General features: G+C 33.6%; 6 protein-coding genes across 11 annotated transcripts; 3 read left to right on the plus strand and 3 right to left on the minus strand.

Annotated features, from left to right (window-relative positions):
* Positions 1–21,462: 21,462 nt before the first annotated feature.
* Positions 21,463–21,942, minus strand: LOC137824740 (uncharacterized). The gene has a single exon (XM_068630413.1). It carries the CDS (start codon positions 21,940–21,942, stop codon positions 21,463–21,465), a length of 480 nt encoding a protein of 159 aa, XP_068486514.1.
* Positions 21,943–33,489: 11,547 nt separating this feature from the next.
* On the plus strand, positions 33,490–34,515 carry LOC137824741 (protein MAIN-LIKE 1-like). The gene is made up of 2 exons (XM_068630414.1): positions 33,490–33,753; positions 33,856–34,515. The coding sequence occupies exons 1-2, from the start codon at positions 33,490–33,492 to the stop codon at positions 34,513–34,515; spliced, it is 924 nt and encodes a 307-aa protein (XP_068486515.1).
* A 2,601-nt stretch (positions 34,516–37,116) lies between these two features.
* Positions 37,117–39,055, minus strand: LOC137824742 (protein FAR-RED IMPAIRED RESPONSE 1-like). Its single transcript, XM_068630415.1, has 2 exons — positions 38,963–39,055; positions 37,117–38,883 (listed from the first exon to the last, which is right to left on the minus strand). Exons 1-2 carry the CDS (start codon positions 39,053–39,055, stop codon positions 37,117–37,119), a joined length of 1,860 nt encoding a protein of 619 aa, XP_068486516.1.
* A 1,092-nt stretch (positions 39,056–40,147) lies between these two features.
* Positions 40,148–56,921, plus strand: LOC137823880 (FHA domain-containing protein FHA2). The gene is made up of 3 exons (XM_068629189.1): positions 40,148–40,889; positions 49,777–49,934; positions 56,387–56,921. The coding sequence occupies exons 1-3, from the start codon at positions 40,292–40,294 to the stop codon at positions 56,594–56,596; spliced, it is 966 nt and encodes a 321-aa protein (XP_068485290.1). The 5' UTR covers positions 40,148–40,291; the 3' UTR covers positions 56,597–56,921.
* Positions 56,922–64,312: 7,391 nt separating this feature from the next.
* On the minus strand, positions 64,313–71,761 carry LOC137824426 (ethylene-responsive transcription factor-like protein At4g13040). Of its 6 annotated transcripts, none has more exons than XM_068630075.1 (7): positions 71,590–71,761; positions 70,221–70,401; positions 69,985–70,115; positions 67,529–67,613; positions 65,645–65,825; positions 64,790–64,911; positions 64,313–64,710 (listed from the first exon to the last, which is right to left on the minus strand). In XM_068630075.1, exons 2-7 carry the CDS (start codon positions 70,261–70,263, stop codon positions 64,583–64,585), a joined length of 690 nt encoding a protein of 229 aa, XP_068486176.1. In that variant the 5' UTR covers positions 70,264–70,401; positions 71,590–71,761; the 3' UTR covers positions 64,313–64,582. The 6 variants fall into 6 exon arrangements, with proteins under 6 accessions (XP_068486176.1, XP_068486174.1, XP_068486171.1 ...); XM_068630073.1 differs by having other exon boundaries at positions 71,389–71,761; XM_068630070.1 differs by having other exon boundaries at positions 65,645–65,828; positions 71,389–71,761.
* Positions 71,762–102,170: 30,409 nt separating this feature from the next.
* LOC137824099 (wound-induced basic protein) lies at positions 102,171–104,668 on the plus strand. Its single transcript, XM_068629556.1, has 2 exons — positions 102,171–102,310; positions 104,425–104,668. Exons 1-2 carry the CDS (start codon positions 102,240–102,242, stop codon positions 104,495–104,497), a joined length of 144 nt encoding a protein of 47 aa, XP_068485657.1. The 5' UTR covers positions 102,171–102,239; the 3' UTR covers positions 104,498–104,668.
* Positions 104,669–144,179: the final 39,511 nt, after the last annotated feature.

The following is a 144,179-nucleotide window of genomic DNA, read 5'->3' on the forward strand; positions in this document are numbered from 1 at the left end:
GACTAAGGGGGATGAGCCTCACCAAACATTCCACAAGGAGCACGACGAGAAGATGACAGTGCTGCCTTGCCCCCCCGAGTTGCCAGTTTGCGCCGACGACAAGGCGAGCAATGACGGGCCCTTCTGCTTCGTTTACACAACTTTATTCAAGAAGGTGAAGCTCAAGTTTCCCTTTACTCGTTTTGAAAGGGAGCTCCTCACCGAGCTCAACATCGCCCGCCCAGCTCCATCCCAACAGCTGGGCGTTTGTGCGAGCGTTCCAAGTGATGTGCGACCATCTAGGGTTGCCAGCATCGGTGGATGTATTCTTGTTCCTTTTTGAAGCCAAGCACCCAGGAGACCGCCTGTGGGTAAGCTTGAATGGGATTGCTGGGAGGTCGATCCTCTCCATCTTCCAGCAATCCTATAAAGACTGGAAGGGAAAGTTCGTCCAAGTGCGCCCCAACGACAAGGACGCTTCCCTACTCGACGGTTTCCCCTTATACTGGGTGAACAAGGGGAACAAGGAGTCCAAGAGCTGCTTCAAGAGACCCAGAAGTCCTGATAGCATGGGCGCCTTGGACAAAGATCTCTGTTTCTTTTGGAAGAGTGTGGCGGACGCCAACATCACCTTCCTCACCACCACGCTCATCAGCTTCGAGTTCTTCGAGGACCAACTCGAGATTCGCATAGGTTAGAACGCCTAAGTTCTTGTTTTAATACCGCTTCTGTTAACTGTTTCTGGGCGTCTTGTGCGTTGTGCACAAGACTTTGGTTTTATTTTCCTGCACTCTTTATCTGCTTTGCTGTTGCATACTGCCTTATGCATTGATTTTCTCTCTGAACTAACCCATGCATTTTTGCTCTATGCAGATAACATGTTGGGCAAGGGCAAGCTCGCTGAATTAAGGGCGCTCGCCCGAACCCACGGGTTGGCAACGGGCTCTCAAACAGTGCCAAACTCTGTGGTGGAGATCGCCGCCGCACAGGGCCGATCGCCACCTAAGGGCCCAGCTCCCTCCGATGTCCAACCCGCCGCCCAACGCAAAAGACTTGTCCTCAAAAGACCCAAGAGGAAAGCTCCCCAAGTAGTCCACGAGGAGGAGGAGGAAGACGACGAGGTCACTGAAGATGGCCTTGTTACGAAGAGGAAGAGGGTGGCACCTTCTTCACCACCTGCCCCACCCCCTCTTCCAACATCAACACCTCCATCCACGCCTGCTCCACCTCCGACTTTGCCATCTCCACCAGCTCCTGCCTCACCAGTCCAAGCCATTCCACTGGCAACTGCGCCACCTGCGGTTGAGGCCCCCGAGCCAAACTTCATGGAGGACCCCCCGAGTGCCTCCACGTCGTACGTATCAGCTGGAGGGGGTCCTCCTTCAAATGCCTCAGCCGCAGACGTTGCTCCAATCGGGGATGAGGTTGCACATACCTCTCCAATTCTGATCACCGAATCCCCGACGTCGCCACCACGCCCAGAAGCGCATACTGAAGAACCAACTAAAGAAGGTGGCGACGAAAACCAACAACAGGCCCACCCGGTGCCTCTACAAGCAGCAAACCTCCCTCTTGAGGTCACGAGGATGTGGGAGTCTTTATCTGCCAAGCTGAAGACGATAGCAGAAGACATCCCCACCATCATAACCAGAGCTGTGGAGAGCTCCACCAGGAAGCTCCAGGATGACCTCTTCAACCTTAGAACTGAGAATAGCACCATGAGGGTTGAGGTGGAGAAGTTGTCCTTCAATCTGACACTCGCGGAGATTGAACACTCCCGAGTAGAAGACGCAATGAGCACCGAGCTCAGGGTGGCGCGCAAGGAGGCCACTGAACTCCGCCATAAGGTGCAGCAACTGGCTCAAGAAAAGATCGAACTAGAGAGCAAGATTGTGCCTTATCGCGTCAGGGTGGCTGACCTGGAGGCTCTCATAAAAACCGACGCCGCCAAGGTGAAGAAACTGGAGCAAAGGTCAGCCGACCGGGAGATCTTCCTTGGCAAGGTGGAGAAGGCGAGGGATGACGCCATGGCTGAGGTCGACGAAGCCAACAAGGAAAAAGGGGAGGTGAAGACCAAGTGCAAGCAGAATCCAAGAAGGTTGCTGAAGACCTTCTCCAAGCTCAAGAAACCAACGAACAACTCAAGAAGCAAGTAGAAGAGCTGGAGCAGCAGAACAAGGGGATGAAAGAACAAACTGAAGAACTCAAGAAACAGATTGAAGAGCTTAATCTGAGTTCTGCCCAAATTCTGGCTGCTGGATTCGAAGCTGCACGGGAACAATTCGCCTGCTTGTTCCCCGATCTGGATCTCAGCATGGTGTCTCTTGACAACGAGTTAGTGGATGGGAAAGTGGTTCCCGCTGAAGACTGATCAGTTTACTCCATCCACTGCCTTTATACTTTCCTTTTGTGTATAACTTGTAATAAACTTTATATCTTCCCGTACATATGTTCTGAACTGATATTTACCTTTAATGACAAAGTCTGTGTATTTCCTCTTATGACTTCTTCAACTGCTTCAACTTTCCTTGCGTGATTTACTTCAAAGAAAAGACTTAGCGAATTCGTAGGCACGATCTTATACTTAACTGTTTCGAACCACTTCAACTTCAAACAACAATCACTTTAACAACTCGTAATCTTAAGGCAATTAACCTTGGCGTAAAATTACTCTTCAGGAAACGAACTTCAACTCAGCTTTTGGCTTAAAACATTGCTTCACCCGATCTGCTTCATCAAAACGGGTCTTTAACTTTCTCGCCACTGTTTGAACTTTTCCGGTCGCCAAAGGCTCTTGGCGATATCAGCTTCTTTCTGGTTTCACCTTGGCCATTGTTCTTTTATCTGGGGGTAGAGGCGCCTTTCGGGTCCTCCTCTACCTTCCTGAACTTCAGAACAAAAGACCGGGTGGCTAGGCGCTCTCTTCGAACCTACCTTAGCCACCTTCCAAACTTCGTCCACCCTTAACACCATACCTGAACTCGTTCGAGACGAGAAGGATTTTATCTTGCCTGAACTCGCTCATAGGCGAGAAGGTCTTTAACTCGCCTGAACTCGCTCATAGGCGAGAAGGTCTTTTAACTCGCCTGAACTCGCTCATAGGCGAGAAGGTCTTTTAACTCGCCTGAACTCGCTCATAGGCGAGAAGGTCTTTTACTTGCCTCTACATTGCCCCAGGGGTTACATCTTCTCGCCCCCAGAAACACTGAGGACTTTTCGCTAGTGCCTCTACATTGTTCCAGGGGTTACATCTTCTCGCCCCCAGAAACACTGAGGACTTTTCGCTGGTGCCTCTACATTGCCCCAGGGGTTACATCTTCTCGCCCCCAGAAACACTGAGGACTTTTCACTCTTCCTCGCCTGCGCTCGCTTGACGGCGAGGAGGTCTTTATCTTGCCTCGGAACGCGCTAGGGCGCTGAGGTCTTTTAACTGGTGCCTCCGATCGCCGAAAGACGATGAGGACTTAAGACTTTTAACTGATGCCTCCGATCGCCGAAAAACGATGAGGACTTAAAACTTTAACTGATGCCTCCGATCGCCGAAAAACGATGAGGACTTAAAACTTTTTAGAAAGCATGCAATATATCTTTATCTTGCCTTAAGTCACATATAAGTGACAAGGTCTTTCTTCAAAACTTTCTAAAAACAACAGGCACGCAATCTAAAACAACTTGTACTTTGAAAACTCTTCTTTTATTGGGTGGCCTCATCAAAAACCCTCCTTAAGGAAAAAAGAGTGTCCCCTGCAAACTGTTTTAACAGAGACATTGTAAAGTAACTTCGTGTTTATCTTTACTTACAAAGTTCTCAACTGTAATACAACTTCAGGTGCGTGGCGTTCCAAGTGCGAGGAATCGCCCCTCCTTCCAATGTCTCTAAGCGGTAGGCACCGTTCCCGAGCGCCTCGGTTATTCTAAACGGTCCAGTCAACTTGGGCGACAGTTTATTCTCCATCTCGTACTGGTGGGCTTTCCTCATCACCAGGTAGCCTTCTCTAAAATGTCTCGGCATCACCTTCGAGTTATATCTTCGTTCAATCCTTCTCTTCACCGCTTCAGCCTTCAATCTCGCCTCTTCCCTGACCTCATCCAGTAGATCCAGGTTCAGCATTCTCTCTTCATTCGAGTCTTCCTCTACGAAGTTCTGGAATCTCGACGAGCTCTCCTGGATTTCTACTGGAATCATGGCATCACACCCATAGACCAAGCTGAACGGGGTCTCATGGGTTCCTGACTGCTCGGTGGTGTGGTACGCCCAGACTATACGGGGTACCTCCTCAGCCCAGCTTCCTTTGGCTTTCTCTAGCCTTCTCTTCAAACCTCTCAGCAACACCCGATTAGCTGACTCCACCTGGCCATTTGTCTGAGGGTGCTCGACGGATGCAAACACTTGTCGAATTCCCACCCCTTCGCAAAGCTTCTTCAACAGGTGGCTTGCAAACTGAGTCCCATTGTCCGACACCAGGCACTTAGGCACACCAAACCGGCACACAATGTTCTTCCACACGAAACCTTCGATCTTGTGTGCGGTGATCTGGGCCACTGGTTCTGCTTCGATCCACTTGGTGAAATACTCAATCGCCACCACCAAGTACTTCATCTGCCTGATCGCCAGCGGGAAAGGTCCCAGGATGTCGATTCCCCAAGTATGAAACGGCCAAGGGCTGTAGATCGACTTCAACTCCTCGGGAGGCGCCTTGTGCCAATCGGCGTGCTGTTGGCATTGCTTGCAACACTGCGCATACCTCTTGCAATCTTCTCTCATTGTTGGCCAGTAGTAGCCTGCACGGAGGGTCCTTGCAGCCAGAGCTCGACCCCCGACGTGGCTTCCACATATCCCTTCGTGGAGCTCTGCCATGATTCTCGTGCACTTCTCGCCATGTACGCATTCCAGGAGTGGGTGAGTGAACCCAAACCTGTATAGATCGCCATCAATCAACGTGTACTTGCTAGAATTTTTCTTTACCTTCCTAGCCTCTGTCGGATCCAGTGGGAGAAGGCCATCTGCCAGGCACCGCTTGTACTGTGTTATCCAGGCGTCTGGTTCAGGGATAGCGCAGACTTGCGTCATGTTCACCCTCTCTCCTCGACATGCTCTAACTCTCGGCGATCTCAAAGTTTCTTGCGTCAGGGACTTATGACTTCTCGCTGCTTTCTCCGTCGACTTGCTTATCTGAAGAACCAGGTGATCTGCTACAAATGCTCTTGGCGTCTTCAGAGTTTCTTGAATCACCGTCCTCTGTCTACCCCCCTTGCCTGAACTGGCGAGCTTAGCTAGTAAGTCAGCTCGGGCATTCTGTTCTCTGGGCACGTGCACTACTTCAAAGGACGCAAAGGAACTCTTTAATTCCTGCACATACTCCAAGTAAGCCGCCATTTGTGGATCTTTAGCCTGGAACTCGCCTGTTACTTGCCCTGTGACTAGCAGCGAGTCACTCTTAGCCATTAGCACCCTGGCTCCCATCTCTTTGGCCAGCAAAATCCCGGCGATCAGCGCCTCATATTCTGCTTGATTGTTACTGGCTTTGAAGGCAAATCTCAAAGATTGTTCGATCAGCACGCCGTTAGGTCCCTCCAAAATGACTCCAGCACCGCTACCCTACTGGTTCGACGATCCATCCACCGAGAGTACCCAACGGAAGTCGTCCCCTTCAACTCGTGTCGCCTCAGATGAGAGCTCGACCACGAAATCTGCAAAGATTTGCCCCTTGATCGGGCCTCGGGGCTCATACTTAATATCAAACTCTGACAATTCTACTGCCCACTTCACCATCCTTCCCGCAACGTCAGGCTTCTTCAAGACCTTCTGGATGGGCAGGTCAGTCATCACCAGTATGGTGAAGCTATGAAAATAATGGCGCAACCTCCTCGCCGAAAACACCACAGCCAGCGCAGCCTTTTCCAGGGCCTGATATCTCGTTTCGGGGCCCTGCAACACCTTACTAACAAAATAAATAGGCTTCTGAGCCTGATCTTGATCCTGGGCGAGCACCGCACTCACCGCCCTCTCAGTTACAGCGAAATACAACCTGAGAGGGGTTCCCACCAGCGGTTTGCACAAAACCGGCGGGCTCGCCAGATACTCCTTCAGCTTGACGAAGGCTTCCTCGCACTCCTTCGTCCAAACAAACTTGTTATTGCGCCTCAAGCACTGAAAATAGGGATGCCCCTTCTCTCCGCTAGCTGACACGAAGCGAGACAGGGCTGCCATCCGACCTGTTAGCTGCTGGACTTCTTTCACCGTAGCTGGGCTCCTCATCGCCAAGATGGCGGCACACTTATCAGGGTTGGCCTCTATGCCTCTTTCAGTCAAGAGGAAACCCAAAAACTTTCCAGCCTCCACGCCGAAAATGCATTTCTCTGGATTCAGCTTCAGTCTGAACTTGGCGATCGTCGTGAACAATTCTTCCAAGTCTGCAACGTGCTTGCTCTTTTCCGGCGAGGTCACGACCATGTCATCGACGTACGCTTGCACGTTCCTTCCCAGCATCGGTAAAAGTACTCGATCCATCAGCCTCTGGTACGTGGCCCCCGCGTTCTTCAGCCAAAACGGCATCACCTTATAGCAATAGCACGATCTCTCCGTCATGAAGGCTGTCTTCTCTTCATCCATGGGATGCATCTTGATCTGATTATACCCCGAGAAGGCATCCAGGAAGCTCAGCAACTTACACCCTGCAGCACTATCTACCAGGGCGTCTATGCTTGGTAAAGGATACGAATCCTTTGGGCAAGCCTTGTTCAGGTCAGTGAAATCGACGCACATGCGCCATTTCCCGTTACTTTTCTTCACCAGCACGACATTTGCCAGCCATTCAGGGTACTGGACTTCCCTGATGTGGCCTGCAGCGAGGAGTTTCTGTGTTTCGTCCCTGATCGCCTGCCTCCTCTCCTCGTTGAACTTTCTTCTTCTTTGTCGCACTGGTCTCACCAAGTTATCCATCGCCAGATGATGGCACAAGAAGTCGGGATCGATCCCGGGCATGTCCGAAGCGGACCATGCAAACGCGTCCAGATGCCGCTCAATCACCTTGGCGATCTGGTCCTGGAGCTCAACTTCCAGGGATCTTCCCAGCTTGAAGATCTTTCTCCCGATTTCTCTCTCGAGCCACTGCTCGACGGGTTTTGGTCTGGTTTCTCTGGCGATCACCGCCCTGGTGATTCCCAGTTCTCTCGCTTCCTCAGGGCGATTCCTTGCCTCTTCCTCCTCCAGACCAGCATTCCCCTGTCCTAGCTCAGCATCCACCATCTCCACGTCCCTTCCGGCGGTCTCTTCTGTTACCGTCGATCTGGGTTTCACACCAGGAGGCGGGGTGGTCGTTACATAACTCACCGATCTCTTGTTTTTCAGGCTATTCTCATAGCACTTCTTTGCTTCCTTTTGATCGGATTTGATGGTGATAACCACCCCCTCCATGGACGGCAACTTCACCTTCATGTGCCGGGTCGACGGTATGGCACCTATCCTGTTGAGCGTGGGCCTTCCCAACAGGATGTTGTATGCTGAAGGAGCGTTTACAACGAGGTATTTGATTTTCTCGGTTCTTGAACCCACCACATCTGTAAACGTTGTCCTCAATTCTATGTACCCCCTGACCTCCACCTGGTCACCAGCGAACCCATACAAACACCCTCCATAGGGCCTTAGCTGGTCAAGGGGCAGTTCCGGCTGCGTGAAAGTCGGCCAAAACATCACATCTGCCGAGCTTCCTTGGTCCACCAGCACCCTGTGGACCTTTCTTCCTGCTGTTATCAACGAAATTACTATGGGATCGTTGTCATGAGGTACAACATCCCAGAGATCTTGCTTGGTGAATGTAATATCCACTTCCGGCGAGTGGTCTTCAAACATATCCACCGTCATCACAGACCTCGCGTACCTCTTCCTCTGTGATGCGGTGCATCCACCTCCTGAGAAACCCCCTGCAATGGTGTGGATTTCTCCGTGCGTGGGCATCTCGTGCTGCTGAGCCTCAGCACCTGCAGGCTGGGAGCTCGACGCACCCCCTGTCCTTCTGTCCAGCAAATAGTCATTTAGGAACCCGCTCTTTACCAGATCATCGAGCTGGTATCCTAATGCTAAGCACGAGTCCACTGTATGGCCAAAGCCCTGGTGAAACTCACACCAGGCGTCTGGCTTTGGTCCCAGCACCTTGTCGCCCACCTTTTCTGGCGCCTTCAACCTAGCGGATATATTGGGAATGGCGATCAGATCCGCCAATCCCATGACAAACTTGTGCTTAGGCGGGCGATTATATTCCCGGCGTGCTGGTTGCTGGCGTCCTTGGCCCCTGCCCTTGTTCTTCCTTGGATCATAAGGATGGCGAGTCCTCTGATCCCTTCTGGCCGCCGCTGTCTCCAGCACCCTCTGTGGCTGGATCCTAGTCTGGGCGCGTGGCCTAGCGGGAGCCACGCTTCCTCTCTTCTCGGCGACTTCGCTCTCGTCGGTGATGTGAGCCACCGCAAGTCGCCTAACCTCAGCGAACGTGGCGGGGTGTGCCCTGATCAACGCCTCGCAGAATGGTCCCGGCAGCACGCCCTTCTTAAATGCATAGACCAGCATTTCTTCATCTTTGGCCGGCGATCTGACCATCTGCGCCCCAAAGCGATTTAGATAGTCCCTGAGGGACTCTCCCTGATATTGCCTTATATCAAACAGGTCGTAAGACACCCTGGGCGGTGCCTTATTCACGATGTACTGCTCGACGAAAATCTTCGAGAACTGTTGGAAGCTGGTTATGTGACCGTTAGGAAGGCTCACAAACCATTCCAGCGTCGTTCCCTGGAGCGTACTCACGAACATCTTGCAATACACGGCGTCCGATCCCCCTGACAGCATCATCTGTGTATGGAACGTGGTGAGATGAGCTTCAGGATCCTCCACACCGGTGAAAACAGCCTTGACAGGTACCACACTCGTAGGAATAGGCGTGTCAGTAATCGCCTGAACAAAAGGCATAGGAAAAACACGAGGTGGCGACGTCGGCGCGACCTCTTCAGCAACGGAACGCCCTTGCTGCTCCTGAAGAGCTTGACGCAGCTCCTCAGTCACCTTGCTAAGCTCGTCATTCCTGGCCCGAGAGGCGGCCAGGTCCTCGTGCATTCTCGCCTGTTCTATGCGCGAGGCTTCCACAGTTGCCTGCAACGAGCGCATAATCTCTACCATCTACGCCATGGTCATGGCGGCGGCACCTTCAGCAGCGACGAGCGCAACTGGACTTGAACGATTGCTTCTCATTTTTCTCATGAAACTTAGCGAATCACAGAATGCAGCGAACAACACTTACTTCAGCTACGATCGATTCAGCGATCAATCGAAAAAAACTTGTGCGAAACTCCGCAAGAAAACTCAAGAACACCGCGAACCTTCAAAGAAACCTGCAACTCCACCAGAAACCCCCGCTTCTCCCACGGATAACCAAACGAGCGAAAGAACTCAAACTCCACCGAACAAATCACGCGTAAACAGCAGAAAACCTCACTTCACCGATCAAAAATTTGAACGAACGGTATAAAACGCGAAATCACCGAACAAATCTCAAGCGAACAGCGAACGATGGTTGCACCAGCACACAACCACGCAGAAAACTACGAAAACCTCCAAGGACTCACGCTGTGGATGGGAGCAAGTTTTACACGGCCCCACGGTGGGCGCCTGATGATCCTACCTGTTGACCAGAGCGCTGGAACCTGCCTCGTCAAAGGATCGACGTGTGCACCGCTTGAAACGTCCGTCCTTCTTCAAGATCCACCTCAAGAACCTGCAAAAGAACAGAGCGGCGCCGCTGCGGCCGATCGCACTCCAACGCCCAAGTCAGTGACAGAACCACCAAATACTAAGAGCAAGAACACTCAAGAAATCTCAAGGAACCGTGCAATGTTCTCTCTCACAGTAAGCTCTAGAACTCGCAATCGTAAAGAGTATAATCTGAACGTGCGTACCTCAGAAAGTTCGTTGAGAACTCTTATATACCTGGTCACTTTCTCTCTCCTGGCAGTTACAGACCTGGACACGTGGCTCGCATCCAGTCGTACACGTGCCACCATCTGGAGCCTCCTTGACTTGGGCGCTACTTCTGACTCTCTTTTTGGCTAAGTTACTTATGCATGGTACTGCCCAGTGCATAGCTAACTTGGGAGCGCGATCACTACTGGAATTGGCGAGTTAGGGTGCTCTCGTACACCTTCCCTGTGGTCTCGCCGGCCGCCTTCATAATCTGCACCACCTTCATCTCCGACGATGTGCTTGTTCTGGCGATCTCCAATCACTTGGTCGCCTGAGTTTACATCTGGCGACTACATCTTCAACTGGGCGATCGCCTGGTATGCTGGAAGATCGGAGCACGCCAACTTAATAACTGGCGACTACACGAGCCCCCCGACTTCCTTCCCTTCTGCGAATCTGGCGCCTTGTCAACACGCCTACACTGTAGCTTGGTGCCACGTCATCACTTCCGACTACCAGGGCGGTACAAAGAGAAATCGCAACAAAGAATCCAACAAAGAAAGGCATGGAAACAAGAAAACTAGTGATTTCAATTCTAACAATTATACTTGCTTTGGTTGTGGAGAACAAGGGCATATAAAAGCTGATTGCCCAAATAAAGAAGGCAATGAAAAGAAGTCGAGCAATAAGGAAAAGAAAGGGAAATCAAAAAGAGCATATATTGCTTGGGATGAAAATGAAGTCTCTTCATCAAGTGAAGATGAAAAATCCAATCTATGTTTAATGGCAGAAGGAGATGATAATTCAAGCAACTCAAGCAGTGGATACTAAAAGAAGCATGAAGTCTTGAGTTATCTGATCAAGCTTTTGGAAGAAAAGAAGTGTATCTGGAACTGAACTAAGGGTATGTATCAGCTCAAAATGTCTTGAAAGCCAAAAGAAGCATTCTTAATTACAAACAATGACTCATTGAAGGAACTTCATGACAAAAGGATAAAACCTTCCTTGTCTCTGCTCTTCAAATATAAATTCATATTAAATTCTTCATCTACATATGAACAATTGCATCTGTTTTAAACTCTTCTCAGTTTCTGCTTAAAATTCATAAACTGTTGCTGCTGCAGAAAAACAACCGATTGTTTTCTCGAAACAACCGATTGTTTTCTCAAAACAACCACTTGTTTTCTCGAAACAACCGATTGTTTTCTCGAAACAACCACTTGTTTTCTCGAAACAACCGATTGTTTTCTCGAAACAACCAATTGTTTTCTCGAAACAACCGATTGTTTCTTCTCTGACAGCACTACATAAATGGATTTAATTTCTTTATGCATTCTATCTTTTGCATATTTAAATCTTAAGGAGTTTTTAAGTCAATAAAGCAGTCATGAAAACTTGATTTGGTTCTGAAGGAAGTTACTTCTTGTCATAAAGGAATATATTCTATATCTTGGAAATTCAAGTGCCTTTATGTCTAGTCAAAGTCACATGTGTTGACCATGTGTTTTTTTGCTCTGTGTTGGCGCTGTTCTGTGCAAAAGTTGGACCAAATTTCTACCTTGAAAATTGAAACCCACTTCAACCAAAGGATCAAAGAGGGATTCTATTTTGCTATAAAACCATCTGCAGTTGTTTTCCTTCACAAAAACAACCCATTGGCTCATCTCTTGTTGCATCTCTTTCTCTCCTTTGTGTGTGTGCCTTTTCTCATTCTGTTTTCATGGATTCCACTCGTCCTACATCAAAAAGGATTAAAACCAGGGCTGTGAGATCAGGAGGACGTATTGAGGGCTAGTTTTCAAGAGACAATGAATTGATTGAGAGATAACACTTTGAAACAAGTAGAAAAGTGATAAACAACCCAAGAGTTCTTTTGGCTGGTTGAAGAGTCAAAAGTTGGATGATGTGAGGAGGCTTCTCAAAGAATAGTTGTTGAAGAGGTTCTTATAGATGAAAGGAAACATCTATCCAGATCTTATTTGGGTGTGCTTCACCAACTTGAAATTTGAAGGTAACAATCTTGTTTCTCATGTTAAGGGTGTGGATATGGAGATCACTCATGAGGTGTGGGCTGCTGTGGGTGGTTTAAAGTATGTTGGGTTGAGAATCAACAAAGGAAATATTGGTGTGGTGGAAGACTTCAACAAGATTCAATATTACAAAATCTGTTTGAAGAATTCTCATGCACAAGTAAGAACTTGTTCGGTTGGAGGGCTGAAATTAAATGAAAGATTGTTGGCTCTCTTTGTCACTTGGATTCTAACACCAAGAGGAAGCAACATTTATGTTCTAACTGAGGAAGATCTTGTCTACATCTACTGCATAATGAACAAAGTCAAGATTAATTGGATACATATCATCAAGGAGCATATGCAAAAGTCTATGAGGTTAAGTGATTATCATTACCCTTATGCTATCTTGATTTCTAAATTCTTACATTATTTTGAAGTGAATCTTGAGGGTGAAACATCTGAGTTTGTGAAGTCAACATTTGAAGTGAACAATGGATCTTTAAGCAAGATGGGTTTTACTAAGATCAATGGAAAATGGATGAGTAAGGATGTTGGACAAGGTGGTTCCTCAAGTGGCCTTCATGCTGAACATGGTTGATAAGTGTCTAATTTCAGTAATATTTCATATTAAAATATAGGCACTTATGAGGACTTATTGCTAATTTACATATAAAATAATCTCTAATTTATGAATTTATACCTTTTTACATTTTTTTATGATCTTTATTTGAATAAGAGTATTTTATTCCCAAATTTGGTGTTAATTGCAGATTTCTAAGGAAGATTGGAGATTTGGATTAAAGATGAATGATTTGAACCAAAAAGATAAAGATAGAAGGTCCCAGAATGAAAGAAAAAAAGAAAGAAAGAAAGATTGGGCCTTTTTGTGTTTTATCATTTAGCCCATTAGCGCGACACAATAAACAACCTAACCCTAGAAAACTAGGATAAATAGAGGGCTAGAGGCTCAACCTTAGTGTGCCAGATTGAGAGGAAAACACCATAGAGTGAATTGTAACCCAATTGGGAGAATGGAAGGTGATAGAAGTATGCGTGGCTAATTCTACCCTTTGGGATTGGGAGTAATCTGCTCAAACTCTTATGTATTGAGGTGATATTTTATATATTAATATTCAGTTCTTGATTGATTATTGGTATTGTTGTTTTACTTTTAATTCTCCGTGACAAATTGAGAATCTTAAATCTGACCGGGAGGTATTTTTAGGGTTCGGACCTAAACAACAATACTTAACATATTTGAGTGCTAGGAATAGACTTGAAATGTTAATTGCTATTAAACGTCTGAGCTTCGTTCTAAGTTGTTCTTATAAGTATGCGAGGGATCGATAGTTAGGGAACATTCTTAAGGATTTTATATGCGAGGAATCGATATAAATGATTTTTATACGGGCATCAATTTCAATTAAAGAACTTAATATTAACATGCTAATCAAAATACATGAGAGTGAGAGAGATGAAACTTAATCCCAATTTTTCCAATTGAAGCAACTAATTCTTTGTTTGTTTTCTTATTGATCAGTGCCAACATAATCACTTCACACTCTTTTTTATTGTTCTGTTGTTATATTTAGCGAATATTGTACTCGATAATTCACTGTTCTTTGTGGGATCGATATCCGTCTTTAGGGACAATTATTACTTCTGACAAACGCAGTGCACTTGCCGTAAAAAGTCATCAATGGTGAAGAAGATCAAGAAGATGTTGAAGGTGCTGATATGGAATTTCCAGATACATAACAACTTGCTACTGATTTTGGTGATGGGACAAGTGTTGGACATCAAGGAGATGGGACTCCTTCAATGTCTTTCTTTGATAGCTACATGGTGAATAGGCTAGATGACTTTGCGTAAAATCAAAGGAATCTTCATGATCTTTGTGTTTCAAACTTTCAGAACTTTGATAATAGATTTCAAAGCATGGATACACGGTTTCAAACGTTTGAGGAACAAATTGAAGTTGTTCAGAAACATATTTTCGAGCTGCAGTACGGAAAGGAAGACCGAAGAAAAACAACCGGTTGTTAAGCTTGAATGTCAAGGCTTTGTTGTTCTTTCTATCTTTGTATTGCTTTTATTTTGAACTATTCTGTTTAATATCTTCCTAAAGTCTATTTCTGAAGACAAATACGGGGAAAATATGGTGTTTGTGTTGTCTTACAAACTGTTATAACTCTGTTATTATTCTGTTTTTAATTTTTGTTGCATTATTGGTTTATATGAAACTGTTTTTTTGCTTTATTTTTGGCTGGTTTTTCTACTTTTGTGTTTATGCAGAAAAACTAGTTGATATATGATCACAACCTGCTATGAGAGATGCTCTGGATTGCATAGTTTTTGTTTTGCAGATACAGTTTCAGATTCAATCAAGATCAACACAAGCAACCAGAGATTTGTCTTCATCTAATAGGGGGAGATTGTTGATCAAGAATGATCATGTGCTTTGAAGAATCCAAATCCTATGTGTTTGATGCAAGGTTGGTGTTGTTGTTGTGTTTAGGGAGGGATCTGGGTAGAATAGAATGTGATCCACTCCTTTTTTGAATCTAAAACTAATGTGATTTAAAACCTTTTAAAAAATAAAGTGTTTTTCCAACTAAGTGAAAAACAACCTGTTGTTTTGTCGAATCAACCGGTTGTTTTACTCTTAGGAGTTTTTGAATAGGTTGAAAACTGTTTTAGTTTGATTGACTTAATTACCAAACCAAACAATCGGATGTTTCGTGGTTTCAACCGATTGTTTCTTTGAAATTTTTGAATCCATTTGTGTTTTGTCAAGTCATGTGTTTCCAAGAATTGTCATCAAATCCTAGTAGTACTTTTCTTGGTTGATTTGGTTTCTTGATTTGATTTTGAGTCCAGTTTATAATCTGAATTGTTTGATCTTTTGGTGCATTTTTCTTTTAGATTTGAGTTCATATTTGTGTGCAAGATCCACACAAGTTCCTATACATCACTTCTATTGTGTTTTTGAAGTTTCTTAAAACTGTTTTTAATTCCATAATTAGGCTTCCTCTGTTTTTGATTCTGTGTTGGCTGTTTTTGCTTATGAAATTAAAATTCGTTGGAGAAAAATTATGAAATTCTGGATCTGAATAGATTGAAGTGTTAAAAAAAAGTGAATCAAAATTCAAAATAGAGAAAAAATGATAAATCAAATTCAAAAGGTGTGCATTCTGGCGTGAACAAAAACGGTGAAGTGGCAACAGATTTGAAAACTTTATCACAATTAATTGGTGCATTGTTTTGGTGTGATTCCAACGCCAAAATTTAGCTAAGATCTTGAACTTTTTGTGATTTAAATTCCAAATTCAAATTCAAACTATACAGCTCAGCATAAATATTTTAAGTCACGTTTTTTGTACCTCAAAATTCCAGTAGTACTATTTTTGTTTTATTAATCCAATTCTAGTGCCATTCTTTAGGTTCAATTTGTGTGCCACCTTTTGTTGAGTGCCTTATTTGTTTGGTTGTCATATTCATTTAGTACTCTTTCAAGTTGTGTCATATAATTACTCCCTTTGTTGTTGTCCAATTCCAAATTGATTTGTTTCTTTGCTTTGAAATTTGTTGACCTCTTTGATTGGTGGTAAAATTTTCAAAAAAAAAAAAACGGTGCTTGGTTAAGTTGGAGCTAACCTTTGTCGTGAGGCCATTGTTACTTAGTAGGTTCTGTTTTGAAGACTTAACTTGAATATATTTGAGAGGTTGAACAAGAATGCAACAACAAGTGAGTTTACAAAATACACAAAGAGTGGGTGCCAATATCAAGAGTAACAACAAAAAGGAGTACCAACAAGCAAAAGAAGAACATAGAATAGGATTTCTAAATTTTCTCTTGTAATCCAATTTCCATTGTATTTCTTTCGAGTTGTAATTGCATTAAACTTTGATTAATTGGTGGAATAATTACGCATTAGACGGTGAGTGTGTCTTTAATGGTTCTAAGTGCCTTGAAGCCTCACCTTAGGAAACGTCTAGTTTACAAGTTTTCTAGTTAACATTCTTTAATTGTGTTTTTTGTTGAATCAAGTGTGATCAAAGGCTTTGAAGAATCCAAATCCTATTGTTTGATGGAAGGTTGAAGTTGCTGCTGTGTTTAGAGTAGAATTTGGGTAGTTTATTTGTGTAATCCACTCTTTGTTGAATCTAAAGCTAAAGTGTTTTCAAATCTTTTAAGTTTAAAGTGTTTTTCAAACTAAGTGAAAAACAACCTGTTGTTTTGTCGAAACAACCGATTGTTTTACTCTTAGGAGTTTTTGAAAAGGTTGAAAACTGTTTTGATTGGTTGACTTGTTGTCAAACCAAAACAATCGATTGTTTCGTGCAATCAATCGATTGTTTGTTTGAAAATCCTAACAAAATCTGTTTTGTTAGTTGAGTGTGCTTTAAATGATTTTCAAACTGAATACGCTCCTGTTTTAAATGCTTTGACCAATCTTTGAAAGTTATAAATAGTTTGTTTATGATTTATAACAAACAAGAAAAGAGAAAAACATATTTTTGTTTTTCAGAGATTGCTTTCGAGATTTGATATTTCACTATTCAGCTTTGGTTTTCTCAAGAGAAAGTGGAATAGGATTACATCTGTTTTGATTTCAGTTCATTTTGTAACAAGTGTAATTCGTTCTGAATACTTTGTAAGTTCTGGTGTTGTAAGCCAAGGAGTGTAGTGTGCTCTTGAGGTTGTCAAGATCAACATTCTTGGTGTGTGCTGAGCCAAAGGAAGTGCGTTTCTTTGGAGGTTTTGTGTGTAATCCGTATTTGATTGCTTAGTGGATTGCCCAGTGGATTCTGGGGACTGGATGTAGCTCTTGGTTTAAGAGTGAACCAGTATAAACTGTTTGTGTATCTCTTTCTTCCCTTAAACTCATTTAAATTCAATTGTTGTTGTTTTGCTGGTGCAAACAACGGCGCAAACAACCGATTGTTTCGAAGAAACAACCGATTGTTTTTCTGGTGCTTTGTTGTTTTGTTCTTTGTTTCTTGGCTAACTGAATTCCCAATCTGATTTCTTGCAAAGAATTTCATTCTAACTTAAAAAGTTTTCGAAAAATCCCTTTAAACAATTCACCTCTCTCTCGTTTAAGGCCATACATTCTAACAATTGGCATCAAGAGCTTGGTACTTGAAAAATACTCAAGTTTGATCCTAAATTTTTTTTTCAATGGCTGAAAAACTACCTTTTGGAGAGGGTGCTTCAATTAACAGACCACCTCTATTATGTGGTTTGAATTATCAATTTTGGAAAGTTAGCATGAAAATCTTTGTTGAATCTCTTGACAAAGGAATTTGGGATGCAATTGAAAATGACCCTTTTATTCCAAAATTTGAAAAAGATGGATCTTCCATTGAAAAACCTTGGTCTCAATGGACTGATTCTAAAAACAAGAAGGCCAAATTTGATTGTATTGCTAAGAACATCATAACATCTACCTTGAATTCAGATGAATTTTTCAGGATTTCTCAATGCTCATCGGCCTAGGAGATGTGGGACACTTTGGAGGTGACTCATGAAGGAACCAATGATGTGAAGAGAGCTAGAAAGCATACTCTAATTCAGAAATACGAAATGTTTAGAATGCTCAAGGGTGAGTCAATTGTTGAAGTACAAAAGAGGTTCACTCGCATCATCAACCACCTTATGAGCCTTGAAAAAACCTTTGATAAAGAAGAACTAAACATCAAGATCCTCAAGTGTCTTGATAGATCATGGCAACCTAAGGTGACAACAATTTCTGAATCAAAAGACTTGACATCCTTGACAACGACTTCATTGTTTGGTAAGATTAGAGAACATGAGTTAGAAATGAATAGATTCAATGTTCAAGAAAGTGAAGACAAGCATGTGATAAGCATTGCCTTGAAAGCTGCCAAGCACAAAAGCAAACAAGAGTCAAGTGATGAAAGTGAAGAAGAAAACCTTAGTTTGCTGTCTAAAAAGTTTAGTAGATTCTTGAAGAGAAATCGCAACAAAGAAGCCAACAAAGAAAGGTATGGCAACAAGAAAACTAGTGATTTCAATTATAACAATTATACTTGCTTTGGTTGTGGTGAACAAGGGCATATAAAAGCTAATTGCCCAAATAAAGAAAGCAATGAAAAGAAATCAAGCTACAAGGAGAAAAAGGGAAAATCAAGAAGAGCATATATTGCTTGGGATGAAAATGAAGTTTCCTCATCAAGCTCCTCATCAAGTGAAGATGAAAAAGCAAACATATGCTTGATTGCAGAAGGAGATGACGAGTCATGTAGCTCAAGCAATGTACGTTCATGTGCTTCCCTAAATGCTGAAAATTATAGTAAATTGCTTCAAGCTTTTCAAGAAACTCATGAAGAAGCTAACCGATTGGTTCTCTCAAACAACCGATTGAAAGGGCTAAACAACTGGCTTGAAAACAGGGTTAAGACACTTGAAGAAGAGTTGGAAAAATCAAAAATTGATTTTGAAAAGCTTGAAAACATTGCAAAAACTCTTCTCATGTGTGTGACTCTCTTGTTTGTGAAAATTGTGAAAATCTTGAAAAGAAAGTTCATTATCTTGTTAGAACTGTGGATAAGTTTTCAAAGGGAAAATCCAACTTTGAGAATGTCTTGGCATCTCAAAATTGTGTTTTTGGAAGAGCTGGATTAGGTTTTAATCCACAGAACAAGTAAGATAAGTTTTCAAAGAATTTTACAAAACTACCAATAAAACAACCGATTGTTAAGTCAAAACAACCGGTTGTTACATGCTTTTATTGCATGAAAAGAGGTCATTCAGTCAAATTCTGCAAAATAAGGAAATATTCTGTTCCCAGAGGTTTTATGAAATGGATTCCCAAAGGTTGTGAGGTTTCAAATGATAAAAATAAATCAAATGGACCCACATTTGTAAGGGGACCAAATTTTGTTGCTTGAATTCATTTTAATGCGGGGATACTAGAAGAACATGAAGTTCTGAGTCATCTGATCAGGTTCTTGGAAGAAAAGGATTGAGACTGGAACTGAATTAAGGGTGTGCACCAGTCCAAGCTTTTTCAAAAAGTCAAAAGAAGCATTCTTGATCACAAACAATGACTCATTGAAGGGACTTCATAAAAGGATAAGACCTTCCTTATCTTTGACTTTGTTTTTTAACTACTGATTCATGTTTAAATTTCTTTTTCAAATGAGCATTAAACTATTGAATCTAAAACTGATGTGATTTAAAACCTTTTAGAAAATAAAGTGTTTTTCCAACTAAGTGAAAAACAACCTGTTGTTTTGTCGAATCAACCGGTTGTTTTACTCTTAGGAGTTTTTGAATAGGTTGAAAACTGTTTTAATTTGGTTGACTTAACTGCCAAACCAAACAATCGGTTGTTTCGTGGTTTCAACCGATTGTTTCTTTGAAAATCCTAACAGAATTTTGTTTTGGTTGTTGAATGTTCTTTAAATGATTTCCAACTGAATACGCTCCTTCATTAATTTCTTTGACCAATATTTGGAAAATATAAATGGTTTGTTTATGTTTTCAAACAAGCAAGAGAAACATATTTGAGTTTTTCAATTGTGACAAAGTTGATTTCAAGATTTGAACATTCACATCAAGCTTTGGGTTTTCAAAGAGAGTGGAATAGGATTGCAATTGTATTGATTTCAGTTTGTACTGTATTTTTGGTGTTATGTTGCCAAGGAGTGTTGTGTGCTCTTGAGGTGGTCAAGATTAATACTCTTGGTGTGTTTTGCCAAAGGGAGTGTGTTTCTTGAAGGGTTCAAGGTCACTACTTTGGTGGTGTGTGTATTGTAATCTGGTTTGATTACTTAGTAGATTACCCAGTTGTTTTCTGGGGACTGGATGTAGCTCTTGGCTTAAGAGTGAACCAATATAAACTGTTGGTGTATCTCTCTCTTACCCTAAACTCATTTAAATTATGCTTTAAGCTTTTCTAGTATAAACAACTGATTGTTTCGAAGAAACAACCGATTGTTTTTCTGTTGCTTTGTTGTTTTAGTGCTTATATTCTTGGCTAACCTGATTTATGTTCTGGATTCATACAAAGAATTTACCTAAACATTGAAAAGTTTTCTAAAAAACTCTCTTAAACAATTCACCCCCCTCTCGTTTAAGGCCAAATATTCTAACACATCTGACCTGCAATGTTGGGCTTTCGGAGAACCTTACGGATGGGCAGGTCAGTCATTACGATCACAATGAAGCTTTCAAAGTAATGGCAAAGTCGTCGAGCTGTGAACACCACAGCTAGGGGAACATTCTCGATATCTTGATACCGAGTGTCTGGTCCCTACAACACCTTACTTACGAAATAGACAGGCTTTTGGATCTTATCCTGATCTTGCAAAATGAGCAAGCAGATAACCCGATCTGTTATTGAAAAATAAAGTCGAATAGGGGTTCCCGGGATTGGTTTACCGAGAACTAGAGGACTAGCCAGGTGTTCCTTTAACTTGGCAAAGGCTTCTTCGCATTCTCTAGTCCATGCAAAGCGGTTGTTTTTCTTAAGACGTTGGAAATAAGGATATCATTTATCTCCACTAGCTGACAAGAAACGAGACAGGGCAGCTATGCGCCTGGTTAACTGTTGTACTTCCTTCACATTAGCTAAGCTTTTCATCCTTATGATCGCTACGCATTTGTCAAGATTTGCCTCTATACCTCTTTCAGTTAGTAAGAAGCCAAGAAATTTCCCTGCTTCTACCCCGAACACGCATTTATCAGGGTTAAGCTTTAGATTGTACCTCAATATAGTTGCAAATAACTCTTCTAGGTCGATAACATGTTGGTCTTCCCTTTCCGATGTGACGACCATATCATCCACATATGTTTGAATGTTGCATCCGAACATTGGTGAAAGGATCTGATCTATGAGCCTTTGATAGGTCGCCCCGGTGTTTTTCAAGCAAAAGGGCATGACCTTATAGCAGTAATTGGCGACCTCAGCCATAAAAGTTGTCTTACTCTTGTCCTTCGGGCGCATATGGATCTGATTATACCTCGAAAATGCATCTAGAAAACTTAACAGATGACATCCTGAGGCGTTGTCTACCAAGGAGTTTATGCTCGGTAGAGGGTAAGAATCCTTGGGACAAGCCTTATTTAAATCAGTAAAGTCAACACACAACATCCACTTCCCATTTTCCTTTTACACCAATACAACATTCGCCAACCACTCAGGGTATTGGATCTCCCTGATGTGGCCAGTAACAAAGAGTTTCAGAGTTTCTTCTTGGATAACAAGGCGTTTCACTTTATTGAATTTCCTTCGTCTCTGGACCACAGGCTTGACCTTTTCATCCATGGTAAGTCAGTGGCATAAAAAATTGGATTTATTCTAGGCATGTCCACAGACGACCATGCGAAAGCGTTCATATTCTTCGAGATGATGTCGACTATTTTATTCTCTAACTTTTTGCCCCCACAAGGTGCCCAACCTGAATTTCTTCCCCTTTACCTCCCTCTCCAGCAGGCCCAGGTCGTCTTTCATCATTGATGTCTGCCTCTGCTATCCATCCAGGCTCTCCTACCTAGATGGTGACTGCGTAGATTCCCATATGATTTTTCAAATTGCTCTCATAGCATTTCCGGGCCATCTTCTGGTCAACCTTTATTGTAATTATTCCTCCTTCTGACGAGGGCAACTTCATCTTCATGTGAGTGGTTGAGGCTACTGCACCCAACCTATTCAAGGAGGGTCGCCCCAAAAGCAGGTAATATGCTGAAGATATATTGACAACGATGTACTTGATAGTAATCGTTGTGGCTGGGTTTTCATATGAAAAGGTTATCCTCAGCTCAACGTATCCTCGTACCTCCACCTGGTCTCTTGCAAAGCCGACCAGACAACCATCATAAGGCCTTAGCTGATCAGAGGATATTTGTAAATTTGTAAATGTTTCCCAGAACATCACATCGCTCGAGCTTCCTTGGTCGATCAGGACTCTGTGCACTTTTCGCCCTACCTTGACAACAGATATCACCACTGGATCATCCTCATAAGGAAACATGTCTTTCAGGTTGGAACTTGTTAAGGAGAGGGAGGGCTTTGTTGTTAGAATTAATGGCCTTAAACGAAAGGGGGTGAATTGTTTAAGAAAGATTTTTGTAAACTTTTAAGCTTAGAATGAAAATTCTTCAAAAGAACCTTGATTAAGGATTCAGTTCTTCCAAAACAAACAGCAAAAGCACAAAGCTGGAAAAACAATCGGTTGTTTTAGCGAAACAATCGGTTGTTTATACCAGTTCCAAAATATCAAAACTGAATTAAAGAGATAGGGATAGAAATTGTACACAGTTGTTTATACTGGTTCACTCCAAACAAGAGCTACATCCAGTCTTCTCAGAAACCCTGAGGATAACCACTAAGCAATCACCACTTGATCACTTACACCACAACCAAGAGAATGACCTTGAACACCTCAAGAAACACACTCTCCTTGGCCAACACTAAGATTGCTGATCTTGAACACCTCAAGAACACACAGCCAATCTCAGCAAAACACACACACGAATTGTTCAGTAGTTTACAAAGATTACACTTGTTACAGATGAATATCTGAAATCAATACAAGTAGAATCCTATTCCAGCACCTTGATCAATCTCTCAACTCTTAAGCAATCTCAGAACTTCTTTGAAAAACTCTTAGTTGTTGTTCTTAAACTTTGTCTCAAGATTCTTAAACCTTAAAAAAAGTTTTTCAGAATATATTCAAGAATATATTTTGTTATCAAATCTTTAACAAACTCTTCATTGCATTTAAAATAGATTGGTCAACGCATTTAATGACTGGAGCGTATTCAGTTAAAGCATTTAAAGCTCAATCAAAGAAAACAGTTTTTCTGTTATGGTTTCAAAACAAACAATCGATTGTTTCTTCGAATCAATCGGTTGTTTTGTTACTTAACAGATTTCACCATTCAAAAACAGTTTTCAAACTTTCTCAAAACACCTAAGTGTAAACAATCGGTTGTTTCGACAAAACAATCGGTTGTTTCGACAAAACAATCGGTTGTTTCAACTTAGTTTGAAAAACATTTTGCTTTGATAAAGATTGAGATGCTACTTTCTTGAGATTTAATCTAAGGGTGGATTACAACATTAAACTACCCCAGAACAAAGCTTAAATCAGCACAGCAACACACAGCAAAGCAGAGGCTTCAACATCCTCCAAAGGATTTGGATTCTTCAAAGCATTGAACACCACTTGGTTCAACATTTGTAGGGCGTCCATACCTCCATATATTCAGGGACATCACCGCTTGCGCATATCGTTTGCGTTTGAAGGTCGAGTTCCCACCTCTAGAGAATCCTCCTGCAATGGTGTTCAAATCCCCATGGATTGGAGTTTCATGTGTTTGATCCACGGTCATAGCTTCTCCTTTTGGTTCCTCCTGGTTGGCCTCGAGATATTCCTTCAAGAAACCCCATTTGACTAAACTAGCCAGTTGGTAACTTGGGGTTATGCATCGTTCGACGTTATGCCCAAATGCCCTGTGAAAGTCGTATCAAGCATCTCTATGTGATCCCAAGAATCGATCTGTCTTTTGGGGAATTTTTAGCTTATCTGCTACCCCTGGCATGCTTAAGAGCTCTTTACAGGATACTCGGAATCTAGGTCTGATCTTCGTCTCCTCCCTGGCCTTTATCTTAGGTTCATCCTTCTTGGCGACATACGGGACATACCTTGAATCCGTTCTCTTCTTTGTGGATGCTTCATTGCTCTTGATGGAACGATCTCAATTATTTTCCTTGTGCCTGGGCTACTTCAACCGGGAGTTTCCATTTCTCCTGAGCACGGCCTCTTCATCCTTGATATAGGCGGTAGCTCGTTCATGCACCTCGGATAACATCTCTGCCGGATTCCTAATTAGTGAATCACTAAATGGGCTTGCTATCATCCCTTGTACGAAAGCAGGGACCACCATCTCTTCATCCTGAGTTCAGAGTCTTACTGAGACTGCACCAAATCTATTCAAGTATCCTTTGAGAGATTCCTCTTCGCTCTATCTGACATTGAATAGATCACACAATGGTGGAGGATTGACCTTATTAGTAGAAAACTACTTTGTAAACATTACAGAGAACTGAGGGAAAGAGGTTATGTGTCCATCCGGGATCCCACTAAACCATTGCAGGGTTGTCCCTGTGAAGGTACTCATAAGCATCTTACATCGAATTGCATCAGCCCCCCAAAGATGATCATTTGATCCCTAAACGCCTTTAGATGACTTTCAGGATCTTCTACACCAGAGAGAACGGCTTGGGGTCATCCCTCGATGACAAATCTGGGGAACGTTCCCAGGCGGGACATCGACCCTGTCGGTGCAAGTTCCTCCGCAGTTCCTCGTTGATCTTGCGCAACTCCAAATTGGCTTGTGCATGCTCCTCCGTAGTTATTCGAGAGACCTCAATCTCTGCCATAAGGTGAGCCTGAAGGCTTCTGCTCGTATCCAGTTCCAACATCGATTATGACTTTTTTTTGAAGTGATAATTGATTATGATTTAATTGTGGAGTAAGGTTAGATGTTAGTGGTAATTTGGTTAGTAGCTAGTGGTGGTTGTCTGGTTAGTAGTTGGTGGTGATGGTCTAGTTAGTAGCTGGTGTGATGTGGTTTTGTTAGTGATGGTGTGGTAAGTATAAATATCAATAATAAAATTATAATTATAATATAAAAAATAAATATAATTATTTTTAATAAAAATAAATTTATATAATAATAATATTAATGTTTTCGCTAGTTGACCTCGGTCGGACTAGATGGTGAGCTTCGCTTGATTTGTCTTCAATGGATGTTCCAAAATGTTGTTACTTCGTGACAGAAGGGGTCTCTACCATTTAATCACACTCTGCCGATCAAGTCAATGAGAGCATTCAAACTATAAAATTTGTTTCAGTCTAAAGTATTTAGAAAATAGCGTACCTTTACCTGGGGTCTTAAACTCCTTTTATGACATTCATTCAACGATTTTCATCAACCAGAATATTATTTCAACAACAAGAATATAATCTCAACAACAAGAATATAATTTCAATGGTAAAACATTATGTTAACGTGCATATTTATTTTCAGGTGTTATGTCACATCATTCCTAATAGCTTTTATTTGTATTTAAAAAATATATACACTTTAACTAATTCAATTATTCCTTATGTTATTTTTATTTTAATTATCTTTTACGCATAGGTAACCAAACGTCTAGACCGACCTCGTAACGTGTCATTGGACCCATACCTGCCCCAGACCGAGCTAGGTGTAACTTTATCTAACCAAGCTTACGACGCTTAAGTACTTGGGTCGAGGACCCGAGTATATCTAGCGAGTATAATTAATTTAAAAAATAAATATAAAAATTATTTATATTTAACGTAATAAGTATTTGTTGATGAAACTTTTTATAATTATAAATATTTAATAACTTTGTATATATCAATAATCTTAAATAATTTATATTTTTTAATTAAAATATTTGTAGAAACTATATTTTAGTCTCGATAGATTTTATATATAAATAAATAGTATCTATTTAATTTTAATTATTTTTTATGAAAATAATAAAATTGTAATTTTATATTTTTATTAATTAAATTTTGTACGTTTATACTTTAGATATAATTTTGTTTTAATTTATTAAAATTTATCATATTTTTTACATATTTGTAAATGTTTTTACAATTATGAATATCAAAATTTTACAATTATTCAATGGTACCAAAAATAATGTACAAAATTTTAATTAACTAAAATCTACACAAAAAAATACCTCTTATTTTATTTTTTTAATTATTTTTAAAGACAAAGTTAAATTTGTAAATTTACATTTGTAATATTTTAAAAAATTAAATCCCTTACACCCCATACCATCACTCACAAACTTCAATAATTGTTTTCTAACAATCAAGTCTAACATATCCCAATCCAAACAATCTTATTTTCTTCACACTTTTCTCCCATATTCTCACACATTTACTCTTTCAAATTCTCACACATTCATTCCCAAATTCAAACACAACCTAAAGCTATGAGAAGACTTGTTTTTTATGCTTTTCTTTTTAGAATATTTGTCAAATACATGTTATGTCTTTCTATTTTTTTCTTCTACTTTACATTGTAACATGTTACAACAAGGTTTTGTGGTTCATTGAATTTTTGCATATATATAAAATTAAGGACAAATACAACTTACACGTGTTCGGGGTCCGATCCAAGCATTTATGCATATTTTTTTGGCCCGATTAGTTTAAGAAGGTAAATACTTAAGGCAGCCCAAAACAATAACATGTCCAATTATTTGTTAAGAAGTCGACTCAAATGGCTAGAAAAATATATTAAAACAACGAAATAAATAACTGAATCAGTTAGACATGGATATTTACTTTAAATTCGATGAAAATAAACTATTAGAGATAATGCTCTGCCTAAAAATTTTATATTAACAGAATATATTTATGGTTGTTAACTCCTAAAAAGAGGATCTACAAGTATTATAAAAGGGCCTTGAGACCTTGAACAAAGGTAAGTGTTATTCCATAAACTATACACTATACTCATATCTATATGCTCTCACTGACTTGATCGTCAGAGTCTTATTAACAGGTGGAGCTCCCCTCACTGCAAATTTTAAGCATCTCAAAGCAGCAAGAAAAAAGGAAGGCCTAGGATCCACCTTCAAGACCCGATCCAGGTCAGCCAGCGAGAACATTTGGCGTCCACCGTGGGGTAGGAGATACATACTACAAAGATTAAACACTTTGACAAATTTGCCATAACTCATGCGTCGAGAATGACGAATGGTTATGTCGATGTCCTATTGTAGCTCACTAGTAAAAGGCATTACAACACAAATTCCCACTAATTCTTTAAAAGCCCAAACACAAAACACCGAGTAACTTGACACAATAAGGAACACTAGACAAGAAGTGCAAGTACCTAAAGGTGACGAGGTCCTAACTTTGCAACAAATAATGGAGACCATGAGGGTTCTCCAACAGGAAAATGAAGAATATCAACGAAGCAGGAGCGAATTCGGGAAGAAGCCCGAACCAAGCAAGAGCGGCTACAAGAAGAAGCTTGAGCTTATCAAGATCGTCTACGAAAGGAAATGCAACTCAGTCAAGCGTGTCTCATGGAGGAAATAGAGCCCTTTAAGAGAACCATGGAAGAGCACGCCCAAGCCAACGAGGAGTTATGCAAAGCCAACGAGGAATTGCGGAGAAACATTAACAAACATGGTCGACGTCACGTTCGGGCACGTTCCCCGTACATATCCTCAAGGGATGACCTCAAACCATTCTCGCAACAAATCATCGAAAAATCAATATTGCCCTACTACATCACACCTAAGATGACCCCTTTTCTGGCATGGAAGATTCATAGAGCCACCTAAAAGCATTTAGGGCTATAATGATCATCTTGGGTGGGTCAGACGCCATCCGATGTAAGATGCTCATGGGCATGTTTACAGGAACCGCTCTTCAATGGTTCAATGGGATCCCTAATGATCATATCACCTCTTTCTCATAGTTCTCTAGGATATTCAAGGAGCAGTTCTTAGTTAATAAAGGTGCCCCCCCACGATTGCCCGATCTCTTTGATGTCAGACAAAGGCAAGGAGAGTTGCTCAAGGATTACCTAAACTGTTTATGCCCAGTCTCGGTAAGACTTCAAACTCCAAATGAGGAAATGGTGGTCGCCACTTTCGTCAAATGGATGGCAACGAGGCCTTTTTGTGACTCGTTAATCGAAAACAGGTCAGACTCGTTATCCGAGGGAACAAGCAGCAGCCCATATCGAGGCAGAAGAAGCCATACTCAAGAAGAATGACGGTTCGCAATCAAAGTAGTCGAGGTACAAAGAGAGTGAGGGTGAACGCCCCTCGAAGAGAGCAGACGTGTCTAACCAGAGGTATGTCCCGTACATCGCAAAAAAGGACGAGACAAAGAGTCAGATTAACGAAGAAAATATACTCAAACCGAGGTTCTGAGTGTCCTACAAGGTATTTATAGCCAAGGACGACGTGGTAGATAAGCTACATTTTCCAAATAAAACAGATCGATTGTTGGGATCACGAAAAGATGACTGGTGTGAGTTCCACAGGGCACAACGTCATAATGTTGAACGATGCCTAACCCTAACTTATCAACTCTCAAAACTGGTCAAAGAGGGGTTCTTAACTAAGTACATCGAGAATGGTCTAGAGGAACCAAATGGGGAAGCTGCACCCCAAGAAAAAAGCCATGAAGCTTCGGTTCTTGGTGATCTGAATACCATCGCAGGAGTTTTCTCTGAAAGAGGCAGCTCGACGTCCAACCGAAAATGCTATTCCCAAGCTATGATGTCCCAGGACACAAAGAAGCCCGAACAATCCTCAGCTCCCTCCCTCTGTTTCACATCGACTGACTCGAAAGACGTGTTCCCCCATGAAGATGACCTTGTGGTGATATCAATCATCACTATAGGACGGAATGTACATAAAGTCCTCATTGATCAAGGAAGCTCGACCGACGTAATGTTCTGGGAAACGTTTGAGGGCTTACAAATATCCCCCGATTAGTTGAGGCCTTACAACGATTGCCTTGTTGGTTTCGTAGGGGACTAGGTGGAAGTACGAGGGTATGTCGAGTTGAGGACAACCTTCTCTAACGAAAACACAACAAGGACAATCATGGTAAAGTACATCGTTGTTAATACCCCCTCTGCTTATAACTTGCTTTTAGGGAAACCTTCATTAAATAGGTTGGGCGCGGTAGCCTCAACCTCCCATATGAAGATGAAGTTTCCCTCACCCGAAGGAAAGATAATAACAATGAAAGTACATCAAAAAATGGCTTGCAAGTGTTACGAGAACAGTCTGAGAAACCGTAAGGGCACCTACACAATTATCACCCAAATGGGAGGACCAATTTTGGAAGTAGAGGCCGACCCCCACGAAGAAAGGCAACCCGGACCTGCTGGGGAAGTTTGGGAATTAGAGGTAAACGGTAAAAAATTCAAGCCCAGAGCTTCACTTTGCAAGGAACTAAAGGATAAAATTGTCGAAGTCTTTTCAAAAAACATGAATGCATTCGCATGGTCGTCCGCTGACATGTTGGGGATTGACCTAGATTTTTTAAGCCACTGTCTCACCATGGACGAGAAGCCAAACCCAAAATCCAGTAGCGAAGGAAATTCAATGAGGAAAAGCGCCTCGCCATGTGAGTAGAGACTCAAAAACTTCTCATAACTGACCACATAAGGGAAATCTAATACCCCGAGTGGTTAGCGAATGTTGTTATGGTAAGGAAGGCAAGTGGAAAGTGGAGAATGTGTGTCGACTTCACTAATCTCAATAAAGCCTGCTCCAAGGATCCCTACTCCCTACCGAACATAGACTACTTGGTAGATAACACCTCGGGTTGTGGCCTACTAAGCTTTTTGAACGCCTTATCCGGATACAACCAAATTCGAATGCATCTAAAGGATGAGAATGAAATGGCTTTTATGGTCGAAGCAGCCAGTTACTGTTACAAGGTCATGCCCTTTGAATTGAAGAATGTAGGGACAACCTATCAGAGGCTCATGGGCCGAATTCTACTGGCAATGCTTGGTCGGAATATCTAAGCGTATGTGGATGACATGGTGCTCACCTCGGTGAAGGCGGACGGGCATGTATTCGATCTAGAAGAGTTATTTGCCACTATAGTGAGACATAACTTAAAGCTCAACCCCGACAAATGTGTTTTCAGTGTACAGGTGGGGAAGTTCCTCAATTTCCTACTAACTGAGAGAGGAATTGAGGCAAATCCTGACAAATTTGTAGCGATCATAGAGATGAGAAGCCCAACTAACGTAAAAGAAGTACAAAGATTAACCAGGCGCAAGGCCGCCCTATCACGTTTTCTATCGGCTAGTGGCGATAAGAGGTATCCTTACTTCCAATACCTCAAGAAGAGCAATCGTTTCATCTGGACCGACAAGTGCGAAGAGGCTTTCATAAAGTTAAAAGAATACTTGGCTAATCCACCAACACTTAGCAAGCCTACCCCAAGACTTTCTATCCGTTTGTACTTCTCAATTACCGACCGACCTATAAGCTCAGTTATTTTGCAAAAGGAAGAGAAGGGACATAGGCCAATTTACTTATAAGTAAAGTATTGTATGGTGCGAAGATTCAATACAAGACTATCGAAAAAGCGGCTTCCGCTATAGTTTTTACAGCCTGACAACTGCGTACTTCTAGAGTTTTATCGTGGTGGTAATGACCAACCTACCTATTCGGAAGGTCTTTCATAAGCCTGATATTGTAGGAAGGATGGTGCGCTGGACCATAGAGTTATCATAGTTTGACATGCACTATGAGCCGCGTGGACCGATCAAGGGTCAGGTATACGCAGACTTCATGACGGAGCTCGCACCCAAAGGCTCCAAGCCCGATTCAGATGATTTCCTGTGGATCCTCTTCATTGATCGGTCCTCCAATATACAAGGAAGCGGAGCTAACATCATTTGGAAGGACCAAAGGGTGTCCTAATTGAGTAGTCTCTTAAGTTTGCATTTAAGGTGAACAATAACTAAGCGGAATATGAGGCCCTAATAGTAGGAATGCTGTTGGCAAAGGAACTGAGAGCTTATTGCTTGCTAGTAAAGAGCGATTCACTACTTATAACAGGGCAGGTTTTCGACGAGTATCAAGCTAAAGATCCATAGTTAGCCTCGTACCTCGGGTATGTTAAGATTTTAAGAATTGCTTTCTTTACTTTTGACCTTGTTCATGTCCCCAAAGAACAAAATTATCGAACGAACTTGTTGTCCAAATTGGCCAGCTCGGGGAGAGGGGGACGACACCGATCTGTGATCCAGGAGACCTTGAGGTCTCCAAGGATGACCATCCGAGAGCCACCCGAGGACAAAAACTTCAAGATCATGTAGATCGACTCATCAGAGACTTGGCTAACACCATATATTCGGTATCTTGCTGATGAACTACTCCCTTATGAGCCCACGAAGGCCAAGATTGTCAAGAAGAACGCAAGTTGGTACACCTTGGTGGATGGTCACCTCCTCTGATATGGTTATACTCATCTGCTCCTCACCTGCATAAGTGGAGATCAATGCATACATATAATGTCTGAACTACACGAAGGCATTTGTGACAATCACATCGACAAACGAGCTCTCTCTTTAAAAGCCATCCGAGCAGGGTATTATTGGTCGGCGATGAAGAAGGATTGCATGAAATATGTTAAAACATGTGAACAATGTCAAAAACATGCTGACTAGAGACATGTGCCCCTAGAAGAGCTACGTTCTATCTCCATTCCATGGCCTTTACATACTTGGGGAATTGATATTTTGGGTCCATTCCTTTTAGCCTTACACCAAATGAAGTATCTCATCGTCGCAATAGAATATTTCACCAAGTGGATTGAAATTGAGTCGGTTGCCCAGATAAACCACCCACAAAATCCATCATTTTGTATGGAAGAATGTTGTATGCCGATTTGGAGTTCCCAGAAACTTGGTATCAGACAATGAAACCCAATTCACAAGTCGGCAACTCGGGAACCTATGCACAGAATTAGGGATCAAGCAAATCTTTGCCTTAGTTGAACATCCCCAAACTAATGACCAGGCTGAGTCGGCCAATAGAGTTCTGTTAAAGGGTCTGAAGAGAAGGCTTGAAAAGGAAAAAGGGGGTTGGTCAGAAGAAATCCCCAGAATATTGTGGTCGTATCACACCACTCCCTAGTCTACAACGACAGAAACACCTTTTAATTTGGTGTGTGGGTCAGACACCATGATACTAGTAGAAGTGTTAGAGAAATCCCCGAGATTCCAAAACTTCATTCCCGAGGAATCTAACAAGGGGATAAGGACAAATCTAGATTTGCTTGAAGAAGTTCACGACCGCGCACACCTACACTCAGAAGCACTAAAAAGAAGGGTGAAATTGAGGTACAAAACCAAAATAAAACCTCAACAATTTAGGGTTTCCAACTTGGTACTACGAAAAGCCCACCTCTATCAAATTGAGAATAAATTGTCGGCCCATATCGAGTAACTGAAATGCTCGGCAACGAAGTTTATCAGCTGGAAACTCTAGACGGTAGAACCATCCCACAAACGTGGAATGCGACAATCCTCAAGTTCTATTTCAGTTAAGAAAATTATTTATAATGTTTTTCAGACACTTTATGTTTCCTGTTTTCCTTTGGCGACACTCTTTTTCCCCTAAAGGGGTTTTTTTAACGAGGTCGCCCTTGAATAAATGTTTTTCAGAAAATATGTTATACACATCGTTTAGTCGAACCCTAAGGTTGGACTAACTCGATGGTGTCGTCTTCAACATATCGTTTTAGCGGAACCAAAATGTCAGGCTAATCCGGTAACGTATCTACTATACACATCGTTTAGCTGAACCCTAAGGTCGGGTTAATCTAGTAATGTATCTACTATACACATCGTTTAGTCGAATCCTAAGGTTGGACTAACTCGGTGACATTATCTTCAACATATTGTGTTTAGCGGAACCATGAGGTCAGGCTAATCTGGTAACATATCTACTATACAATTAAACCTCTTCGCCTCGCCCTGCTCGGCTCGAGGCTAGGGTGTTATGTACTGGTCAGACGTGCTCGAGGCCCGACCCGAGCACTTATTGCATATTATTCTGGCCCGATTAGTTTAAGAAGGTAAATACTTAGGCTTTTTCTTCCTGCACCCACACACTCTTATGCAAAGACTAAATCGCCCTTATTAGTTTTAAAATTTTCAAAAATATCCTTAACCTAAAAAAACCCTAAAGAGGCGCAGGCAAGGTTTCTCTCAGATTTCGCAGCCGTGGCTTGCAGCAGCGACACCTCCAAATCATTCTCCTTTCAATCTCACACATTTTTTGTTGGTGATTTAGAGTGCTCTTGATAAAGGTAAGTAAATTTCTTTGCTTTCGGATTTGCACATCCGTCTTTTTTATGGATTTTTGTTTCCGTAAGTGCTACCTTACATTCCAGATTATAGAATCCGGTAGAATCCCGAGTTTATGGTTGCGGTAAAATCCCAGATTTGTGGTTCTGAAAAGGTTTCGAATTTGTGGATCCGAGAAGGTTTCGAATTTGTGGATTTGGGAAGGTTCTAAATTTGTGGATCCAGGAAGGTTCCGAATTTGTGGATCCAGATTTGTGTTTTTATGGTCATCCATTCTTCAACATATATAACTTCATCCTGAGATTTTTTTCTATCTTCGAATGTAAGTGTTCTAGTGGGATATAAATATGATGGATGTTACGATTTAAATATGATGGAAGCTACAATATAATATGAATGTATACAACTCGAACATCCAATCTATTCCAAAAATGCATTTTATTTAATTGGATCATATCAAATGCAACATCCTACACCATTACTATTTTTGGTTAAGCTCTTACAAAAAGATTTGAATATATGATACAATGCTTTTTTTTATCTCTTTTGGTTTCAATAGAATTTTATATTTGTTGTTTTGTGTTTGTATTGGTTCAACATCTTATTCATTAGTTTGTAATTTGGTTTAACTTGAATGGTGTAATTGAACAGAAATGGTGAAGACAAGGGGAGGAGGTTCACAAGGTGATCGTCTACGTCCCACAACCTCTGTTAGAAGAAGAAAAAGACATGTTAATGAAGATGAAGAACATGAAGATGCAGAACATGTTGAACCTGGAGAAGCTGAACCCCAAATGGAGGTGGAGGATGAAGACCCACCTAAAGTAGAAGGTGAAGGTTATCCTGGAGGTCCACGAGATGGGACATTGTTGACAGGTTATGAAGACCATGTGGCCATGCAATTATGGAATGGTGTGGTAAGTAAATATGTTGTATTATGATACTTGTTCACTGTTAATTTGATATGATTTTCGTTCATTAAATTGTATATTTTATATGATTTTGGTTGGTTAAATTAGGATCGAGAAGAGTTAAAATTGGTGTCTCATGGCCGAAAAATGAATAAGATGGGTGCTTCTCATCCTCGGATACTACCTGCAGTGGAGTTGTCAAATTTAGTTGGACTTATTGGGGCAAGCTATGACACGATAGACAAAGGATTGTTGTGTGCCTTTGTAGAAAGGTGGCACCCAAAGATAAATTCTTTTCATCTTCCTATAGGTGAGTTGACCATCACATTGAATGATGTGTCGAATTTGTTGCACCTCCCAATTATCGGACAATTTTACACGTACCCGAGCTTGGATGCAGCTGCGGCGATCGATTTGCTTGTTGATTCACTTCGTGTAGAACAGGGAGTAGCAGCTGCTGAGACTCGTCATTGTCAGGGTGGACATGTGCGTCTAAGCTGGTTGAGGGAGATGTATGAGGACGCATGTACCAGGAGACAATGGACTGTGGTTGCACGAGCATATTTGTTACACCTAGTAGGTTGCACGGACATATTTGTTACACCTAGTAGGTTGCACCATCTTTCATATAAGAGTGTTACGTCGGTTAGTGTATCCTACTTGGGATTATTTGTAGATTTAAGGCACACCGGAGGATACTCGTGGGCAGCAGCTGCTTTGACCCACATGTATGAGCAGTTTGGGAGATGGTTCCTATGCAAATACTAGACAGTTAGCTGGGTATGTCACGTTATTGGCATCGTGGATATACGAGCACTTTCCGAGTATTAGGCACTGACAGCTTCGGGATGACTATGTTGAGGATGAGCCGCGGTGTATGAAATATGTGGTCGGGAGTAGGTTGTCCACACTTGCATTTGTTCGGATGCAATTAGATAGCCTTTGTATAGGTGTTGTTCCATGGATGCCCTATGAAGAGCATAGTGCGGTGCGTCCTTTTGAGTGGATTTCATTATTTTCAGGGTACATTCGATTGAGGGCTTGTAGGCAGATGCATTTGCCTAAACGTGTACTCAGACAGTATGGATATATACAGTGTGATGGCATTTTCATGAAGTTCTTCTTGAATCAATGTAGAGTATGGGGCGGAAGCAATGAATGAGAGTGAGCAAGATCCTCCTAAGAGTGGTGTTGATCTTGTAGGTGCATGATAAGTGTGGGTATTGAGTGGTTCGGCCAGCTCAAGGGAAAAGATGAAGGAATTGAAGTTTAGAGCCTAGGATTCTAGGGAGAAGCAAAGTTAAGCACAAATTGGCAGCATAACTTTACTCACAATAAACTTGAAAATACAAGGTGTAGGCTCCTCCTTTTATAGGCTAAGGAGGACCATAATGCAACCCTAATGCTAGCCAAATGAAATGTAAATGTGAAGCACATGGGTGCACATGGCACATGGGTGCACAAATGAGCACATGGGGAGGGGTGTGTCTAGTTTTTATGTTCACCCCCTCCATGGGCTTTCTAGACCGGCCTTGGTAAATTTAGAGGTTTTTTTAGAAACTCTAAGTTTACCTAGGTTGGTGTTTTAGGTGCCAAAATTAATTCTAAGAAAATTACAAATAAAGTTCCTATTCTAATTTTGACAAGAAATTAAAGTCTACTAGAGTTTATGGCATTTGAACATGTAAAAGAACGTCTTCTTGGATCCTCTTGGCCATAACTCTATGGTTGGCCCAAATCTACCCTTTGGTGGGCTTGCATGTGGGCTTGTGCTTGGGCCTCTTCCATCACAGTGTATCCCTCGTCACCCAGCCACCATTCTTCATGGCGATCCCTCCACATCTGAGATCGTCCATCGATGGTTAGATTTTAATGTTAACCTCGTACAGGGTGTCGTATTAGCAGCTGATGTTGCAACCTGTGTTCCTGCATATTTGGACTGGTTTTGGTCTATATCACACCCATATAACATTCAGATGGTTGAGGATAATCGACCTCCGGTGATTACCCCTGATGGACGACGTCAGGACGGGAATGATACTATCTCTGAGCATCCCGCAGTGGTAAGAACTTATTACTTGCTTATTTAAATAATACATGCTCAATTGCAATCAATGTAATTTGTTTATAATTGTAGGGTTTTGTAGAAGAATAGCATCCACCTTGCAGTTGATTATAGATGATGGTCATTTAACCGAGGATTCACCTGCATGGGAAGGGACACAAACAACCTTGATGCTATCCTGATCAACCACCGAGGACATGTCTATGTATGTCCGCAGACGACGACACAGATGATGATGATGATCATTTTAGTTGTTGTTATGTTTTGTAACTTCCTGAAGAAAGACTTAGTTTACAATTATTTTTGAATTTCTGAATCTGATGAATGAACACTTTGGTTATGAAATTAGACAATTCTTCTTCCGCATTTATTATAGTCAGAATGTTAACATATTCATTTATCACATGCAATTACAATTATAAATGTCACCTAATGGACATAATTTGTGTAAACATTTGCATCCGACTAGTTTAATATGAACACCAAGTTTTGGCAATTGGATAACAATGAGTAGACCATAAAATATCTGTTGGTGGAATCGGGCAACCTTGTTGCAACTGAACCTGTTAAAAATTGTAAGTAATGTCATTAATTATGTTTTTCTATGATTCTTAAAATTCATTAACAATGAAGTTTAACAAACCTGAACAAAATGATTTCCATGAACATGTCCAATACAAATGATGCGGTGATGATTAAAATCTGTAGGAGGTTGGGATCTTAATGGAAAAATAGTCAATGATTGTTTAAGAGATAAACACACAACAATCACATTATATCGATTCGTAATAACGTATCCATATCCGGTATTGTCATCCACTTATTTGTACTTATCTACAAACATAAAAAAATGTAACAAGTTAATCCAACTCATACAACATTTTACAATTAATAACATCATTCAAAATGAATAGAATTACCATGTGGTCAACTAGAAGTGAATTTTTCAAAAATTCATATCGTTCATCACCGCCAAACAAATCAATATATTTTTAACGCCATTGACAAAGTTCTTTATGCAAGTTCATGCGTATAATAGCCCAGGAATCCTCTCCCATACCCAATAATGCACCAACCGCATGATAGCCACAATGACCGTCAACCTTAACATCAACAATATCAACAATGTAAGGATGAATTCCCACCGGAAATTGTTGTAGCATTGGTATTGATTTGTTCGGAGGAGTCTCCAAAATAAATCCCTTGCTACATTTCAAACTAGATGAACTATCATGTTGTGAAAGAATGTCATCAACATGTTCAAAGTAAGAAGGAATTCGCTTCGTAGATCTACCAAATTTACTCTAACGCCCTTTTTGTGCACCTTTTGTTTTGACTTTCTCCTTTGGTTGACATAAAGATGTCTTATCTGGATAGACAATCTCACGTAATTTGGCTTTGCTGTTAATCTTACCAGCCATGTCAACCTCATTGAATCGATTCATGATGACAACCCACTCTTGTTGGATGGACAACTTTGCTGAAGTATCATCACTTGAAATATCTAAAAAGCTTAATCGTGTCCAAATGAAATGCACTGAATGCAATGGTATGCTACCAACACCAAAGGAAGCCAATTCACAAGCACAAGGAAGGCCATGAGTAGATCTAATGGTGCACCCACAACGAGATTTATCTAAACCAACATATTCAACTCGATCACTCTCTTCTACAATATACTGCAAGGCATATTTCGATACAAAGCCAACCAATTTCTTATATCTTGTTACATTGAAGACATGACTCACTACATGCAAACTCTTTTCAAATGAAGATTTAATTGCATTATGTTGCAAGATGATCATCTTATTAATGGAATCCCAACAAAAGCATAAGTCCCCCATTGACATCTCAATGATCCTCTTTAAACTCCAATGTGCAGCCTCAGTCCTCTTACTTGTCGTGTTGCCTAAGTGCATGACTTTATCCGTCCAAGCCTTAACAAACTTTTCTTTATGTGGATTTAACCAAGTACTAATCACATATTCAGTAAATATAGGCCATGGTGAACAAACAACATTAAAGGCCTCCACACGATGTTCATAGGACTCTACATTTTCACAATCAACAATTGCTCCCCAAGATTCCATCACTTGATCCCATGCCTCTTTTGGATAAACAATCATTTTACATTTTTCTTTAACATTTTTATCAATGTGAAAACGACATAACAAATTAACAGCTTCGGGAAACACAACATTTATTCCATTCATTAGAGCAATATCTCTATCACTAACCACAACCTTTGGGTATGAATCAACTCTAAAAAACAAACCTTTCAGCTTCTCAAGGGCCCATACAAAGTTATGATGACGTTTTGATGCGAGTAACATAAATGCAGCACTGAAGGTCAATCCCGTTGAGGTTACACCAACAACTTCAAACAAGGGCATCCTATACCTATTAGTTTTATACGTACTGTCCATCATCAATACTATGTTAAAGGCATTCAATAGCTTCACTAAATCAGGGTGTGTCCAAAATAAATCTTGCACAACATTCGTCCCTTCTTCAAACCTAGACCAATGGACATACATATCTCGGTCAAGTAACATTATCAATTGTTGCATTTCAGTTCTATCACCTCGTACTGATTTTTTGTACATATATAGTACATTATAAACTTGTTTTATTGTGCTCACATTTTTCTCATTATGCTCTTTCATTGTTAGCAAAATATTTCTAGGCTTCACCGAACTCTTTGTCATGTCCATAAGCATTAACTTCTCATTACATGTGAACCTACCAACATATGGATGATCAACCAATGTATTTGTCAACTCATGATTATGAGACCCACAAATTAATTTCAATATCCATCCTTCACCACTCTTTACTGGATACCCTCGTAATCTGAAAGGACAACCACATTTCCTAATTCCACTCTCAGTAACCTGTAAATCCTTCTTATATCGTATGTATTTACCTCCTCTCTCACAACCTAATAATACAAATGTCTTCCTTCCTCGTTGGCCAATTGAAGTATCTGATCTCAATATCACAATAACAAAACCAAAGTGAAACACAATTTTTCTAACCCACTTTAGGAGCTCATCCCGAGTACAAAATACCTACAAAAGTTATCATAACAAATTATTTCATTTACTAATTAACAAACAACTTAAACATACTTTACAAACTTAACTTTACCTCATATGTAGTAAATGCATTTGTACATTCATCATCATCCCACACATCAACCCCATCATATAATTCTTGTTCAAATTCTTCACTACTGTCCATGCTTCTACAAATAAAAAAAAATGAAACTAAATCATTGCATTCCGGATCCATAAATCCATAAGTCAAAAAAATCGTTCTAAATTCAACAATTCATAATTCAAAAAGACCATTCCGGATTCAAGAATCCATAACACAAAAAAACAATTCCGGATTCAAAAATCCATAATGCAATTTAGGCTTCCAGATCCACCAATCCGTAATACAATTCAGGCTTCCGGATTCAGCAATCCGGAAAACAACAATTTATGATAATTTAACTTCCAGAACACCCCTCATCCGGAAAACACAATTTAATTAATTCCAGATTCATGAATCCGAAATACATTATCGGATCCCGATATCCGGTAACCCCGAAATCTCCATAGCCACCATGCTCCTAAAAAAAAACTTAACTCTTACCTCTACAACCCAAAGAACACTTCGACAACATTGCATATTCCTCCACCTTGCTCCGAACAATTACAAAATCCCTCCACAGTAGTTGATATTCAATGATGAAGATACACAGCGATAATGGAAGTCCAACACGGTGCCCCTTTTCAAATTATAGGTCAAGGTCAATTTTGGAATATTTAAAATTGTGGTGGAGGAAGAAAAACCTGGGGGTGCAGGAAAAAGAAGCCAAATACTTAAGGCGACCAAAAACAATAAGAGGTCCAACGATTTGTTAAGAAATCAACCCAAATGACTAGCAAAATATATTAAAACAACTTAATAAAAAACTGAATCAGTTAGCCACATATATTTACTCTAAATTCGATGAAAATAAATCGTTAGAGATAATGCTCTGTCTAAAATAAAAGAATATTTAGTAGAATATCTTTATGGTTGTTAATTCTTAAAGGGAGGATAAGGGTCTTCAGACCATAAACAAATGTAAGTGTTATTTCATACACTATATACTATACTTATATCTATATGCTATCACTGACTTGATGAGCTTATTAACGGGTAGAACTCTCCTCACTACAAATTTTAAGCATCTCTCAGGCTCAAAGTAAAAAGAAACATGATTAATCTCTAAAAGGGATTCAGGTTAGCTGAAAAAAACAAATAATATAAAAAATAAATGACTTTTTGAGATTATTTGTTAGACTATCCCAAAAAAATATTAGGACATGTGTTTAAAGAAATAAAATTTCTGACCACATTATTCTTCACTCTCACGCGCTCCCTTTCTCTCTCATCGAACCAAACCCTCTGATTCTCCCCAATTCTGATTCCAATTCTCCGGCGATGTCAAGCGCGGCGGTGGGCGGCGACGTGGAGGCGGGCTTCGCGAAGCTCCAGGGCGAGGACTTCGAGTATTACATGCAGACCTACTCCATCGTCCTCGGCCGCAACTCCAAGAAGTCCACCGTCGACGTCGACCTGTCCAGCCTCGGCGGCGGCATGAACATCTCCCGCCACCACGCCCGCATCTTCTACGACTTCGCGCGTCGCCGCTTCGCCCTTGAGGTCCTCGGCAAGAACGGCTGCCTCGTCGAGGGCGTCCTCCACCTCCCCGGCAACCCTCCGGTCAAGCTCGATTCCCAAGATCTGCTCCAAATCGGTGACAAGGAGTTTTACTTTCTCTTGCCTGTTCGAAGCATTTTGGGGGGGCCTGTAGGTCCGCGCCACTACCCTAACCACTCTGCCCCTCCCGGGACCGTCGTGCCGCATTATAACTACCATTTGAGCTCGGGTCCGGGTCCGGTGAAGAAAGCGCCGCGGAGGGAGTATTACGAGGAGGATTTCGACGACGAGGATGATGTGGGTGCGAGGAAGATACGGAGAGATGGGTATGATGGATATGGCTACCCTGGTGGCAAGTCTTCTCTTTCGGCACCAATGGGTTAGTGCTTCTTGAATTATAATTGCAATTATTGATAATGTTGTTGTTGCATAAAGGGCTAATTGGAATTGTAATTGCTCACCAAGGTGTTTTTTCTTGTTCAAGGGGGATTTATTGTTTTATCTTAGGGGATGGGCATTATGTCTGCTTGTGAGCTAATTCTTTGGGTTCAGTCCATGAAATTTAGTTAGGGGTGAAGTTGTGGTCTTACATTTTCAACTTGCAGTTATAAGGTGAAGTCTGTTAAATACTTAATATTTGGAATTTTGGGTGGTATGCTGGAGGGAGGATAGTGTGAGATGTATCGTTGCTTTGGTGTTTAAAATTGTGTTTCATGAGGGTCATTGGTTTTGCAAGGTTAGATTGTTGTTATCTCTTTTAGTGGTCACTTGCCATTATATTTGGTTGTGCCTGTGGTTGGTGTTATTTGCAGTGACTAAAAAAGAATGTGGCCTAGATTTATTTAGATAATTTGCTACATTTAAAAGTTGTCATGGAATTTTCCAGAACATCAATCCCCCAGGGAGATGAGTGGCAATGAGGACTAACTGTGGTCTTACAATTAAGTTGGTGGGTGCTAAAGAGAGCATGCTGGTCATGGGAGTCTTCAGAACTTCAATTTCTAGGAAATTCTTCTTCATGCCCTCTAATGATATTGCAAACTGTAATCAATATCCTTTCTAACATTAAGTGTGCAAGGATTTGTCTGCAAGGAACTTTTTAGTTTCCATGTTTGTATTGTAATAGAACCTCGGTCTTCACATTTTATAAATTAATACCAATCCCAATTTCTGAATTCTTGCAATGTTCACTGATCAAACATTTTTTGGTTTTTAATCGTGTTACCAACTGGTTAATAAAGATAATATGTTAAAGGTTCAAATTACGATGACTCTGCTAAAATATTATTCCTGAACAATGTTGAAATCACTCAATCTTGCACTTTATAGTAATTATCGTAAGATGCTTGGACTACCCACCAATACATATAGTCTCAAATATAAAGTTTAGCACGTACTTATGATGGTGTGGACTCTGAATTTTACATCATATTCAGTGTTTCTAGCTTTGTGCTATGATGATAACATATCTTCATCCCTTCGATTTGTAGCCATAGTTGAGCTTCACTGTTATGATGGCTTTTAACTCGGGTTGATGCCTGGCGTTTGTCAATATTCTTTGCTTTACATTGTGGATGATAGGAATTAGATGATGATACAATAATGTAGCTTTCAATATCCCAATTGCTGCAAGAGTTTAAAATAGTGCCATAGAAGAGCAATTTACTGCAGTGACCTTAGTAGACCAAATAGCAGGCTGAATAGTAGCTACAGTTGCTTTGATAGTGGCATGGCTGTGTTTTGATTCCGAAAAAGCTCTGTAAACTTAGAGGTTATGTTTTTCGATTTCTGAAAGTGGAATCTGCAGCTGTAATAGTAATGAAAATGGTAAATATTACTTTGACTTAGAAGATAATGATTTCTATCTAGGAAACCTGTATACAACTTTTGTTTTTCACTTGTGTATGTCTTGTTTAAGACACCTATGGATTTTTATTGTTGGGTACAAATGTAATGAATTTGGAGTAATTTTTGAGAATCTACTTTATGTAAACCAAATCATGCAGTTTTTTGTGGTGAAGCCTATTACTCTTTTTTGAATGAATCTACATTATGTATAAATAAAATATAAATTAGTTTCTTCCTACTTTGTAAAAACAGAACAATGAAAAGACACTTGAACAACAATTATTACCTTCAAATTACCTTCAAAGAGGCCTGATAAGCTACATGTCAAACTTAAAATCTTGATTGCTAGTCTTCGTAGATTTGGAGTTGAATGACCATAATTCTTCCACCATTAGCTATAAAAGCAGATAAAGTAACTGAAAATTTATGAGTTATAACTTAAAAGTAATTTAGAACACTTGGAATTGTTTAAGTATTTCACTAGGAGTGTTGGTCTTCCTTGATTCTTAGGCAAATTCATCACCAAATAGTCCACTTCCACTTTTATAAAGAGGCAACTCAGTTGATTTTTTTTGTACATCTTTGCGTGGCATTAATCTCTTGATGCAAGCATACAACCCATTAGTTATCTCTAACTCATATTTCATTTTGGAGTTACCCATTAGTTATCTCCAAATCATATTCCATTACGGGGTTATAGTAATAGAATTCTGGATTCAAAAAGTGACCAGCTGCATGTAATGGTCGATGAAGTTGGCAAGTCCATCTATTATGAACGATTATAAATACTTCCTTGTATTTACTTTCAATGTTATTGAAAGACTTCATTATGATTTCTTTGACCTTCTCCATTTCTTCATAGATATATCCTATTGCTACTTTTCTTTCCCCATCTACAAAATGAAATACACAAAAAGAGGAGCCTTGAATTTCAGTCAAAACCACATGGTTCCAAAATGAAGGCATAAAACAAATTTTGAAGCTTTTCTTCCCCTAGCCTCCTTAGACAACTTGTTTTCTCTACATTCATTAGAAGTGAACATTTTCTCAAATTTTCTTTCTCTTGATGAACTCTTTCTAATGATAAATAAGATGTAGTAAATCTTGTAACATGTCTTACCAATTCCCTCTTGTTTTTGAATTGTCTCAACCAAGGTTGTCAAACTCGCGAGTCTACGTAGACTCGTGGGAGCTCCGTAGACTTGACTCGTAGACTCGTAAGAGTCTACTTTCATATTAAAAAAAAATTAATAGTTTCCTAGAGCATTTTTACTTCTATTAGAAGATGCAGTTCTATTAACCTCACTTGAACACATTCCTTAAAAAATATACTGCTCCTCCAAATTCAATTTCTGCCCAAAGAAACAAATGTGCAGCAAGCCCAATTAAAAAAACAGAACCCTAATCCCTTCCCTACCCTAAGTTCACACCACCCATCTCTAACCTTAAATGATAAGCAGCAACTTGTGACCACCTGCAACCCACAACCACCGCGACGCGACCACCGCACGCTCCGCTCGATCTACTGCCACACTCCACATAAGAACAGAAAGAAGACGCAGTCCACACACAAACACAAACGACACCGTTTTGGGGTTTAAAAAAAACCCAATTTGACTTGCCAACTCGGACCAGAGTCGCGAGTCCACTGCGATTTCACCGAGTTTACCCAAAAAACGAGTTTACTACCGAGTTAACTCGGTAAGGCAAAGTGGGCACGTAAACTTGGACGAGTCAATGACTCGTGAGTTTGATAATCATGGTCTCAACAAACTCAAGGTAATAGAATGACTATATATAAAACCAACAGTAATAACTTCCCTTTGAATTGTCTTATTAAAGGAAGTTTTCTAATTTCTTCAAGCATCAAGTCTATGCAATGGAGGACAAAAGGGTCTAATATAGATTGTGTCTTTTCTCCTCCAACAATTTACCAGCTAATACATAATTGTTTCCATTATCTGTAATGACTTGAACAACATTCTCTTCTCCAATCTTCCCAAGTATCAAGCATCTCAAACAATTTCTCATTTGTCTTCACAAAATTTGAGCCATCAATGGACTTCACAAACATTGTCTCTGCAAGAGAGTTCATCAAAAAATTAATCAAACATATTTGCTTTTGATCAGTCCATGCATTTGACATGATAGAACAACCATGCTTGGTCCATTGCACTTCAAGATCTTTCAACAACTCTTTAGTGTAGTCCATCTCCTTGTTAAGAAGTGAAACCCTAATTTCATGATAAGTAGGAGTTGGTAAATATAGACCATAAGCTCCAACAACATCAATCATATCTTGAAAGCTCTTCAATCTAACAAGATTGAATGACAAGCCTCCTTGGTACAAAAAATGAGCAACATATTGATGAACTAATGCTTTCAACAAATCTGTCACATGCGTCTTTGATATTAAGTTGTCTTTGTTTCTCCCTTTTTCTCTTTTCTAAAGCAAGAACAAGGTTGCTACAAAACATATCCATTGTTCCCTTTTTTCCATCATTCTTTCTCCCTTTAGGATTACTAGCGGTTGACAATTCAACTTCATCTTCACTTATTAGTATCACCAAAGCTCCCTACATTTTCACCAACATTTATTGAAGTGGTTGCCTTCTCCCTAAATAATTTCCAAAGCTCTTCTCTAACATTTTTTAAAGCCTTGGGACAAGGTGCTACATTGCCCCTTTTTTCCATTAAATGTTCTTTGGGTCTTCTGGTTCCTGCTTTCATAATTTTTCCACAATAATTAGAAGTTGTAAAGGTTTGATTCATCCAAAGGATGACAATATTTCCAACCCATGTCATTTCTATTAGATGATCTTGAATAGGCTTGTTCAGTTGTTGCCATTGGGTGCGGTTGAATTAAAAAGAAAAAACAATGGTTGATTACTACATAAAAGAAAGAAAAAACAGAAAAGAAGAATAACAAGAGTAATGAAAAATAGAAAACAAAAAATTCAAAAACACATAAGCGAAAAAATAAAAAATCTAGAAGCATACAACAAAGAAAGAGAAGTAGAAAGAGGAAAACAAAAAAAAAAAAGAAAAAAAAAGAAAAAGAAAATAGAAGAGACAAAATAAAGAGGAAATAAAAGAAAGAAAAGGGGAAAGAAGAAAAAAAGAAAAGAAGAAAAAGGGAAAGCAGAAACAGAAAATAAAAGAAGAAAAGAAGAACGAATGGTGGTGAAAGAAGGAAGCAGAGACGACGACTCGTAGCATTGATACGAGGAACAACATTGGGGTGTGAGAGAAAGAATGGGAACGTAGTGATGAGAGGTGAGAATTGTGTGATTGGCAGGGAAAAGTATTATTACTCTTTCATTAGAGTTTGGGTAACGTTTTGGATTGGGTTTTGTATAATCCATCCAAAAACAATTAGGGTTTGCCTGAAGTTGGGTTGGGTCAAGCAAACCCGAGGCTTCTTCTATTTTCGAGACAATCATTTTGTGACGCCATTAAGCAAAAACCAAAGTGGCTACCATGGATTGCCATGCGAAAATTGATTTGCCATCACCTATAGTGGCTGTCATCGACAAAACCGACACATTTTCGCCATGTCTCCGCCATGGTCGAAATCGATAACATTGTCCCTTTCTTCTCTTACTGTTGACTTTGTTCTTTATGTGCCTAATTGCCCATTTTAATTTACATTTTGTCACCTGATTGACTAAATCTCATGACATTAATTTCACCTTCACTTAAAATAATGTTATCTTACAAGATTAAAAATTTGGACGAACAATTCGCAACATATATGAGTTGCATGAACTTTATTGTCTCTCTTTTTCAACACCTATCTTTGTGTTTGTGGTTTCTACAATGATGATTCATGAACAACTAGGACATCCCAGATTGACAAAATTGCATAAGATGGTGCTAAGTTTAAAAACCTTGTCTAGCTTGAATTATGAGTCTTGGTAGTTAGGTAAAACATTCATCAATATTTTTGTTGTAGTATTTATAAATGAGCTTCATATCTTATTTCTTTAGTTCATTTTGATATTTGAGGTCCTTCTCATATAACACAATTTGATATATCCATCCATGTTTTTTTGGAGTGACAATGCTTGTGAGTACCTATCTCACAAATTCCAACAATTCATGGCATCCGATTGTATTTTTTATCAAACTTCATGTCCTTATACTCCTTAATAAAACGGAGTAGGTAAACACATAAACAAACATAATGAAAGTAGTCAAACCCTTCTCTTTCACAATCATGTTCCACATCGTTTCTGGGGGGATGCCGCATGTTGTCCCATATCAGATGCCATCAACTGTTCTTAATGATAGGGTACCTTAATCTTTCCTTAATGATCAGGTGCTTCAATTTGTCCCTTTTCCTCATTCTCATCTATACAACCTTCCTCCATGTGTTTTTGGTTACACATGTTTTTTACATAACCTCACCCGATCAAGATACACTCTCCTTGATCGTCATGTGTCTTTTTAAGATAGCATCCTTGTAAGAAAGGGGATCGATGTTTCTCACTTGAACTTAATTTATATTATTTCTTGTTGATGTCTCTTTTTTTAGCTTGTCTCATTATGCATTCTTTCATTCTAATAAGGATATATGTAGTCAGTTTTCTACCTTTTTCAATCTTCCTTCATCACTAAACGACTCTGTCATACCTCACAATGCTTCCGAAACATTAATTTAGGTATATCAACACCAGCCATGGCCTATTGGCATTCCAATATAGGACCCATCTTCAACGGATAATGATATAGTCAAGACAATGCATGATCCTTCCCCGACACTCATACCATATCTAGTTTACTTCGAAAATGATTGGCCTAATGATACTTAAAAAGGTATATATTCTACTTGCAATCCTTCTCCCTACTATGGTAGCCTCCATTATCATCGACTTTCCATCATACATTATACTTATTTGTCCTTATCTTTTGTTCTTATTCCTAAGTCTTTATGAGAAGCGTTCTCTCATTCAAAGTGGTGATAAACAATGTTTGGTGAGATGTGTGCTCTTCAAAGTAGTGATAACCAACTTCTAGTTGATAAATCAATTTTTGGGTTTTGATGGTTGTACAATATTAAAATTGAAATAGGACCTGATGGTAAAATTGACGACTATAAAACTCGTATGGTTGCCAACAAATACACGTAAATCTATGGACAAGATTATATTAACACTTTCTCTCTTGTTTGGCATAATGACGTATATCTGACTTCTCTTCACCATTGCAACTATTCTTCACTGCACACTGTTTTAGCCTCACATTAAGAATAAATTTCTACATGATCTTGATGAGAGGAATCCTACATTGAACAACTTCTTGGATTTCTTGCTTAGGGGAAGTCATTTGATATGGTATGTTGTCTTCACATGTCCTTGTATGACCTCAAGCAATCATCCTTTGCATGGTTTGGGCGTTCTCAAATTGTCATTGAGCAGATTGGAAAGATATGAAGTTTGATCATTCTCTATTTTATTGTCATTTTCTCCAAGGATGTATCTACGTATATGTAGACAATATTGTTATCACAAGGTGTGATAAAGAGGGTATTGTCCAACTTAAACAATATCTTGTTCAAGAGTTCCCAACAAAAGATCTTGACACTTGAGGTATTTCCTTGATGTAGAAGTTTCATAGTCCAATGATGGTTTGGTCACATCCCTAAGAAAACAGGTTCTAGACATTGTAGACGAAGTAGGGATGTTAAATGTTAAGCCTGTGGTGGATCGACTATTAATCTTGTACTTGACCAAGGAGAATTGTATTCTAACCCACAAATATCTAGATTATATATGTATAACTGGGAATGCTTTTATTTATTCTTGGATCATATATTTATTATTAGACAATACTATGTCTCCTCTATTTATTGTATTGATTTTGTTTTCTCAATATAATTAAAGCACCCATGGTGTCTCGGGAACACAATTTCAGCTCAATTTCTCTCTGTTTCGTATAGTTCAACATGTTGGAGATTCCACATTGATTAGAAATATGATTAAATTATAGTGTATAAATGGATGCAAATCTCACCTTACAAATCAGTTTTGTCGAGTTGAGTTAGGTTTAAATCCACTTTCTAAAATGGTATTAGATTTGATCCTAGTGAGGGTTGTTGAACTTATCGTGCCGCCTATTATCGGGCTGATTGTGGATCACCCATAAATATTTATTCCCACCCTCGACATGTCGATTCTTCAGTGTGAGAGTGTGTTGGAGATCTCAAATCGACTAGAGATATATCCAGATTATAGTATATAAATGAGTGCAAACCTCATCCTATAAGTTGGTCTTATAGGGTTCAATTAGGTCTAAATCTACTTTCTAAGAATCCTTATCAAGATAAGTTAGCTAACCCTTTTTATCTTTATCTACAGAAATAGGAAGTGTTTAGTCATCCTTTTTATTTTATCTGTATTTATCCTTTATATTCTTTATAGGGGAGTGGCAGAATTGAGAAATTAGATTTGAGTATTCTAGTTTTTTTCCCTTAAAATAATTGGTAAGAGGAATGTCAATAGTTTGCAGAGGAACAACATTGGAAGTCTGTTCTTTGTACTTTTTTATCCAGTATTTCGGAAAAGGAATAAATATTCTCTATTATTGCTCAACATTAATTCATAGACATTGAACAAGAGAAACCATATTGAATCTGGGTTGGGCCTAACTCAAACACCAATTATGGCTCATGAGTTGAAGAGTGCCTAAGCTTATGTAGGCTTTAATTTGGTCATATACATAATTTATTTATAACAATATATAATGGGGATTTTCTTATTTGGTGTACACAATTTTTTTTTCTTTTCAAAATTATGTTTAAATATCACTATTTCCTCCACATATAAGGCACATAAACCGCAAAGTTCCTACAAACCCTCCATTCAACTTTTATTTTTTATAACTTTTTAATTGCAATATTTAATAACGACTGTGATATTTTTAAAATTTTATAAAATGCAAGCACAAGTGTGACAACGCCTGTCTTATTTGCTAGTATCTATATTTGATGTGGGATATCAACCTTTAGTCAACAACTGGTAAACCATGTGGAAAAGTTTTTGTACCCTCTTGAAACTCTTTAAATATGAAGTAGTGATTATGTTATGAATAATATTTTTTTAATATGAAATTGTTTATATGATTTATTCCCCATTAAATGCTTTGATGGAAATACAACAGAGAATCAAAAACTTGTTTTTAAATATCAGAAATTGAAATTATTTAATCACGGAACATGTTTATTCTTTTCAATACATGAATACATTAAAAGGTAGAAGTGAAAAAGTTCAGCTTAAGGAGGATAAGTATTCCCTCTGTAAAGGAAAGGAAAACATAATAGCAACAAGCTGTGTATTCTTTTGCATTAGATCCAACATCTATTCTGCATGAATAGCCTCAGAATTTGTAATGTGACTTTAATGGTTTGGTTACTGCAGATAAAAAGTCTGAAGGCAGATCCCGGGTTGATCGAGATGCTGATAATCTTCAGCTTCAGCAGCTGGAAGAAAAGGATGTAGTATCATCTGTAGCTACTGTTCTCTCTGATCTTTGTGGTCCTGGAGAGTGGATGCCTATGGAGAAACTTCATGCGGAGGTTAGTTTTTAACATTATGTCTGTGGCTTTCTGTTTTCTTTTCTTTTTCCCATTTTGTTGGATTAGGCTGGAGTCATTAATTCTGAAAAAGGAAATCATTTCCTTCTCTAGCATTCCTATTCTTCACTATAGGCTTTAACCATTGGGCAGAAATTGAGTTCCATTTATGTAATTCAAACTCAGCCCCTTCTTTCTTCTCCTTCCTATGGACCCTGCTTCTGGTTGCTGTCACCATTTCTGTTGACTCCTCCTCTGTCATCCTTCATGCGGCCACTGTGCAGAGTCAAGTCTGGCAGTTCCGCTGCAGTGTTCAGTTTCCTCAAAACCCACTGCCTCCAGAACACAGTGCCACCCCGCCACCCTCTATGTCTGTTCCCTCTGCCATCCATCTAGTGCCTGAAACTGTTTTTTTTTCTCCCTCTGATGATCATTTTAAAGGTTCATGTTCACCTGTACTTCTCTTTAATTCATGTGTACCCAACACGGTTTATTATATTCCTTCTCAATTTCTTTCTCTTAGAGGGTACCATCTTCCGTGACATGTTTTGTGACTAATCCTTTCAACAAAAAAGTCTAGATCCACTCCTTATTCAACTCTAGGATTCACTAAAATTCTTGAACTTGTAGAACTTCACCCATTTCTCAAATTTTGACAAGAGATCTCTCTCTTTCCCTTAATTTGTACGTGATATGCCTTATTTCTTCAACCAACTATCCTAACCTAACAACCAGATGTACCTAACTAGCTAACTAATTAGTGTCTATCACATACATATAAATGCTAAAAAAAGATACTTAATTCATGTATTCATAAATAACAAAAAATCACAGGTCTTAAACAGAACATACAAGTAAATAACAATTAAAGTAGATGAAATAACACGTTTAAGCTTCTAAGTCCCTAACTCTGAGGGTACCAACAATGATATGATAACAAAAAGGGTTACTTTGCTTGTGTCTATCGGAGACAGATGACAAAAAAACTCAGACTAGAGAAAACAGAAAAAGAACTGAAATCAGAAACAAAAAAACAGAGGAGAAAAATAGTACCGGACAATAAGAGAAAAGCAATAACCTGTGGGACAGTGAGAGCAAAAAGGGGAAAACAGACAACCTGGTTGAAAAAAATGCAGTCAGTGGACAGATGCACAGTCACTGGACAAACCAGGTCATTACAAGAAAATAGATAGAGCAATTGGTTGATTGATCACAGTAACCAAGAAATGCATCACAGAGAGAACATGTAGATGAAAAGAGGCACGGAGAGTTTTATCCCAAAATGTTTTGAAACCTTTCTCTTTTAACCTTCAAACCCCAAAATTTCCTCCGCAACATTAAAAATTTGGGTTATTTATGTTTTTGATGCTTTTATGAAAGTGACCTACGAATGCGTGAAAGTCCTGTGGTATCAGTCGCTTTTGACACTAAAACACAATATAACTACCTCAGAATAGTGGCCAGCTGCCACTATGTGTCGCAATGCTACTATAGTGGTACAATTATGTTATTCATAACCTGGATAGATTATTTGAACTCAGAATAATTAAATGACTTGACAAATAAGGGAAAATGCCAATCACAACAATTGAAGCTATAAGCAAATCCAAACAAATTTGAGTGGATATGTATTTGTAGGCAGCTAAAGGGAAAATGGATTTCCAATTCCAAATATAAGAGAGCATTTACTTGTGTTTTTATTTCCTGCTTTATTTTGTTTATGTTTTCATTTTCTAACTATAGAACTGTTGCTTTGTTTTCCATGTTTTTTTATTTCAAAGATTTCATAGGAAAAAAAATCTGTCTTCTTTCTTCTCTATACGAATCTCTTAGAACAAGAAAAGTATTGTGTTGGAGATCCTATATCGACTAGAGATAAAGCTAAATGATAGTATGCCAGAATCCATGATTTATGCAGCAGTTAATGTTTCCTTGTACAGTTTTAATTACATAATTAGGAGATTTAATTACATTCCATAATTAGGAGGATTAATAGGCTAACAATATGTTTTATATTTATTGTGAATGATCATTGATCCTAAATTGTAGGAATAGATTATATTATATCCATTATAAATTAGGGTTTTTAGTTATTAAGTCTTTGTATTGTATTTAAGAGCAATTGCTCTGCTAAATGAAATTTTTGACATGGTATCAACGCTCTAAAATTTTCGGGAGCCTGTGTAATCTCGTGCGCAGTCTGCATTGCTGCAAAACCACTACCCCTTCTTTCTGCTGTTGTATTCACCTGTTCACTTGCATTTGTGCAACACCACAACCCTTTCTTTATTCCACTATATTCCTTCTAGGCCTGCATTGCCATACTTCAAACCTTAAAAATGTCCAATACTCAAAGAACCCTTAACCAAAAAAACAATTTGGAGTTGAACTGCAAAATATTCAATCAAGCCTTAGGCTTAATGGGAAAAATTACCTAAAATGGTCTCACTTTGTCCAAACCTTTTTAAAAGGGGAGGGAAAATCAGTCATCTCACTGACAACCCTTGATAGTCTTTGGATTCCAAATTTGCAGCCTGGGACAAGGCAAATGTGGTTGTAATCTTGGTTGTGGAATGGCATGACACCAGAGGCGAGTGATACTTACATGTTTATGAAGACAACTAAGGAGGTATGGGATATTTGTAAAGAAAATTATTCCAAAGTTGGTGATGCCTCCCAAATCTATGAGATTAAGATGAGAATCTCTAGTACAAAACAAGGGAATTACTCAGTCAGTGAGTATGTCCATACACTACAAAATTAGTGACAGGAGTTAGACCAACAATTTGAAGTAGAATGTAATGAAGATACTGACCTACTCAAATGCTACGAGAAGGACAAGATCTACAAGTTCCTAATAGGATTAAAGAATAAATTTGAACTTGTTAGAATTCAAGTGCTAGGGAAGGACTTGTCCTCACTCAATGAGAGAATGATTGTGTATCGTGCAGAATAAGATCCTAGAGGAGTTATGTTAGAACCCTATCAACTGAAAGTTCAGCCTTGCTTGTACAAAATAAGGGGAAGAAAGTTTACTTCATTTGGAAATGAAGTAGGAGGAATAAATATACCTAAAGGAGATAATGAAGACTCCCTTTGGTATACCTATTGTAAGAAGTTGCGACACACTCAAGACAAGTGTTGGAAACTCACTCAAGACAAGTGTTGGAAACTTCATGGGAAGCCTCCAAATCCAAACTGGAATTGGACACTTAAAAGGAAATAAAAGTGGAGGACATACTAAAGTCCATACGGCATAAATAGGCCCAACAGAAGGCAATTCTTCACGACCCACCACAAAGTTCAACATTGAGGATACTGTGAAATTAAAGGGGTTGTTGGACACATAAACAAAACCTACGGCTTCAAGTAATTGCTCCTTCGTATTTATAGTAATATTCCTTACTCCTATTCACTAAATGCTTTAAATTCCTCTAAAGAAGGTGCCTAGGTAGTTGATTTTGGAGCCACAAACCACATGACTCAATCATCTACTAGGTTTATATCTTATAGACCTTGTCAAAGCAACAAAAAAATTGCATTTGCAGATGGAACTATCATTACAACTGATGGAAAAGGAGATATTAAGTCAAAATCTAATTTTGAAGGATGTTTTGCATGTGCCCAAACTATGTCAATTTGACTTCTGTTCACAAGCTTATAATGGATTTATGTTGTTTGGTATTTTTTAATCCTACGAAGGATTAGGGAACATGAAAACCTCTCCAATAAAGGAAAAATCTAGTTATACCACCTTTGTTTAGGTCTTCCATCCTTCAATACCTTAGAAATTATGTTTCCTAATTTATTTCAAAAGTTGACGTAAAAATGTTTCGTTGTAATACTTTTGAATTTGCAAATCACAAGCATGTTGACTTTCCCTCTAGTAATAAAAGAATGACTATTCCTTTTGCATTAGTACATAGTAATTTGTGGGGATTCTCTAGTATTCCTAACCTATCTGGGGTTCACTGGTTTGTCATATTTATTGATGCTTGCACTCGAGTGTCATGGGTATTTCTCTTGAAACAAAAGAGTGAAGTGAGCCAAGTTTTTGAAGACTTCATCCAGATGATTAAAAATCAATTTGAGGCAATCATTAAAAGAGTCCTCTCAGAAAGATTTTTTGCAACCAAACATTGCCTTCCTTCCTCAATGAACAAGGGATGATACATGAATCTTTGTGTGAACACCATACAACAAAATTGGGTGACAAAACCAAAACTTGGGCACCTCAAAAGCGTAACTAGAGCTTCTCTTCTCCATAAAAATGTTCCAAAACAGTATTGGGGAGAAATGGGAGAAACTGTTCTTACTGCTACCTATTTTGTTTATCATCTACCCTTCAAAACACTAAACAATAACAATCCCATTCAACTATTCTCCAATTTTTTCCAGACTTTAGGACAACAAATCATCTTATACCTTAAGTCTTTGGTTGTGTATCCTTTGTCCATGTTCATTCTAATCATAGGAGGAAACTTGATCCTCGAGCTATTAAGTACATATTTATTGGTTACTTGCCTACCCAAAAGGGATACAAATGTTACCACCCTTCAACAAAACTATTCCTTGTGTCTTGTGATGCCACCTTTGATGAAAAAACACTATATTTTCAACCTTATCTTTAGGATACAAACCAGTAGGGACACCTATTGAATAGAATCACAAACTTGGTGAATCAATTGAAGATGTACTGGTGGATAGACAATCTTATAAAAGGTTGGTCGGAAAATTGATCTACTTGTTCCACACTAGGCTCGGCATTGCCTATGCCCTAGGGGTTGTAAGTTAGTTCATGCATAATCCAAAGGAGACTCATCTCAGGGTTGTTTATTGCATTCTACATTACTTGAAAGGAACTTCTGGAAAAGGAATTTTATTTACGAAGACGAATGAGATGATCTTAGCCTACACAGGCTTTGACTATGCAGGTTTTATAGACGATAAATGACCTACCTCTAAATGTTACACTCTTTCTTGAAGGAAATTTAGTCACTTGGAGGAACAAGAAACAAAATGTTGTGGCGATATCAAATGTATAGGTAGAGTTTAGAGCCATGGCCTTAGGGAGTGAAATACTATCGTTAAAGATAATTTTAGAAGACCTGAAGATTGATTGGAAGATGCCTGTGAGATTGTATTGTGATAACAAATCAACAATAAATATTGTGCATAATCCAATGCAACATGATAGAACTAAGCATGTTGAAGTCGGGAGACACTTCATAAAGGAGAAATTGGATAATGGCACAATATGCACACCATTTGTATCCTTTGGAAATCAACTTGCAAATGTATTGACAAAAGGGTTAAGTAATGCTACATTTTAGTCTATTGTTGGCAAGTTGGGAATGGATGACATCCACTCACCAACTTGAGACGAACTGTCAGAATCCCATGATTTATGCTACAATTAATATTTCCTTGTACAATTTTAATTACATAATTAGCATATTTAATTACATTCCATAATTAGGAGGATTAACATGATGAGTATATTTTATATTTATTGCACAATCATTGATCCTGAATTGTAGGAATAGATTATACTCATCATAAATTAGGATATTCAGTTATTAAGTCTTTGTATTCTATTTAAGAGTAATTGTTCCTCTGTAAATAATATCAAAAACAGTTTTTCTGACATAGTATAAGTAGGTGTAAATTCCACCTTATTTTGTGAGGTTAAATTAGACTTAAATCTACTTTATACGATGATATTAGAGTCAATTCTAGAAAAAAGTTTGGGTCTATCATGCCACTCACTATATATTTATTCCTATGCTTCCTCCTCGATGTGAGAGGTGTATTGGAAATTCTACATCGACTAAAAATAAGGTCAAATTATAAGTGGGTGCAAACTTTATATTATAAACCGGTTGTATGAGGTTGAATAAAGCTTAGAATCCACTTTCTAAGATATTGGAAACAAAGTGACAACTTTGTAATTTAAAAATGAAAATAGAAAATAAAACCATAGTAAATGTTCCCCAATATTTTTATAAATTTCATATCAAAAGATTTTATACATAAATACTCCTTTACTTGTTGATTCCAGTCTCTTAAAATTCTCAAGCTCGTGGCTTATACAATTTTTTTTGTACTGACAATTATCCATCTGGCTAATTACACTAGGATTTCTATGGTTTGATAACCTGTTACATTGTTGTCTAACAGTAAGCTGTTTTCTGAGAGAGCTTACAATGCAATATTGATGTTTTTGTAGCAATTGCCAGTCTAGTAGTGTGAAGCTTTTCCATCTATTATATATACGAACAGAGTGAGAATATGAAAATAATAGCGCAAGTGATAATCTGCTACGCATCAAGATTATCCTAATATAAACTTCAAATATACATCTAAAACATCTTGGCTATGATACAGGAACTCATCCATTTAATTCTTTCTGAGTGTTCAACTTATATATATATTTTTTCTTTTTTATTGTTTAGCTGTTGGAGCAGTATAGCAGTGTTTGGCATCATAGTAGAGTGAAGAGGTATCTGACATCAGAAGATTCGTCAGGTCCTGAATCCAAAGGGAAGCCTTGGTATGGTTTGCTTATGCTGTTAAGAAAGTACCCGGAGCATTTTGTCATCAACACTAGGTCCAAGGGCCGTGTCACCCTGGAGTTTGTTTCTCTTGTCTCCCTTCTATCCTGACCTCGTCATCACTAAAGCTCAAATTGGAAAGGAAATAACTATCAGCCCTGGTTGCTTCTAACAGTGATATATTGTTTAGCTCCAAATCTGTATAAATTTACTTTTGTTGCTTTCTTTTTGGGTAATTACTTGTTCCTGGGTAAATATGTCCCCCTCCCCCCTGTACTCTGAGAGCAAAATTAACCATTAGTTCTTTCTTTTTCATGGATTTAGAAAACGGGAGTTAGATTTAAACATCAGAGTTGGACGTGTCCAGTTGATTCACTCTATAAAATTGTAGGACCACTCCTAGAATTAATGTTAAACTGCTTGTGGTTAAGATGCATTATGCATGCTCCATTATGTTTATTATGCAAACACCACGTGTGGGATTTTTTTGGCATTGCTGTATTGCATGTTGGACTATGCCTTCACAGTGCTGTTTTCTATGTTGGGCTATAGGCCTTTCCACACACCTATAATTTTCATGTGCACCCCCTAAATTTAAAAGTTTCAAAGTTGTCCTTGTGATATTAAATAATGGGGATTGTGAGTTTTGTTGTTGTGTTGTGTTTTTGGAGTGTTTTTACACATCATGTTTGTGGTAGTGCTTGTGGTGATGCTTGAAGTGTAGAGTGGATATTGACCCAGATTGTGGTGGAGTGAAGACACGGTAGCTTGGATAAGTAAGTTGCTCGTTTTGCTTGAAGTTTTTCTCTGTTATGATTTTGAATTTGACTTTGGATTGTAGAATTTAAAAGGTTATATACAAAAGAATTTTTGTTTTTGGTTGTGCAATTCTTCGAAATATAATTTTGACTTCTGAACTATACAATGTGAAAGTCAAACGTGTGATGTTTTTTTAAAGTCCATACTTCATTTAATTGTGCCACAATATCAAGTACTACATTCCTTTATGATCACTTATACCATTTTTTCAGTAGTGATTGTGGAATCTGAATTTTGAAACAAAATAAATATAACATGAAGTTGATAAGTTGATTCACATGGATGAGTTATGAGTTGTCATTTAAGTTTAAAAACATCAGTAAATGAGTGAAGACATTTTCATCTAGCACTTACACTTTGAAAAAAAAAAAAGATAAATGAGTCATTATAGTTTGTTGTATTGTATACATTTGTCCTTTTATTACTATTTGTTAGTAACTTCTTTAATGGATGAATAATAATAATGTTTAATTATATAAAATGTTAAATGATGCAACTGAAAATTATGTTTAAAACATGCTGTCGAGAAAATATATTGTTATTCAATGTTAGTGATGTCCATTTTGAAGAATAAAAAGGTCATTACTAAAATCTTTGAATTTGTTACAAATGAAGTCTAAGTTGAGATTTAAATTTGCACCAACCTCCTAGGTACAGGAGGGAGAAGATTCATCTAGCTTTTTCTCTAATTACATAGTTGGATTCACTATGATTCTTTTGTTGTAAGTTGAATTTGGATTGTATATCCGAAGTTTATTTTGGTTGCCAAGTAACTATGAGGTCATATTTTAATAGAAAATGTATCCAAAAATAGTTATCATTTATTCTGATTTTGGGTCTACTAATGCATAGTTCAATTTTAATTTATGCTCTTCGCCATAGCTTTTACATAGTACTTAATAAATCCAGTATAAATAAACCTATTAACTAAAGCACATTTATACTGTCAAATAACAAAATAATTATAAATAATACTTGTGTCCCAAAAAATATATTGGACAATATTTAATATTATCACAATATCAATCTCATAACGAGGATGAATGTGTTAACATGAATAAGGTTGTTACCTCCACACCTTCTTCAGAAATCCCAATAACTCATTTAATTTCATATATACCCTAATGTAAAATAGTTGAAAGTTATTTAATTTCATGTATATCCTTATGATCCTTATGTAAAACAGTTAAATAATATGGAGTTTTCATTATGGAGGTAAATGGGGAAAGTGCATGAAGAGTGTGGTGAAGGGTGTGGTGGTGGTTGCTTTCGTCATGATTTGTCGGTAGTTTGTGATTGGTAGTTTGTGATTGTGATAGTCGTAGGTGCATGTTTGCCGTGGATTTTTTTTGTTTATAGTCTGTTTTGATTATATTTTGAATTGTGTAATCTAGAGATTCATCGGATTACACAAGATTACAAAATCCAAAATAATTTGAAATTTGTTTATAAACAATTTGGAACATCTTCTTGAATTTCGAGAAACGTTTTGGATTGGTTAATTCGTAATATAATGTATTTTAGATTGGTAATTGATGAATTTGTGCCTTCATTTCGTTTTGGATTCTTGAATTTTGAGATGAATGGCGGAAGCTTCAATGGATGAGATGAACAAGGATGACTCATATAGAGCTATGGAGCACATGGACGTCCACATGGCAACCTAGGAGTGGAGATGATTTAGCATGAAAGGTGTGAGCTCAACATGAAAAACATGACTCCACATGACACCTTCTCATTGGAGAGTCTTATTTTGAATTTTCAAATTTTGGTTCCAAAATGTTCAACCCTCTCTCCTATAAATTGAGGTGTTTGACACTCATTTTCTAAGATTAATAAATAAGTGAAATTGCTGCCAAAATTGTTAGCCATCTCATTTCTTTGTCTTGTCTCTCTAGGATAGACACTTTAATATTCTTTACTAGCTCAAGTGATAAACACATTTCAAATCATTTTGGATAGTGTAATCCTTAATGTGTTTCTAGATCGAGGAAAATGTTTCAGATTGGCCAATTCGGAGTATAATGTTCTGGAGTACAGAATTCATAAACCTTTTCCAGATTTGAGAATACATTCCAGATTCTCCAATCCTTGTTAAAAAAATATTCATAAGTCTTTTTCAAATTCAGGATAAGTTTTGAATTTTATAATCCAAAATGTGATTATAAAACGAAAAAAAATGATAGGAGGTTCAAATAAGTGAAAATCTAGTGAACAAATTTCAATGAAAAATCAACATTTTTTCACTACAAAACCAACACAAATCTCTAAGCAAGATGGTTAAACAACAAATTGACTATAAAATGCTCCTAATAAAACCACCAAAATACTTGAACAAATGCAAATATTAAACGAAATGGAATGTCGTGGGTGCGTTGTGAAAGTTAGGAAAAGTATGAAGTGTGTGGATCAAACAAACACTCATACTAACATAAAAGATTATCGATTTTTCTTGCATAAACTAAGGTCATTCATCAAACCCTTCAACTAGATACCTTCCTTGGTTACTTCAGTCAATGATATATACTCAACTTTTGTGGTCAACAAAGCTTCTATTGGTTGGATAGTAGCTTTCCAACTTATGAGAAGTCTGTAAATCATAAAAAAAATAATAAATAACAAATCGTCTAACATCTAAGTCTATAATGTAATAAGAATTAAAGAACCTACCCAAAGTGCTTTGTGAATCACCCTGACACCAATGTCTCAGACCCTTAAGGTACCTAAAGATATGTTTCACATCTTGATAGTGTTCCTTGCTAGGATTTATCATATAACTACTCTCTAGATTAACTATTTGGGTCAAGTCTAGTCTTGTGGATACCATGACATACACCAAACTTTCAATTGTACCTGCATAAGGAAAACAAGTCATGTATTGATCAATTTAGATTGACTAGAACTAATCTCATCGAGACTATTAAATATTATTAAATATAATGAGATATTATATATATTGTTAGATAGTTTTATATATGTAATGAGCTTAACTTATATTTTTTGTATTTTTTTTTCATATAAACATAATCATATGTGTTTCGTATACACAAGGAATTTATCCTATTTTTTCTTTTCTTTTATTTTAATATGGTATCAGAGCATATTGGTGAACCCACTATTCACTAGTATTTTTCAGCCACTGCCCCATCGCCTCCTTGACGTCGGAGTCGTCGTTGTTGTTGTCAATTTTGTTGGTGACTGGATTTGTCATTATCATCTATGGCTTCTTTTGTTGCCATTGTGGCTTATGTTGTTGTCACTATGCCAGATCCTCTATTTATACTAATCATGCCAATGTTCATCTCTCTATTGACAAATTGGATGGAACAAATTATGCACTTGGACCTCAAATATTCAATTATGGTTTAAGAGTCAAGGTTATGTTGATTGTTTTACTCGTCCCAATGTTGCTAAAAAGGAGGTTTCCCGTTGGTTGAAAATTGATGTTCAATTATGCATTGTTATTAAATCTACCATTCACTCATCTTTAAAATAAATTTTCAGTACCTATGAGATAAGTTCAGAAGTTTGGAAACAAGTAAAGTTATTATTCATCAATGATACTCAAATCTTTATGGTGTGTGTCAAAATCTCCTCACATTTGTTGCTCTCAAATGTCTTGATGGTATAATGACAGAATATCTGGGTAAACTCGATGCTCTTCTTCATGATTGTAATGAGTTATTGACTCTTGCCTCCACTCCTTCTCAAGAACTAGAGTAAAGATCCAAGTTTTTCATGTTACTGGGCTTACATGCCCTTTTTGATGATTATTCTCATGTTCGTGATCAAATTTTGGGATCTCCTATTATGTCCAATTTTTTTCTGCATGTGTCAGGTAAACACAAGAATTTAGCTACATCCAAGAGCTCAGCTAATCACTGAGAATTCACTATGAAATCAAACCTAGATTACAAATAACACACCAAGAGTGATAATCTTGAACCCCTCAAGAACACGCACCACTCTTTGGCAAAACACACAGTATTAAGAGCAACCCTCTGAAACTGCACCACACCAAATCACACATAAATACAATGTTCAAGAAAAAAGGAAACAAAATACACCTAGATAATCCAAAGATTAAAGTTTAGAATACAGGACCCAATCCTATTCCACACTTGAGAATGATCCAAAGCTTTGTCAAATCTTGAAAACTGTTTTTGATAAATCTCACTTTTCTTAGTTAATGCACAATAGCGTAAAACAAACTTTTTATACTCCAATCAAGTGGTTAAAATAGTTAAATCAAAAACCAAAAGCAGTTGGAATCATTTAAAACACATTGGAACATCCTAACATTATTTTGTTAAGGTTTTCATAAAAACAACCAGTTGAATTCTCGAAACAACCGGTTGAATTAGTTTGATAGCAAAGTCAAAACAAAGTAAAGTTTTTCAAACTCATTTTAAAATCCATCAAGTGTCAAACAATCGGTTGAATCAACATTTCAACAGGTTGAAATTTTACACTCTTTAGAAAACTCATCTTTTTCAAAAGGATTAAGATCAATTAACCTTGGATAATCTTAAAGAGTAGATTAACAATTCAAAGACTACTAGACACACACAAAAAACCAGCAGCAAAGCCTTTAAGCATTCCTCTTGGATTTGGAGACATCAAAACACCTTGTTCAACATTAGATTGTCTAGCCTAGGATACTATTAAAAAGTTAAAATTAGCTTCCCTTACTCAAAATACTTATCTTCATAGCAACCTCCCAAAATAAACCAATACATTTAGCCAAATACAACATAATTTTGATAAAACAAGTTGAGATGATGACTTTTCTCAACTGATCATACTAAGATTAATGACAAAATCATTGGAAAAAATATAGAACAAAAAACCTTTAGAGTAAATAAAAACTTACAATGTTTGAAAATTTAATCGAGTAGTAATGATCTCTGACTCTTCATCTATTGTGAGGTGCGATTAGATTCTAAAATACATGAGGTAGGAGGTTAAAAAGTTTAAAAAAAAATATGAAAAAGAGAAAAAAGAGAGTGAGAGAGAAAAATTTGTGTGTTTTGTTTTTACCGGAGGTTATACAAAGTGTCAAGTTAAGACCAAAAATAATTAAATGCTATAGTAACTATATTATAGACCATTTTAAAGACTAAAAATATTATTGTTTTCTAAATTAGTTTCTATTATTGATAAATAGTTTCTAAATTGGTATCTAATTAGCTATCAATGTTTTAACTACCAATTATTTAGATTCTAAATTTGGTAGCTAAAACCTTAGTAGTTAATTAGATATCAATTTAGAAACTATTTGTCAATAATATAAACTAATTTAGAAACCAATAATTTTTTTAATTTTTAAAATGCTCTCTAATTTAGTCACTATAGCAACTAATTATTTTTTGTCTCTAAAATCGGTTTCTATTTAATGATTTTCTTGTAATGAAAACTATTTTAAGGCCTCCCTCCATACTCCATACCTTCCTCTTCCACCTCCATATTAATTGTGAAAAGTCAGTTTTAACCTTTTTTAAAAAAATTTAAATAACTCAAAATGAAGCAAATCTCATTTCTTTAAATAAACTCAGTTGCACCCCCGCACCTCATACCTTCCTTCTGCATACTTCCCTTCCAATTGCATCACTTTCATTCTTCTCTAGTTGTAGTGTTTGAGAGAGCAGTTTCATCATTTGAGCGTGTGTGAGAAGGTGAGCGAGAATATTTGTTGTATTCAACGCTCCTTGATGCAAATATAATTATCTTTTAGTTTTGTACTTCTTTTTGCACCTTGTTGCTTTTTTTATGGGTTTTGTGACTTTGAAAAAATTGAAAAAAAAATAAGCAAACAAAACCACAACCACCACAAGTAAAAAGACCACAAAACTTACCTCAACCACCAATGTTCACCACAAATCATCACCAATCACCACGAGCAACCATCACCACTTGAAAATGAAGAAAAAAATATCATAATCTCCATCTTAGTGAGATGGATATTGTTGGAATTAAAGAAAAGTATGGAGGTGCAGAAAGAAGATATAGAGGTACATGAAGAGTATGCCTTGTTTTAAACATATCTAAGGATAAGAATTCTCAACTCAATAAAGTTCAACTAAAAGTTACTAAACTGTGTAATAGTTTAAGTAAATTGCACCAGCCTTATCAGTAGTTGAATGTTGTTATTCTAGGGAAGAGTGAGGCTTTAATTCTTTTCTTTAATATTTTAGCAATTTCTTTTCCTATTTTCATGTCACACTGTCACTAACACAACATCTATATCATACCATCCTCCAATGCCTTCCGATATAAAAATCCTTTTCAACCTAAAATATTGTTATCAAATACATGTTTTCTTGTTGATAAAATATATTTATTTAATAAATTAAGGGAAAAATTATCTCCAAACTTTAAATTTAACTAAAATGGAAATAAGAGAAAAATGACTTTGATGGTAAAAATTGAAAAATATATACCTGGGATTTTAGGTATAATACGTACTCAGCGATACAAAACAGAATTGAATACAGATACACATCATGCAAATTGTGTTTAAAAAAGAGAAAGATAAGAAGGTTTATTCTATTATAACCAATTATTCTCTATAAAAAGATCCTAAATGTTAGAAGAGAAAAAAAAAAATGAAATTATCAAGATAATTGTGTGATCATACAAGAATAGAGTATAACTTGATTATATATGTGAAAAGATATTACCATATGACACGATCAAAGAAAAAGCAAAAGAAAATCATTTGTGGTTTAGACAACTAAAATGATCACATACTATAGTTTTCTATCAAGTTTAATGATACCAGATTAATCAAGCAACTAGTGAAATCAAACTATAGTTGTTCATAAATGTGTTGGTATATTTATATATATTAAGAGTCTCTCTATTCTAATCATTTAAATATTCTAAAATATGATCAATGTTAGTCAAAGAACAATTCAATTAAGTGTTTGAAAAAATTTCATTTAGGCATAAATCCTTACTTACTAGAAATAAAGAACAGCATATTTATTCTCACCAAGTGGAAGAAAAGAAGAAGAAGAAGAAAATGGCTTTGCACTAGTTTGACGGATAGATAGAGTTCAACAGTTGGTAGTTGACACATACTAATAACATTGGATGGACTCTTTATTAGGTTAAGGTGTAGTAATTGGCATAAATGAAGGATGATCAATGTCATCAAGGTCTGATATAATGCTGCATTTTTCTACAATAAAAATGGGTCTAGCATGATGTAGAGTTGAAGTGTTAAGGCTAAAGGTTTTTCATCTCCACTCTTAGGTTATTCCATAATCATGTAATTCAAGACATAGAAGTTTCCTGTTCTGCATCTTCACTCACTACTCCTTGCTTAGTGTCCCAATCATCTTTGGGCAGTGGAAGCATATCATGACTATTACCTGGTCCAGGACTAAGCCTTCTCTTGTGTTCTACAAAAAAATTGTCTGCAACTGTTAAAATTTGAAGAAGAAGAAATCTAGAACAAGTAATGGTTCAAAGAGAGATTACTTTTGCGTGTGATGGCTTGTCGAGTCATTGCCAAGAATTCATCCCATTTAAATTTACTAAGTTCGCGTTTCTCTTCCTCGGGAAGCTCAAAATTTGGCTCTCTCCCACACATGAAAGCAGCCCTACAGACAAATAAAGAGATAATGAAAACTTGACCATTACAGTGTTGAACCATTACTTTGTTTGAGCATTAACAATGTTTTATGGTAGCTAACCTGCATACATAATGAACTTTGCTAGATAGTAGAAAGTGAATGAACAATAGGCTATGTAAAGCATTGGTCAAAGTGGAGATATGAAAATAAAATTAACACTGACTACAAACACAACCACCAAGTCTTCACATGTATCAATCAACACCACTGAACCATGCACATACATACAATCAAAACAATATAAATAGCTTCCCTACTATCCTATAAATAAAATTAAAGATTTCTTCAAATTGTCTAACACTGGAAAACTGAAGAGTGTTTGTCCGGAGACTGTTCTTATCTCAAACCTGACACTCTGAACAATAATAATGTGCTTAGATTCAAAGTAGGTCTGCTTTCTCTTTCAGCAACAGTTTCAATTTAGTTTGTGGTAACTAATATGATTATAAAGTGGGGAAAAAAAATCATGTTAGGATATGGAAAAGAGGAAGAAAAGGGATAGAGAGTAAAAAGCACATGCTCTAACAATGAGAACAGAAACAACTAGGTGTACTGACAGGTTTTTTTTTTTTTTATCAGCAAAAGGTGTACTCACAGGTTATCAATTACAACTGAAGACTTGCATATTCTCACTATAACTTTGAGGCATCCATCCAAAGGAATTAGTGCTGGTAATAATTTGTATAATTCAAAGCAATACCTATCATATAAGTGAGCAGCTTCTTCTTCTGATCCAACAGTCCCGAGGTGGATCTGTTTCTTGTCCACCTTAATGGCAGCTTGCCACTTCATATTTTTGAAGTACACGCCTCTCATTGAGCATGGTTCTTGATTGTGCAAATTCTTTCGTCTGTGTCGTTTTCTACGTTTAATAGGAGGTCCTGCTAAATACAGGTAAAGGAGGTAACAGAGAATACAAGCATAAATAAAAAGTGGTCCAACAGAAAATTCAATGCAACCCTAAACGAAGTTGTTCAGTTTTAAGATAATGTTTTCTATTTCCATTTCCTGTTTTCACTAATAGCATGTTTTTACTTTATTTATTGCTTTTAAATATTTCTCCAGGAAAGCATTGCGTTATTTTCATAACTTCTAATTCCAATACAAATCTCTCAGCATTGTGTTATTTTCATCATTTCCAATTCCAATACTAATCTTTGAAATGAAGTAGTGAAAACAATGTGACTCTTTTGTAATTATGATTAAAAGCAAGAAATATAAACACTTTCTCAAACTAACTAGGCTGAAAATATGTCCATGTTAACTCAGTATGCTCACAATCAAACTAAATTTCCACCATAAACATCTTTATGCTCAGTTCCTTTTCTTGTCATTATGTACTGCATGATAACAAGGATAATGGGTTATCCATGAAAATTGCATTCCTTGCATTAATACAATTGATGCCACAAAAAACACAGGAAGCAAATATACAGTACACAGAAGTTAGAGATCAGTCATTTTATATTGCTAATTCCCATTGCTAAGAAATTTAGGTAAAATGATATACCAAACCATTGCATTCCAATGAAGTTAACAACATACCCAATGTAATTAATGAAGCAATTTTAATGGCCATTTAAATATGATTAAATAACCATATGCAGACATTCACTTAAAGAGAGTACGGAAACATTTATACCAGAACTCCAAATTAGGTATTTTTCCTCAAGATATATAATCATATTAGCACATGGAACAAATGTACCAGATAAGGAAATCAAACACACATGACACATTTGAAAAATAATACCACAATTTCTTCTCACTAATCATTTGTATTATCGGAATACAGTTTTTTACTACCAAATAGACCCTTCTCCATGTATCATCTTAAGGTTTTTACTAACATATAGACACTGTTTGTAGATAACTTAGATCTGTAAACAAACTCCCACAAAGTGTTTCAATTAAGACATTATGAATTTTACTACAAACCTAACTCCTTTATTACCCCTCATTTTCAAGTCATGTGAGTTTAACTATCATTATGTCAACTCTTTTTTTGTGTGTATAATTCCACTAAGGGTTGTTAACTTCTTATGAAATTCTAAAAATAATGATAAATAACTCAACGAAATTAATAAAAAAAATTCAAACACAATGTTAAAAAATTGTTTGATGTTAAAATATTTTAGATATATTTAATTTGATGTTAAAATATACAAATTTATCTAAGTAGATTAAAAACAAAAATCAATTCAAATTTGTTTGGATTTGAATGTGATTTGATTTTAGCTTCAGTTGTTGACACTGACGGTTTCCCCCTCTTTAGTTAAGTCATTCAACTTATTATTTTAAGGGTAACAAAATGTAATTATCAATTTAATTCCGTTTAGTTCACCTTTTGTGTTCCAAACAAGAAATCTGAATGGTCAAACAATTTAAAAATTCTATTTTTGTTAATGGGATCCAAACATGAGAATTGACTTCTAATTAAAATTAAACTCATTCTAAATTTAATAATTATAAACATATCTTAAAAGAAACAACATTTTACTAGGTAAGGTGGCAAGTCATTATAATAAACTAAACCAGAGATAAAAAGAAAACAGGAAAGAATTGGTCTCTTTAACTGACAAACCTGTGATTGGTTGAATAAGCTGTTCTTTCGATGAGCTTGAACCAGAAACATTCGATGATCCTGGTTCTTCTAGAACAGCAGTGTTCTGATAAGCATAAAACAGGTTAGTTTAAGCTTTTGGAATAACACAAAATACCAAGGAATTAACTTTCTAATCATATCAACTTAGTAAACATCTATTCCATAAGTACTAATTCATCAACCTGTAAATGGTAATCAATTTAAAAACTTCTTAATTCTAGCATTAAAAGATAGAGATGTGAGACATCAATCAATTAACCACCCCTACAAAATGGGATAAGGCTTCGCAGTAGAGGTGGTTGGTGTAATAGATCCATGCAAAAGAAGATCAATACAAGAACAATTATCCTATGAGAAATGGGAATATTTATGCAACCAGAGATATGATGCTAAACTATGCAAGCTATCATCAATGGTCAGGAGTCAATCACACAAGTAAACTTGACACTACAACCAAAAGTATCCTTTTTTAGTTAGTCAGAATGGAATGTCAATCCAACATACAACTTCCTTCTCTGTTTTTGTCTTGGAAATTGGAGATGCTCCAATGAACTTTGTTACACCAGAAAAATAAACACATGACTTCCTTCTATACTTTTGTCCTGGAAAGTAGGGATCCTCCAATGAACGTTACTGAACCAGACAAAACAAATACATCCCAACTTGTTTCTCAACATTTTCATCTCTATTCAACATGAGACTTATTACTCACACACTCTTGCACGCCAAGAGTACCATCTATTAGTCCAATATGTATATTGGGTCAGGTATCTATGTTCTTTTGTTTTAATAAACAAAAAAATGATGCAAAAGTAGGATGACAAGAAATCCTAAAAAAATACATCAAGAATGCAAGAAAACTAAACAACTTTGAACATAGAACATGTAAAGCATGTCGATCTATCTGTATATCTAACAAAGACACAGAAGACCATTAGCAAAACACCAAGTCACAATGGAACTCAGGAGACAACAATAAACCAGTAAAAATTCTAGAATTTCTTTCCAACTATATACACCAAATAACCACAATCTGATAACAATTCTGAAATGTTGGAAAATAGATCTCTATTGGTTTTGAGTCCTCTAAAATTAACAGACATACTTTTATGATCCAAGAGAAAACCCATCAACACCAAACAAATCATTCAAGAGAAGAGAAACTGCTGACCAGTGCAAAAACAAATGAAAACCATTTTTAGAATCAGTCAGCACATTACACAATAAATAAGTAAGAGACAACGTAAGAGCTTTTGAATTTGAAACATATCACTGATATTAATGTGGTTTAGAACAGCAATCAAGCAAAAGATTTGACCTTGGAGGGAGCAACTGACTCCCAAATTGACTTTACCTAAAATGAAAGAATCCCTGCTCAGAGATGAAGTGAAAAACTGGGAAGATTGGAAGAAAATAAACAAGAGGCATTAAAAGATCAATAATAAAAAGCTTCTAATCTATTCACCCAATCAGAGAAAACACAGATGGATGTTGATCAATAATAAAAAGCTTCTTTTTCTTCTTCTTTTTTCCTTTCCTATGTTAAATGTTCCATAATGTTGCTTAAAATTCTAAACATTGGAAGACAGTTCGGTCCATTTCCGGTGTGAGCATTATAAGATAACCTAATATGTAAGAACTGGGAAGAAAATAACTCTGGTGTGCAAGTTATCATCCCATGGTGAATGATTAATTAAGTCCAATAATTACTAAGTATGAATTTTTCATATTAGGTTTAAGCAAGAACATTTTGAAAAATTGACAGAAGGAAAAAACTAAATCCAAATAGATAAAAATTTCTAGAAATATTCAGACAAAAGGCAGACTTGTAAATTGTGCAGGAGTATAAGTCTTTAAATGTACAGGAATTATAATTAAGACATTCCAAGTAAAATGAAAATTTGAAGACAAAATGAAATGTTACCAATGGTCTTTTTACCTTATTTAGTAAGGTCTATAAAAATAAATTTGGATAGTTGGACCACCAAATTTATCCAACCAATTACCAAAATGACAGAGAAAAGAGAGAATTGTCCAACCAACCACTTAACATTACTGTAAAGATGAATGCTAATGACAAGAGATTCAGAATGAATCATTATTTAAAAACTGGTACTCTCGAAATCAATTTGAGTAATTCTCATTGGTTGAATTATCCTTTATGTAAACATTTTCAAAAGAAGATAGAAAATGCACTGATGCCAAAATTTCTTCCTCACCTGGATTTTTCAATTAAATTTACAGCATTGTAACAAAAAATAAAAGAAATGTTTGAATGATTCTGATATGTAGCTAGTTAAAATGGAAAATGCAAAATAAAAGATGTCCTAAACAGATACCAGTCAAAAAATCTGAAGTACATTTGCAAAAAAAAAAAAAAAAGTGAGGCTTTAAAAAAGTGTATATAAATCTATCATTAGTAATGTTGTCCATACACTGTCCAGATTGCTTGCATCATCAGAAAGCACAGGCTGCTCACTCTTGGGTTTGGCTTGCTGGGTTGAATTTTCAAGACTAGATAGATTCTCACAGTATAGAGGGAGTGGAGTGACAAAGGAACTGTTTCCTGCAATAGAAAAAATATATTTGAAACAATGTCAGTTAAGTTTAAGATACAATTCATAAAAGTATTCCATAACAAATGAGAGAAACATGTTTACCAACTCTTTACCTGAACAAAGTCCCAAGAGTCTGCGCCTTCTCAAGCTCACCATCTCTGATTTAAGTTTTCTTACCAAGTCATGAAATCACAGTGATTAACTTCTTATGATACCAACTTTTTCCTTCAATGCAGCAGGAAGAGTGAGCACCACAAATAGAATGGTTCAGGCGGATGAAAGTGAAAGTTAGACCTACTAGGACAGAAGAAAGTTCCAAGATCAGTTCCATGGTGTAAAACCAAATAATGTCATGTCAGATATTCAAAAATTTACTATCAAGTCTGCAAGAAAATAATTTGCAGCCAATGAGTAAAAGACAAAAGGTGTCTTAGAAGATGCACATGACTATCTATACCACAAAAAGAAATGATCTCTTCCAAGTTCTGGGACCAAAAATAGATAAATAATGATCAGAAGTGAAAAGTAAGGAAGGGAAAACACAGGATTATACATTCAGAACTAGATCCCAACAAAACAAGATTTAGCAAATCATCCTGCTTTGACTTTTAACCAGTGCAGACAAAGTGATCATGTGCTTCATGTAGCAAAACTTCTATAAACAAACACACACACACAAATGCAGAGAAACATTGATCATAAAACAATTCCAACCACTCCAGAATAAACTCGGTAAACAATTGTTCAAATCAGCAATCCAATTTGATAACAACAGGAAGTATCACCAACCCCTTCAAAACTGAAAGATGAAAAACTATTTTCAAAGGAAAAAAAAACCTTTTTTTTTGGAACCAAAGTTGATAATATCATGTTTTTGGTAGAGAAAACTCCAACAACATTATACAAAATCCAATTCCGGAAACAAAAATCACCCGCATGAACCAAGTCTTTCTCTCTAGGGTGAAGTCAACCCCATCAACCTACCACCTTTTGGGAGGGGACCGTACAGGCGAAGACAGACCCATTTGACCACACACAAACACAAACCAAATAAAACATTCAGAAGAAAATTCAAAGAGACCCAGAAAAGCCAACAAGAGAAAGACCAAGTCTTTAGGCTCTTTCGCAGTCAACTCAAAATGCCCATGACCAGAAATCTCATCACACACCAAGGAGGAAAGAAAGAAGTGAAAAACCTCCAGAAAGACATAACACAAGAGACAAAAAAAAAGAACAGAGAAAAAGGAAGGCAAAAGAAGCCATTGTTGTTGGGAAATATACCTGTAAAAATAAAAATAAAAAAAAATAAAAAAAGTGAAAAGGGTGGGATAAGGTGGCAAGAGAGAAGAGAAGTGGTGAGAAATCTGAGGCAAAAGGCAAGAGAAGAGGTAGAATTATGAGAATTTAGGGGAATAGAAGGTGGTGAGTGTGGTATATGAGATAATGTGAGTTGTGTTGTGTTGTGGCTCATGCATCTACCACCTTTTGTTTTTGTTTTTGTTTCTCTCTTTCCTTCTTGTGTTGTGTTGTGATGTGTGTATAAAAGAGAGAAAAAGGGTGGTGGAAGGGAAGGGGTGGTAAGGTGTATGATGGTTGTGGACAGAGAAAGTCTTGTAGAGAGAGAAAGAGAGGGTTGAAAAACTAGAATGAGAACGTAACTAATAGCTGCTCTCTCTACTTTAATAGCGTTCAATGTCAATGTTACCCTTTAAAGAGCCAACAAATACCACTGAGGTTAGTTACGTTTTAGACATTCTTCTTTCCCATATTGCCCTTCTCTCTCTATTACCTATCTATTTCTATAATTGTACAATAATTCACTGTGTTTCTTTGTACTCTACCGCCTCTTTTTCTGCTCTTTTTTGCGCACTTCACTCCACCTTTCTCTTCTCCTTCTCACCCATTAACACTTCTTCTTTAATCCTTCAACAATTTTTTACTTCCATTTCAACCTTTTATACACCAAATCTTCATCATACAAATATATTTCTATACATTATTTTAGTTACCATTTTAAAATCAAATTGCTTTTAACTGTTAATATCTTCTATAAGAAGTTACAATAATAAAAACTAATTATGTATTACTTGAGTATCATTCATTTTAAATTTAACAAATTTCAAGTAAATTTCTTCTTTTAAATCTCTTTTGCAAAATTGTGCGGTTATTGATAAAATTACACTGATAAAAAAGACAACTAATTCTGTTTTCACAGTATTTTAAGAGTATATATAATCAATTATTTAAATAAATATATGATTTTTTCATTCACTCAAATCTAATCTGTTTATAAAATTAAAACAAAAAATATAAATCAAAACACTTGATAATTTATGATTCAGAAATACTGGTTTTATAGTGCAAATTGATTTAAATTCTCAAAATTTGTAAAACATGAGCATTTAATTTCAATATCATTAAATTAAGTATAATAATTCAACCTATTTTAGGTTTTGATCAATCTTATAAAGTTCTAAAGACATTAACATATAACATAGTTCTTATATTTATAACATTTATAAAATATTTCATCAACTCTATAGTATCAAACATTTTCATTTAAAAAAATATTTATACTTAGATTCTCCATATTACTCCTACACCTGATAAGCCAACACACCATTATAAACTAATAGAAATTCATCTTATATGATCATAAAGGTGATAATCTGAGATAATTTTCTTCAATTACATTAGGTATAATCTTAATTGTCTCTTTAGCTCTCCTTTTAGAAAAAAAAATATATCATTAAAAAACTTTAAACATAATACTTTTAAAAAACAAAACAAAACTTTAAACATAATACTTTTAACAAATTTATTTTTAAAAAATAATACTTTTACAAAACAAAACAAAATATTTATCTATAATTATTAATAAAACTATTCGTTTTATAACAGTTATTTGATATTGAATGTACACGTTACTATTATACCTTTACTAATATAGTTTATTTTATTATTTTCCCTTATAATTATCAATATAATTTATTTTATTATTTTATCTTTATATTTTTTAACGGTTGTTCTAAATTCAATTAACTATCTATAATAAATTATTTATTTTATAATTATATTTATAAAACATTTTTTTAAATTTAATAAAATAAATTATTTCAGTAATTACAAAAAGAATTATTTTATTTTATTATGCTATCATACTAAAAGTATGGATACACATTTTTTCATATGCAAAGAGAATACACAATTAATATTTTTATTCCACTTTTAATTATTTTATAATGTGGCAGTAATATTTAAATATATATAATTAACTCACATAAACATTTACTAAAATTCAAAAAAAATAAACACTTAAGACATGTGTATATAGAAATATACATGATAATGTATAATGATATTTACAAATTATTATATATTAATTAAAAAATTATTATAAATTTATAGAATAATAATATTATATAAAAAATATTTAAAAATGACGGATACATTCACGTGTGTTTCCGCTAATTATGTATAATATTTTTAACTTAAAATAATTATACATAGAAATAGTTACTTGCCATAACTATTTACTAAATATAAATGAATATACTGTTTTACATGCTCGGAGGGTGGAAATCTTTTATGCACTATCCATTTTGTTATAAGAAGAAAATCTTGAATTACAGGGAACTAAATAAGATAATTACTGAGTTAATTTTTTCTTGCTCCAAATACTTAAATTAAAAATCCAAAATTCAAACTAGATATTATGGATTAAATTAAATAATCTCCATTTGATGACATCGCATATACTTTATTTATATTTAAATATTCATATTCAATACAATATACAGGAAAAAAATTATTAAATAAAAATTATTTTTAAAAACAAAAGTAATTAGTTATTATATTAAGTAAATTGGTTGACGTGTGCTCGTACTAAAAAATTATTAAATAGAAACTAATTTTAAAAATTAAAAATAGTTAGTTTCTATATTAACTAAATTAGATATTATTTTAGAGATTAAAAAAATGGTTTTTAAATTAGTTTTTATTATTGATAAATAGTTTCAAATTGGTATCTAATTAGCTATCAACGTTTTAACTACCAATTATTTAAATTCTAAATTTGGTAGCAAAAATCTTGGTAGCTAATTAGATACCAATTTAAAAATTATTTATCAATAATAGAAACCAATAATTTTTTTAAAATAGTATTTAATTTAGTCAATATAACAACTAATTATTTTTTGTTTCTAAAATTGGTTTCTATTTAATTATTTTCTTATAATGGTTAGCGTTGCAAATGTGGTGGTGGGTTGTTTGCATAGTATCAATTTAGTGTGGTGGGGTGTATTGTTTGGTGTGTGATTGACATTTATTTGTGTTGCAGTTGTGGTTGTCAGCTTTTAGTCGTTCATTGGTGATTGCGGTCATCAAAACTAGGTAACCATGATGATAAGATGAAATTAGTATTTTGCAAAACAAAAAAAAACATAAATGACCACATATGTCAATTTGGGTAACCACATCTTTAGGAGTGTAGTATTTAAGTTCATGTGAAAGAGTTTCTTATTTATGTTGGAGTCGTGGTGATTGATGTTGAATTATTCGTTGACAAAGTGATTGTGGTCACCGAAACTGTGTAACCATGATGATAGGATGAGACCAACTGGTGACTGATAATAGAAACCAGTATTGTGTAAAACACAAAACTTAAATGAACACATTGTAAGAAATTATGTAAATTAATTTCTATAAAGTGACTCACATGACTTAGAGTTTGGGCCTTGAGCCCAAATATGATTTAATAATAATAATAATAGAATAAATGGTTCATTGGTTAACGTGAGAAATATATATCTGATGATATACCTAATGAAAACCTAGGGTTCTGTCTCTGCAAATAATAGTTGTCTCACTGTTAACCATCACGAAAGTGTGTGACAAGAACGAAATTGTCTCAAGTATGATCACTCGTGGATCAAGGTAAGTGTTTATTCCTTCATCGTATGATTGTGTGAGAATCATGATATGATAAGATATGTATGAGAACATTATTGTATGTGTTCAATTGTACGTTAATTCATGTTTTAATTTACACACATATGTCAACATGAATAACCACAACGACAACCCTACAGCAGTTAAGTATATGTGAAATGTAAATATTTTATATTATCCTCTTCCATCTTTAAAAAAATGGCATATCATAATTCTTAGTTGAGTTTGTTATTTGGGTATCAAATTGTAACACCCTAACAATATATCTAACTATTACCAAAAAAAAGGTTTTACACAGTTCTATATAAAGTTTAGCATTTTTCAAAATATTCTTAATATGTGTTTAGGACATAAATACAAAACTTTTAGAACCAAACCCTAAAATAAAGTCCTAAGGTCTCTCAAATGTTCTTGCACTTGTATCAACATCTACATGTGTACGTACAATCATCGCAGTTCACAATACAACAAGTAAGGGTAAGCTAATGAAAATAAATTTCATAACATACTCAATACATGCAAAAAGTATTAATCAAATTAGTCATTCAAAAATTTAGTTTTGATGTTATCATATAAAATCCGAATATCAATTACATCATTCATATATACCACACATGGAACTATTTGCAACCACAATTATTGGATTTCATTTCAATCTATAGTACGTCAATTCCAATCACATTGACTACACATGAATCCATTTGCAATCACAATGCATTGATTTTCTTTCAATCCTCAATACTTTAATTTTATTTCAATCATATTGACTACACATGGATCCATTATTTTTCGGAAGACTCATTGAGTATGCCCATACCAGAGACCAACATTTGGTCCAATACCCCAAGACTTAGATTTACGCACGAATATAAGAGAAATGATCAGGGTAAGTACAAACATCCAAAATCATGTGACTATAAGCGGTCACGGTGTGTACTGCGACTTGGATTATCATTGAAGCTAGAGGATCTCAGTTAACAATAGACTTTTCATACTTAATGTATTAATACACAACATCTCATACATTATCCCAAATGTATGACATCAAGTTCATACAAGCTTTCATCATTCACATACAATGCATATCAATCACTCATACATTATTGAAGATCTCTCAAATCAATTACACATATATCTCAATTTCATACACATTCCATCATTCACACCAATCCATATCATTTAGAAAATGCACAATTCAATTTATCATACAAATCATTATTTACTTTTTATTTTAATAAGGGTTATATTTACTTATTTTAAAATATTCAAATTACATGAATTGATTCAAATATTGTCATTAGAAAGTTGTAATCAATTACAATTTAAAAAAAATACCAAAGGTTTAATTCACTTTTATGACTCATAAGAAAGAAATAAAAAGGTAACTAAGCAAAATGACAAATGTTGTCAAAATTCCTTAAGCCAATTAAACAGGGGCTTAAGCCCACGAAATATCCATTTAGCGCATGAAATTCAAATTGAGCAAATTTATGACAAACAACACACAAAAACTACAGCTAAAATACCCTTAGTGCATGGAATTTGGCTGCACGGATTTGAGGTTGAGAGCATCCAAAACTGCACCTCAAATCTGCTTAGTGCAAGGAAATTTCGCTGAGAAGATTTGTGGTCGAGATCTCCCTTAACTCTGCATGTAAAATCCGCTTTAAGTGCAGGAAAAAACGTTGAGCGAATTTGAGGGTGAGAATACACAAAATTTGCACCACAATCCTCTTAGGCTTGTGTTGAGCATATCTAACAATTTTTCCAAACTAAAACCCCAATTTGTACCAGAAATCTAACCTTTCCAACACCTCAAAATCGATTTATTTCAAGTTGTATTTTAAAATCATTTCAATCAACATACAAGTAACTTCCCTGACTTGAAGAACTTATCTCCAAATCAACCTTACAAAGTTTAAGTCGAAAATGTTATACCAAACTTGGAAACCTAGAACAAGTCATCCAAATGTAGCCAAATTTCAATATATGGTAAAATGAGTTAAGATGGTCACTTTTCTCGACTAACTCCACTAAGATTGATGGTAAAATAATAGAAAAAACACAAAGAACCATGAATCTTTTGGACAAAAAGGAACTTATTGCGTTTGAAAATCTGATTGAATAGAAGTAATCCATGACTCCTCAACTAGTGTGAACTAAGATCAAATTCTATATAGTAGATAAATAAAATTTGAGAGGAGAAAAATAAAATAAAAAATGAGAAAGGAGGAGAGAATATGGTTTACACAAAACTACTATTGATGTTAAAAAAATCTTTTTCTTAGGTGATGGGATATAGAAATAAGAAATGTCACATTAAATGGGGTTATCCGGTAAGTTTTACACCTAAGTTAAGTTTCATTCTAGATTATTAATTAATGGTTTGAACATCGTAATTATGTTATTAAACAAGTCAAATTAAGGTTTATATTTTAATCTGTATTAATAAAATCATTTCAATAATTAAAAATGTAAAAAATAGTTTTAATATATATATATATATATAAAATATCATCATTTTGTGAAACTAAAAATTAAATTAAGGTATACATATACAATAAACTTTTAATGTTTAAGATACATATACAAATTTAAATAAAACATGCGTACCATATTTAAATTGAACTTTCAAATATTAATATTTATTATTAATAAATGTTTTATATAAAATAATTAATATTTGAAGTTATTTTTTATATTTTGAAAATTTAAAATTTAAAATTTCTATTAATTTGGTTCTTCACCATTTTGATCTATTTCTTTTAATTTAATATCAATTTTGTGTCTGATAATTTTTCACTAGACTAATCTGTCTGATCCAATTAAATTATAACTAGTGTTAATTTAAAATCTATTTAAGAATACGTCTCTATCAAATTGAAAAAAAAAATCATATATATATATATATATATAAAAGTCTGACATTGAAATTTGTGTTTTAGTTCCTAATACACTGTACCAAGAAGAACAAAATACCTATTAAATAACAATATATTATTTTCTTATAAAAATTGAAAGACTAAAAGATGGAATGAAGAATTTATTTTATGTCTATAAAAGAAAAATAGAGCATAGTTTCTTTTGAAAAAAACTATTTTCTATTTTATAACTAATTAATATTTATTTTATTTTATTACATAATATTAATTTCGATTTCAATGTTTGACTTAAGTGAAAGAATACCAAAGTTAGAAGAAAAAAAAAAAGCACAACTACAATATTCCATTAGTTTGTTATATTAGAGCCTTTTAAAAACTATTATAATTCTTTTAAAAAAACTATATTATTTTATTGAGTTAAGAAAATAAAAATACTATATTATTGTCATTAAATTAATTTGATAAATAATCAAGTTTTTGATAAAAAAATGTTAATCTTTAATTTCCAATAATTATATATATATATATATGTTCGTAATAATATTTTTGACAAACTAATCTATTTTCAATTAGAATAATTTCCATGGTGGTTGAAAGTCATGATTTTCAAACACAAATTAATTATCTAGTATTAAACATCTCCTAACAGTTTAATGTTATGGATTTAAAAATGTTTGACAGTATACATAGTACGTTTCAATGTATTTTAAACTCATATTCTATGTTCAAAAAATTAGCATGTGTTATTTAAATAAATGTTGATGTTTTCAAAAGGAAACAACAATGATATGTAGCAAATAAACAATCTAATAATTAGTCAAACCTAAAGTACTCATAACTTTGCATGGGACCACTTGGATTACAACTCTAAGTGGATTATTAAAGCTTTTTTAATTAATCAAGATAATGTGACAAATACACAGCACGAGTTTAAAAGAATAATCTATTATTATTATTATTATTATTATTATTATTATTATTATTATATGATTACGTGTTTGTTGGAAATGTCCACACTATTTCTCTTAATCACTGCCTCTATTTAATTTTTTTTAAATAAAGAAAATGTGTAAAAGGATATAATATTATGATTATCAACTGGAGAGGAAAAATACTATTTAAAGGAAGATGTCATTAAATTATTTATTTGAAAGCTCCTTAGACGAGGTCTAAGGGAAACAGATTTCTCCTAACTGAGAAATTTTGTAACACATTTTCGTTTATAGACAACGCTACTATTTTGATCGAGGTTAGTCTCTCATAATCTACCTGAACACTAAGAAAAATTACAACACTAAATTTATTTATTGAATTGCTTAAATTTTTGTGAAGGGAAGTCATTTCGTGTTTTTTTTTTAAATAAAAAATATTATTTATATTATTAAAGTAGGCTCTAAAGTGATTCTTTTATTTATATAGTGTTGGAGATCCCACATCGATTAGAGATTAGAGCCTTTCATAGTATATAAGTGGGTGCAAACCTCACCCCATCGAGCCGGTTTTATGGGGTTGAGTTATGCTTAAAGTCCACTTTGTAATATGATATCAGAGCCATTTCAAGCCTATCCTAGCGAGTATTTGTTGGGCCTATCGGGCCGCTATCGGACCATCCATAATATATAGTCCCACGCACGAGCTTCTATCTATCACTCTCGGCGTGAGGGGTGTGTTGGAGATCCCACATCGACTAGAGATGAGAGCCTTTCAGAGTATATAAGTGGGTGCAAACCTCACCCCATTGAGCCGGTTTTATGGGGTTGAGTTAGGCTTAAAGTCCACTCTTTCGTAATATGGTATCAGAGCCATTTTCGAGCCTATCCTAGCGAATATTTGTGTTGGGCCTATCGTGCCACCCGCTATCGGGCCGCTATCGGTTTGGCCTATCGTGCCACCCGCTATCGGGCCGCTATCGGACCATCCATAATATATAGTCCCACGCACGAGCTTCTATCTATCACTCTCGGCGTGAGGGGGGGGTGTTGGAGATCCCACATCCACTAGAGATTAGAGCCTTTCATAGTATATAAGTGGGTGCAAACCTCACCCCATCGAGCCGGTTTTATAGGGTTGAGTTAGGCTTAAAGTCCACTTTATAATATATAGAATAAAAAAATATTTAATTCAACACAACACATATAAAAGTTTTACTATACGAAAATAAGTAATTATACTAAAATAAGGAAGGATAACACACTTGCACCTTTGTTAAAATTGGTGCACCATTAAATATTTAAGATAATAAAGAAAATTCTTAAATACATATGTAATAATATATTTTTTTTAATTGAAATGTGTATATATGTATAATATGAACAATCTAATTACTATAGAGTACTTACTAAATCTTATAATCACTTATACAGTATTAAATGCTCTTATCTCTAGTCATGTGGGATCTCTTGCGTCGAAATCCAATTCGTGCGTGAAACTATATATTTATGGGTAGTCTGATAGCGGGTGACAGGATAGGTCCAACAAACTCTCGTTAAGATAGACTCTAAATAACTTTGATACCATATTAAGAAGTGGATTTTAAGTCTAATTCAACTTTATAAAATCAACTTTTTTAAAAAAAAAAAAAAGTTTTCATGTTGGGCATCACTATGCAACTTGACATCTTAGTTATGCTGACACTCGAGTAATAACAATCATTTGTCATCACATAAAAAAAATATATTATAAAATCAACTTATAAGGTGAAGTTTGTACTCATTTATACACTATTAAATATATTTTTTTGAAATCAACTTATGGGTAGTCTGATAGCGGGTGACAGGATAGGTCCAACAAACTCTCGTTAAGATAGACTCTAAATGACTTTGATACCATATTAAGAAGTGGATTTTAAGTCTAACTCAACTTTATAAAATCAACTTTTTTTTAAAAAAAAGAAAAGTTTTCATGTTGGGCATCACTATGCAACTTGACATCTTAGTTATGCTGACACTCAAGTAAAAACAATCATTTGCCATCACATGAAAAAAAAAATATATTATAAAATCAACTTATAAGGTGAAGTTTGTACTCATTTATACACTATTAAATATTTTTATCTCTAATCGATGTGGAATCTCCAATAAATATTTATTTTTTAAAATATTTTTAAAAGCATATCTAACGCTATGATTCTTAATATTACCATAATTGGTCTCATACATTATAAAAACACCACTCTTAAGAAATTGAGTTCCTTTAGTACATGTTGATTATTTAAGGAGTTGTTAAGTTCTTAATAAATAAGATAAAGCTAGTTGAATGAGTAAATCAATCTTTAACCATCATATTTTTTTAAAAAGTGAATGATTTGATAAAGAGTGGCTTTTTTTTAGTTAGTGAGAGGTATTCTAAATGATTGTCTTAATGTTACTATTTAAGTAAATAAAAATGAAGTTAATTTAAAAATAACTCTATTTCCTCTTTTATTTTATTATTCTAAATTGCATAATAGTATGTAGTAGACCAAGATTACTTCGATCAAAAGGTAACACCCTACACTTTAGTATATGAGTACGTCTTGGATATAAATTAACAATATGACTTATAATTAAATACATAACCCATGACATAATCCAATGTTAAGACAATATGGCAAAATAAGAGAGATTTGTGAAGATAAAAAACATTAAAATAAAAATAAAATAGTTACTTTTCATTAATATGTATTTTTTTATCTTAATAATATCTTGGCTAACTTGAACAACATAGTCTTTATGTTTTCTTTAAGAAACACCTTCATAACAAAGGTAAAGGACGTCTTATCTAATAAATGAGTTATTTGACATTTACATTTGATGTCCTCCAAAGGATCGAGTAACACATTTTTCAAGGCGATATTTCAAGATCGTGTTAAGTATAACAAAACATACAAGAAACACAACCATAGTAGTGAAGCAACAATTTTGAAAGGATCTTGAAACCTTTAAATGAACGAAGAAATATAAGCTCCACAATAAGAAAATGCTCAAACCGACAATCAATGTAGAAAATGATAAGCACAACTTTCCTTGCTTCTTTGAGGATAACTTCTTTCACTATCATTTATACAGAGATGGTGAAATGGACAATGCCTTGTGATTCTAGCGAATGAGCTTCTATTGTTTAGAGCTCACATATTGGAATGAGAGCAATAATAACTTTCGTTTGGGGCTAAGTTCCTATTGTAATTTTAACTTTAGCTTTAACTTATGCTTCAACATCAATCTTTTCTTAGCATTAGTCTTTGCCTTAGCATAAACTTTTATGTTATCAATTATTTTTATCCTTCTTCAGGTTTAACACACACAAAAGCGATTTCTTTCTCATTTAGATAAAGAATAATAACTTCAATAGGTTGCCCATGAATATTATAGTAGCCTTTCATAGCCATTTGATATTTTACCCAAAGAAGTTGATATGTACTTCGCCTCTGAGGGATAAAGCTATGAACTTTTGCTTCTTGATTTACCAAAAATTCAAACAAGGTATGAGGAATTCACATCTTTCAGTTGTACTTTTCCTTTCCACTTTGTCCTAAGCATAGTGGTATACTAGTATATTTTTTTAGAATTAGAGTATTCTTCCAATTGGTATTTTACCCAAAGAAGATGACATGTATTCTGCCATTATGATGGATAGAACTATGGAATTGTGCTTCTTGCTTGACCAAGAAATCAAACAAGGTCCAATGATCTGGCATCCTCCATTTGTAATTTTCCTTTCCACTTTGTGCATATTTTGTGTTGCAGAATCCTTCTAATTTGAAACTTACATTTTCCAATGAGACAAACACAAATTAGTTGACCCTACAAGGTAAAGATCCTTTTAATAGCCTTCACATGATACTCTTTTGGGTATGGCTAAAACTTTGTACACAAACAAACATTATGCATAATACAATTATATTGATAGTTGAATAAAGAAGAGAGGCAATCCTACCTCGATAAAGTTGTCTAACCTATACCTTTTTACCATTTTCATCTTTGTCCAAAGGAGTAGACGAATGCATAAGAGTCTTTATAGACTTTTCATCTAGCATATTAAACTTCTTAAATATTTCTTTAATGTATTTCTGTTGATAAATGATAATACTCTTTTTCTATTGTTTGATTTGAAGCCTAGGAAGAACTTTAATTCCCCCATCTCAAACTCACCCTACATCAAATTAGAAAAATTCTTGCACAAGCTTTCCGCAGTAGCATAGAAAATAATGTCATTAAGATACATATGTACAATAATGAAATCCTTATTGTTTTCCGAAATAATGTTGTATCCATCTTTCCTCTCATGAAACCATTTTCAGAAAGAAAATTGCTCAGTCATAGAAGTTTTATATATATATATATATATATATATATATATATATATATATATAGCTTTCATGCTAGGCACCGCTATGCTTCTTGACATCTCAGCTAGGCTGACACCTCAAGTAACAACAATCATTTGTCATCACATGAAAAAAGTATTATTAAAAAAAAGAAAAAAAAAGAAAATACAAAAATATGGGGGGACTAGACCAAAACCCATATGTTAACAAAAACGATACATAGGTAGACTATACCTATTAATAAAGAATTCTAAGAACAATATAGATGGAAGCCTATTATATCAATGAAAGGATTCTCTATGAATAAATCCTAAATTAGCCAACTTATCAGCACACGCATTCCCTTCACGAAAAATATGAGTAACCCTAAACCTGATTGACCAATAGATCCATTATTAAACATTAAGATTTTTTTTATTAATAGTATTTTAAAAATATGATCTAATTTTGATGGATCTTTAAAACCAGGAGATTGTTTTACACACACTTCTTCTTCAATAAAAACCATTGAAAAAACACTTTTAACATCCATTTGAAAGAGCTTAATAATTTTAAAATCATCAATGGTTAATAAAATCCTTATTGCTTCAAGATGCACAAGTTGAGAAAAAGTTACAATGAAGTCAATACCTTTTTGTTGATTGTAGCCATGTACTACCAATCAAGCTTTTTTTTCTTGTTGCAGTCTTATTTGCTATATCTTCTTCAACGTTCTTTAGTTCCACTTGGGACACAAACGTAAAAGATGATTCATCTCTGGAAAAAAATGTTAACCACTAACTTAAGTTCGTAAGTAACCACTAACTTCATTATGTAAGTAATATCCACCAACTTTCAATCTGAAGGTAAATTCGTAGGCAATCCTACATATTTTATTTTTAATTTTTTTCATTATATATCTTTTTTTTATTTACAACTCTAACCTAAGTCTCTTAGAGAATAAATAACCATTGACCACAACACCAGATAAGTTTGTTGTCATATTATTATAGTTATACTTATTATTATGACTATTATAGTTAATATTATTAATACTATTAATATTATTCATATTATTAATACTATTAATATTATTAAAATTAATTTATTTATATTATTAATATTGTTAATGTTCTGATACACCCAATAATCTCACATCTCTTAAGAGTTGAGGTCAATGACACTTTAAATGCTTAACCATTGGGATGCCTCTTAAGGAAAAAATCATGACGGAGCTATGAGATTCACAACAGACAATACCTCATATATAATGATTTGACCGTAGTGATACTATCTTAATGGACTTGAGTTCGGAACTTTATTTTTACATTATTTATGACGGGGTTTATATTATTGTTTGACATATACTTACATGAGTTTTATTTATGTATTATAGATAACATTATACTTTATTTGTCTATGTATATTTGAACAATCCTAACACTAAATATTTTATTTTGATGATAATAAATAATAATGATTTTTAAGATATATCAAATTATAAGAAATATGCATGATTTTTCTAATTTAACTAAGTGTAAAACAAGACTTAATGTATCATTAATATTTTATGATACTATGTTCAAGAATAACATCTTATTTATTGTCCATACATAAACATTAATAGAATCTATATAGTACATAAGAATCATATATTATAAAGTCTTTATGATATGTATTATTTTTCATTATTACACTCTTTAACTTACACTCCCCTTCTATGAACAAGAAGTAAGATATGTGTATAGGTTTTTTTTTTTTAGATAAGTGAATCTTTTATTTGATCTTCTATACACAATTCTAAATTGAGTTTAATGCTTAGAAGATTGTTCATGATAGAAAACATGCCTTTATGATTAACATGTGTACCAATTTTTTTTGTACCAAAAGTAGGTTAACATGCAGCACAAGTAATTATATTGAAGAAGGACTAAACATGCTAAAATAGTGGGGAAATCTTTCCTACATATACATATGTCTACTCAAGGACAGGAAAACTCAACCAAGGGAGCAGCTCACTCCACCTACAACTAGAGGTGTTCAAAAGTGAACCCAAAAGAATTATCATAACTACTCAATCTAAAAAACCAAAAATCAATAAAAGAAATTTATTTTCCAATGAATTTTTTGGATCTACTTCTTTCTCAACTGAACCATTTGGTTTGGATTTCTAATTGAAAACAAAAAGAAAATCAAACTAAATTGCTTATTGTATTTATATTTAATATTATTTAAAGTTGATTAGCACACTAACAAACATATATAAGTATGTTTCTTGGAATGATTGTATTTTACTTAAATTATATTTATACTTATCAAAATATGATAACAAATTTGTATTATAATTTTTAATTATAAGATCAACTAATTTATTTATCAAAATTCAAGAGAAAGTTAAAATTGTGAATATAAAGCAAAATATTAGTGTACTTTTTCCATGATTTAAATTAAATCAAGTTGAACTCTGTTTGATATTTATCACTTGATTCAGGTGACTATTCAATGAAAAATTGAATCAAATTAAATTGTAAACATACCTACTTACAATAGTAAAGTGCATGAAGATCCCAATAAAAAGCTAAGGTTGATTGCATCAAGAGTTAAAACAATTAACATAAAACAATCTTTTACCTACAAAATGAACTATACCTTTTTTTTTCTGAGAATAAACAATTATAAAAAGAAAATGTGAGATAAAAACATTGTAATATCTTTTACTAAATGAAGTTGATTATCTATTATACATTAGATTATATATATTATATTTAAATTTTTACCACTACTAAAAACTTATTCAATAAAAACTAACTTTAAAAATAAATAATAATTAATTATTATATTAACTAAATTAAATATTATTTTATAAACTATAAAATTATTAATATTTAAAATAGTTGATTTTAAATAAATATTTAATTAACTATCAAAGATTTTAACTACCAACTTTAGAATCTAAAGTAATTAAAAACTAATTAAATATTAGTTTAAAAAATAGTTTATAATTTTTTATTAATAAAAGAAACAATATTTTAGATATATTAATATTTTTTCAATATATAAAATAGTATCCAATTTAACTAATCTAATAAATATTATTTTTTTCTAAAATTAATTTTTATTTAATAATTTTATTATAATATACACTCAAATTTTTGAAGAAATTGATTTTATAATATTTTAAAAAAATACACATTTATTAATTAGACCACCAGCTGCTATCTAATTTTAAGTTCTATCCAACTCCTTCTAAAATTAACATATTATTTCACAAAACAGATAACTTTAAAAACATTGATAGAAAAAATATTATTACATGCTCCAGTATTTTTTTATTTTATAATTATTATTTATTCCTGATTAAAATTTTATCCAACTTCATTTTTTTTTCTGGACTCAAAAATTTATTTCCTTAAAATATTTTGTTTAGAATTAAGAAAAGATGGTAATATTAAGGAATGAGTAGAGAACCTAAAAGATGATTGATGCACATATTTTAAAGACTTTTAAAAAAGAGTATAAAAATGTAACCTGTTACCCTTAGAAGTGAAAGCAGAGACAGAATAAGCATAGCATATGGAGGAAGGTGGGGAGGGTCAAGAAAGTGATTGCAGCATTGATTTGAAGAAAAATGAAAAAGGATATAATGGTCATTATTGGAAATGGCGAGGGCGAGACAAGAAGTTAGGGGAATTATTAATAGTATGAGTTGGTTGGTAGCAAACTTAGGGCACCGACGAAATCCTGATTGGATGGGTGGCCTGCCTTATAAAACCCTTCCTTTGGATAATGTCCCGCCAACAACGTCAACCCTATGTTAACCTTAATCTTTCAAATCAACCACCTTAACCTTAACCTTCTTTTCTTTCTACCCTCTTTTTTCCCACCCTAATAAACAACCAAAACTTACCCACGCCTTCAACTTCTTTTAAATTTTTTTTTTCAAACTTTACGTCTCTTAAATATTTAAGATAAGAAAAATATTAAAATTAGACATTGTTATAGTTTTTTTATGTGCCACACAGATTCTCTGTATGAACTATAATGTTAAATATTTCAAGTTGACTTATCGTTGAAGTAGATATTATAATATTATAATTTATTCCACACTCAAATTTAGTTTGTTACATAAATAAAGACTCATTGTAATGGTTTTCTTATTACAAATACTCAAAAGTTCAAAAATTTGAACTATGAAAAAAAAAAAATTGCGTTACAAAACGAAAAATATGTTTAATACATTTCCTCCTTATTCTTCTTTTATATTTATATATTTGTGAATACTTTAATAATATATAATACTAACAAATTTTATTGAGATAAATTTAATATCATATTATTATTAAAAAGTGAGGAGTTTAAGTCTCCTAAGAATCTGCTTGTAATATGAGAATCGCTTTTACTTATGTACTGAATGAATCTGAAATTTTCAACAAGTAATATAAATTAAATTAAATGGTGATGTATATGAGAAATTAGAATGATATTAGTTATACGGTTAGAAGAAGAGATACATTTCTTCTATTATTATACGCTTTAGTCTCATTCAATTTATATACTGTTCAAATGCATGATCATAATCAATATTGTATTTTACAAGTAGTAGTAATTAAATAGGTACATGATTAGTTACAAAAGAAAAAAAAAATAGTATGATTTAAATTACAAAATACTGCTACTTGAATGAATCAATACCTCTCTCTTTCTTCAATTTGTTTAAAAAAAGTTATTGACCAAATTAAGATCTTTTGAAGGCAGATACAATCTCCAACACAAAGGTCTTTATGTTGAATGAGTTTTATTATGTTATATTATCTTTTAAATTATTTTGTAAATTTTGCTCTAATATAATTATTTCAGTTTTGTAGAACTTAAAAATTAATTTAATTACTATGTTAAGAATGATAATTGTTTTTTTCATTTTTTAAAAGTTTAATATTAAAGATTCTTTTCATAATATATTAGCGTATTTTAATAGTATTTTTTTATTGCTGATAAAAAAAAATAGTATTTTTGTGTAAGATTTATATTTTAAATTCAAAACTTTTATTATGATTATGTAGTTTAAATTTGTTTGTTAATATAATAAGATGGTAGTATTATGATTATATTATAGTGAGTAAGAAAGGTCAAACGGTGAGTTTGTTTTTCATTAATGGTAAAATGTGCATTGTACTTTTTATTATTGAATACGGAATAAAGTGTGACCCACCTATATCATGCTCTCTTACTTTCTTCTCTTTTGTATTTTTTTGGATAACAAGTTTTGTTTCGAATTACTAAGTTCATATTATTCTAATAATGCCTTTTCGTTAACATTTTTTTTTATAATTTAGATCGAAAAATTAAAACTAGTGACTTAAATGGAAATTAATTTTATAAGATTTTAAATGTACCACCTATGTTGAGATATTTCAAAATAATATGTATATCTATTGTAGTTTGATCTCTTTATGTATTAAATATAATCATAGCCAAACATAATTAAAGAAAATTAGTAAGATTTTAAATTAAAATGATTATTTTCAAATCAATCTCTTCAAATAAGTTAACTATAATGAAAAACATAATTTATTTTTAAGTGAAAAAAAAGTACTAGAGAAAAAATCAAACATCTCATTTGAGAGAAAATATACTAGTTGAGTAAAAATATACTAGAAAAAGCTTTGTGAGAAACTTAAAATAATTTCGAAATTCATTTTAAATTTATTTTATTCGTTCAAAACTTAATATTTAATAGATTCAATCGTTTATCTAAACATCACTCAATTTAATAATACCAAAACTAATTATCCTACCAAATTCAACCCTTAAAATTAAAATGATTTTATATTACAACATGTACCATTATCATTAATTACATAATGTTCATCCAAAACACTCTAATAATCTATACAAAGTGTCATCTAAATTTTTAAATTTATACATGCATGGACTTAATAAAATAAAATAAATTCCTTTGAGTTTCAATTTAAATAAAATAAATAAATTAATATGCGCACTAATTCATAGTATAGTTTTCTTTATTTGAAAGTTGTTTAAACAAATATAACTACCAAAAGTTGGATATTTCATAAATACTGAAAACTTAAAACAATATAATCAAACAATATCAAATTGCAAGCAGACATTACTTTTATCAACTAACTAAAATAAAAACAAGCTCAAACACTATACAAGATAAAAGGAATTGAAAATTTTCCAGAAAAAAAAACATTTATTAAAAAATAAAATTTAATCTAGTGTAAATGTTCTAGAGTTCACTAGCTTCTCTTGACAAGATCTTGTTGTGAAAAAATGTAAAATGAAATCAGATTTTAGAGAGAAGTTTTGAGTAAAAGAAAAAAGGAAAGCAATGAATGGAAGAAGAAACTAACAAAGAATAAAGAAGAAAAGGAAGAAAAAGATGAACAGAAGAAAAAGATAAAGAGAATAGGGTAAAGGATCCAAAATCTTACATTGAACATTAATTTTGTTCCCGTAAAAGAAAGCATCATTTTAGTTTCTGATGTAACAGATTAGTGCTTAAATATTTAGATTATGATCAGAAGTTGTAAAGTTTTAATGGTCAATTTTTATGAATATGTTTTTGGATTTATAAACATTAATTATTTTTATCCTAAAAAAAAATAAAAAGTTATTGATAAGGATACTTTTTAAAGTATAATCTTATTATGAAGTCTAGATTAATTAAGGTTCTTTCAGAAATCAATATATATATATATATATAAGTTTTATACTTTTTATTAATATATATATATATATATATATATATATAAATTGATGCAATATTGAGTAAAAAATAAAAGTATAAATAATGAAAGAATAATTAATGTTTTTAACAAACTAAGATACATTTTTGAGGTGGTTTATAATTATACTTATAAGTTTCTAATTTTGAAAACTACAAATAAATTTCCGTTTTGTAAAGAAAAAAGCTTTTGTTTATGATGATTTTGTAGTTTCAAAATTAGCAATTCTTTTTCTAATTTTTAGTTTTAAAACAATACTTTGAATTTTTATTATCATACTAAAATGAGTTAGAAAGTATTAGTAATCTATAACAATATATAATAGATAATAGAGACTCTTGTGTTTTCAGTTTTATCCTTGTTTTTTTTAACTTACAATATAAAATGCAAAAGGATGCTAATTTTTTTAAAAATATAAAATCAAAATAAGGAAAAAAGTAACTTGTAGTCATAAATTAAGAAAAAGGTTACTGTTCACTTTTAGAATGTTTCTTCTATATTAATTATTTTATTATTATACAATACCTTTAATACAATATGTAATAAACAATATATTTAATCATCTTTTTTTCATATAGTAAAAAAACCATATAAAATAAAAAAAATGATACTTATATATATTTATAAAATATTATAAAACGCCAACAAAATGGTGCATAGTTAATGAGAGATAATGATAATTAAATAATAATAATAATAATAATAATAATAATGTTGTGAAATTGGTGATAGACGCGGGGTCTCAATAAATGTTGTGTTGTTAATAATGTATACATTGATAATATTAATAGTGAAGAAAGTAGCCGTAATATTTGTGATAATAATGACTTAAAATAAATGTGATTTAGTTACTTAATAATAACATTATTTCACTGTGAAAAGTGGAGCATTTGCTTGCTAAAACTCTAGTAATTCTTAACTGATACAACTTAATATATTATCTTTATACATATTTTCTAAAATTTTGATAAATTGTCAACTTAAAAAAATTTATTGGAGAGAATAATTTTTTTTTAATAATAACTCTGTTAAGGTAGATTGTCTATATACAATACCAGACAACCTTAATATCTCAACATCAATTTTGAGGGTTTTTAATAAGTTTGTTAATATAATTTTTTAACAAAAGAGTAAGATTCAATTTACTACATATCATGATATATGATGTTACCAATTCCATTACTATAAAGAGGGTAGTCTTGTCCTCCTTTCCTCCTCAATATTTGGAGCTTGAGCAACTGAGAACTTCGTGTGGTGTGTCAAAGTGTCCCAAAACTAGTCATTAAATATCAGCATATCCAAACCTCTATGTAGGTTTGATCATTCTCCTTTCCCTATCACGCATAAATTGATAGTTGGAGTCAAACTTTGCACATCTAAGCCTTCTCGTGTAGGAGGTAAACGGTTGATGAACATTGTTTAACACCTCATAATTTGATGCCTCTAGACAATTTGATCTCTTATTAGAAGGCTCCACCTCGACATGGATTTTCTCCTTCCATTTGTCTTGATCTCTGAATATCATAGCCATTTAAGTCTGTGATCTCTCTGCTAACAAAAAACATTGTCTCTCCAGAATCCAACCTCCATAGATTGTACCATTTCACACCTTTTATGTATCCTATGAAAATACATTTCTTAGTCCATGCTTCTAATTTATCTTTCTTGACATGTGAAAACGCCAAGGCACCACACACCCTCAAGTTTTCATAATCTGCAAGTCTTCCATTCCATACTTCCACATGAGTCTTAATATTCATAACAAATGATGGACTCCTATTTATCAAGTAAACAACTGTGTTTGCAGCTTCTCCCCATAAGGACTTAAGCAATCCAACCCCTAATAGCATACATCTCATCCTTTCAAAATTGTTTTGTTCATCCTCCTAGTCAATCCATTTTGATGTGGTGTACCTGCAACTATCTTATGCCTCATGATACCTTATGTTCTTTAAAGCTCATTGACTCCTTTAAAACAAACTCCATTTCATTGTTTATCTTTAGAACCTTTAGGTTGGTACGCTATTGATTACTAACTATGATGTGCCACCCTTTAAACCTCTAAAAAGTTATAGTCTTACTTTTCAAGATATAAATCCACACCCTCTTGAGTAATCGTCTATGATGGTGAAGAAATAAGGCCTTCCACCATGAGTATTAGCTCTCGTTAGACCTCAGAAGTCTCCATGAGCATACTCAAAAGCTTTATTGGACACATGCTTACCAGTCTCAAACTGCAACCTATAAGACTTTCCCAGTACTCAATGATCACAAAACTCCATCCCCTTCATCTTATCACCTCTGAGCAAGTTCTGCTTCTTTAGCTCCACCAAACCTTTTTCACTAATATGGCCCATCCTTATATGCCACAACTTCATCAGATCTTGCATTGTCTGACTAGCTACAAACTCACGTGCTTGAACCATTTAGGATGTACAAATCATTTTTTTCTCCCACTAGCAACTGTAGATGTTCCTCTTAGAATCTTTATCATCCCTTATTCAATTTTGGTTGGTAAACCACCCTAATCAAACATATTGATGGAAAGATATTCCTTTTCAATTCTGAAACATGCCTCACTTCTTGCAGCAACATCTCCTGATCATCAAACATTTTTAATTTGATAGACCTCATACCCTACACCTTACATGCTTTATTATTCTCAAGAATGACCAATCCACCTTCTTTCAGTTCTAAGGTTTCAAAGAGTTCCTTTACTAGGAACAAGTGATATGTGCACCTGATTCCATGACCCAACTCCTCTATGTATCAGGTGTAGACGCAGACGCAAATGCCACCATCACCCTCGTAGACTCGTGGCTATCAAACAGTATAACAACACCAACGTACTCCTTCTTGAGATGTGATTTTTTGCCTTTCTCATTCCTTTTTTGTTTGGGCAACTTAACTTGTAATGACCTTTCTTGTGACAATTAAAACATTTAACTTCTATCATATCATCTAACAAGGATTGCTTTGTCTTCTTCTCCTTGAACTCCTTTTCTTTCTTTCCCTTCGACTTTGACACATTCAAACTCAACCAATTTTCCTCTTGCTTTGACTATTGAAACTTCTGAAGCTCCTTAGCTCTCATCGAGGATTGTACCTCCTCCAAGGTAATGGTCTACTCCTTCCCAAACAACAAAGGATTTCTAAAGTGTTCATACGTCTTAGGTAAGTTGTTAAAAAGAAGTAAAGTCTTATCCCCATCTTCCAATCTCACCTCAATATTCTCCAGGTCATCCAATAACTTATTAAAATACCAATTGTTCCACCGTCGTTCTTGACTTGGTCATTCTAAACGAATACAATTGTTGCTTCAGATAGAGTTTGTGTGCCAACAACTTTGTCATATACAATGACCCAAGCTTCACCCACATTGATGAGCAGTCTTTTCCTTCATGACTCCTCTCAGTGTCTTATCACCAAGACACATGATTATGGCGCTCATGGCTTTGTTGATCATGTTAGTCTTCTCCTTCCGAAACAAAAACACTAACATGTTCACCTCACCCTTCAGAGCATCAGCACAACCTTGTTGAATCAAGATGGATTCCATCTTGAGTCTCACTACCTGAAGTTGTTCTTCCAAAAAAAATTCTCGATATCAAACTTGGTGGTCATTTCTTATTCTTCTTAACTTTCCTTTCTTATTCCCACAAACAAAGCCATGTTGACTTCTCAACAATAAAAAAGCAAGAAAACAAGAAAATATTGAAAAAAACACTTTATTAATAAAAAAAGGTTTATACACAAAGAACTCTCATACAACGATACCTTTACAAAGATCACCCTATGCAGAAGGAGTAATAGAAGATCATTCAAAGCAAAACAATCATCAAGACACTTGTAACAAACACATACTAGATACTAGATACTAGATACTAGATACTAGATTATCTATCTTTTCCTTTACATAAAGTGGTCTAATTGTCTAACTAAGTTTTTGAATATGATTAAGAGTCAATCATTTGATAATATTAAAGATATTTTAAGAATACCCAATTCTTCAATAAAATAGTAAAAAAAATGTACCATTTATGATTACATAAATGAAGATTAAAAAAGAATTTTAGTTATAAGAACGATGATGCTACTCTTATCTATCGCAATGTTTTATGAAGTTATTTTATGCTTTAGTTTGGAAAGTAAAAAATATAAAGAAACTAAGCATGTAGAACTTGCTTCATATTGGAGTTTGTGTGGGAAAGTGTCTCAAGAAGTTGAAAATGAATTCAATTAATGAAATAATGAAATTCTTAATCCTCTTTCTTGCAAAGACTAAAGATTATAATACTCACGAGAAAGGATTTTTTTGGGAGAAAGGACTTTTTAGAAAAGAAAGCGACTATTACTAAAAAAAATAAAAATAAAGGTTAGAGGTCACATAAATTTGTATGAAGCATATTATTATTGATCATGAAAAAAAAAAATTAACCGTTATTTTGTGATATTGAGAAACCAAAGAAAAAGGAAAACAAATTTTGTCAGGTTTATAAATTATTATAATTATAATTTGTAATTTTTAAAAAATTGTATTCTGATTTACTTTTATTTCAACAATTGGATATCTTCAATTGGAACTTCTCAATATAGACACTCAATTAAATGGTTTATTGAGATGAGTTTTTGTTTTAGTATTTAGCTAACATATTTCTATTCGGGATGTAGAGTGGTCTTTTGGTATAATTATAATTAAAAATCATGAAATGCATTTTGCATGTACAACATTCACAATTTTGTAATATTGACTAAAGTAGAAAAAATAATTAATCTACATCCTAAATATTTATCAACATCTGAAATATATTGTTCTCGAACAGGGTTGGAACCAAGAGAACGATTGAATCCCTTTTCAGTCAGTCGATTCTTTGTTCATTCCTCTCTACTGAACTCTCACAATCCCTCTTCCACTTCTCCTTTTAGCTAGTTCAGAGTCTGGATAGTACACGCAAAAGGCATTTCGACGCTTAAGTGAGTATTCGGTATTTGACACTCGGTGCTATTAATACTGGGTGATGACGTACCTGATTCTTGGAATTTTTTCCTATTTATATAATTATCATAGGCCCTTTGTTATTGGGCCAGATTAGGGAGTTGGGTCATGCTTAGAAGTGCATTACCTAGTGCTTGATCGCTGATTAGTCTCGTTAATTCTGTTTAGGCGTAATGGTTTTGGTCATGTCGGTTGATTTAGACCGAGTGCTGAGTCAGGGTCTCGGTCGTACGGACTATTCGAGTACACTTACCCCCAGGCTCAAAGATGTTCAATCCGAAGAGTCTTTATCCGAGGTCGTTGTGACGGTTGGGGTTCCCGAGGTGAAACGCGACGTTGGTGGTGTCGAACGCGTGACGTGACCCATAATGATGACTTAGGTTTTTTGGTGGCATTCGTCATGAACTGTTGGATCGAGAGAGATCCAACGGTTGAGATGAGAGTTACGCTTCGTCTTCTGGCCTCTTCAAAGGCTATAAATAGTGGTCCCCCACTGCTCCTCACCACTGCTTTCTTGCTCCGACTTCTGAAATCGATACATATTGGCGAGGTGTGTTCCCTACGTCCCACAAGGTTAGTCATTTCTTCTTCCAAATCTTCGTCTTCTTCCTCATCCTTTTCTTCATCTTCCTCTTCTTCTTCTGGCTCCTCCACGACCGAGCCCTTATCGGTCGGGACAATTCAAACTTTGCCCCCCATGGAGGATTCTGTAAGGGCTGATGACCCGGACGGTGCTACCGACCGATCAGATCCCCTTGAAGAGTCATCCCATAGTTCAAGATTTGTCTGGGTTGATCCCAAGGTGATTGAGTTTATCTTTGTCTATCGGGACTTATCTTCCATTGACTCCTTCATGGATAGGCATCATCTGTTAAAGTCGGATGCTTCTTATGGCATCTTGGCCATCGATTATTGTCATCCGACCGACACCATTTGTATGGGTTGGTTGTCCTATGATGGTCCTTTTTTATTTGTTTATTCTTGCCTTTTTTTGGACCTCCATGTCGCCCTACCTTTTGATGACTTTACGATGGGTGTCCTTCGGGCGTTCAACGTTGCCCCTTGCAACTTCACCCAAACACATGGGCCTCCCTCAAAGCCTTTTGGCTCATGTGAGATATGCTTTGTCTTCGTCCCATTCCTTCCACCTTTCTCCACTACTATACGTCACAACCATCCGACCCGATTAACTAATTGTCCCTTATCAACCGACCGGGTACCATACTCTTCTCCCCCTTCACCTCCTCATACAAAAATTTTAAGGCAAATTTTTTCAAGATTTTTATTGAGCCCAGGGTAAGGAGCTTTCTTTTTACGAGCTCGGACGATCCAAATTTCCCTTGTATTCGACTAGGACCCCTACTTGCTTCAAGTAGTGGCCTCGTCCAACCGCCAATGTCGAGGAGCGATAGGTCTACGATTTGTTTGTTAGTCTCCCGAGAAGTCTTCCTACCCGAAAAATCCTGTATGTATATAAGTCGTCCCAGAGGTGGATTGATTTTCAGAGTGTGTTTGTTTTGTTTATCGCTTTTTTTCTCGGTCGGGACGTGCAATTAATTAACGAGTCTTCTTTGGTTGCGAGTATCATGATGAACGAGGCTCCTCAAGCACTTGACGTGCTCACCGCTTTTCAGAATAAGTCGGTCAGTATGGTCAGGGGAAGCTTGGAGACGGTTGTTGTAAGCAACCACGCCAATACCGGGGTCGGTCCCTCTACCGCCCCTAAAGAAAAGAAGAATGGGAAAAAGAGGGACATCACCACCACCTCTCGATCACCGAATGGCACTCCGTAGCGACCCCTCATCCTTCTCCAATTCGGCTCAAGATCCCCTCGCTGCCAAGGGCTCCGACAATCGGAGCTGTCGTCGATCACCCTTTGGCGCTCCTTGGAGGAGACTTCAACTTCTTAAGGGGCGTTCGGAAAGGCCTGACGTCAACCGAGGAGAACCTCCTCTCCTCGATTCTTGAAGATGAACTCCTCTCTCTACCTCCAAAGAGTTGCATTGTCGAGGAGTTGTGTTGGCACGCCTAGCTGCTAGTACCCGCAACTAAAAGGTTGAGGAGATATCTTGGCTTGAGCATGAGCTATTCGAAACAATCACTTCCTTGAAGTCGTCACTGGAAGCAATGTCGGCTTATGAATCAATGGTGGTTCGGGATGAGGCTGAGCTCGAGCTAAGCAACGCTCGGTGCACTGTGGCGATGGCTCGGAAGGAGGCTGAAAGGGAAAAGGTGGTCGAGTTGGAGAAGGAAATGGAGGTGCTAAGGCTGAAGAACTTGGCCTTAGAAGCCAAGAATGTTTCTATGGAGGACGAGCTTCTGACTTAGCAAGGGAACATCCTCTTGATGCTGGGCAAGACCTTCAACCAAGTCATCTGATAGATCCATTTACTGTATGGGGGTTCACCTACCGAGGGTGCCTTTGAAGTTAATAAAGACGTTTATAAGGGTCGAATGGTAACCTTTGTTGAGTTGGTCGATCTTCGGGCATTGACATCAGGGGCTGCGCATGAAGATGAAGATGAAGATCACTAGGTTTAGTCTTTAATGCCTTTTTTCCTCGGGGCCGGGATGTGGCCTCCTTTTTTGTTTCTTTGGGGTCGGGGTGTGGCCTCGACCTTCTTCTTTAGGAATAGATCGATCGTTTTTCCGCATTCCTGTTTTACATAACACACAACTTATAATCAACCTTTTAATTGTTAGTCGGTCGAAACTTTTGTAAATAAGATTTATCTTGCAAAAGTTGATGAGTATTAGACAGTATGACCGATCAAGTTGAGTGTGGTTGAATGGACCAAGTCCTTTAGGTTTCGGGAGGGAATGCCGATTAAGGTTTCATCCTTGACCGACCCGTGTCTTTAGGTGTCGGAAAGGTATACCGTTTAAGGTTTCATCCTTGACCAACCAAGTCTTTGGGTATCAGAAGGGTATACCGTTTAAGGTTTCATCATTGATCGACCAAGTCTTTTGGTGTCGGGAGGGTATACCATTTGAGGTGTCATCCTTGACCGACTAAGTCTTTAGGTGTCGGGAGGGTATACCATTTAAGGTTTCTTCCTTGGCCGACTCGTGTTGCAAAAGAAATTTAGATACAAACTTGTAAAGAAATGTCTCATTAAACCTTCCCGACAGAAAATCCTCCTTAGGGAAAAAAATGGTCGGGTGAGGAAAGAGTGCATGATTTTATTAATTCTTAACTGCAATAAAATTTGAGGTGCTTGGCATTCCACATCCTCGGTGCAACTTTTCCTGATAACCACTCTAAGTGGTATCCCCCAAGCTGCAACATCTCGAATCCGGAAGGGGCCTTCCCAGTAGAACGAGAACTTGTTGTCCGTCTTTCTCGCTTCGCTTCTCATTCACCATACAAGGTGTCCCTTTTGAAAGTTCCTTGGTTAGACTTTCGAATTGTACTCCCTGGTCGCCCGTAGCTTGCGTTTGACCTCGCGAATTTTGATTTTGTCTCAGAGCTCGTTTATCAGGTTGATTTCGACTGATAAACTCTCATGGTTGAGGGATAAGTCAAAAATTTGTCTTATGAGGGATGGCTCCCCAACTTCGACCGGAATCATAGCGTCGGTGTCGCAGGTCAGGTTGTAGGATGTTTCTTGGGTCGAAGTTTGGGGCGTGCAGCGATACACCCATAAGAATTCTATCAACTCTTCGGTCTACTGTCCTTTTGTCGTACCTAGCCGTTTCTTTAACTCATTAAGGATAACTTTGTTTGCTGTCTCGGCCTGCCCGTTGGTCTAGGGTGCTCAACCGAGTTTGTTATTGATTTTATACCAAGGTCCTCGTAAAAGGACTGAAGTCCTCGGTCAATGAATTGCCGACCATTGTCAGTAACGATTGTGTGGTGGACCTCGAACTGGCATACAATGCTTCTGCATATGAAATTTTTGATGTTCTTGGCCGAGAGGGAGGCGAGGGGCTCGGCCTCGATCCATTTGGTGAAGTAGTCAACTCTGACCAAGAGGAATTTTGTTTGTCCTTTCCCAGGCTGAAGAAACTGATGATGTCCATTCTCTAGATGGCGAACGACCATGGAGATACCATACTGTGGAGTGTTTCGAAGACAAGGGGCCATACTCTTGACACGTAGTGTATTTCTTCACATATTCTGCACAATCGCTTTGGACAGTCTTCCAATAGTAGCCGGCTCTGAGTACTTTTGCGGCCATAGTCCTCGCACTCAAGTGACTCTCGCACACTCTTTCATGAATCTCTTGAAGAACATACTCTGCCTGCTCCTTAGTGATGCATTTCAATAACGTCATGAAGTATCTTCTTCTGTAGAGGTCCTACGGATCATGGTGTACCTGGCACACTACTGCTTCATCGTCTTCTCTTCTTGCTGCTTGCATATGCCGAGCTCTAATGATTGAGGTCATCCAGGTATCGTCCCCCGTTATGGCCAAACATTTCGCCTCTCCCACACTTGGATTTTTAGACAAATTTGTACCACAAACCTATAATGGCTTTTCTTCTTAGTTGTAGAGAGCCGAGACAAGGCGTCGACCCTTGTGTTGTCCTTCTTGCGGATGTGCTCTACCATTACCCTCTTGAACCAGGTGATAAGGTTGGAAACCGTGTGGTAATACCTTTGCAGCAGTTCAAACTCCCCATTTATCTGATCGACTACCAACTAAGAGTCGCTTTTACACATTACCTTGCGAGCTCCCATGTTGTACGCTAAATTTAAACCGACCAGGATGGCCTCGTACTTGGCCTGGTTATTGATGGCCTTGAACCCGAATTTAAGCGCCTACTCCAGAATGAGGTCGCGGGACCCTCGAGGATGACTCCCACTCCACACAAAGCTTTGTTGGACGAACCATCCGCATACATCGTTTAATTGGGCGAAAGGTCCTGTTGGGGAGTCAACTCGATAGAGAAATCAGCTAAGCATTGAGATTTTATTGCTCCCCTTGGCTCATATCGGATGTCGAATTCTGATAGCTCTACTCACCACCCTATCATGCGCCCTGCAAGATCTGGTTTAGATAAACTTTTAAAATTGGGTAGTCAGTCCTTATCGTGATGGTATGGTTCTGGAAGTCGGATAGGGCGAGGGCGAACACGACCTTCTCTATCATTTTGTATCTAGTCTCGACCACGTGAAGCGTTCGACTGACGAAGTATACTGGACACTCCTCCTTCTCGACCTCTTGTACGAGAACCGTGTTGATCGCCTCATTCGAAACCGATTGATAAACTATTATCGGTTGGTTGGGTCTTGGCTTCTGAATGATCGTCGGTGAGGATAAGAACGTTTTTAGCTACTAGAAGATTTATTTGCACTTCTCATCCCAACTGAACTTTGCTGCTTTACGAAGCAGTTGCACCATCGGCCGCGTTCGGTCAGCCAAATGAAGGGCGAACCTCGAGAGGTCGGTAAGGCGCTCAATGAGTTGTTGCACCTGCTTCAGGTTCTGAGGGCTTCTCATCTCGATTATTGTCCATAATTTGTCCAGATTCGCCTCAATTCACCGGTGGGTTAACACAAAACTCAATAACTTACCTCCCTCGACATCGAACACATACTTCTCAGGGTTGAGCCGCATGTTCGTCCTCTTCAGAGCTTCAAAGACTTCCTCCAAGTCCTTGATGTGTTGGTCACATGAGTCCGACTTTACTAATATGTTGTCCACGTAGACCTCCACATTCCGGCCGATCATCCCCTTGAAGACCTTGCCATGAGTCTTTGGTAGGTCGCTCCAACATTCTTCAGGCTGAACGACATTACTTCGTAGTAATAGTTTGCACCGTTCGTCATGAAGGCGATCTTCTCCTTATCGTATGAGGGTACAGTTAATAATCATTGGAGGTGCATAAAAGAAGCCTAATTAAGGAATAAAAAATTTGGAAGACAAAAACTTATTCTGAAACGTTTTTTTCTGAAACACATTTTTTTTTACTTTCGATGATAAATCTGGAATTCATAAATGTGTTATGAAAATATTCCAAAAAGAATAATTCAGGAAGTCATTTTAAAAGGAGTAAAGTAGTCTTTTCTAGAAATAATGATGTGCTGGGAGAAAATTGTTGTGGTGCAGGAAGAAACACGCATCACCCGAAGATTAATTTCACTGGGCCTACTATCCATTTTGTCTCGGCTTCTTCTTCCTGCACCCCTACATTTTTCTTCCTGCACCCCCACAATTTTCTAAATCCCGAAATTGGCCTTAATATTTTATTTGAAAAAGGACACCGTGGTTACCGGAAATAGGAATTTGGGAGTGTGCTACGGATTCAGCAATCCAGAACTGAATATTTTTTTTTTCGGATGAGGGGGTGTTTTGGAAACAATTTTTGCATAAATTATTGATTTCCAGATTGCTGAATCCGGAAGTCTAATTCTATTACGGATTCATGGATCTGGAATGCTTTTTTTTTTTAATTACGGATTTTTGAATCCAGAATGCATATTTTTGTTACGGATTGGTGGATCCGGAATGTTTTTTTTAATGATGCATATTTTGAATTACGGATTGGTGGATCCGAAATTTTACCGGAAGTGCCAATCCGAAATTTTTCCAGATTTCATAATTCATAATGCAAACAATAAATACAGTTCAAGTGCATTTTAGGATTTTTAAAGAATAATAGGAACAATTTGGTCTTTGCATAACATTATGGGGGTGCAGGAAGAAAAAATGGAGGGGTGCAGGGAGAAACTGCCTTTTGTCTCCTCATTTTTCTCCCTCCAGGCTTTTCTAATCCAATAACATTTTTAACTTCATAGCTAATTAAATAGCAACAATCTCACTCTACTAGCTTGATATTATCATCTATAACATCATTTCAACAACACAAAACACTACACTACAAATCACTAATAGCATTCAACCGGACAATATAATTCAAACCTAAAATTGAAAAAATGAAATTCTAGAATAGAATTGAAAAACCAAAATTTCATTCCGACATAAAAAAGTATATTTTAAAAAAGACATTTAAAAAAAAAATCCAAAAACATACTCTTAAAAAAGAGATTATGAAAAACTACAAAAGACATTTTGATAATTTCGCATCAGTAATTGGGTGCGGGTCTAAATTTGTTGGGTGCAGGAAGCAATTGCTGAAATTCAAAACCCATGTCCTATATTAACGTGGGCCTAGTAGGCATGGGTTTAGCCCAAAGCAGGTCCAGTAATACAACGGTGTCGTTTGGCCTCTCGATCTAGAATAAATTGTGGAAAGTTGCAGAAACTGCGTATCGCAGAGAAAGAAAGAATTAGGGTTTTCATCTTTGCCATCAGAAAGCGACAATGATTTACGACGTTAACTCTCCACTTTTTCGATCCTTCCTTAGCCAGAAGGGTGGCTCCTCCGATAAGAGGTTTGTGCTTTCTCTCTTTCTTTCGGTGAACCTTTGAGGAATTCGAATGTGATTATATTGTTTTTTTCATCTTTTGTTATCTGCCTTTGATTTTTGAGCCTTACCCATTTTCTTGTTTGCGCTAATATGTTAATCTTGGGTGTAATGTTCTGAGGGATGTTTATGAGTTCCCGTTTTTCTGTTATTTATTGGATGACGTTTCTTCTTCTATGGGTAAAAGACTGAATATTTTAGTTTTGCTGAAGAGGAAATGGCTAATGACGTTATTTGTTTGGTTTTGGTTCTCAATATTCTGCTCGAGTTTGGTTTTGGTTCTCAATATTCTGCTTGGGTTTCTTGAATTAGGAATTTGCAATAATGTTTTTTATTTTTATTTGTATTTATATATGTTTTAGTTCCTCTGTGTATCGTATCCTTCTCTATACTTGCTCTTAAAATAAGAGACGAAGAAAGAACGAAGACATGCGTTGTGGGACAACAAGTCGTATTTTTGTGAAGAGGTCCAGGCATAGTAGGTTTCCTTTCTTTATCAGAAAATGAAATAAAAAGACTTCCAATCTTCAGCAAGTTGCTTTGCATAGCTTCATGTGGCAGGGTTCTGTCAAATACATGTTTTCTTAACGATTTACAGGAAATTTTATGATGGCAAATGCATTTTTAAAATTCATTCAGTTAAATTATATAAAGACTAATGAACTATTGTGTGACTTCTGTTTTTGCTCATTAGGGCATCTGCTATTCGATATAGTGAATTATTGACCAAACATCAATAATGCCTGCTATAAGAATGACAATTGGATAGGTTTAGGATGCTATGTTGTTTAATGGAGGCACCGTAGCTCCCATAGTGGAATTGCATGGTGGATTTTTTCATAAACACCGTAGCAAATTTGTTAGGGGAGGCCCACCATGGTGGTATACTTTAGTCTACAATGTTGTGTGTATACTGAGGTATCTTGTCCTTCAGCCATCTGCCATTAATACACCGCCAGAAAGAAAGTAATAAGTAGGCCATTAATGATAGATGTTGTATCTATCAAGTAACAAATTAACGATTCTTAATCTACTACGTGGGGTTAGCTATTGGTTTTGGATAACTTGATTAAATGTGAAATTTTGCATCCACTGAGGGAATTTTTCTTTGGCTGCTGGAAGTATTCCTAATTTTACTGAATTTGGTTTGAGAAGGTTGATTTGGAATTATAGTTTGGATAAATATAGTTGTAAATGTGTTCTTGAATTTCTGTTCCTAACTGGTATACTTGCTAACAAATATGAATAGTGTCTTTTTTTCTCAACTGGTACACGTATACATAACACTAATTTGTTTTGGTTTCATTGCCAGGGAAAATAAGTTATGACTTCGTAATCTTGGGAATTTTGTAATCCTGTTTTGCTATTGATAGCACATTCTGAAAATTAGTTGACAAGAACCTGTCATCAAATTTGACTTTCATATAATTGTCTGTGTGGTCATGACTTGATGAAAAGTCTGCAGTATAACGTCAGTATTTTTCAATTTTGTTTGGGTTGTTGACAATTTTGTCTATATCTATACTAACGTTGCTACAAATGAATGACTTGAGCATCCTACATTACTTTGGTTGATTCTGCTGTTCTTCTTCGGACATGCACTTTTGTATTTTATGCATCAGACAGTTTTTATTCAATTCTGAAAAAATGTTTTAGCTTTCTTATTGCAAAATAAAGAGGAAATTCCGAGAAAAGAAAGGTTTTGAAGTGAAATATTAGTGTTTTGTTTTATCTCAATGAAAACCAAAGTTTACTTGAAAGAAACAAAATCTTGCTTCTATGCTTGACCTCTATGAATGTATATACAATGAAGTCATTTTAACAAATTTTCAAACATTTCCTATATTATCTAACACTTTTGTGTTACGAACTTCAATTCCGAAACTATACTCAGTTTTATAAATTCTCACATTGATTGGTCTTCTAGAAGTTTTTACACATTTATAAATGTGCTTTAATGTTGCCTGAACCTAATTCTTATTTGTGATGACATGATAGATTCATTTTTTCCGTAGTATACAGTGTTGTGTTTGTCTTGTTTTCGAGATTTTATTGAAGGTTAATCAAATGTTTTGTCTCAGGAAAACAGAAGAGCAGAAGCCGAAAGAGCACAGGCCCAAAGCCAGTGAGAACAAACCTATAATGACAGAGTGATAACAAATTGTCTTCATTCAGTTGTAGAATGAAAATAGGTGGGTAGTTTTTGTATTTGTGCTATAAAAATTGAAGATCCTGTTTGTGTTGAGTTACAGAGACTCCAGAGTTTGTTGTTAATGGTTTGATTTTGGATATGAAATGGTAATGGACACAATTTGAACTCGGCCATTTAAGAGTTGTTTGAAAATACTAAACATCGTGGACACCTCACCATAGAGACTTTCGGTCATTTTGAGTGAAGATTAAAGAACAAAATGAGAAGTTTGTTTTATTTTATTTGTAATTGTTTTCCTAAAAAGTCTTAAGGATAAATTTGTTAAAACAACAGGGTTATGAAAAAATAGATTTCCAAGTCTAGCTAAAAGAGTTTCTATATAAATTCATATTTAGTCTGACTATAATTTGTCTTTTACTGTGCCTTCAATAAAGAAGTAGAATTGAATTATAATTATTCAACAATCTTAAGGTATAGCATGGGCCAATTGACAAAAATGGTGCAATTGGGTAACCCAATTATTAAAGTTGTGATGTACAAAATTAATTAAACTGTTAATCTATTTTTTTTGATAAAAGTGGTTAACTGGGTTATTAATGTTTGTTCAAATAAAATGTAAAGAAATATATTGGTTTATATTTTAGTATATTTTTTTTAAACTGTATTTTATGTATATGTATACTTTATTTAAACTGTATTTTATTTAAATTGAAGTTGACGTTTTTTTTATAAAAATAATAATTAATATTTTTTAAAATAAAATTATATGTATAATAATTTAGAAATGATTTAAAATTATATGAACTGAATAACAATATTATGAAATTTTTTGTTATTTTTTATTATGAAAAGTTTAATTTTGTTTTATTTAGAAAAATTATATATAAAGTTAAAGAATTAAAACGATTTTTTTTAACAGAAAATAACCTTATTATAAATTAAATTTTGATGTATTGAAAATGTATATGAAGTATTTTAAATAAATTGAATTAAAATAAATTATGTTATAAAATAAAAATATTGATTATTTTTTAAATATTATTAAAGTTAAAAATATTTTTTTCAAAAAAGTTTTAAATTATGTTTGTGAATTAATTGATTATACAATTATAAATAAATACATTATAGTTTGTGTATAAGTTTTTAGATTATGTAATATAAATGTTAATAAAAGTATAGATTATATAATATAAAAAGGTAATAGTATATATTAAAAGGTAAATTAAATTATTGAATATAAGTTAAAATATTTGATAATTTTAAAATACTTCATATATATATTTAATATATCAAACCTTGATTTAAAATAAGTTTGTTTTTATTAAAATAAAATTTAATTTAATTTTTTAATTTTAAATATAATTTTCTTAAATAAAAAATTAAATTTTTAATATTAACTATCTATAAAACATAAAATTTTACAATATTTTTATTGAGTTCATGTAATTTTAAATAATTTTTAAATTATATATATATATTATAAAAATATTAATTTGAATAAAAAATCTTTCAACTGAATTTATTAAAAAAAAAAATACTGAAGTTACTAACCGATTTTTACTAAAAAAATTTAATACTGAAACTTTTATTAATTATTTTAAAAATATAATCATTAGAAATAAAATAAAATTTTGTGTTTAATTAAATTCGTACACATGGCGACTTTTGTGTTTATGTAATTTTTCCTAAAATTTGTCTATTTTTGTATTTACATTAACAAATTACATAATTTTTATAATTTTTTCAGAAAATACTGTCGGTGTGTTTGATTTTGTGTTTTCTCATGTGATTTTTGTTAAGGAGAGGAAAGTTTTGTCAGCAAAAGTTTTTGTTTAATTAGAAATGATAAATGGTTATTTTTCTAGGTTTTGTTGCATAAATATATGTATTTTTACATTAATTTTTTTTTGCTGAAAATATATGAATATAAATGTAAAATTTCTATATATTTTATTGGAAATTAACTTAATTTGAGTGGTTTTAATGTCCATTGGAGATTAATCCGTCTAATTATGTTAAATACTGGTCAAATTAGTATTAATAAAAGAATATTAAAGATTAAATGTGTTTATAATAGTGGTTTAATATGTTTTTAGTTAGTAAAACAAGTTAATCTGTTGTTGTAGTTTTATGAATTTTGTTGTTGTAAATTTTTGAAAACATTTTGTTGTAAATAACCAAAATCCACTGTAGCTAAGGATCATTACCATAAACAAAAAATGATTTGATGGAAGTTGGTGACATTAAATATATAGTATCTAAATTATATTTAACTAAAGATTAGTTTTCTTATAAAATCCTTAGGAGAAATTATTTTTGTCATCTCATTTCTTTATACTAGATAATTACTTATTCCTAATTATAAATTACAAATTTTACCAAAAAGTTTAAGTGATTGTAAACCTATTGGTATAAATTAAAATATAAATATAGAAATAATTATAAATAATAGTATTTAATTATATGAACTATTTATCACAAATATAACAATTAAAATATTTCTTTAAGTATATAGATTTGACAAACTAACTGGAAAATTATAATTTAAAACTGAAAAACACATAGGTTAGGTTGATTTATAATTAGTAACAATTTTGTTTAGTTCACAAATATAAGGATTAATACGTTGTAATGTATGTAATCAATCAATTGCCATTATTTATACTGAATCTATTAATTTTTTACTCCTTCTTTTCAAAATAAACATATTTTACACTAAAAAAATTTATTAAATAAAAATTATTTTTAGAAATCAAAATAATTACTTACTATATTAATTAAATTAGAGAAAAAAATTTATAAAATAGTTTTTAAATTGGTATCTAAGCATTAGGATTTAAATTGCTAACTACTTTATAGTCAAAATTAGTCTCTATTATTAGTCTTTTAGAAACTAATTTAGAATATAAAATATTAGTAGCTAAAATCTTGATAGTTAATTTAGATACCAACTTATAAACTATTTTATAAATTTTTATTAATAATAGAAACCACTTTAAATATCAATAATTTTTTAGTTTCTAAAATAATATCTAATTTAGTCAATATATTGACTAATTATTTTTAGTCTCTAAATTTAGTTGCTATTTAATAATTTTCTTGTAGTGTAAAATATGTCTAGTTCGATCTAAATTGAGGTACTTAATAAATAAAATGATGGACTAAATCTCTACAAGAAAATTATTAAATAGAAATCAATTTTAGAAAAAAAATAATAATTATTATATTGATTAAAGTAGATTAAATAGGCTAAAAAAAGTTATTAATCTCTAAAATATTATCTAATTTAATCAATAATAGTTAATTATTTTTTTTCTAAAATTAATAATTATTTAGTTTATACATATTCCTCGTTCAAACATACCATAAATATTCTTAATTGAATCAATTCACCATTTGTTCTTTTATATTTCAAGTTTAAAAGAAACTGAGTATCTTCTAAAAAATTAGCAAACAAGTTAGTTGTAGCATATAAGTTAGTTAGTTTCTTAGTAAAAACATACATATAATAATTAAGTTCTTAGTAAAATTTTTATTACTTTTTATTTTTGTAAAAGTTGTATATGCATTTTTATTTTATTTGAGGAAGTAATTTAATTTAAATGAATTTATTTAATAATTGGTAATCAATTTTTTTAAAATTTTAAATTTTTATTTTTTAATCTAAATTTTTGCTACATTGAATTTCTTTTTCATAATTTTTATTGTGTCTAATTTTTACATAATATTATATAATGAAATATTTGTTTCTATTGGAGAAAGTAACTAATGTTACGTTAAGATGATAGATACTAGTTGTGCATCTTGTTGGATTTTTGGATTTGTTGTTTAGAAATTACATGCATAAAACTAGTTGTGCATCTTACTACATATGATTATGATCGATTATATATGTAAAAATTATTAGATGTTTTTTTTATAAATTTATTTAATTATTAGTATTTAAATTCTTATACCATTTGGTATTCAATTTTAAGTGTGACATTATATGAATATAAGATATAAGTAAATTGTATATCTGGTCAACACATAAAAAATTTAATTATATTTTTTATCATCAAAACTTAAATTAAGGGATAGTTTAGTGCCTCTAAATTATATTAGATTGTTCAAGTCTTAACGGTGTTTGTCAAATATATTGTTATTATTGTTTTAGAAATATGGAGGATTCTAGGTTTGGAAATGGAAAAATAGACCAAGTAGATTCATCAGTGAATTTTCTCAATTGACCATAGAACAAATTGCTAAGGAATTATATGTTAAATTTTAAGTTTATGAGTCATTTAGAGTCACAATTTCACATCATGCTAATTTGTAATATTTATTTATGTTGTTAAATTTAAAATTTAGAGTTTAGGGTAAACTTACAATTATATAATATAACTTATTAAGAGAGTGAAAGAAACCAAACTAACATTGTGAAAGAATGACAAATAAAATCTTATTTCTCAATTTCCGTATTTGAAATCTCAATTTTCTTTAATATATATCTTATTTGCATTAAAAGAAAATAATAACTGCTCATTAATTGACAAAAGTTGAATGATGCCATTAATAATTATCTAAATATTAGATTTGACTGACTCAAAAGTTTTAAAAAGTTTATTTTAGTTCATCAATATCAATACTTATGAATTATAATAGTGTTTTTAACTTCATGAAACTAAAAGAACTTTTTTTAAAACCAGAATTATCCTAAATTAGAAGGACTACAAATGTAATTACAATATTAAAAAAATTATAAACAATCTGATTATTAATTAAATTTTATGTGACACGATAAGCCCAATAAACACTCGTTAGGATAGGCTCGAAATGGCTCTGATACCATATTACGAAGTGAATTTTAAGTCTAACTGTGAGGTTTGCACCCACTTATATACAATGAAAGGCTCTAATCTCTAGTCGATGTGAGATCTCCAACAAAGTATCCTTTTAAATACAAGATATTAGCAACTGCCTTAATCGAAATTGCATAATTAGAATGTATTTTTTTTTTGAATTAATTTTAAAATTCAGATTCCAAATAACTTACAGTTGGTTAATAGGAAAATGACTAGAAATTTGCAATCAGTCTACGAATTTATTCCAGAAATTCAGATTTCAAATTCACGATCATATCTTAATTAATTAGGATTTTTTTTTCCAAAATTATAACGATAAATTTTATGTTTTTATTTCTTTAATTACTCATATATGTTCTTGTACAAAGGTTTAAAAATAAGTCAAAATTGAATAACTGGAAAAAAAAATCCACTAAATATGCAAATTGATTCTCCATACTCATGATTTCTTTCTTAAAATTTATCATCTTTCAAAGCCAATGTAACAAAATACTATAAAGAGGACCATTACAATATAAAACTACAAAAGAGAACATGAGGTGGACATGAACATGACTTTTAACATTCTATCACATCAACACTTGTTGATTCACATTTCTGTACTAAGTATTCCAGAACCATGTTTACTTCATCTTTAGATATCATATTGCTATTAAAACCCTTTTCGATTTTGAATGATTCCAATCTAGCAAAGTAGGGAGGTTGAATATCTATTGTACCCCAATATAAATCCTATACAATTGGAGTCAAAATTTAAAACTTTTAGCAAAAATATTTTAAAATGTAGGATTGAACATTGACAAAATTAATACTGAAAACAAAATAAAGTATCTTACCTTTAGTAGTATATAGAGGATATGAGAAGACAATGTCAACGTTCTTACCACTACAAGAAAATCATGAAATAGAAACCAAATTGTAGAAACCAAAATAATTAGTTGCAATAGTAACTAAATTAGAGACCATTTTAAAAACTAAAAAGAAATTTGGTTTATAAATTAATTTCTATTATTTTATATTATTGTTAAATAGTTTCTAAATTGGTATCTAATTAGCAATCAAAGTTTTTGCTACCAAATTTAGAAACTAAATAATTGGTAGTTAAAACCTTAGTTGCTAATTAGATACCAATTTAGAAACTATTTAACAATAATAGAAACTAATTTAGAAACCAATTTTTTGTTTAGTTTCTAAAATGGTCTCTATTTTAGTTCCTATTGTAACTAATTATTTTGGTCTCTAAAAATTAGTTTCTATTTCATGATTTTCTTGTAGTGTACGTTAGTGAACAATCCTAACCAATTCATGATGATGGAAGAATGTATACGACCACGGTTGTGGATTTTCACTTCTTTGAGGAAAGGAAGATTGCAAGTGCAAGAGAGTTCATAACACATGGGAAAGTGATTGTTCTCAAGTTTGAATGAACTGAGATTTGGAACAGAAAGTACAATTTTTGGTATAAAATTAGTGTCCAAGTGGACCATGTTTTCCAGTTTCAAAGATGAAATGCTAGGGTTAGATATGCAAAGAGTTTGTACTGATTGGTGATGCATAAAATGTTGAAGGACCAAAGTGATCAACGAAGTGCATGTTGAGAAGGGTTCAACACAGTCATCATCTCTTGCTGTGAAAGTGACATTGGAGACATGCAAGATTTTCAAAGATGGTAGCAAAAGAGATGGTGGAAGTTTCTAGGAAGAGTGAAAGGAACTGATGAAAATATTAAGAAAGGTTAAAGATTGGCAGTTGAAAAGGAGGGGAACGAAAGAATTAGGTATTTCTTTGAACTTGAAGTCTATATAGAGTGTCAACTTCTAGAGATGGTGCAATGTAGCATATTTGATGACATTGTTGAAGAGTTTTGGTGTAGTGGAAATGAAGACTTCCAAATGAAGGTTGTGCAGGGGAACAAAATGATCTCGATTGAAGAGAACATAAGAGAGAGATTTGTTGTATTTGCAAATTCCATTAAAGGGTTTGAAAGATAAAGTGGAGAGACTCTTCCAAAGGTTCTTCCATCTTGTAGATAACACATTATTTTATGAGAAAAAACTTCATTATATGGAGAAGAACACCATCTTATAAGTCACTCGCTTCTTTTTCTTCTTCCACTCAAATGCAAAAAAGTTCACAAAAGCTTTGAAACCCTACACTCCTTGAAGCTTTTTTCTCTCAAGTGTTGACACCTTCCTTCAAGATTATGTCAAGGGCTGAACACGAAAATCTGCACACTGTATATTCTGAATTGAATGTGTTGTGCATGGAAATCTGTTTACCTCTAATTAAAGCTTTTTCTAGGAAGAAAAACCACCATGCTGTGATGATAGAATAAGATAAAGAAACTAATATAAGATAAAATAAGATATGATATGAAAATAAAATAAAATAATATAATATAATATAATGAATTTATGTTATATTAAAATTGAAACACGTATCCGGTTGCTTGTTTTCTACATTTTCTGTTTTAAAACTTTGTTTGAATATCTTAAATTGATTTTTAAAATATGTATTTTATTTTTCTAAATTTAAATACATCTAACACTCATTTGATATTTTATGTCTTTTTTTATCAAATATATCTAATGTCTTTAATACTGAATAAATTGTTTGTTAGCTTTTTATCTTTTCCAACAGTTTTAAATAAAAATTTAATATTTTTTTTAAATTATCAATAATTAAAATATAAATGTCTTTTACATTTTTTTAACAAACCTATTATATAATTTATATGTTTAAATTATTTATTCATTACAGATTTTAACTATAATTATCTATCTATTGATAAATATTTATTATAGATTCTAATTACATAAAACATATATTTATTTTCCATGTAATATACAAACTAAAAGAAATATGATAACTAATTAAACTTTTGTACGAATTATGACATTATTATTCTATTTCTGACAATTTCATATAAATATTTTAAAAAATAACTATAACTAATCATATAGATTTTAATAATTTTCAAGAATCATAATCTTTATGATTTACTCTTGAAATCATAAGAATCATGTTATGTATTGCTTTTATCTAGTTAATATTGTATCTAGTTAAGATACTATATATTTATAAATAAAGAGAAATGAATCAATATTTTCAAAATCTTAAACTAAATTCATCAATTAAAAATATAGAAACCAAAATTACTTTTACGCATAAATATGAATATTTAAATAATATTTTTTCTTAAATTAAAATGTTTTAAGGATATGCAATATACCTAAAAGTAATCTTATCAAAATAACCGACTAATTATATTATAAAATTGGTAACTACAAATTTTAATAATTAATTAGATATTAATTTAAAAGTTATTTATTAATAATAAAAATTACTTTATATACCAATATTTTTTTTATTTATAATCTAATTTAGTTAATATACTGACTAATTTTTTTAATCTCTAACATTAATATTTATTTAATAATTTATTATATTATAATAAAATAATCACTACAAAAATATCCGTAATTTTTACGGATTTTTATCCACGGATCTGAGTCCGTAGGTAAATTCAGCATTATCTACAATATCAGACTTTCGTAAAGGATAATTTCAGACTTTAATTTTAAATTGAAGATGAAAAAGTGGTGTGTGAGAGCAGCTTTGCAGATACTTATTCTCGAATTATATATAACTACAATGTGAAATGATTACATGCACAACATATAACATGTTTGAATTATTAGGATAATATATATTATTATTTTGTTTGAATTTAGTTCAAAACTATCAACTTAATTAGGACAAATCATCTTTTCTTAAAATATATGAATTGTATTTACTTACAAATGAGTTAAGATCTATAACTAAATTTGTATTTATAAACTCTTGGAAATCATAATGAGGATGAATATTTTGACAATTTAAGAGAGAATATTTTTCTGCTAGGATTTTTCCCTACATCTTGCGATCTTATCAAGAATCCACAAAATCTTGTGGCGATCATCCTTAGGCTTATCAAACTTTGTTTGTGGCGCTTTTCCCTATCTAAATTTTCATTGTTATTATTTTTAATTGATTCCATTCCGTAACCCTAAATTCCACATTCTACTCTTAATTCTATTTGAAAGCATATCAATATCTAAATTAGCTACCAAGGGTTTAACTACTAATATTTTAGAGACTAATTTAGAATATAAGTAATTAGTAGATAAAACCTTAATAGCTAATGATTAGATACCAATTTAGAAACTACTTTATAAATTTTTATTAATAATAGAAACTGCTTTAGATATCAATATTTGTTTTAGTTTATAAGGTCTTTAATTTAGTAAATATAGTAACTAATTATTTTGCCTCTTAAATTAGTTTATATTTCACAGTTTTTTTAGTAAAATTCACGATCATATCTTTATTAATTAGGAAAAAAAATTTATTTTTTGATTTTCCTAAATTATATCGATAAATTTTGTTTTTATTTCTTTAGTTATTCATATATGTTTTAAAATGTAGGATTGAACATTGAAAAAATTAATACTGAAAACAAAATAAAGTATCTTACCTTTAGTAGTATATAGAGGGTATGAGAAGACAATGCCAACATTCTTACGTTAGGGAACAATCCTAACCAATTTATGATGATGGAAGAATGTATTCGAACACTGTTGTCAATTTTCACTTCTTTCAGGAAAGGAAGATGGCAAGTGAAGAAGAGTTCACAACACATGGAAAAGTGACTATTCTTAAGTTTGAATGAATTGAGATTTGGAACAGAAAGCACAATTTTAGGTATAAAAGTGTCGGTGTTGACCATGTTTTTCAGTTTCAAATTGGAAATGCTAGGACTAGATATGCAAAGAGTTTGTGTTGACTGGTGATGCATAGAATGTCGAAGCATCAAAGTGGTCAACGAAGTGCATGTTGAGAAGGGTTCAACACAATCATTATCTCTTGCTAAGAAAGTGACATTGGAGAGATGAAAGGTTTCCAAAGATGGTAGCAAAAGAGATGGTGGAAGTTTCAAGGAAGAGCGAGAGGAACTGATGAAAATTTCAAGAAAGGTTAAAGATTGACAATTGAAAAGAAGGGGAACAAATGAATTAGATATTTCTTTGAACTTGAAGTCTATATAGAGTGTCAACTTTTGAAGATGGTGCAATGCAACATATTTGATGGCATCGTTGAGGAGTTTTGGTGCAGTGGAAATGAAGACTGTCAAATGAAGGTTATGTAGGGAAACATAATGATCTCGATTGGAGAGAACGTGAGAGAGAGATTTGTTGTATTTGTGAATTTCATTGAAGGGTTTGAAAGATAAAGTGGTGAGGCTTTTCCAAATGTTCTTCCATCTTTTAGATAACACACTACTTTGAACAACTTGTCTTGTGGACAAAAACTCCATTATGTGGAGAAGAACACCATATGGTAAGTCACTCAAATTGTCTTCTTCATTTCTTCCACCACTTCTCCTTCTTCTCTTTTTTCTCCATTCTCAACTTTCTTGTGCTTCTTTTTCTTCTTCCACTCAAATGCTAAAAGAATTCAGAAAAGCTTTTAAATCCTGCACTCTTGATGCTTTTTTCTCTCGACTGTTGACACCTTTCTTCAAGGTTATGGCAAGGGATGAACATAAAAATCTCCACACTATATGTTCTAAATTGAATGTGTTGTGCATAGAAATCTATTTATCTTTATTTAAAGCCCTTTTTAGAAAGAAAACCACATGTGGTTATAGAATAAGATAAAAAAAACTAATATATAATAAGATATGATATGAAAATAAAATAAAATAATGTATTTATGTTATATTAAAATTTAAACACGTATCCCAGTTGCTTGTGTACTACAATATCTGAAACTCATTTGATATTTTTTATGTTTTTTTTTTATCAAATATATCTCATGTATTTAATACTGAATAAATTGTTTGTTAGCTTTTTATCTTTTCCAACAGTTTAAATAAAAATTTAATAATTTTTAAATTATCAATAATTAAAATATAAATGTATTTCACATTTTTTTTAACAAACCTGTTATATAATTTATTTGTTAAAATTATTTATTCATTACAGATTTTAAGTATAATATTATCTACAATTTATAAGTATTTATTATAGATTCTAATTACATAAAACATATATTTATTGTATGTAATATACAAACTAAAATAAATATGATAATTAATTAAATTTTTGTACGAATTATGACATTATTATTCTATTTCTGACAATTTCATATAAATATTTTAAAAAATAACTATAACTAATCATACAGATTTTAATAATTTTCAAGAATCATAATCTTTATGATTCACTCTTGAAATAATAAGAATCATGATAATGTATTGCTTTTTATCTAGTAAAAGATACTATATATTTATAAATAAAGAGAAATGAATCAATATTTTCAAAACCTTAAACTAAATTCATCAATTTAAAAATATAAAAACCAAAATTAGTTTTAGGCATAAATATGAATATTTAAATAATATTGTTTTCTTGAAGTTAATTTTTTTAAGGATATATAATAATATACTTAAAACTAATCTTATCAAAATATAAACGACTAATAAACCAATTAATTATTAATTAATTTTCTAAAGTTTGGTAACTAAAATTTTACTAGTTATTTCAAATGTTTGAGTTGTTCGAACTTCATTATTTCATATACAAGAACAATATGTTGCAAATATAACAATAATGGTTACATCTCTATGAAGTTTCTACAAGGAACATGATTTGCTGATTTAAAAGATTATATTTGAGAAATTATAAAATGTAATATATTTTTTTAAAATACTTGAAATATTCTTTAAATATTTCAATTTATTTAAATTATTTATTATTAATAAAAGAAAATATCAATCTTAATTTATTATTTATTAGTTTTATTTTTATAAATTAATAAAAAATAGAATAAAATATAAATTACGATTTTTTTTCTTATAAATTATTTTTGATTTTCTCTCCTTATTTTTGTTGTATTCTAATATACGAAAAATAAATGTATGAAAAGAAGAAAATCATTAATGAATTGTTTAAATGTAAGACAAATATATAATAGTACTCTAATTTGATAGAAAATAATTCATACACTGAGGTAAATTTTAAAGTTGAAGATGTTGATTCAAATAAAATAAAAACTTAAGTGTTGGTAAACTAATAAGTGTGAACTGATAAATTAAACACATAGTTTGGTCCTTCGAAATTTATTTTTGTATAATATATATTGAGATATTAAGTAGTACATATTATGTCTCAAACAGTACATGAAACACATTACTGTTTCCATGGATAACATTTGTGAACATATGATGAGTTATCTTGTAGTTCATTCCTACATGGTCCATTTTTATGAACATACCATTTACAATCAGCATCACACTTGTAGTAATCTGTATTTTGGTCGTATACGTCAAAGTGGAACAAAGGACCATTTCCCCATTGAAATGAACAAAAGAAGAGTGTTCCAAAGAAAAAGTTAGGCTGAAAAGTAATTCTGAAGTATTGATTAATATGGAGAACATGCGGTCCAAGATCATCATCTTTGGATTTGCAGTGAATGTTTAGATCTTCCCTTCCTTCCAGATTGTTCGTAATAAACACATGATTATTTGCCCATGTCAACGTAAGCATGGACAACAAGAGAACGCATCTCACTACCACAAACATAGCAACTTCTAACACTATTTTTCTACTAATCACTCTTCCCGCTAATGAATCAGTTATATATAGAGAGACTTTAGAAGAAAAATGTCTTTTAATTATTAATATCTAAATTAATTTCTATTGATGAATAGTTTTTAAAGTTATATCTAATTAATTCTCAAGATTTTCACTATCAAAAATAATATTATTTTATTAGATATAATTTATTATTCAATTAAATGTGTTTTGAAATTTTATTTGTTAACACTAATGGAATTTATTATATAACTAATAATAAAGTATTCAAACATATGTGATTAATATTTAACGGCTAAATATTATAAAACTAAAGAATAATAATTAATATTTATAATAAAATAATGTATAATCTCTTTAATGAAAAAGTGATTATTATATATAAAATAAAACGTCTTATTTTTAAAGAAAACTTCATAAATAAACATAAATCCTACCCACTATATACCAAACAAATTTAGTGATATTTTTATTTTTATTATTATAATTATCATTGACTACTATTATAATTAGTATTATTATGATGATTATTATTAATAATATTATTGATATTTTTATTATTAATAGTAATAATAGTAACATAATAAAAAATTTAATAATCTTATTATTAATAATGTAAATAATAATATTAATATTAATACTATTATTATTATTAAAAATATTAATATTAATACTATTATTATTTTTATTACTGTTACTACTAATAATATTCTTAATAATATTATCAGTGTTATATGTAATTTTCGATGAGTAGATAAATTGTTTATAGATTTATAAATATTAATTTTATTAATAATACTAATAATATTAATAATGATCATATTAATAATATTTATTTTGATATAAATTTGTAAAAACATGTATAACTATATTTTGATCTTGATAGTTTTTTTTTATAATAATGAATACATCTTTTTAATCATCAAGTTAATGGAAGAAACTTAATACATTATCTAACATTTTAACACACATTAACACTATTTTTTTAATCAGTAATAAAAAAATAATATAAATGTGAATATTGCGGTGATCTAATCTATGCACTATTGGTATTCAAAAGTTATATTGACTTGCATTTTTGAATTTATCTCTACTGAAACAACATTATGTACATAGCAAATACAATGTTACTTTTCTCAAAGTCTATATGTTCGCATTCACTGGTCAGTCATTCATTCACAAATATATGTAGATAATGAAAACAGACTCTCAATGAATTGAATTTAGCCATGCAGACATATTAATAACTATAAGAAAATAATTAAATAGAAACCAATTATATTGACTAAATTAGAGACCATTTCAGATATTAATAATTTTTTTGGTTTATAAATTTATTTCTATCATTGTTGAATAGTTTTTAAATTGGTATCTAATTAGCTACCAAGATTTTTGCTACCAAAGATAGAATCTAAATAATTGGTACTTAAAACATTGGTAGCTAATTAGATACAAATATAGAAACTGTTATCCCCAGCTCGAGCTCAGTCGGAGTTCGTACTTATCCAGTAAAAAAAAAACTAAATTTAAAAATAAAAAATAATTATTTTTTATATTTAATAAATTAAATGTTAGTTTAGAAATTAAAATAATTATTAATATATAAATTACTTTCTATGGATGAATAGTTTTAAAGTAATATCTAATTAATTGTTAAGATTTTCACTATAAAAAGTAATAATAATAATTAGATATAATTTATTATTCAATTAAATGTGTTTTGAAATTTATTTAATAACACTAATGGAATTTATTATATAATTAATAATAAAGTATTCAAACATATGCGATTAATATTTAACTGCTAAATATTATACAACTAAAGAATAATAATTAATATTTATAATAAAATAATGTAAAATTCTTTAATGAAAAGTGGTTATTATATATAAAAAAAACACATTAACTTTTATTTTTAACAAATATATCATAAATAAACATAGATCCTTTACACCAAAATAATTTAGTGATGATATTATTATTTTTATTATAATTATTATTAAAATTATTGTAATTATTATGATTATTATTATTCATAATAATAATAATATTATTATTATTCTTATCATCATTATTAACAAAAATGAAATAACCATATTAATAGTAATAATAATATTCATAATAATATAAATATTGTTAATATTTTTTTAATAATTTTTTCGTAATAATATAATTATTATTAAGATTAATAATATAAATATTATTAATAGTAAAACTATTTTATAAATTTTTAATAATAATAAAAATCATTTTAAATATTAATAATTGTTTAATCTTTAAAATAATATCTAATTTAATTAATATAATAATTAATTATTTTTTATTTTTAAATCGTAGATTAGTTGTACTATGAGAAAATAATTTAAAGTGTAGGATCAATATTCATCTAATATCCAATGAACAGATAAGTTCAAATCTCTATCCCAACAATGTTTATTCTTACACATGTTATGTGATATATATGAAATATAACTCATTAAAGAAACCAAGGTTTAGCTTTCTAAATAAGAAATATTTGGCTAAAGAGACGGAAAACAGACAAAGAAGCTCGAAAACTTTTATCTCAAGAAAAAATAATTGTTGTCTGCTCTTTTATTTCTTTCTAGTTTTATAAATATTATATGTGTAATAGATGCTTTATTTTAGACTTGTATTTGGGCCACGTTTTGGGATAATTTGGAAGACTATGAAATGTAATATGTTTTTGTTTAAAAGACTTGAAGTGTAACACTCCGAAAATACACCTAACTATTACCGTATACTTTCTACATATTTCTATATAAGTTTAGAGTTTTTCGAAACATTTTTAATACATGATATTTACAAATCCATAGCTCAAACCAAAATTCTAAAGCCTTTAAGGCTCTTCTCCACCTGTATGATCATTTGTCCGTGTACGTAGTATAATCATCGCAGTTCACAATACACAAAAAAAAAAACAAGAGTAAGCTAATGAAAGAAATTTCATAACATATTTAATTCATGCAAAAATAACCAATCAAACTAATCATTTATAAACATTTCTTTAAATGTTGTCATATAAAACCCTAAACCCTAAACCCTATGAACAACATTACCTACGGAAATTACCCACAGATTCTGAATCCGTAGGTAAATTCAGCATTACCGACCAACTATTATCCACGGATCTTATTACCTACCAACTTTTACCTACGAATCTCTATTACCTACCAACTATTACCCACGAATCTTATTACCTACCAACTTTTACCTACGAATAGAGATTACCTACCAACTATTACCCACGAATCTCTATTACTTACGAACTATCACCCACAAATCTCTATTACCTACCACCTATTATCATAATAATTTTACATAATATTAAAAATATTAATATAATATGAAGAATTATAAAATCATAAATCATAATATTTAATAATAATAATAATATTTAATAATATTAAAAATATTTAATAATATTAAGAATTTATAATAATATTAAGAATATTTAATAATATTAAAAATAATTAACAATATTAATAATAATAATGATATTAAATATATGAATAATGTTATTAATTTTTATTTTATTAATTATATTAATATTGATAATTATACTCATAAGTATAATAATAATCATAACATGATGACAAAACATGATTGGTGTAATGGTTAAAGTTTCTATAGACATTCCTTAAGAAACTTGGCTTTCGAGTCTCACCTCCTATAATTTAGTTTTAACATTAATTATAATTCGTATATTGTAATGGGTAACTGCCCTATATTTAATGGACATGGATTTGATTCCTCTAAATCAAAATAATAATATTATTAATTACCTTCATTGTTTTTCACATCCTTAAAACACTAAAATGAGATCAAACAATACTTATAATCATAAATGACTTACTTAAAAAACATATTTTTTTACTTCAAACATAAATGAGTTAGTTCTAAATAATTTTTATTTATTTATTATACTTATATTACTAATTAGCTTTACTCGCATCCAAGTTCCATTAGTAGTTAATTATCATTTTACCTTGTATTAAGGACTACATTGTTATGGGGTTTGTTCATTAAAGTACAAAACCTAAGAATGAAACAAAAAACTTTATTTTAATGGCCATTTTTCATCTTTTTCAGGTCACATCTAATTTTAAATTATATTATTTATTTACAAGTGTGTGACAACGCTTTTCTTTTTAAGAAAACAGAACCAGTGCCCCTCTCACAACACCATTATTTTTCTTTCTTCTTTTTCTCTCCATCTCTCCCTTCTATCTTCTGTCTTAATTTCTCACTCCATACCTCATCTATTTTAGAATCTGATAATACCACGCTGTAGCTGAGGAGTTAAGGAACATTTCTACCCGATTAGATTTTTAAACAGAGTAAGTTCATTTTTACTCTAAATATCCTTTGTTCTCTGTTTTTTCTTAGAATTTAGTCATCAATATTGGTGGGGTCAGTTGAGAAGTTTAATCCTCTCAACTTATTCTATTATATACTGAATTTTTGTTTTGTTTGGATAATTTGCATTAGACCCGTAAATCTTGAAGCTTATCCAAACGGTGGGGAATAAAATTCTAAAAGTTGCTTGAAAAGCAAGCAATTGAGGTAAGGGAAGCTAAATTTAATTTTTAATAGAACCCTAGGCTAGAAGATCTGGATGTGGAAGGGACGTGGTCCCAATATTCAATTTCTCTTGCAGGAATGTTGTGTGTTTATATATTGGGTTGTTTGTTTGTATATTATTTAAATTTGTAAAAATATTATATTTTGATGATTTAGTATTAAAGCGTTATTTTTTTCATGTCAAATAGACTTTTGAATATTGTGGATCAATTTTTGAATGATATTGTATGACGGAATGGTATGGAATTGAATTCATACATTTGGGATAATGTATGGACTGATGTTTGTTGTGTATTAAGTATTGATGCCTATGTGGTAACAGAGATCTCCGAGCTTCACGGATGATCTAAGTCACATAGACTAAGATATCAGGTGGTGAGAAGCTGATGGGGGAGTTCATGCACACCGTGACATATGAGATGCACGGCTTGGGTTGTATTGAACTTACCCTGATCCTTTCTGTTGGATTCGCTGGTAATCTTTGGATCAGGTGTTAGTCTCTAGTAGGACTTACTTAATACGGGTCTTCCGGAAGACGTTGTTTGTTGAATATTTTGGATGTGTAGATCCATGTGAGATCTATGTGATTGTTTATTGTTGAGATTTGAAGAAATTTGAATAATTTGAGAAATTGATCATGTAATTTGGTTTTCTCTTTTGATTTAATTGTGTATATTATAAAATTCTATTTTCACTAGCTTACCCTTGCTTTTCTTGTTGTGTTTGAACTGCGATGACTGTACTATGTACACGAGCAGATGACCATACAGGTGCAGGAGAGCCTTAGAGGTTTCAGTGTTTTATTTTGAGCTGTGGATATGTAAATATTTGTATTTCTACAAATCCTAATCATGTATTAGGAATGTTTTGAAAAACTCCAAGTGTGTATAGAAATATGTAGAACCTGTAGTGTAATAGTTAGATGTTATTTTCCGGAGTGTTACAAAGTGTATTTCATTTAATTAGGGTTATAGTTGATACCAAAATTACAATTCAACAAGGCAGGACAAGACCATTGCATTTCATTTTTTTTAAGGTTAGTAATATTTTTAATGCATGCACTAATTGTTTTCTTAATAAATGTTATTATACTAACCAGTCTAAAAATTCAAGAATAAATTTTAATTTTCCTTGTATTTATTCATTATATATTATTATGTTCTATTAATGAAAGAATGAAAGATTGGTTAATATCAAACGATATATTACGAAAATTTTAAAAATAATTAAAACAATTCCGTCATTATTTTTATTGTGAGAAACTGATGAAAATGTAAAAAAAGGTTAAAGATTCACAGTTGAAAATGAGGGGAACGAAATAATTAGGTATTTCTTTGAACTTAAAGTCTACAGAGAGTGTCAACTTTTGGAGATGGTACAATGCAACATATTTGATGGCATCGTTGAGGAGTTTAAGTGCAGTGGAATTGAAGACTGTCAAATGAAGGTTATGCAGGAAAACAAAAATATCTTGATTAGAGAGAACGTGAGAGACATGTCGGTTGTATTTGCGAATTCTATTTAGGAGTCTAAAATATAAAGTGGTGAGGATTTTCCAAAAGTTCTTTCATATTTTAGATAACACACTACTCTAAACAACTTGTCTTGTGGGCAAAAACTCCATTATGTAGAGAAGAACACCATATTGTAAGTCACTCTATCTATCTTCTTCATTCTTTCCACAACATTTCCTCATTCTCTTCTTCCCCATTCTCTACTTTCCCATGCCTTCCTTTTCTTCTTCCACTCAAATGCAAAAGTCTTGCACTCTCCTTAAGCTTTTTTCTCTCACTGTTGGCACCTTCCTTCAAGGTTATAACAAGCATGTGTTCTGGAATTGAATTTCTTGTGTATAGAAATCTATATACCTAAATTGAAAGTTTTGTTGGGATAGAAAACCATGTGATGATAGAATACGATAATGAAACTATCTAATATAAGATAAAATATGATATAATATGAAAATAACCTAAACTAATATATTTATGTTATATTAAAATTTAAACACGCTTTTTTTTATGTTTTCAGTTTTTAAACTTTGGTTGAATGTCTTAAATTGATATTTAAAAAATGTATTTTTTTCTTCTAAATTTAAATTCATCTTACACTCATTTGATATATCTTATGCCATTTTTGGATAAAATATATCTTATGCCTACTGAATAATGGTTTGTTAACTTTTGATCTTTTCCAACACACTACAAGAAAATCATAAAATAGAAACCAACATTTAGATACCAAAATAATTAGTTGTCATAGTAACTAAATTAGAGACCATTTTAGAAACTAAAAAAAAAATGGTTTCTAAATTAGTTTATATTATTGTTAAGTAGTTTCTAAATTGGTATCTAATTAGCAACTAAGGTTTTAGAAACCAAATTTAGAAACTAAATAATTGGTAATTAAAACATTGGTTGCTAATTAGATACCAATTTAGAAACTATTTAACAATAATAGAAACTAATTTAGAAACCAATTTTCTTTTTAGTTTATAAAATGGTCTCTAATTTAGTTACTATTGCAACTAATTATTTTGGTTTCTAAAAATTGGTTTCTATTTCATGATTATCTTGTAGTGACAGTTTTAACTAAAAATTTAATATATTTTTGTTGAAATTATCAATAATTAAAAAATAAAAGTATTTACACTTTTTTAGCAAACCTATTATATAATATATTTGTTAAAAGTATTTATTCATTATAGATTTTAGCTATAATATGATCTATTTAAATTTATAAGTATTTATCATAGATTCTAATTATATAAAACATATATTTATTCCATGTAATATACAAACTTAATAGTATCTATCTAAATTATAAGAGCTTGTCGAATCATATGTTTTTTTTTTCTTAACTTTGTATCTAATTAATATGATAAGTAATTAAATTTTAGTACGAATTAAGTCGTTATTATTTTATTTATGACAATTTCATATAAACATTTGAAAAAATAACTATAACTAATCCAATAGATTTTAATCGTATAGTAATATGTGTGCATGGCACGTGATAACATACTTATCATAGAATAAAATTATGGTTAAATATACTTTTTAATCTAAGTATAATGAGAGAGTTTAATTTTGGTCTTACTATAAAAAATATTTATTTTGGTCATTCTAAAATTAAAAATATTATTTTCTATTCAAGTATTATTGTGTGATGTTTGTTATCAACATTGAGCAAGGATCAAATTCACTAGTGTTTGCAGTGTACTTTAAAATTTGAGATCTTTAGAATCATTTTAAGATTTAAAAAATAAATATTATTTATCTATTTTAAAAAATAATGTTAAAGATAAAATTAATGATTTCAAATTTTGAAAAAAAAAGGAAAAAAATATTTCATAAGGATTACAGCAAAAATTCTCTCATCTTATTACCAAATAACATATTTGGTTACATAGTCAAATAATAATGTGTTATATAAAAATCAAAATGATAAAATTTATTTTATTAAAATAATATAACTTTCTAAAACTCTTTGCCAGCAAACCTTTTGCACCCATCTCCTTAGTCAGCAGTATTCCAGTGATCAGGGCCTCATACTCTGTCTGGTTGTTACTGGCCTTGAAAGCGAACCGCAGGGCCTGCTCAATCAGCAGCCCATTTGGCCCTTCCAAGATGACTCAAGCCCCACTACCCTGTTGGTTGGAGGAACCTTCTACAGAGAGTATCCATTTGAAACCTGCTCCTTCTTGGTGCGTGGCCGCCGAGGAGAGCTCTACCACGAAGTTAGCATAAACCTGGCCTTTAATAGGGCCTCTGGGCTCATACTGCACGTGATATAATAGAGAGGGCTGATCACAAAGTACAAGAGAAGCTTTTGAAAGGTCACCTTCTAACTCCTTCTATTCTAGCACCTAAAGGAGTGTGAAGAGACAATTTTCTAGATTTTTCCTAAAACTAGCGCCTAAAGTGCTATACAATGGAGGTGTCTTTAAGGATTCCCTCTTTAGCATTATTTACAAATTTATACAAAAGAAACTATAAAGAGAGATATTAATTGGAGCCCATTCTTGAATGCTTGTACTCTTCTTGTTGGCTTTAGGCTTGGTCCTCTCTTTATTTAATTCTTCTTTAATTTTTTAGAAGACTAGAAGGAAGAACTTTAAATTCTTGGGTGGATGGCCTCTTCCTCCATTAGTGAAATCCTCTCTTACTTGATCTCCATCAGCACGTCAAACTCTGATAGCTCTACTACCCATCTCACTATCCTTCCTGTCACATCCGACTTCTGTAAGACCTTGCGAATTGGAAGGTCTGTCATCACTATTACGATGAAGCTCTGGAAGTAGTGGCGAAGTCTTCGTGCTCAGAACACTACCGCTAGGGCTGCTTTCTCTATGGCCTGGTATCTTACCTCAGGCCCCTGCAATACTTTACTAATGAAGTAGATTGGCTTTTGTATCTGGTCTTGGTCTTGCACCAGAACCGAATTGATTGCCCTTTTTGTTACTGCGAAGTACAAGCGAAGTGGAGTACCCAGCTGTGGCTTACACAACATTGGTGGACTGGCCAGGTACTCCTTTAGTTTCAGGAACGCCTCTTCGCACTCCCTAGTCCATACAAACCTGCTATTCCTCTTCAAACATTGGAAATAAAGATGCCCCTTATCTCCTCCTGCTGATACAAATCTGGACAGAGCGGCCATGCGCCCTATCAACTGTTGCACCTCCTTCACTGAGATTGGACTCCTCATTGCTATGATTGCAACACACTTCTTAGGATTCGCCTCCATCCCACGTTCAATGAGTAGGAAACCCAAGAACTTGTCTGCTTCTACCCCGAACACACACTTCTTAGGGTTCATCTTTAACCTGTACTTAGCTATTGTGGTGAATAGCTCTTCTAGGTCTGCTACATGTTGCTCCCTCTGCTGGGAGGTGACCACCATGTCATCCACATACGCTTGGACAATCCGCCCTATAATGGGCGCTAGCACTCTGTTCATCAGCCTTTGGTAAGTCACCCCTGCATTTTTAAGCCCAAAGGGCATCACCTTATAACAATAACAAGACAGTTATGTCATGAACGCTGTCTTGCACTCGTCTCTAGGGTGCATCCTGATCTGGTTGTAACCAGAAAAGGCATCCAGGAAGCTGAGTAATTTGCAACCAGATGCACTGTCCACCAGAGCGTCAATACTGGGCAATAGGTAGGAATCCTTCGAACAGGCCTTGTTGAGGTCTGTGAAGTCGACGCACATCCTCCATTTTTTGCTAGCCTTCTTTACCAGTACCATGTTCGCTAGCCACTCAGGGTACTCAATCTCCCTGATGTAGCCAACCTTGAGCAACTTCTCTTTTTCTTCTCTAATGACCTAACGACTTTCGTCATTGAATTTTCGTCTTCTATGGCGAACAGGTCGGACCTGGGGGTCCATGGTGAGACGATGACACATGAAGTTAGGATCTATGGCAGGCATGTCTGAGACAGACCATGCGAAAGCATCAAGGTGCCGAGCTATGACTTCGACAATCTGATCATGTGTCTCTTGGCCTAAGCATTTGCCAAGCTTAAACTTCTTCTGCCGATCTCCCTCTCTAACACATCTTCGGCAGGTTCAGGCCGTCTCTCCCGGGTGATCTCTGCGCGGGTGACCCCTTCTTCCCTTGGAGGCTGAGTGATAACAACGAACACTCCTCTCTTCGTCTTGAGGCTATTCTCATAGCAGTTCTTAGCCTCTTTCTGATCAAACTTGATGGTGATCACCGTACCCTTGAGGAAATGCAACTTCATCTTCATGTGCCTCATAGAGGCCACCGCTCCAATCATGTTCAAAGCAGGTCTACCCAAAAGTATATTGTAGGCTGACGGAGCGTTAACAACGAGGTACCTGATGTTTTCAGTGCGTGAAGCTGTGCCATCTGTGAATGTCGTTCTCAGCTCTATGTGTCCATGCTCCTCCACCTGGTTTCCAACGAAACCATACAAGCAACCGGTATAAGGCCTCAACTGGTCTGAAGACAACTGTAATTTGTTGAAGGTCGACCAGAACATCACATCGGCCGAACTTCCCTGGTCCACGAGGACGCGATGCACCCTCATTCCTGTTGTCACTACTGAAATCATCATCGGGTCATTATCATGTGGGACGACGTCCTGGTGGTCGGCCTTGGTGAAGACGCGGTCGGCATCGGGAGTATGATCTGCCTCCTGCACCTCCACTGCCATCACCTCTCGTGCGTACTTCTTCCGTTGGAAGGCGGTGCATCTTCCTCCTGAGAACCCTCCAGAGATGGTGTTAATCTCACCATGAATGGGCACCTCGTTCCCCTGATCTATTCCTGTGGCTATTAACGCCTGATCCTTCTGCAGCTCTAGAAGGTAGTCCTTTAAGAAGCCGTTTTTCACTAGTTCGTCTAACTGATGCCCCAGTGACAAGCTGTTGTATATGGGGTGACCATATGCTTTATGGAACTCGCACCAAGCATTCTTGTTGGGCCTCAACTTTTTGTTGGTCTTTGGGGGCACCTTCAATCTTGCCGCGATGTAGGGAATAACGATCAACTCCTCGAGCTCTACACGAAAATTGTGCTTGGGAGGTGGGTCTCCTCGTGTGTGTTCTAGTCTGGGGCTTCTCGTAAGGTTGCTGCTTTCCCGTGCCTTTCTTTTCTATTGTCGCTTCGTGCACCCTCATGGGTTGAGGTCGACCTGATGCTCGAGGTTGGACAGGAACGACGAAGCTACGTTTCTTTGTGACTTGATCTTTCGCGGCTATGTGCGCCATAGCCCGACGTCTGATCTCGCAGAACGTCTTCGGGTAATATCTAAGCAACGATTCACTGAAGGGTACTGGTAGCATTCCTTTGGTGAAGGCGTGCACCGTCATGGCCTCATCTGTGGGTTTCAGCCTTACCAACTGGACTTCAAACCTGTTCAAGAACTCTTTCAAGGATTCTCACTGGTACTGTTTAATGTCAAAGACATTGCAAGAGATTCGAGGGGGAGTCCTATTGATAAGGTACTGCTCTTGAACAACATTGCGAATTAATCGAAGGTGGTAATGTGTCCGTCAAGGAGACTGACGAACTATTCCAACGCTGCGCCTACCAATGTGCTCATTAACAACTTGTAGTACACAACATCGGATCCCTCTGTAAGCATCATCTAGGTGTGGAACGCTGTGAGGTGAGCCTCTGAGTCCTCTACACCCGTGAAGGTGACTTTTGGGCCCAAAAACATGGTTGGTAACACAATATCCATAATCGTCTGAGAGAACGACATGGGGCGTGCCCTAGGTTGTATGGGTGGGGCACACTCATTCACCGCGCGCTCCCTTGCCTGTTGTAAACTCCTGCGCAGTTCCTCATTGCTTCTGCGCAGCTCTTCGTTGTCTGCCTGTGACGTAGCTATGTCAACCCTAGTCGCTGCTACCGCCTCTTAGAGGGTGCACATAGTTTCCATGAGTTGTTGCATGGTGACGTTATCCCCTCTAGTGGGCACAACAGATCCTTGTTGCGTACTCCTCATATCATTGGTAAACTCTTAATCACGATTGCGAGTGGGACCTTAAGTTATCGTGCCCCACAGTGGGCGCCAAATATTCTCTAACTGGTATGGGTGGGCTTTTCGCATCACCAGGTCGGCGATCCGAAACTGCCGAGGTCTCAACTTGGAGTTGTACTTGTACTCTACCCTTCTCTTCAAGGCTTCAACATTGATTCTTGCTTCCTCCCTCACTTCATCCAGTAGATCCAGGTTCACCTTTCTTTCTTCATTGGACTCTTTGACCACGAAGTTCTGGAAGCGCGACGAGTTCTCATGGATCTCTACAGGAATTATTGCGTCCAAACAGGCTAAAGGGTGTTTCTTTGGTGGGGAGTAGTGTGGTAAGCCCATACGATTCTAGGAACTTCTTTTGCCCAAGTCCCTTTGACTTTATCTAGCCTTCTCTTCAGACCTCTGAGCAGAACTCAGTTGGCAGACTCGACTTGCCCGTTCGTTTGGGGTGTTCGACCAATGGGAACACCTACTTTATTCCCAGTTTCGTACATAGTTTGTCCAAATGTTGGCTCGCAAACTGGGTACCATTATCAGACACCAACCGTTTTGGGATTCCAAAGCGGCACACTATGTTTTTCCGCACAAAGTGCTGGATCTTATGGGCTGTGATCTGCACTAGTGGCTTAGCCTTAATCCACTTTGTGAAGTATTCTATGGCAACCACGAGGTACTTCATCTGCCGCACTGCTAAAGGGAAAGGCCCTAGAATGTCGATCCCCCAAGTATGAAACGACCATGGGCTATAGATCGACCTAAGCTCTTCTGGAGGCGCCTTGTGCCAGTCAGCGTGTTGTTGGCACTGCTTGCACCGCTATGCATACCCCGTGCAATCTCCCCTCATGGTTGACCAATAATATCCTGCACGAATGGCCTTTGATGAGAGAGATCGGTCACCGATGTGACTTCCACATATCCGTTCATGAAGTTCTGCCGTAATGCGCGTGCATTGCTCACCACTTACACACACAAGGATAGGGTGGGTGAACCCATGCCTGAACAACTTTCCATCGAACAACCAGCTCAACCAGCTTATTCCTCTTCTCTGCGTTAAGGACCATGTTTGCATAGGAACAATAAAAGGTGAGAAACTAAACCAACACAATATGCAATTAGCAGCAAATACGAAGCAGAAATAGTAAAGGTACCAATATAGCTCTTGAGAGCCTTGGTGCAGAACTCGAGCTTGATCAGTTCAGCAGTGTCAAAGACCACTCCCAAGCTCGAAAGGAGTTGGCACATCTCAAGATCAGAAGGGGTCAAGTCCTCAAGGCTTCTAGGTTTCTTGACTCCCAGTTTCTCCACCCAGTAAAGTGGAAAATCATCCAACAAGTTGGGGTCGTGGATGCTGCAACATATCTTCAAGAACTTCTTCTTGAAGCCCTTATAAGACTGTTAGAAGAGAGTCAGGAGGACTCTCCCCACCACTCCGTTGAAGTTCAACCATAGCTTCTTCCCAGGATTCTTCGCCTCAAAGAAGTAGAGGAAGACATCCATGGAGGGTGGGCGACCAAGATGGTCGTAAAGGATCGCGAAGGCCCAATTGTTAGGATGCAGCTAGGAAGGGGCCACGTTGACCTCTGTAAGAAGAGCGCACTCGAACTGCGAAAAGGGAAGGAGGAGCTTAAGTCGCTTGAAAAGGGTGGTGTACATGAAAAAGAAAGGTTCTTCAGGATCCGCGCGATCGTTAGCACACACGGGAACGCCTTCCCGACAAGGCATAACCTTTAGGTACACGTCGAGTTCCTTCCCAAAGACATGGAACTTGTTGTGGGATTCGCCCTACTTGTACGTGTCGATGTCTTTGAAGGTTTTCATTTGGGAAGTCTCAGCTAGAAGGTCCTCTGGTGCCCAGTGGTAGAGGGTTTTGTAGTTAACAGAAGGTGGAGGGTGCAATGTGGTTTTTGTTCTGGCCATCTCGATAAGGAAGCTAAAAAGGGAGAAGAGAAAAGAAGAAAAACGAAGGCTTTAGAAGAAGAATAGGGATGTGACTCAGGAAACCCAGAAAAACAAAGACTCAAAGCGAAGAACAGAGAAAACATAAAATGCGGAAAACATAAACAGTCCTAGAACAGTTATGACATGTTATGAGCATCGGAAACATAAAGCAAGAGTAATCGCGGAGTAAAAATCATACCTTTAAATAAATTAGGTTTTGAAAATGGATGTTTTGAAGAAGAAGAGAGAGTGCTTCGAGAACGAGAAATGTTGGGGAAATGCTTAAGTGAGGTAATGAAACAGTGAAGGCAGCGTAAGGGTTTAAGGGTTTAAACGTATAAGAAGAAGCGCAAGCGGCAACAAGCCCTAGCCGTTGATTTTGCCACGTGTACGTTGATAAAAAAGTATGGTGAGATGTCACTTCGGTGCACCGTTCACGTCCTATCACCTTGAGCCACGTAGGTTGCCTAGGACGATCACTTAGTCTCTTCGCTAAACAAGTTACAGCTCAAGACTGGGGGGCTTATGTACCGACCAGCCCTCAGTCATCGACTCCAGAGAAGATCTCAGACATCGGACATTGGTATTAGACAGTAAAAAGGGGCCACGTAAGGTAGGCCCTAAAATCATATCAGTTATCAGATGAAACACTCAAATATAAGAAAGCCTAAGTCACGAGGGATCCTTGCATGTGAGGTGTATGGCGCATTCGGGCGCGACACAAGTAAAGAACCCTTGAAGGCGCTAAGGCCCATTAGGGTTAGGGTTTCCAAGGGTAGCCTGCATGCATGGCACGTAAATACTTAGGGCACCCATAGAACAGATTGTCCCGCAACATTGGTGCATGAGTTGGTACCTTGGCGGCCATTTTGTTAGTCATTGCACTCTAGTAAAGGGAAGTCCTATGCGCCATATTATGTTAAGATTGTGTAATACCGATGCAGGGACATTCTCCAAGGAATCCTAGACACGAGTAACAGAACAAAGGTAAACCCTAGTTTCAACCTATAAAAGGGGTACTAAGAACCCTAGCAAGGTACATTGTTTCTAAGATTGGAACTACTTTATACACTTATTGTTTCTTTGCGCTAGTACTGACATGAGCGTCGAAGTGCAAACGGCCGTCAAGGCGCCCTTCGTCTTTGCAGGTGAGAGATTCTTCAACCAAGGAAGTTTGATTCTCAGGCAGAGATAAGCGGGCCAGAGACTGCCGTTCGAGTCAACCGACGAGAACATATATATATATATATAAATACATATAATATATATATATATATATAATTTTATACATATAATATATATATATATATAATACATCAAAACTTTATTTAAATAAGCTTTTTTTTATCAAATTTAATTTAATTTAATTTTAATTTTATATATAATTTTCTTAATTTTTTTAATATTACCTATCTATTAAAAAAATTCACAATATTTTTATTGAGTTAAAACATATTTTAAATTTATATATATATATATATATATTTAGTATAAAAATATTAATTTGTATAAAAAATATTTTAACTGAATTTATTAAAAAAAGTTAATACTGAAGGACCAACCAGTTAGCCATTTTTTCTAAAAAAAAATAATACTGAAACATTTATTAAAAAAAAATTATAATATAATCATTTGGAATAAAATTAAATTGTGTTTAATTAAATTGGTAATATGTTGTAATGTACGTAATCAATCAATTGCATTTTTTACTGCATCTATTAAGTTTTGACTTCTTCTTTCCAAAACCAACTTTATGACTTTTTGTCAACAGAATCACAAATTTTCAGGTCGAATCAATCTATGTGGTCCTAACTCATCAGTTTGTTCTCTTAAAAGAAGAAAAAGAAGTGTACTTGCTTCTTCAAATACTGGAAAAGAAACTTTGGATTTTCAAAAAAATCAAATAAATGATGTCATTTTTTCAGAATCCTATGTTGAAAATGTATTATTAATAAAAGATATTTCATTTGCTAGCTAACTATAGTCACACACTAACACGGAGTTTTTATTTTTCACTTTCATTTTGCTAGAATTTAATCTATTTAGTTACTTGTTTTTAAGTTAAAAATAGGAAAAATATTTTATGTAAACCTAAAATGATGATTTACATCTCATCTACATTTAAGAAAGGAGAAAATGGTATAAATTTATAAAATATGTGATGTGAAAAGAGGAAAAATAAAAAGAAACAAAAAATATATAATAGTAGTATAATATATTATTGTAAAAAAATATACTTTATATTATTTGATTGTTTTAACTATTTTCATCTTAATTTTGTTTTATCCATTTTTTTAAATCTAATTTTATTTTAAACATAAAGAAATAGTGTTTTAATGAAAATCCTGTTAGAAGTATCACTATAAGAAAATTATTAAATAAAAAATAATTTTAATGTAAAAATAATTAATATATTAACTAAATTAGAGATTATTTTATAAATTAAAAAAATTATTGGTATTTAAAGTAATTTTTAAATTAGTATCTAACTATTAGCTAGCAAGGTCTTAACTACTAACTACTTTATATTCTAAATTAGTTTATTATTAGTATTTTAGAAACTAATTTAGAATCTAAAATATTAGTAACTAAAACCTTGATAGTTTTAGATACCAATTTAGAAAATATTTTATAAATTTTTATGAATAATATAAATCACTTGATATACAAATAATTTTTTTTTATAAAAAGTTTTCATGTTAGGCATCACTATGCAACTTGAGAGCTCAAGTAACAACAATCATTTGTCATCACATGAAAAAAAAATACTATTAAAAAAAAGAAAAAAAGAAAGAAAATACAAAAATATGAGGGGACTAGACCAAAACCCATATGTTAACAAAAGCGATACATAGGTAGACTATACCTATTCATAAAGAATTCTAAGAACAGACTAGCTGGAAGTCTATTATACCAATGAAATGATTCTATATGAATAAATCCTAAATTAGCCAACTTATCAGCACACACATTCCCTTCACGAAAAATATGAGTAACCCTAAACCTGATTGTCCCACAAAAATTAAGAAAAGTATTTCATCGATTACGAAGCATCCACGAAACATTAGTCATGGCAGTAAACGCAGCACAAACCAAGGCAGAATCACATTCAAGCCAAACATTAATAAGTCCCATTTTTTGAGCTTCCTCCATAGCTTGTATAACTCCATAAAACTCAGCAACCAAAGCAGTCTGAACTTCAAGAAATGCTGAAAAAGCACCAATAAATTCTCCCATACTCCCATGAAAAATACCTCCACAAGTAGCAATACCAGGATACCCCGTAGCAGTCCCATCAATATTAATTTTAACCTAGCCTGGTGAAGGAAATTTTCATCTAATAGGAAGATGACAAAAAACTTTACCACTATGAGTCTTAATACGAAAAAACTTAATCACGTTGAAGTCCAACATATCATTCTTTATTGAAGCTTTAGACGAATTTCCCACTAGACAAGTTAAATCTTTAATTGTCGAAATAGCCTTAGAAACCTCAATCTTATCTTGAAATCTAGCATAATTCCTCATACGCCATATCATTCATATAGAAAAGGTTATCACCGCAAGCTTAATCAATTTAACCAAAGGACTACCATCACTCTTAATAAAAGAAAGCAGATCATCCTTATTAGAGAAATGAGAAGTAAGAAAAATTTGTCGAACCCAACTCCAAATATGCAATGCGTTAGAACATTCAAAAAAATAGATGTTGAATAGATTCCTCATGCTTTTCACAAAGCGTACACATAATATATGCAAACCCTTATTCCGAATATGTTGATCTGTAGGAAGTCGCCCATGATAATTTTTTCCAGAGTACTAGAGTTTTGGAAGGCGGAATAGATGAAGACCAACTGAATTTACGCCAACCACCTGGAACACCTAGTTCCAATAAAAAAGTTCTAGCCGATTTAAGAGGGAAACGACCAGACTTATCTAGATATACAAATAATTTTTAGTCTCTAAAATAATATTTAATTTAGTCAGTATAGTGACTAATTATTTGTAGTCTCTAAATTTGGTTTGGTCGTTATTTAATAATTTTTGTGTAGTGTAAAATATTTTTAGTTCGATCTAAATTGAGGTACTTAATAAATAAAATGAGTTATATCACTACAAGAAAATCGTTAAATAGAAATCAATTTTAGAGACAAACATAAAATTAGTTGTTATATTGACTAAATTAGACACTATTTTAGAAACTAAAAAATTATTGGTATCTAAATTAGTTTCTATTATTAATAAATAGTTTATAAATTGATATCTAATTAGCAAACAAAGTTTTAGCTATGAACTTTAGAAACTAATTTAGATAACAATAATTTCTTAATCTATAAAAAACTATTAAATTTAAAGCCTAATATTGATATCTAAAAAAAATAATAGTAGCTAAAAAAAATTGATATCTAAAGCAGTTTCTATTATTAATAAAAATTTATAAAGTAGTTTCTAAATTGGTATCTAATCATTAGCTATTAAGGTTTTATCTACTAATTACTTATATTCTAAATTAGTCTCTAAAATATTAGTAGCTAAACCCTTGGTAGCTAATTTAGATATTGATATGCTTTCAAATAGAATTAAGAGTAGAATGTGGAATTTAGGGTTACGGAATGGAATCAATTAAAAATAATAACAATGAAAATTTGGATAGAGAAAAGCGCCACAAACAAAGTTTGATAAGCCTAAGGATGATCGTCACAAAATTTTGTGGATTCTTGATAAGATCGCAAGATGTAGGGAAAAACCCTAGCAGAAAAATATTCTCTCTTAAATTGTCAAAATATTCATCCTCATTATGATTTCCAAGAGTTTATAAATACAAATTTAGTTATAGATCTTAACTCATTTGTAAGTAAATACAATTCATATATTTCAAGAAAAGATGATTTTTCCTAATTAAGTTGATAGTTTTGAACTAAATTCAAACAAAATAATAATATATATTATCCTAATAATTCAAACATGTTGTATGTTGTGCATGTAATCATTTCACATTGTAGTTATATATTATTCGAGAATAAGTATCTGCAAAGCTGCTCTCACACACCACTTTTTCATCTTCAATTTAAAATTAAAGTCTGAAATTATCCTTTACGAAATAAAAAGGAAGTTCTAGCTGAATTTTTTTGGAATACAGAAAGTTTGCTGAATATCATATTAATGACCATATTCTAATTCAACTAAATCTGAAAAAGAATAAAAAAAACTTTAACAATCTTCTTCCTAGAATTTGCATAGGTTTACAGCCAATTGTAAAGACAAAAATGAGAAATGGGCAGGGAAATAACACAAAGAAAAAGGAAATAACAAAGTCCTCAAATTTCCAAGTTATAAGCTATATGGTATATATTTTTATATTTTATTTTGTTATTATTTTTTAATTTTAATGTATTTATTTATTATTCTTTATTATTATCTTCTATTTCAATTCTATAGAAACAAATTAATTATTATAGTACGTTTTGTATTTGTTATGTTATTTTTTTAATATTTTGAATGCAGTTGAAATTAAAAGAGATTTAATATAACAAATTGTAACAAATATTTCATTATATAATGTTATGTAAAAATTACACACAATGAAAATTATGAAAAAGAAATTCAATGTAGCAAAAATTTAAATTAAGAAATAAAAAAATTTAAATTTAAAAATTTTGATTAATAATTATTTAATAAATTCATTTAAATAAAATTACTTCATCAAATAAAAAAAAGCATATACAACTTTTACAAAATAAATAGTAATAAAAAAATTACTAAGAATTTAATTATTTTATATATATGTTTTTACTAAGAAGCTAGCTAACTTATATGCTACCAACTAACTTATTACGTAAATTTTGTGGAAGACACACATTTCTTTTAAACTTGAAATAAAAAAGAATAAATGGTGAATTGTTTCAATTAAGAATACTTATATTATGTTTGAATGGAGAATATATATATATATATATATATATATATATATATATATATATATATATATATATATATATATATATATATATATATATATGAGAGAGAGTATGTGTGCGTATGTGTAGGTGTGTTTTATTAAAAAATTAATTTAAAAAAAAATAGTTAGTTATTGTATTGATTAAATTTAATAGTTTTTTATAGATTAAAAAATTATTGTTATCTAAATTAGTTTCTAAAGTTCATAGCTAAAACTTTGTTTGCTAATTAGATATCAATTTATAAACTATTTATTAATAATAGAAACTAATTTAGATACCAGTAATTTTTTAGTTTCTAAAATAGTGTATAATTTAGTCAATATAACAACTAATTTTATGTTTGTCTCTAAAATTGATTTCTATTTAACGATTTTCTTGTAGTGATATAACTCATTTTATTTATTAAGTACCTCAATTTAGATCGAACTAAAAATATTTTACACTACACAAAAATTATTAAATAACGACCAAACCAAATTTAGAGACAACAAATAATTAGTCACTATACTGACTAAATATAACTACAATGTGAAATGATTACATGCACAACATACAACATGTTTGAATTATTAGGATAATATATATTATTATTTTGTTTGAATTTAGTTCAAAACTATCAACTTAATTAGGACAAATCATCTTTTCTTGAAATATATGAATTGTATTTACTTACAAATGAGTTAAGATCTATAACTAAATTTGTATTTATAAACTCTTGGAAATCATAATGAGGATGAATATTTTGACAATTTAAGAGAGAATATTTTTCTGCTAGGGTTTTTCCCTACATCTTGCGATCTTATCAAGAATCCACAAAATTTTGTGGCGATCATCCTTAGGCTTATTAAACTTTGTTTGTGGCGCTTTTCTCTATCCAAATTTTCATTGTTATTATTTTTAATTGATTCCATTCCGTAACCCTAAATTCCACATTCTACTCTTAATTCTATTTGAAAGCATATCAATATCTAAATTAGCTACCAAGGGTTTAGCTACTAATATTTTAGAGACTAATTTAGAATATAAGTAATTAGTAGATAAAACCTTAATAGCTAATGATTAGATACCAATTTAGAAACTACTTTATAAATTTTTATTAATAATAGAAACTGCTTTAGATATCAATATTTTTTTAGTTTATAAAATGGTCTTTAATTTAGTAAATATAGTAACTAATTATTTTGCCTCTTAAATTAGTTTATATTTCACAACTTTTTTTAGTAAAATTCACGATCATATCTTTATTAATTAGGAAAAAAAAATTATTTTTTAATTTTCCAAAATTATATCGATAAATTTTGTTTTTATTTCTTTAGTTATTCATATATGTTTTGAAATCATCGGATGTAATGTAGTGTCTTCCAATCATTCACTTTCTATTTTTACTTGCATTTAAAATTTTCAAACCTTTATACAAGAACACTTCAAGAAAGAAGAAAGAAGGTAATGCAAAAAAAAAAATGAAGTAAAAATTGAATAACAGGACAAAAAAGATTCCATTAAATACTGCAAATTGTGTGTTCTAAATGCACTCTCCATATTGATGGTTTTTTTCTTAAAATTTATCATCGGTCAAAGCCAATGTATCAAAAACACCATAAACAAGACAATTACAATATAAAGCTACGAAGAGAGCATAAGGTGGACATGGACATGACTTTTAGCACTCTATCACATTAACACTTGTAGATTCACAATTTTGTACTAAGTATTTCAGAACCCTATTTACTTCATATTTAGATATCATATTGCTACTAAAACCCATTTTGATTTTGAATGATTCCAATCTAGCAAAGTAGGGAGGTTGAATATCCATTGTACTCAGATACAAATCCTATACTATTAGAGTAAAAATTAGAAACTTTTAGCATAAATATTTTAAAATGTAGGATTGAACATTGAAAAAATTAATACTGAAAACAAAATAAAGTATCTTACCTTTAGTAGTATATAGAGGGTATGAGAAGACAATGCCAACATTCTTACGTTAGGGAACAATCCTAACCAATTTATGATGATGGAAGAATGTATTCGAACACTGTTGTCAATTTTCACTTCTTTCAGGAAAGGAAGATGGCAAGTGCAGAAGAGTTCACAACACATGGAAAAGTGACTATTCTTAAGTTTGAATGAATTGAGATTTGGAACAGAAAGCACAATTTTAGGTATAAAAGTGTCGGTGTTGACCATGTTTTTCAGTTTCAAAGTGGAAATGCTAGGACTAGATATGCAAAGAGTTTGTGTTGACTAGTGATGCATAGAATGTCGAAGCATCAAAGTGGTCAACGAAGTGCATGTTGAGAAGGGTTCAACACAATCATTATCTCTTGCTGAGAAAGTGACATTGGAGAGATGAAAGGTTTCCAAAGATGGTAGCAAAAGAGATGGTGGAAGTTTCAAGGAAGAGCGAGAGGAACTGATGAAAATGTCAAGAAAGGTTAAAGATTGACAATTGAAAATAAGGGGAACAAATGAATTAGATATTTCTTTGAACTTGAAGTCTATATAGAGTGTCAACTTTTGAAGATGGTGCAATGCAACATATTTGATGGCATCGTTGAGGAGTTTTGGTGCAATGGAAATGAAGACTGTCAAATGAAGGTTATGTAGGAAAACATAATGATCTCGATTGGAGAGAACGTGAGAGAGAGATCTGTTGTATTTGTGAATTTCATTGAAGGGTTTGAAAGATAAAGTGGCGAGACTTTTCCAAATGTTCTTCCATCTTTTAGATAACACACTACTTTGAACAACTTGTCTTATGGACAAAAACTCCATTATGTGGAGAAGAACACCATCTGGTAAGTCACTCAAATTGTCTTCTTCATTTCTTCCACCACTTCTCCTTCTTCTCTTTTTTCTCCATTCTCAACTTTCTTGTGCTTCTTTTTCTTCTTCCACTCAAATGCTAAAAAGATTCAGAAAAGCTTTGAAATCCTGCACTCTTGAAGCTTTTTTCTCTCGACTGTTGACACCTTTCTTCAAGGTTATGGCAAGGGATGAACATAAAAATCTCCACACTATGTGTTCTAAATTGAATGTGTTGTGCATAGAAATCTATTTATCTTTATTTAAAGCCCTTTTTAGAAAGAAAACCACATGTGGTTATAGAATAAGATAAAAAACACTAATATATAATAAGATATGATATGAAAATAAAATAAAATAATGTATTTATGTTATATTAAAATTTAAACACGTATCCAGTTGCTTGTGTACTACAATATCTGTAACTCATTTGATATATTTTATGTCTTTTTTTTTATCAAATATATCTCATGTATTTAATACTGAATAAATTGTTTGTTAGCTTTTTATCTTTTCCAACAGTTTTAAATAAAAATTTAATAATTTTTAAATTATCAATAATTAAAATATAAATGTATTTCACATTTTTTTTAACAAACCTGTTATATAATTTATTTGTTAAAATTATTTATTCATTACAGATTTTAAGTATAATATTATCTATCAATTTATAAGTATTTATTATAGATTCTAATTACATAAAACATATATTTATTGTATGTAATATACAAACTAAAATAAATATGATAATTAATTAAATTTTTGTACGAATTATGACATTATTATTCTATTTCTGACAATTTCATATAAATATTTTAAAAAATAACTATAACTAATCATACAGATTTTAATAATTTTCAAGAATCATAATCTTTATGATTCACTCTTGAAATAATAAGAATCATGATAATGTATTGCTTTTTATCTAGTAAAAGATACTATATATTTATAAATAAAGAGAAATGAATCAATATTTTCAAAACCTTAAACTAAATTCATCAATTTAAAAATATAAAAACCAAAATTAGTTTTAAGCATAAATATGAATATTTAAATAATATTGTTTTCTTGAAGTTAATTTTTTTAAGGATATATAATAATATACTTAAAACTAATCTTATCAAAATATAAACGACTAATGAACCAATTAATTATTAATTAATTTTCTAAAGTTTGGTAACTAAAATTTTACTAGTTATTTCAAATGTTTGAGTTGTTCGAACTTCATTATTCCATATACAAGAACAATATGTTGCAAATATAACAATAATGGTTACATCTGAAGTTTCTACAAGAACATGATTTGCTGATTTGAAAGATTATATTTGAGAAATTATAAAATGTAATATATTTTTTTAAAATACTTGAAATATTCTTTAAATATTTCAATTTATTTAAATTATTTATTATTAATAAAATAAAATATCAATCTTAATTTATTATTTATTAGTTTTATTTTTATAAATTAATAAAAAATAGAATAAAATATAAATTACGATTTTTTTCTTATAAATTATTTTTGATTTTCTCTCCTTATTTTTGTTGTATTCTAATATACGAAAAATAAATGTATGAAAAGAAGAAATCATTAATGAATTGTTTAAATGTAAGACAAATATATAATAGTACTCTAATTTGATAGAAAATAATTCATACACCGAGGTAAATTTTAAAGTTGAAGATGTTGATTCAAATAAAATAAAAACTTAAGTGTTGGTAGACTAATAAGTGTGAACTGATAAATTAAACACATAGTTTGGTCCTTTGAAATTTATTTTTGTATAATATATATTGAGATATTAAGTAGTACATATTATTTCTCAAACAGTACGTAATTGAAATGAAACACATTACTGTTTCCATGGATAACATTTGTGAACATATGACGAGTTATCTTGTAGTTCATTCCTACATGGTCCATTTTTATGAACATACCATTTACAATCAGCATCACACTTGTAGTAATCTGTATTTTGGTCGTATACGTCAAAGTGGAACAAAGGACCATTTCCCCATTGAAATGAACAAAAGAAGAGTGTTCCAAAGAAAAAGTTAGGCTGAAAAGTAATTCTGAAGTATTGATTAATATGGAGAACATGCGGTCCAAGATCATCATCTTTGGATTTGCAGTGAATGTTTAGATCTTCCCTTCCTTCCAGATTGTTCGTAATAAACACATGATTATTTGCCCATGTCAACGTAAGCATGGACAACAAGAGAACGCATCTCACTACCACAGACATAGCAACTTCTAACACTATTTTTCTACTAATCACTCTTTCTGTTAATGAATCAGTTATATATATAGAGACTTTAGAAGAAAAATGTCTTTTCATTATTAATATCTAAATTAATTTCTATTGATGAATAGTTTTTAAAGTTATATCTAATTAATTCTCAAGATTTTCACTATCAAAAATAATAATTATTTATTAGATATAATTTATTATTCAATTAAATGTGTTTTGAAATTTTATTTGTTAACACTAATGGAATTTATTATATAACTAATAATAAAGTATTCAAACATATGTGATTAATATTTAACGGCTAAATATTATAAAACTAAAGAATAATAATTAATATTTATAATAAAATCATGTATAATCTCTTTAATGAAAAAGTGATTATTATATATAAAATAAAACGTCTTATTTTTAAAGAAAACTTCATAAATAAACATAAATCCTCTACCCACTATATACCAAACAAATTTAGTGATATTTTTATTTTTATTATTATAATTATTATTGACTACTATTATAATTAATATTATTAAGATGATTATTATTAATAATATTATTGATATTATTATTATTAATAGTAATAATAGTAACATAATAAAAAATTTAATAATCTTATTATTAATAATGTAAATAATAATATTAATATTAATACTATTATTATTTTTATTACTGTTACTACTAATAATATTCTTAATAATATTATCAGGGTTACATGTGATTTTCGATCAGTAGATAAATTGTTTATAGATTTATAAATATTAATTTTATTAATAATACTAATAATATTAATAATGATCATATTAATAATATTTATTTTGATATAAATTTGTAAAAACATGTATAACTATATTTTGATCTTGATAGTTTATTTTTTATAATAATTAATACATCTTTTTAATCATCAAGTTAATGGAAGAAACTTAATACATTATCTAACATTTTAACACACATTAACACTATTTTTTTAATCAGTAATAAAAAATAATATAAATGTGAATATTGCGGTGATCTAATCTATGCACTATTGGTATTCAAAAGTTATATTGACTTGCATTTTTGAATTTATCTCTACTGAAACAACATTATGTACATAACAAATACAATGTTACTTTTCTCAAAGTCTATATGTTCGCATTCACTGGTCAGTCATTCATTCACAAATATATGTAGATAATGAAAACAGACTCTCAGTGAATTGAATTTAGCCATGCAGACATATTAATAACTATAAGAAAATAATTAAATAGAAACCAATTTTAGAGATAAAAAATAATTAGTTGTTATATTGACTAAATTAGAGACCATTTCAGAGATTAATAATTTTTTTGGTTTATAAATTTATTTCTATCATTGTTGAATAGTTTTTAAATTGGTATCTAATTAGCTACCAAGATTTTTGCTACCAAAGATAGAATCTAAATAATTGGTAGTTAAAACATTGGTAGCTAATTAGATACAAATATAGAAACTGTTCTCCCCAGCTCGAGCTCAGTCGGAGTGTACTTATCCAGTAAAAAAATCATTTAAAAAACTAAATTTAAAAATAAAAAATAATTATTTTTTTATATTTAATAAATTAAATATTATTTTAGAAATTAAATAATTATTAATATATAAATTACTTTCTATTGATGAATAGTTTTAAAGTAATATCTAATTAATTGTTAAGATTTTCACTATCAAAAATAATAATAATAATTAGATGTTTCATGCAACATGATCCATCATACCATCATCTCTCAACAATCTCATTTATCTTTCAAAAATCCACACATAATCTAGATTTATCACCCTTATTCTTTACTAACAATATTGATATTTCTTATGGTTGTATACTCGACCCAACAATGTATTTTCTCCAATTTTTTTTTTTTTTAACTTTACTACTCAGATGAAGTCATTTTATAAGGTGTCATTAACACCAACCTTACTTAAGCACTGGACCAAAGAAAAATTCATTTTTATCTTTGAAGATAACCTTGACACTTGCTCTGGAAAACTGCGTATAAAACACCACTCTGCCAAACTGCTACTTGTCTAACCGGTATTATTTATCTCTATTTGAAGTTGCATTATGAAACAAGTTACCCTAATTAGTGACTCGTTCCCTACTCGTGGTGCAACTACTCATTCCATCTTAT

Source organism: Phaseolus vulgaris, chromosome 8 (assembly GCF_000499845.2).
Source record: "Phaseolus vulgaris cultivar G19833 chromosome 8, P. vulgaris v2.0, whole genome shotgun sequence".
In the NCBI taxonomy this organism is placed as follows: Eukaryota; Viridiplantae; Streptophyta; class Magnoliopsida; order Fabales; family Fabaceae; genus Phaseolus; species Phaseolus vulgaris.

Coding starts and splice junctions, on each gene's coding strand:
- LOC137824740 (XM_068630413.1), bottom strand. CDS start 21,942: ATGTTTCCTTATGAGGATGATCCAGTGGTGATATCTGTTGTCAAGGTA.
- LOC137824741 (XM_068630414.1), top strand. CDS start 33,490: ATGGTGAAGACAAGGGGAGGAGGTTCACAAGGTGATCGTCTACGTCCC. Junction 33,754..33,855: donor TGCAATTATGGAATGGTGTG/GTAAGTAAATAT, acceptor TGGTTAAATTAG/GATCGAGAAGAGTTAAAATT.
- LOC137824742 (XM_068630415.1), bottom strand. CDS start 39,055: ATGGACAGTAGTGAAGAATTTGAACAAGAATTATATGATGGGGTTGAT. Junction 38,884..38,962: donor ATGCATTTACTACATATGAG/GTAAAGTTAAGT, acceptor TAACTTTTGTAG/GTATTTTGTACTCGGGATGA.
- LOC137823880 (XM_068629189.1), top strand. CDS start 40,292: ATGTCAAGCGCGGCGGTGGGCGGCGACGTGGAGGCGGGCTTCGCGAAG. Junction 40,890..49,776: donor TTCTCTTTCGGCACCAATGG/GTTAGTGCTTCT, acceptor TGGTTACTGCAG/ATAAAAAGTCTGAAGGCAGA. Junction 49,935..56,386: donor TGGAGAAACTTCATGCGGAG/GTTAGTTTTTAA, acceptor TTTATTGTTTAG/CTGTTGGAGCAGTATAGCAG.
- LOC137824426 (XM_068630070.1), bottom strand. CDS start 70,263: ATGGTGAGCTTGAGAAGGCGCAGACTCTTGGGACTTTGTTCAG. Junction 67,614..69,984: donor ATGCAAGCAATCTGGACAGT/GTATGGACAACA, acceptor TATGCTTATCAG/AACACTGCTGTTCTAGAAGA. Junction 64,912..65,644: donor GCTGCTCACTTATATGATAG/GTATTGCTTTGA, acceptor ATTTGTCTGTAG/GGCTGCTTTCATGTGTGGGA.
- LOC137824099 (XM_068629556.1), top strand. CDS start 102,240: ATGATTTACGACGTTAACTCTCCACTTTTTCGATCCTTCCTTAGCCAG. Junction 102,311..104,424: donor GGTGGCTCCTCCGATAAGAG/GTTTGTGCTTTC, acceptor GTTTTGTCTCAG/GAAAACAGAAGAGCAGAAGC.